The sequence below is a fragment of the Corvus moneduloides genome, chromosome 7, assembly GCF_009650955.1.
Source record: "Corvus moneduloides isolate bCorMon1 chromosome 7, bCorMon1.pri, whole genome shotgun sequence".
NCBI lineage: Eukaryota > Metazoa > Chordata > Aves > Passeriformes > Corvidae > Corvus > Corvus moneduloides.
The window spans coordinates 7,462,433-7,606,611 of NC_045482.1; the positions used below are offsets into that span (position 1 = coordinate 7,462,433).

At 38.8% G+C, this 144,179-nt stretch overlaps 1 protein-coding gene across 7 annotated transcripts; it reads left to right on the forward strand.

Moving 5' to 3' along the window:
• The first annotated feature begins 530 nt into the window (after positions 1 to 530).
• On the forward strand, positions 531 to 97,401 carry GULP1 (GULP PTB domain containing engulfment adaptor 1). Of its 7 annotated transcripts, XM_032113895.1 has the most exons (13): positions 567 to 591; positions 17,788 to 17,876; positions 30,862 to 30,923; positions 54,234 to 54,305; positions 63,945 to 64,043; positions 66,205 to 66,342; positions 67,613 to 67,729; positions 68,087 to 68,179; positions 77,401 to 77,625; positions 80,459 to 80,597; positions 87,179 to 87,273; positions 89,514 to 89,524; positions 95,300 to 97,401. In XM_032113895.1, the coding sequence occupies exons 2-13, from the start codon at positions 17,849 to 17,851 to the stop codon at positions 95,319 to 95,321; spliced, it is 1,101 nt and encodes a 366-aa protein (XP_031969786.1). In that variant the 5' UTR covers positions 567 to 591; positions 17,788 to 17,848; the 3' UTR covers positions 95,322 to 97,401. The 7 variants fall into 7 exon arrangements, with proteins under 7 accessions (XP_031969789.1, XP_031969788.1, XP_031969786.1 ...); XM_032113897.1 differs by lacking the exon at positions 54,234 to 54,305 and having other exon boundaries at positions 532 to 591; XM_032113894.1 differs by lacking the exon at positions 89,514 to 89,524.
• The last annotated feature ends 46,778 nt before the right edge of the window (positions 97,402 to 144,179 follow it).

Below are 144,179 nucleotides of genomic sequence, written 5' to 3' on the forward strand. Positions count from 1 at the left end.
AACCATTTTTAAGATACAGGGAATTTGTCTCTGCTATAGCATCTAAATGGTTTTATCAAGCAGAGCTGATGTCTCACAATGCCTCTAGAGGCAGCAAATTTAGCATAAATGAGTTGAATTCGTGTATTTTCTGACTATTTTGGCACAACCTGTCTGTGGACTGAAGTGTGACTGTCACCGTACCTAAGAAGAGATCGTTATTTACTGAAAGATTTCTGATGTACACAGAGGCTGAGGTTTCTAGTTCAGTACCACAGCTCAAGGCAGGGTGGAAGGTGGCAGAGACAGTCATGCTGCTTTTCTGCTTTTCAGGGTTTATTGTCAGACCGTAGTTTTTGTAGCAACACAGTTTTTGGGGGGTTTTTGCTTTTTTCCTACAGAGTTTGCTTACAAGAGCTGTTTGAGCCAGCACAGAAGGGCAGTATGCGTAGGAGCAAGTGTTTGGACAGAAGGCAGCGAGGAGCACAACTACTCCAAGAGTGCGTTTAAACAAATGTGAAACTATTTATGTGACTAATGATAGAGTAACATCACATCTACAGTGTTTGAATGGCTGTCTTTCTGTTGAAGTGGTTTTCAGCCTGTGAGGTGGTGAGTAATTTAAGTCCATTAGCAAAGTTTTTAAAGAAACATAAGCTACCATCTAGATTGTTGGATTTTTTAAAGTACCTCTAATGTGATTGAGTCAAAACTGTACAAAACCTTCTTTCTCGCAGGATGATAACTAAAATGATGGCTCATGGTTGGATATGGTTTTCTCACAGAGGGTGGTTGGGCATTGGAACAGGCTCACCAGGGAAGTGGTCACAGCATCAAGCCTAAGTTCAAGAAGTGTTTTTGGACAATTATCTCAGACACATGGTAGAAATCTCAGGGCTGTCCCATGCAAGGCCAGAAGCTGGACTCAGTGATCCCTGTGGGTCTCTTCCAACTCAGGAAAAACATGAAGTAGTATGTTTTAATAAGCAATATTAAGCATGTATAAGTAGTAAGTATGTACATTCAAAAGATATTTTCCCTTAAAGTACTTAAAAACATTTGTGTATTTGTGCAGTGTATGTGAATAGTGTTCTGTGTGTGAGTAAAATATATGAAGATTGTGTTCAAGTAGGTGGGCAGAGTTGTTATTTATACAGTCTGGATTCTGAAAATCTTTCCTAATAGATCTTTAAACCTACAAAAACCATAGTGAAATCCAGTCTTAACTTCAAGGTGTTCACATGGTTGGATTTCGGTTTTCTGGTTTTGGTGTGTGTTTGATTTTCTTGATTCAAGAGTGGATCCTGTTTACAGGGGACATGAGTTTCAGTGCACCCATAAAAATCTGTGTGTTCCATACTGTTAACCATGATCTGCTTGTGTAAAGCTCTGTTTCTCTGCTTTGCTGTTTGTGCCAAGCTGCCCACATCCCTGCTGTCTGTCTGTTGCTGGATCTCTGCCTCCCCAACTGCCAGACTGGTTTTAGCGCTGCTTTGTCTTGGTTCCTTTATTGCTTGTGGTGTGGGCAAGGCTGCAGCCAAATGATTCAGAATGTAAAATGTCTTCCAGGTTTGTTTCAGTGCTTTACCTTCAGCTTCTTGCAGTCACCTTTCCTACAGGCATCCTGCCATTTGGGAGAGTCACTCCTTTGCACAGGGCCATTAAACTTTTGAAAGTGTGCGGGGGGTGAAGATTGTGCCACATCTCTAATTAATTTCTACTTTATAGGCAATTATCTTTTTTTTAACCTGCATCTAGGTTGCATGATTGTTATTTTTAGTTCAGCATTAGGCTTTAGCATCTCTTAAAGTTGAGCAATTGCATCATTTTAAAACATTTTTATCTCCAACTTTTAGCTGTATTATTAAAATAAATGGGTGCATTGCAGTGCCTTTTGGCATAATATGTAAGGTCAAACTATAACTACCCTTTAGTTTAAGCTATCTTTGAGATGTAATTCTAGCTGCTTTATCCATTTTAACTTAAATAACCATAAGAACTAAGGCCTCTCCTATGGAAGAAAGGGCTTCATCACTATCTAGATGTGCTCTGTCATTCAGAAGTGTCAGCGGCCAGGGAATCTCTGTGCTGCAGTTGATAAAGCTTTTGAATGCTCTGCTGCATCAGTCTTTACAATTTGCTGTAATCAAGCAGAATAGCCCAGCTGATGTTATGCAGGACACAAGGAATGAAATGATGTCCCAGCCATGACCATTTCCAGGTGGAGATAAGTGTGTCTGAAGTGGTTGCCAAAAAAGGCTGTTAACAGCCTGAATACAGGTAATCAGTGATTGAAAAAGCAAACAAACAAAAATCTGATGGATTTTGTTCTTGCATTTGTCTTTTTTCCCAGTTGCCCTCCAAAAAAACACAAATACTGTTGGAAGGATGTTTGGAAGAAATCCTCATGTCTGTCATTTACCTGTTCACTCTTTCAGTGCTTACTTGGGTTATTTCTGTTCTGCTATTGGTACTGCTCCTCAAAACTACTTGGTTTATTCCTTGCTTATTGGAAATACATGGTGGCTTTCACTTCCTGCATTTATAGAGCTGTGCTTTTCTCTAGGAGTAAAACAGATGAGTCCAAGTATCAGAGGCCACCTCAAATGGTTTTGTGAGACAACTCTGTGGAGTGTTTCACTCTTTGTAGTAGAGGTGTACACAGAGGAGTTCCACAGCTGCCCTCATCTAAGCCTCAGTCTGGTTTTCAACTGCAAGTCTCTTCCATATTTCTGAGTTGTGTTTAAGTCAATCCATCTGTGGTCAGCAGCTCAGTGGCTTTGCACTGCAGATATTATTTATCAGGTCATTTTTTTTGTCTGACACTGGTTAAATGATATGTGAAATTGAAACATTTATTCTCTACTTCCAAATGCAATCTGCTGCCACTTGTTATTTTCATTTATAAATTACTTTATTTTTAAGATCTCTCTCCCCAGAGTGTTAACATTCCTACCAAGTATGAAAGGAATTGTATTTTTGTCTGTTCTCCTGGAGAAGAAGATGAACTGCAGTCTTTTTATTTCCTGCTCATGAGAGAGAGAAATAATTACATTTCATATCTCTGGTATGAAAACATGTAATATTCTTGTTAAGACTGAAGGTACTGTCTTGTAACTCATGCTTTATTTATTCTCCGATTGTTTATGTATTTGGTTTTATATTTATAAATCACTGCATGTAATTTGCTCCCAGAACAGGAGAATTTACACATTTGTTTATTATGTCAATCCAGGTTTTGAGGCTGTTTTATTCTGCTATTTTATAGATGGAAGTACCTTAACTAAATTACGAAAGGTTATTATTAACATAAGTATTGAAGGAGTAAAGTGCCTTTGCCGACATTTGGAGTACTTCCTTTTTGTAGGAAGTTGCTGCCTCCATTTCATGCTCAGCTTTAGCTGTGTTGTAGTGCAAGAGTGGGAAGACTGGAGCTTCTCAAAGTGTATTCGAAGGCCTAGATCAGTTAGAAGTGATTCTACCACAGTCCCGTAACCTTATTTTCTGATTTTTATTAACTTTTTTTGGTATTTGGGACACTTTCACCTGCTCCTGGAGTGGGAATACAAAGGCCAGCTACTTAACAAATGTTTGAAAAACAGTGTGAGCAAACATGTGGATGTTTTGAGAGTAAGTCTCTACTTTGACAACTCAAAAACTTGATAAATGATTTAGCCATGAATAAAAATATACTTAATTGCCTCGCTCAACATATATACTCTTTAAAACATCTATATTTTGCATTTTTAAGTCACTATGGGATTTGAGATGAAGATGAAAAATCCTACTGAAGGAGAATTCTAAATAAATGTAATTTGAATATTTCTAAATTTAACCCAAAATCTACTTTGACAGGAACATTAAAGTTTTGGTCTGTTAAAAACCCCTAAATTAAAGGATATCAGACCTGAATACCCAAATAGGTCATGTTTCAATGATGCAGAATAACAGAAAATAAAGGCTTGCTGTGTCACTGGTTTTTACACTAGGACAGTTTTTGGAAAAAATATTGAAGTATCTCTGAAGTTTGTCACACCTATACTAAAAGCATTTTGAAAAAAAAAAATTAAAAATGAAGACTAGCGGTATTTAAAATTAATTTTTTAGCTTCTGCTGTGAGGTTCATGGCTCTGTGGTGGCAGGTAGGGATTCTGTCACAGGCCCTCTTCCACATTCTGCCTGCATCTGCTCTTTGAGAACATTTTCTTTTCCTGGGTGAATTTAATCCTTTTTGCAGACTTATTGCTCCAAAAGTAGCTCTCTGGCATGTCCATTATCCTGTGTTTGCTCCGCCATACTGGGACATTAATATGCAAGACTCTTACAAAAGGCATTTGTACCTGAGTGCTCCTGTGGCTCGGGGTGACAGCCCGAAGGGTGGCTGCTGAGTTACAGAGGTCTATGAAGAGTTCTCTGCCCCCTTTACATCAGTGGTGTGGCTCGGTGCTTTTGCGGTTTTCCATCACTAAGGCTCTGTGTGTTTGAATTGTCATTCACACAACGTTCCAGCAGATCCCTGAACAAGTGTTCACCTAAAACTGCCAGTCTTTAAACTCCATTCATTCCTTCCCTCCGCTGAGGTGTTCGAAATTAAAACATGCTTCTGAATATTCTTCTACACCTCTTGATTGTTTTACTTTGTGGGAGTTCACTCAAAACACAGACTCTGTTTGCAGGTGTTGGCTTCCCAGCACCGGATTCTGCATTTTTATACATTTTTGTAAATTTGGTCTCTCCAGTGTTTTATCCTTGAGTGCTAAATGGGGGCAGAAATGTCTCTCCTGAACATCAGTCTCTGTGTCTCTGCCCTCCCATCTATAAAATGAAAGTGAGCTATGAAGGTGGCAAGCCTTTATTTTGTGATTAAAGAAGGTGTCAAATACTGCGATAGTGGCAGCTCTATGGATATTTAAGAATTGGTAGTTAAACCAGGTGATTTTCTAGTAAGTCAATTGCTATTCACCTTAGAGAAATGATTTACTGCAGTTTAGAGAATTTCTGTTAATCAGATAAGCCATCTTAATGGCACAGATAATGGCTTACTGACAAGAAAAAGATAAAATATGGTATTTTAACCTTGAGTCAAAGTGGTAATTTGTTACAAATTTAAAGTCAAGTCTGTAATTTTGTATTTCTTTGCTTTGGAGAGGGGATCTTATTGCTTGTAAAAATATCCCTGATTGATAACATGATAAGACTGACTTTTTATTTGCCAGTATGACCAGACTGTTTTATTATACAGCTAGGAGTGCACTCAGGGTCATACTTTGCGTTCCAATTTGGAGCTTTTCAACAGCAGAAATGCATCTTATTAACTTTTGCTGATGAAGATGCACAGATCTCTGGCTAGCAGTCTACTGAATAAAGATGGTTCTCAAAATTAACTTTTTCGACAAGGGGAGGTAGCAGTGTCTGCCAGCAACTTTCCATTTATCACCAAAGAAATTCTATACAATTTGGTTACTGACTTTTTGAGCCTTGAAAAAGTATTCATTTGAAACTGTCACAATACAGAGAAGTAAAAACAAGTGTAAAGGGTGATTCTTTGTATGAGTAAAAAACAATCATTTTGACTTGGAGATGAAAAGTGAAGGTCTTCTAATGCAATGAACTATCAATTTATGATTTTGATCAACATATTGTGAGGGAGTATTCACAAAACAGGCAGATCAATAGATGTAAATGTCACAAGTGAGGTTGTTCATGACCCTGAGCAAAGCAAAGATTTGGTTTCATGTGAATGAATATTCAGTGCTGGAAACCTTGGACACAGTGCTGGAATACAGCTGTGTACAAAAAAGACCCCTGTATTTAATGTGAGTTGTGAGATGAAGTTGAAGGTGATATGAGGATGAGAATTCAGGGCAGAACTGTTTATCTCATGAAAAGTAACCAAAGGGAGTATACACAGACAACTTTTACTGGGTTTTGTCTGTGCATTTGCTCCCTTTTACCGAAAAAAGCAGAAAAAAACCCCTTTGATAAGGCGCCATCCTTTTGCCAGGAAGCTTTGTAACAGGGCCGGCCTGTACTTTCATCGCGCATTCAGACTAGTCTGCAATATCTTAATCTTGCTAATATTTTAAATAATACAGTGGCAGCCAAGATATTGACTTAATGTCATAAAATAGCAATAAAACCACAATTGATCCAAAGTTTCACAATAGCCACAAATAGGTGAAGAGAATGGAATAGTAAATGCATGCTTGTTTCCTAAAGCAGATGCTTGAGCAGATTTAAAGGTGTGGTGACAAATTGTTCCTCCTTTTATTCCAGGCATTTGGAGGAGAACCTCTTTTTAATTTCTTAAATGAAAAACAAGAGTATCATTTGTTCAGGACCTTGCACAAGGAACTATCCCCTGTTCATAGAACAATAGCAGGGAACATGAGCTGCTCTCAATATCCAATGGATTAATTTCAGCTCGGATGGTCAGCTAGGACCATTTGAAAGATGGAATACCTACTTCTGTCAAGGCAAGCATAGAATGTCACAGTCATAAACAAAGTGAAGGAAAAGGAGCAGAGGTTTGGCAGAGAGATGGGGAATTTCTATCCACAAATACACTGTAGTACCTCATGTCTTCTTTACTACCAGCTTCCAACATTATTTCCTCTTCAGTTTCTTTTCAGTTTATCAGGGCATATAAGTATTTTCACATGTAATTTTCTCTTCTAGCTTAAATAATGCTTTATGCCTTCAGTTTGCGAGGAAACTTCTAATTCGTCACTTTTATTTTCATCTCTTCCATCCCCCCCATATTTCTTCATATTTTTTCTTTATGTATGGAAATTTGTATTGTAGTTTACATTGGTATTCACACTGAGCTACTGTTTTCTTTCTTTGAGAAACACAATTTTTCTCAAGTCATCTTGATTCTGCTGTTCTTTGGCTGCTTTGTTTTTTTTTTGAAAGCAGAGTCCAAGATGAAAGAATTCAATAGCACTCTTTTTTGTCCACCTGCAGGAGACAGTGGAGAGTGCCACATCTATGTATGTGCCTATGTAGTAAAGCAATTTCCAAAGAAGAATGAGCTTTGCTTGAGTTTCCTTGCATAAATTTTCTATTAAAACTGAATGGGTTTTAGACAAGTGTGGAAAACTGTAGCTAAAGATGTGATGTGTTTGAGCAGGATATTTATAACACTGGCCTGTAATGACTATTCCCTCTTAAAGCAATCCTCGTATGTTGCTGCGTTCCTCAATTATTAGCTTTATGCTCATTTTTTACCAAAAAAATTGCAACTGCAGTAGAAGCGAGACTGTTCAGGATGGTTATTTCACACAAGCTTGGTTTTCATCAGTACTCCTAGCTATGTCTTTTGAAATGAACTGTGAAATACATAAATACCAGTAGAAATGCACAACTTGCTCTCTTGAATTGTCATTCTCTGACTGTATAGCAACATTAAAGGCTTTTGGAAAAGCAGTATTGACGGAGTGTTCATGAAGTTGTGTTTGTAAATGAATCCAAAACATCGAGTAATTTAATTTTCTTTGGCAACTACCAGTAGTATTTGTGTGTGATTGTCCTGGAAGTAACTTAAGGAATCTGAACAGTTACTTGTGGTTCATAAAATCAGCAATGTCAATGTACATTGTGGGAAGGAGCAGGGAAGATGAGCAGGGAAGATGAGCAGGTGGTTTGGTGTAATTGTGGGATACAGGCTGCGGTTTCACACTGATGGTGCTGCTTTTGTTTCATCAGCTGATTCCTAGGTTTGGCTTTTGAAAAAAAAAAACCATTTTCTCAAGTGCGTGAGTGCACTTTGTGTTCTGTGGTTTCTCCCCTTGAAACAGAGTGTTGATAACTATCTAGGAGAGGACTCACTCTGGCTGCGTGTTACAGGGGTGTCATGAAGGAGTCAGTGAATGCTGGTGAAGCTGTGCTGTTAATGCAGGAGGACAGCTATTAGCCCTGCGAGCTGTGCTTTCCAAGGAAGTCAGGCACCTCTGGGGGCTCAGGTGCCGACTGGTAGGGACAGATGTTAAAGATGTATGAACAGAGTTTAAGTTCAGTTAGCCTGCAGTCTTCACCTGCACAGATTTGAAAATCTCACTTAAAAGGGGTCACATTTGATACACTGTGAATTCATACACTGAGTTCTTGAAACCTTGATGTAGTGAAGCTTATTAAAGGACTGAGGTGCTGTGAAACTATCATAGTTTTGCTTCAGTGTTTGCAAATCTAGTTACTGTACCCAGAACCATAGACCAGAGCTGGTATCTCTGATCTGGAGACAAAAATAAAGGAAAAGAAATGCCTGGCATGGGCATTTAAGCTATTCAGTATGAAACTCTGCCAAGGGTCTATTTCCATTTTTTTAAACATTGTACTTCTGAAGTTTGAGGTTTGGTGTTTTCTGGCTTTGTGTTGTTTTGGTTTTGCTTTTGTTTTTTCTCCCTGTGCTCCCACTCCCCCCAGGTTTCAAGAGGGTAGCTTAAAAATTTCTTTCTTTGAAAACATGACAGATGTTGGTACCTACTTTTCACATCCCTCTTCTTTTACCTCCAGTCATTAAGTTGTGGAATCAGCCACAGAATGTCATGTTAGCAATTGTCTAAATTACCTCCCAATACTTAGGAGGAAAATTCTGTATTTCTTTCTCTTCTCTGGTTCTGGAGGTTCAGCCCGGATTGGTGCCTGCTTGGGGAGGGAGTTGCTGTGTGCACGGGTTTAAGGATCACAGTCAAGTGTCATATGCTTGTAAAGGGTGGGACAAGGCAGTCTTTCGTTACCAAATACTGAGGTTGCCTCACTGAGGATTTTAAACTATGTGAAGCTGAACAAGCTGTTAACATGACTTGCAGCGCGTTTCAACTACATGGATGTTAATTGGAGCAGGGAGTGGAACTGTCCCAGTTCCAGGCAGCCAGTACCATCCTGGTTGTGATGGGATCAGTGTTTCAGTCTAAACCTGCTGATCTCTCATGTTTTTAAAAACTTACGTGTTCTCCTTAGTCCCAGCTGTGTTAGGAAATACAGCTAGCACTTGCTAGCTTAGAAACTCTATTATGTGTTTGTATGTCAGTACTTTCTGCTAAATTACTCTGGGATGGATCACTTGCCAAAATCTTGAAATAAGACTAGTAATAACTGTAGCGGTGTGTAAAACCTGAATGTTTCTCCTGAATAGACACTGTAATTACCTGTTTGAATATACACTGGATCTAAAAGGCAGTGATGAGGAGATTAATTTGTCACAAATAGGATTTTGGCTCCCATGCTTTTGTGTCACTTTCATATCTGTGCTTTTAATTTCATACCACAACCTTATCAAAATGGTTGGATTCTTCAGACTGTATTCAGATAAGCTCAAGGAATATAATGTGATAAAGCCTAAAACCCAATATAATCTTGTTTTGAAGATACTCCCTCCAAGATTCATTTAGTACAAGTGAGAAAATGGATATTGACAACTTTTCTCAATTTTGAAAACTGTTGAAATCACTTAATAAAGCCCGTTTTATCTGTATAAATAAAACTTAATGCTATCCCTGAGGCTAACCAATTAAAGCAAGGAATCTGAATGTATTAACATTAATGAGAAATCTATTGATTTTAATAGGGATTTATTAATTCCTATTAAAAAAATCAATAGATCCTATAGGGATCTATTGCTTTTAAGGGATTGTGTTCAGTATCATGGAATCATCTTCAGTCTTTGTGAAGTGAATGACACTTTTGTATGTCATTGTTTCAGAAGTATGTAATATGTTAATAAATTGATTATGAAAAAATAAATTATAAGAAATTTTTATTATAGTGATTTTTTTCATTATATAACCTTTACCACTGGAGGTAAGTGCTGGTAGGAATTGGACTCTAAGAGACAAGAAAGCCAGCATATATAGCCTGCATAGCAGTCTGTATGCTATGTGTTCTGGCTCTCCTTTGAGGGACAGTTGTGGAACAAGGGTCCCCAAATTAAAGTATAAAAGTATGGACTTTAAGTCCTCCAGATAAATAGGTTTAAATAATGATATCATATTGTATTCATTTCTATAAGAGGATGATCTCTGCTAATTTTGTATTGATCTTTTACTGTAAAAAATATACCCTGTAAAAACAAAAGCCCAAAAGCTTTTACACTTAAAACAAAAACCTCAAACTGATTTCAAAGACGTAAGAAGCCATGTGGAATGTCATAGTTCATATGCCTTGGATAAAAGGTGACAATTTTTTTCATTTTGCATTTATAATAAATTGGAATGAGCCTGTTGAGAGGACTGCAGTAAAGAAAACATCTAGTGTGTTCTGTGCAGGAATAAAGAAAATACAGGGCCTTATGTGGGGAGATGAAGGCACATTTGTCCTTATTCTTCTCTTGCAGGTTGTTTCCTGGTACCTACCCAGAATTTTCTTGATTGCTTTTGTCTAAACAGACATCTGGGGTTTTCACTCCATCTTAATCATCTTTTGAACATCAGTAATCAGCTTCTGAACTTCAATTAAGGTTAATGCACATTGAGGGAAGCACATGAAGCGGTCTTCTGGGCCCTGTTGAGTGTATGTGCACAATGATATGTCTGATGCACTTTTCAAGATTGGCCAAGTATACTTTGGTAGAATAGAAAAATGATGCCTTTTGTTAAACTCTTGTGCCTCTGTAAGAGATCAGCTAAATATGATGGGTTTTTACTCTAAGTGGATCTAAACCTATTTCTAAAATTGGTGTGCTTTATTTGGAGATTTACCTTCAGAATACCTAATGAGTCTTTTGGTCTCTGCCTTTTCTGTCAGGAGCACTTTTTACAATGTAATTATGAAAATGAAATTAATGCAATAAATGTAACTGGAAAAATTTCAGAAGGTTAACAAAAATTTGCTGCTGTTTTGAGACATGGAAGTTTCAAATACATTCCCTCCCCCTTAAAGAAAATACAAGGGAGGGTTTGAAAATAATGTGCCAGTAATTAAATAAATAGGTTCTCTAGGTTGCTGTAGAGGAGTCAGCTCTTCCAAAGGAGAAACGTGATGCCAGCAAAGAAGTAACCATACTCTGTGTCAGGGAATACCTTTCTTTTATCTGTATGTATCCATCCAAGCAAGGACTCTGTGGGAAATTCTGGAAAATTATTCCTCCTGTGAGTCAAAAGCTCAGGTGTCCAGTTATCCCTTCCACCAGAACAGGTTTATTTTTAAGATCTGTTCTGTGTTTACCTGTCCATGGTGGACGCCAGTGATGAACTTCACTCTGTTGCTGTTAAAACCAGGACACTCACAAAGCTCCCCAGGCACTCCGCCATCCATCTGAAAATAGCAGGACAGGCAAAAATCTTGTTCTGATTCCACCTAGTTGATCAGATGGCTAATGGGATGTGAAATACAGACCCTCTTGTCTGCAAGTGAGCAAGATGTTTGCCATTTGTCCATCTTTTTGAAGCAGATGAACATGTTTGAGTTCTTTGGGAGATAACGTGCATAAAGCCTTTCTACTGGCTCTGAGCATCTGACATTTTTAAGTTCTTGTACAGTGGAGTAAGAATTAGGCTGACATGACTGAAATCCTTCAGGTTTGACTCACTGGTGCTTGTGGACTGGAGGAAAAAGAAAGCTCCTCTTATATCTTGTTATGATTATTCTGTCATAATGAACCAAACAATAGAACCGGTTTCTGCAGAAGAGGATGCCCTTGTGTTTGAAATTGCTCCTTTTGTTTGGAGTATAAACTTCAGTTTGTTCCATGAGTCATGTAATCCGCTAATACGTATCAGCATAATTAAGCATAATAAAAAATAATTGTTTACAAGTAAATATGCAGAGAAGTGCAGTATTTCTTAACGTTACATTGTTCCTAATGCTTTAAAAGACATCTAGAGAACCATTTTTGTGGAACAAGTACATTTTCTATTTGTCTGGGTTTTTAAAGGTTGTTCCATTAGTAACTTTTCTGAGGATTTATGGTTGCTTGCAACAGTTTTAAACACCTTTTGTTCATAGTTCTATTTCAATACTGAAATTTATTCTTGTTATATTTACTGATGCTGATATTTCTTCTTGCTGTAAAACAAAAGTTAGTGATAACCTTGCCTAAGGAATTGTTTTTGCTGTCAGCTGTCTGAGTGATATCCCTTGTCACCTGTTTATTTATCTCTATTCTGATTTTTTTTCCTATTGGAAGAAACAGATTATTTTAGGAAATAAAAAATTCCTAAATGAAAATTGACTTAGAAAAGTTTGTGGGAAACTGCTATGAAATGCATGAGTTTCGTATAGATTTTCTGCTTCCTGGACTATCTTTGATATTGGTATTTATAGCAGAACACTGCTGTCTGCTTGTCCTTGGTTTCTGTGAATACTTTTTTGGCAGATCTCTGTATAAGAAATGCTTTACCTGTAGTCTGAAAAGCTTCTTGCTGTGGGCTGAAAAGCACTTGTCACAACAGTACTAGGCTTATACTGCTTGAGAGGGGGGAAGAAAAATACAGGGCATGTGTGACTCTTTTGCCTTCCTGGTGGTTTCAGGAACCTGGGGAGAGCAGGGTGATCTCAGACCACAGGAAGGTCTTTAGCCTTCAGACTGGGGTGTTCCTGCCCATCCCCTTCACAGGAGAGTCAGTATGTTAGAAGGTGAGCTCTGTTTCAGGAACGTGGCTTCCAGCTGTGTTGGTGTTTGCCACATCGTTTCTGTCTTCACTCACACCAGGTGAGCCCCAGTGACACCTCTGCGCACTTCACATGGTGCCCTGGCTGCAGGCTCGAGGGCCAGCAGAGCTGTTTGGGCTCTGTCCCATTGGGAATATTGTCATCTGAACAGCAGGATCTGCTTTGGTGGTGGGAAGATACGAGTTTTAAATAGAAGACGAGCTCTTTACCAGTTTGCCCTGCCCCATCCTCTGCATGGTTGAAAAACTACAAGTAACTTTGTATTTCTGCAGATTCACCTTCAGCTGCAAAGTAGGCCTGCCACTTGGCTCTGGCTAATGAATGTTCTTGAAAATGTGATGGATAAAACCTTAAAAGTAAAGTTTTCCAGTGTCTGAATGTTTTCCTTTATATACTCCATTTGTGCTTCTGTGAATTATAAAGCACAAACATAGGATAAGAACTTTAGCTGACAGAAAGATTTTCAATTTTGGTGAAGCCCACAGAGCTGTGTTGGTTTTGAGTTATTTTTCCTGCAAGTTTTTGTACTGATAAATTTTATTTAAATACTGTTGTGGTTTACAGTCCGACAGACTGTTCTATTATTGTTTATAAACATAAAGGGCATATGTGTTTTCATGTCTTGTATTACCATAATTTTTTGTTTTCTGTTATGCCCGATATCATATTAGAGCAATATTTTCATGGAGTTTTGGTCTAAATCAGAAAAATACTTACAAAGCTGTTATTATATTCCAGTTTGTCATCTTACCTTCAGAAATAACTTTATAAGCTTAAGCTTCATTGCAAGTCAATGAATCACACATTCCTGTGTGCTGTGGCCCTTTGAAACAGGATTTAAGACATTTTGTGCTTCATTCTCTAAGGAATGTTGTCCAGTATGCTTGAAAGACTGGGATCTGAGAGGGGGAAGAGTCTGAATCTTCACGTCTTCTGAAGCTAAATTTGCCTTTGTATGGAAACTGTATGTATGTGAAAGGGAAGGGACAGACTGGGCTTTTAATTTTTATTAAGGGGAGTGGATGGGTGCAAGTTGGAGTTTTTAGGGAGGTTTTGTTGTAAATACTTGTGAAATGAAAAAGACAATACAATAAAAGGTTCAGCCCAGGTAATTGTTATAGCCCATGCCATTCAAAGGGCGTGACCGTGGGAGAAGCCCCATAGAAGTCCTCAGGAATACCCAGTTTCTTAGAGCAAATAAGAGACAAAGGAGACAAGTTGCATTCATAGCTTGTTTCTTCCCCTTCCTAAGTATGTTCTCTTGGCTTGTCTGATACAGCTCTAAATTTAGAAAACATATCAAAACCCAGCATTCTGAAGGAGCCCGCAGGCGTGTGTAGACGCCTGTGTGGAAGTGCAGTGTTGTTTCAGCAGGCAGAGAGGGCTGCAGCCGCTTGTGCTGGCAGCTGGAAGTCTGCCACTCCACTTCATTGTTCACTGCCTTTGCTGCATCAGGCAGAGGAGACAGCGACCCACATGATTGTCAGTGTTAAAAAGTAATTACTCAGTAATATCAGCTTCAAATCTTGCCACCCTTGCACTCCCCAGTCCAAATACCTGCCAACACCACAGTCACCAAGGCCACTTGTTTCGTTACACCCCTTGCCATTCTGCAGTTTCCTCCTTGCTGTGACAGCACCCCACTGTGAAAACCAAGGGGTTAATGACAGTGAACAGAAACAAGATGGTGTTTGCTTTCCCTGTGACTACCTAAAGTTTGATATGACAGCTTCAACACTCACCTGCCCAGGACATATGCCCGTGTCAGTGTTCAGACTGTGGGTGTCATGTCTCCTCCTGCTCAGGGTGTTTGTCTGTTATTGAAATTTATTTTAGTGTAATACAATTATTTTCTAAGCCTTCTCTTTCTTTTTTCGTTTTGTTTCTTTTCTCTCTGTCCTGAAGGAAATAACATGATATTACCCAGATTTTCCCTAGTTTGTGTCTGTCAGAACTCTTAGCATTTTGTCAACCATATTGTGAAATCCCATACAGGTTTTCTGTTCCCAGTAGGATTTGGTTTCTGGACAAAGCTGAAGAAAACTGTTCATAGTAAGGTGGAGAAACATTTTTTACCTAGGTGTGTCTTCCTGAGTGATGAGTAATGGAATGGCTTGGTCCACATTCCTGTTCCCTAATGCCTCTGATTGTTACAACTGCTTTACCCTTGCAAGTCAAGTGGTTTATAGGGAGGACTCTCCCCTTGTACCCAGGGCTCCCTGCACCAAAATGGAATTCTCTGACTTGCCTTCCTTTTGGCTCTTTACAAGCCTTTAACAGACTGGTTTGTTCCAGTGGCTTTTTGCATCAAGATTTGTCAGAAACACAATTGTTATCTGCCAAAAAAACCTGTCTACCATCCACTATAACAGCTCGCTTAGTCCTTAGAGTTTTATTCTTTGTCATTGGAATATTGTGAACAAAGATATTGCAGGATATGTCTAAACTTAACTTTGCTTTTCTGATTGAAAACTTACCAGTGCTGCATACGACAGTGATACCACCCTCCTGCCCCAAGCGCAGCTGAGGAGATTGAAATGAACCTTGTGGGGTTTGGGTTGGTCTTTTGTAAGCAGCAAAATTTTATGGAGCATTTAATCATCTGCTCTTTCAGCATCTGAGAGGCTGCTGATGTTTTTTGCATTAGGGTTTGAGGGAATTGTAAATGCGGTTACATGTAGCTAATTCTGTTTCCCCATTTAATAACATTTTCTGTGTGAAGTGGAAGTACACTGATTAAGTGCTTTGATACTGTTTGTTGCGTAAGCCACATCTGTGTTTTGTTCTACTGATGGAATTGAAATTATGTTGGAATTGTATTTGGAATATTGTTTTGTTGGAATTGAAATTATGAACATAGTTTTGGTAATTCTTCCCATTTTTAGCTAAGTAGCCAACAAAATTTGGCTTTTATTAGCATAGGTTACTTCAATGGTAATATATCCTTGCTCATGAGGAAGAAACATATACTTAGTTATGCTGTGCTTTAAACAAAATACTTGAATGGTGATCTCTAGAAACATGGCCAGCCAGCTGCCTTGTGATGTGGCTGCAGAGTTTCTATTTAGAAGATGCTCTATGCATCTCAACCATCTCAAATATGTTCCTTAGCGGTCTCTTGGATGGGGATAGGAGTACACAAAAAAAACCCCGCATTCCGAAAAAGGACGTGTTTTGATTCTACTGTGGAGGAGAACTGAAGTGTTTGGCCTAGCGCTGTGCAAGACAACTGCCAGAGGTGTCTTAGAGGGGAAAGGAAGCTCTTTTTACTCAAAACTGGCTGTGATAGTTCATGAGGGTGAACATACTGAGCAAAGTTCTGCTACTGGCTACTGCTTATATATCCTAAGCATATCTAATAGGCTGCCCAAGTTAAACCTGTAAGCCAAACACACTTGTAGTTGCTTAAAAGCTGCAATTCCAATGTTCTTCCTTATTACTTTATTTCAACTGAGTTGACTGTCCTCTCTTACAGTGGTGAAAGCCCCACACTGTGCTTGCCCTGCCAGGAGAGCTACTCGTGCATTCTCAGCTTTTGGGGACACTGATGCTTGTTGGAATTCCCCCAGTCATGCCACTGCCCTTTCCAGGGATGCTGCTAAAACCATTCCCAGAACTTCAGAGCCCTCATGGGTGTTTTTTGATTTCACTGACGCCTATGTACCCCCAGCTTTCCATGTGGTGCTGCCCATAGGGAGGGCAGGGCATGGCTGTGCAGGTGGATGAGGCTCTTGCAGCCTCGCTGTTAGAACTGCTGGGCACCAAATGTGCTCTTCGGGCTTTGCACCTGAATCATGGCATGGAAACTGCATGGATAAGTCCTGCCTGTGCTTATTGTGTTGTGTCCTCCCTTCTTAAATGCTCAGTACCATCTGTAAAACAAAAGTGATCTGGTACCTCTGCTTTAAGGAACAAATGATTGGTCGTATGCTAGTTTAAGTAAACGGGGATTTCTCCTTCATTCTCACAGGACTGTGGGGAGAAGTCGTCCTGCTGCATCAGTGATTAGTGGAAAATAAAACTGAGGTTTTGTTGGGTTGGTTTTATTTTAGCTGTAATTGCCCATATGTTCTAATTTGAAAAATATCAAATATTTACGTGGAAATTTGGATATAATTGCTTTAATTGGTATTCAACTTACTTGAAAAAGAGGGGTGAGTACCACAAGGACTCATGAGCTGCATAAAGTATCTTAAATAAATTTGTCATCTTAATGCTGGCATTTGAAATACTGGCCTAAGTTTGGTTTTTATTCAAGGCAAAGGTAATGTTCTAGCTGATTAAAAAAACATCTGATAGCAAAGTGCTTTAATTTTCTGGTTTTACCATGCCCCTTTTTTTTTTTTTTCTTTGACTAGACTGCTTGAAAAGTAGAGAAGGGCACTGGTGCAACTTCTGGTTGGAAGATCTGAACAGAATGAAAATCAGCAATAGGAATATCTTTTCATGTGGTTGTAAAAGAAAAAACTCTACACTGCAGAATAGAATGGTCTTGAATAGTTTTGGATGTAGTGGGTTTTATTGTTTTTTTATGTTGGTAAATAATAAAATTCAAAAATAGTATTGTGAATCAAAAATTATATAAGAATTTAAGAGTGTATCCATTTTTTTAAGGGAAGGAAATACAGAAATTACTGTACAATCTGAGGTAAATGGAGCAAGGAGATCGTAGCACTGATAGAAGGCAATTTTTTCAGTACTGAGTCCCTGGGGGAAGAAGAGTCTATATATTGTGATATTTTTTTTTTTCCCCCCGAGTTTCAAGCCCGTGTGGAGACGAAAGCCTAGCTTGAAATAATCTGGCAGCCTAAATGACACAAAACAGGGCAGTGCAAATGTGAACTGAGTGTTTTTATGGAGTCTTGTAGTCAGCATTCATTTTAAAGCTTTCTTTCCAAGCTATTTGTGTGTTGCATTTGTCTTCATGTATATGTATAATACCACCTGCTCTGTGCCTCTGAAATCTTCGGAAGAAGATCTTGAAGGAACCTTATAATGTCCTTCGGTGTGAAGCACCACTGGGCATTTTGAACATAGGTCTTCTCAATGCTGATAGTTCTTCCTCAGCAAAGCACATCCCCAGTTTCTCAGAATTGTTTTGGAATTCTTAAGATCATTCACAGTGTCTTTAATATGAAGATAAATAGAACTTCAACGATAATAATGGAATTTTCTGTTTTCTTGTGTGTTGTTCTGCAGGTTAAAGTGGGGAGGAAAAAACCAAACCCTGAAATATCGTTGACTGGGTAGATTTTTAAACATGAATCGTGCTTTTAGCAGGAAGAAAGGTAAGTAACTTAGCTTATGTTTCATGGAGACATAAATGCCCTGTAAAAATTCTTTAGAATATTAAGAATTATACAAGGAAAAACTTAATCAATGCACTGAATTTTCTAGATAGAAATGAGCACCCTTTTAGAAGAAGTACAGAGCAAAGCATTCTTGACTTCTGCATTCTAAGGCTGAAGTTGAATTCCGTATTTTTTTTATTGCAGGATGTGTGTACACGCACACACACAAATACATATGCATAAAATACACACACTGTTTTCTTTTTTTGCCTGCACACACCAAACGATGTGCTGGAGGGTTTTAGAACTTCTAAGGCAGTGACTTTTCTTTATATATATTCATTGGATTCTTATTCTTGGAGAAGGTATTTTTTCAAACTGTGTTTAATATACTTGAACTATCTCATGCAGCAGGATATTTTTTATCTGTAAGAAGCTATTCTGGATTTGTAGCAATCTGAAATGGCATGCTTTCCAAAAGGACATCAAACCACTAAATATTGAGTTATATATATTGCTCCTCTGGCTTCCTTAGTCTCTTTTCATGGTCTGTTTATGATTAAACATATGTCTTTAGAAGGAGCATTAGGGATGCAGCTTTTTTTACTGACAGCTTTGTTGCTATTTCCCCCATTTGTTTGTAAGGTAGAAAATACTCAGTAGGTCTCTTTCTTTACTTTTCATGTTTTCTTCTAAAGGTCCTTAAGTGTGGCACACACTGAGGTGAAGGCCTTGCATGAATAAGTAGGAGTAGCCTCAGTTGGACTGAGTGTAAATATTTTGTTTATGTAACAAGAATTTCTGCTTTGGTATCAATATCAAAGCTGGAAATAAAAGGAATCTGCGTACCTTAGGCCAACATGAAATGACAGCATCCCTGCATCCTTGTGTGTCTAGTGCATTTGTTTGTTAAGCCAGATGAATCAAGATGAGGGAAGTGGTCCAGAATATCAGCACATGGTCACAAAAGGAAGATACACTTACAAAAACTGCAAAGTAGGATGAAAGATCATTTAATATCCCAATAGCAGGAGGAAATAAGCTTAAAACCATAGCCTGTTCTCTTAAGTGCTGATTTATTTCCGCTTGTAGGTAATTGTAACATCTCTATCAACAGATCTGTACCTGTCAGGTGCTTGATAGTGTTGCCAAGCTTCTTCCACATCATTTCAGAAACCATTTCATTATTCTTTAATTGTGGATTGACTTATCATGGCTGAGAAAGAAACTTGGGAGTTGTAGATTGTTTTGTCTAGGAGACCATATAATTATTTTCCTTTTTTTTTTTTCTATTGACTTTTGATAATGTTTGAAGCTCAGCCTGCCATGTTTCAGAAACAGACCAGTTGTGTTTTACTGGACCCAGAGTGCTAAAATGCTCTGTCACTATTTCTTATCACCCTTGGCAGTTTCTACATCTTGCCCGTATCATCAGGTTGTGCAGTTGTATCCTCAGTTTTCTGGGATCATTTGAGGGATCTCAATTAATTTCTCTCTGTTTTTATTTCTTCATAAGAAAATTTCTTACTAATTTCTTACTAAGTCCTTACCTAAGTTTTTGCATGTTATTGTATTCAAAGACATTTGCTTTGTTGTTCAGTCAATTTCGTGTGCTTTCTCTTTACCCCAACAAGAAAAAAGTATCATATAAAAGCTGTCAGGCATAATGAAGTGCAATTAGTGTGGATTCCTAATAATGATTCAGAACCTGAGGAGACAGAGGAATTCAATGCTGTCATCTGTTTATTTTACTCATAGTAACACTCGTGACATTTCCATTCTCAGACCCTAGGAAAAAAACAAGTTTCAGTTAAGCAATTGTCAAGAATAAGTGAAAATTACATATTTTTAATGCAAATTGAAGTTCAGAAGAGCTTGGCTCTATCAGTTTTCGTGTGTAATAACTGCATTTGAAAATGGGTTCAATAGCTGGATATCCTTTACTGTATTTAATTTTTCCTCCCAGATCTCAGAGATACAGTGATTTCCATTTCTTGATGGGTTCTTTGTGGGTTTCTTTTGCCCACAAGAATGGGGATAGTTTGAGGAGTTAACTATGTGACTGCTGTGGCTTCCCAAGCAGTTCTTGCTAAACCCAAAGCAGTCTCCATATGGCTGTGCTGGTAGGGTTTGTGTGAATTACAAGTTCACAGTGCTCTGTTACCTTGAAGCTACAAAAACAAGTCTTAAATACATTGGATTGTGAGGGGAATTTAAATAGATGTAGGTGATACTTTGATAATAGGCACAGATTGTATCTGAATTGGGCAGCTTTATAGGGATAAATGTTCCCTAATGTTCATTGTGATGATCAGCCTATACCAGTCCTTTAACAGGATGCCTATAGGGAAGGTAGTTGCTCATGCTATGGCTCCGCTCTTTTTGAACTGGGCAAACTGGGGACTACAATGTTTAGGACTGTGCTGTTCTTGCTGATGAGTTCTGTTCTCATGCCATCACCTGATTCGAGCAAAAACTTTCCTTCTAAATGTTCAGGAAATTATTTTATTTACAGACATTGGTAGGCAAAGCAAGAAAAGAAGCATTACAAGCAAGCTTTCTTTTTTTTTTCCCCTTCTTTTTCTGTTGGAGGCTGGATAGCAACCTGTGCTTTCACAAAAGAATTGCAATGAGATATGAGTTGCTAAGACAGAAAGAGAGCTCTTTTTTGAATTAATCCTGATCCTTTGCAGGCAAAAGATTCCATAGATAAGATGTGTGGCATGAGTGCTTATGGAGTGAATCTGTTATGGGAACAGCAGCTTCGTCATAAATCAGAGCAGTGCTCTTGAGAGCACAGACCTCCACTTTCAGCATTACCAGTATTTCATTTTGCAGCACAATTTCTTTCTACAGGTATAATATCTGGAGCCACTACTTTGTGTAAGTTTATTTTTGAGTGTCATGGTTTGGGCATGAAATAACCGCTTCAGCTGACAACCTTGTGCTGAGTGCTCTGGCTTTAAAAAACTGGTGCAGCCATTGCCTGTCTGACTGCCCAAGATTTAGTACAAACAAGAACTCACCTGGAGAGTTTGTTTGTATTTGAGTTAGAATTACTGTATTTGAGTTGGAATTTTTTTTACTTGTCTGGTAGTCATTTTAGTTGAAGGCTTAATTGATATGCTTAAATCTCAAATTGAAAAAAAATCAAGCTGTTCATCTTTCATCCTAGTAACTACAATGAAAAATATAAGAAAACATGGATTTTTAAACAAATTCAACTTGTTTCAGAAGGTAATTAGACAGGTAATGATAAATAAATGGGATCTTTCAGCTGTCCAGATTGTGATATCTGCTCTCTTCTGTTACTCATGAGCTTGTATAACAGGGAAACAAACTTTAGGAACTAATACTGACAAAAAGGTTCATTTTAGGTTTAAAGCTGATGTCAGCACTTGCTATTTTAAGTTGCATGTTTTAATGGAAAAAAAAAACCATTCAAAGCAACATAGCCTTTGTCTTGACTTCAGTACAGTTTGGTTGGACTATTAAATATGTGTGTTATGGAGAAAATTCTCAGTTGCAGAAATACTGTATTGTGGATGCTAAAAAGCAGGAGCAGAGGAATTTTCCAGCTGCTGAAGCATTTTGTAAAGTTTTCCTTTCTCATGCTTTAGTTGAGAAACAGTGAAAGACAGTTTTGTAAACTATTTGCAGGTGCAGAGTGTTGTGAGAATGCAGTTGATATTGTTTTGGTTCACTGAAGAAAATATTTTGAAATGGGTGTAGTCGCATTCAGCCAATCACTCTGGGAGGTGTATGGTCAAGCACCTAATAATGTCATTTCTCTATTGTGAATCAAGTTATATAAATGAGGTGGTAATTAATTAAAGAATGCCATTTATCCTGGAATTCCTGTGTCATGATTCTCACTGTCGCTGCGGGTTACAGCGACACTATATGACTGTACAAACTGCACAAAAATAAACATTCTGTTTTCCATTCATTGATCAATGAGTGCAGTAAATTACATTGAAAAGATTGATTGTCTTTTTTTTAAGGATCTCTTTCCTTCTCCCACAAAAACAAATTGATGAACAATTTATGTTCATGTATGTTGTTGTTTTGTGGTTATGACAAAGCTTGTGAAAATGTTTCTGTATCTATTGCACTTTTGGAAGCTTGCTTTTGTATGTGATCCAGTTTTGGGGAAGGGGATTTGAAGAGTCCTCTTTACTTTTAATTTTCAGTTTTTCCTTTAAAGTCACATGTGGTAGTATGCTCCCCTTGCAATGCTGTGGTGAAAAAAGTCTGTAATGCAGATGGAAGTCTGTTCAAGTTGAAATATGTTTGCATCTTGGTAAATTCAGTCACTCTTTTAAGTAGCTTAGGGATATTAATGTAATTCTCCTGTAAGAGATCTCTCTAAATGCTATATTGTTATGTAAATTTTTCTCATTCTTAGTATATTTGTATCTAAACTGAATTACTTACTTGTTCTTAATTTGGACTGGATCTTGTAATGTGATTTATTTGCATAAACAAAACAGAAAACATTAACTATGGGGGTTTTGTTTTGCTTATTTTTTTAGTGAATGGAATTGCCTTGCATAAATGAGTTCGGCACATTTTACTGATCCTGCATCCTTCTAATAAAAGATGCTAGTGTAAGAACTGGTGCATATAAGTAAGCAAAAAATAACTAGTATTTCCTGGCTTTTGCCTCATCAGAAACGTGAAAGAAAACTACTGTTCCTTCCAGACAGAGACATATGTAAATATGGAATGACTGTAATTCAAACCCTCTGTGAGCAAAAGACTGAAACTTTTTAAGTGACACAAAATAGTGCTAAAATTGTAAATATATATTTCTACTGAATTACAATGGCTGAAATGGGTGAGGTTGTGCAGGACGTAGCAATTGAATTTAGTTTTTACTTTATTGCATGCCAGTGGTCCTCCTTCATCCCATAAAGAATGGCAGCCTCAGTTTTCTTATGACATGAAGTTCAATGTATGTGAGAATCTAAATTTTCTGGGGTTTTTCCATATGATAGCAGTTAATAAGGTGGATAATTGCTGCCAATTACCAGCTCCTGAGATGTAGATGGTCTTTATAATGCTAAATAGAATATATTGAAGTAATGGCCTGTTTTAAATCATAAGTTTCAGCAATAACATTTCTGTGCAATGGCTTTTTATGGGTCTTATTTATGAAAGTGTAGACAGATGCATTTAATGGGCAGGGGCTGGCATATAAAAATCTGCAATCAAAGGTTATAGAATGCTCTTTTATGGGAATGGACTGGCTATAATATGATCTTTACTTTTATTATCAACACATGCTGCATTCCAGAGATGACAAATATTTTGGTTTATATTTTTTCTCCTAATGAGCAGACAATAGGTGAAGGCCCAAAAGACTGATGGGGGATAAGTGTAGTCCTCAAGTAAATACTTTCCTTCTGTCAGAGTCTATTTCACATCAGTGATTTAAACAAATGGCCTGTTGTGTGCTGGGCTTCCACATTAAGAATAATGATAAAAACCACAAAGAGGAGATACTCATATAGTTTTAAAGGCATGAAGTAGCCACAGGCTCCCCCACTGTGGTCTTCAAATATCCTTGTGGTTGCACTTTGTTCTTTCGTAAAAGCATTCACCTTCCAGGGAAGAGATTAAAAAAAAAGCCAAAAAAACAAACAAAAAAAACCAACTCAACAAACCAAAACTAGATCTATATTTCCTCCTCTGCTCCCACCAAAAAAAAGCTGCTGCTTGATGATTCTAGGATTTTTTGAATAAAAATTTTTTTCAGGAGTGATGTGTGGAAGGAAAAGAGGGTACTTTTTTGGTATAACAAATATTTCTGTATTCAGCTGGTCTTGACACAAAAATCAGTTAATACTTTTATACTACCTCCACAAAGAGGTCATATGTATTCCAGTTACTGTTCCTTGTCTTCCTAAACATGTGGTCGAACCAATATTCAGTGGCCAAGTCCCTTTTTTGGATTGATTTCTGACTCTGGTTTTTGAAGTATTGTTTGTACTATCGTTCTCCTTAGGCTGTGGCAGCACCCCTTCAAGTACACCAGCAAGGAGTCCTGCAGGGTTTCCACCTTCATTTGGCAAGGACCCAAAGGTCTCCTCTTGGTGAGACAGGGAAGTGCTCAGTCTGACAGTTTGTGTGTGTTTGCAAGCATTTGTATGCAACTGGACACGTATTTATGGTAGTATATTCACATTCTGAAGGCAGAAGGGACAGCTCTAATTGTTTAGGGGAAAAAAGGGTTCCAGTATGTCTTCAGAGGAAGCATACAAATGAGGCGTGAGCTTTGGAAACCTTCTCCGAAGGATTCTTGGGTCTGTGCAGCTAAGCCTGGATTTTCCTTTTTTTGCTGGTACCGTGAGAATAGAAGGATAATTTCCTGTTGCTTATTTTATCTGCATTATCTTCAAAAAGGTATTGCAGAACTAATCTTATCTCTTGCCTGCTGTAAAGAATATTCTAGGCAGGTTAACAATGATATTTACAGCAATAACTATTTGTCACTTCTCCAAAACCTCAGGAGCTCCTTTCCAGAAGACATGCGTGCTGCTGAGCCATAGGCACAAATATTGGCTTTACAAAGTGGGAGCAGCATGGAAAGAATCTGAACCTTTTGGCTTCAACCCTATTAAAATTTACACAGCCGCAGCTTAAATGCTTGAGTTGCACAGGTACACTGTGAGATAGCTGGATGAGTATCTAGTTAAAGGCAAAATATCTTATACTGTGTGAAATAAATTACCAACCAGACCTTGATAGGAATCACAATGGCTACCTGGTTTCATAAGAATTTGTCTTATAAGGCTGTTGGAAAATTGCAGAGAACATCCTAAGTAGCTCACTCAGGAAAACACTATTTTGTGAAATCAAATCCTTTTGGTACATAAAAGGATGTACCTTAAGTGCATAAGCAAGACGAAGCTACAGATAATGCATATTTTAGTTGTTCTCATGGTTGCTCAAACTCCTTTCTTCTCCTTCCAGTTTGAATTTTAAAGAAAGTTTCACTTAAACTTTTATACCACGTTATTTCAGTGTTCTGGAATCAGAAAATTAAAATTCTGTTTTAATTGTATTGAGATTGTCATTTGTGCTCCTTTTCCTTTGTTTTGACCTATCTACATAATGTTCTTACTTTAACAGTAAGAAATTCTTCAAAAGCTTGCTTTTCAAACACTTTTTACAAGTTAAATTGATACTCCTCCCAATTTATTTATAGTAATACTGGAATAGTTCACTGAACTCTTTCTCTGCAAAAAGATTACAAAAGTCAAAGATGGAGCTGGAGGTTTGATCTCTACATACATCTTAGTGAAAACTTGCAAAAATGTGATCACTTAAAATAAATTATTCTATGCCAGTCTTTTTTGACTTTAACTAGAAGCTTTTATCAAAGACAGTGTAGCTCTTTTTGTAGCTAGAAGACATGAGGTATGGGCTAAGTAGTTCAGATTTATTTTCCTTGTTTTTTTCTGCTTTGGTTTAGGAAGTTGAACTTGATTAAAGTTCTTAACATAAATAAATCAAAAGTGAAAAAAAATTTGCTAATGACTGGTCAGTTGTAGTAACACTTTCATCCTACTTTCCTTTATTGTCAAAACCTAAATATTAGCATGCATATCTCAAAAACATAAAGTTTAAAATGTGTAGGCTCTGCAGTGAATGTTACTGTTGAAGGAAATGCAAATACTAGGCTTATTTTCATGTTGTAGCTATACCAACCCAGCATTCTATGACACCATTTTGCAATTGTAGCAATCAGCTGTTTAAAACCATTTACATGGTCCTAAATATTATGAGAGAATGACACAGGCAAGGCATTCTGCCAAGCTCACTCTGTTCTAGGGAGATACAGCTCTTTTCTTGGCAAAGAATAAATATGCATCCAAAGAATATCTCGTGTTTGGGGGGGAAGAAAAAAATAACAGAAGTAACTATTTTTGAGCTATGCATATTGATGGATGTTTTTCTCTATATGTTTATAGGGAAGGCTCTGACTCCTAATTTCAAATGCTTAGTCATAGTAACCTGTTAAAAACTTTAATAAATTACTACTACTAGACACCCAGACTTAGTCATTCCTCTAGAAGGTGACTGGAACAAATGCTGAAGCTGAACCATGCAATAATATGGGTAGATTTGTTTGTTAATGATATTTAGGTGTTACATGCTGATGAAAATTCTGGTGCCAAGCATTCAGTCTCAGGCCTCAGCCTATCAGTCCCTGTGTTACCTGCAGTGGTCAAGAAGGCAGATTCTACCTTGCTGTCTGACCAGACTAAGGGAGGCTTTGTGAGAACCTGACTGCTTCTGCTGCAGTGCAGAATAAAGGAAGTTATTTAACAAGGTGACAGTTCTTGCGTGTCCCATTGTGAAGGTTTTCTTTCTTTACAGAAAAATAGATAACCTAGGAATAGTGAAAGAGATAGGTACTTATGTACATACACTGAAGCAAGTAAGTTGTTTGTTCCTGAGGCAATAATACCTAGATGCAGCACGGATCTCTTGGGATGATATCTTCTTCAGGAGACTCTTATTAGGCTGGTTGTCACATAAAATGTTTTTTTCATACCAAGTTCTGTGAAACAGGAAGAAAAGAAAGTTCCAAGATTTCTTCTGTTAGCAATAAAAACATCCATCGATGTGAAAGGATTTTGATCTGGTAGAGAGCAAAGGCTTTAGTTTCTACCTTTTAGAAATTACTGTATTTTCACTGTGACACTAAAACAGAAAAAGTTAAAATCAGAGTCTTTCTCTTTCCATCATACTAAATGAATGGCCACTTGGTCTCGTGTGCTTTGATAAACACTTTAGAAACATTAATTAGTTAATGTTACTTAATGTTACTGAATTAATAATGATAGTAGGGTTTAGGGAGGCAGTTAACTAAAGCTGCACTGTGAATGTTCTGTTCTACAATCTCTTTGGGCAGTAATATGCAGAGACATTAATCTCAAAGGGAGAACAATTTCTTGGCACTGCTATCGCTTTCCTTTTTGGTAGATAAATGGTCAGCTGTGCTGTTATCTAACCTAATGTCATCCTCCCTTAAGTGCAGCACAGTTGTTCTGGGTACTTGATGAAGTCTCCGAGTCTGTTGCCTTCAGTGTGTGATTTGTCAGCACGTCCCCCTTCCCTGGCTCTTCAGTGCTGCTGAGGCCCCTGCAATGGCTCACACACGGGGCCCCCCGGCTGTGTGGGACCAACAGCTGGTGTGAAATGCAGATTGTAAAGGAACCTCCCCTTTTTTAATGGTATGGGGCTGGCATGATTCAGGGGATTAGAAAGGAGACACATCCCAATTCAGAGCAGTATTAATTCTCTGCCTAAGGAAGTGCCCAGCTCCTCTCTCCACTCTTGCAATTCAGCCTGTCAGACCCTTGGGTCTTCCTGCGTTAACTTGATACAGCTTTCCCTTAGCAGACTGGTGTGTGCTGGCAGGGAACAAAACCTGAGAAGCTCTCACCCAAGTCAAATTCCCTTAAAAACTGCATAGGCTGCTGTGCTGCTGCTCCGGGGGCTCTCTGTGCCTATGCCACACACTGAGCACGCCATGCACATGCTGAGGTGTTGTGGAGAGGCTCCACACAGGATTGCAAATCCTGCTTAATAAGGGCTGTGATTTACCCGTGCCCTTGAAATCAGAGTGGTGACCCTTTTTCGCACCTCTTGTTTCATGCAGTGTGGGTGGCAAAACCACCACGTACTCAGACGTCTTTGAATTTCTCATACCTCAGTTAAGCATATGTTTTATGGGACTCTGAATGGTCAAACTCATAATTCTCAAAACCTCATAATTCTCAAAAACAACCAAGCACTTTTAAAAACTTTAATGTAAACTCTAAGGCAACCTAGATTAGGAACTTCAGACAAGATCTAAAATAACTGTGGTTTTCACCCAGTGTAATAGCATAAGTCTTTTCACTTTCTATTACGGTTAACATTAGATGCATGTGGTTGTCAGGTTTGGTTTTATCAGGGCTTTCAGTCCTTTCTTTAGGACTTACAGTTTTATTTAGCTGGGAAGTGTCTAGAACTCTTGCTGTGGTGTATCTAATAAAATAATAATATGAACTGTGATTTTCATTGTAGGGTTTCATATTTTTCTTTTTGCTTCAGAATGAATAATTAAGCTTCAAGCTGTGAAAACTCCTTAAAAATTAAATTAGGTGAGGGATCATGCAAACCACAAGCCATATCTACATCAGATATTTGACCAATACTTATTTTATAGATTTTCTTTTTTCATGTTTTTCTGGTTTATTGCATGCAAAATGTCTGAAATTTAGTCTTTCTCAACTGCTGTGAAATCAAACTAATTCTAAGCAGTATTTCAAACAGCTCCTGAGGGTGGTATAAATCCAAAATCAGACCTCACAATTCAGGAGAGGCTGGTAACACACTACCCCATAATAGCTTGCATGATTTTTTGCACATCTTTGCTCTCAGCCTGAATTTTGCCTTGTATTGATTTAGTTTAGCATTAAGAGTTCTTTCCGAAGTGCTACCATTCTGTAATTATTACTTGCCTCTAAGAAATGGATTTCCATTGTCAATGGAAATCTTCAGTACTTGTGTCACAGTGTCTGTGGATCTACATGTGAATGTTGGACTATTTTAACCAATAGCACAAGAATCCTGGAGTGTCTTTTGGTACCCTGCTAAGTTACTGATTTCATTTTGAGCTGACAGCACCTGTCCATATTTGCTGATCTTCCTCCCAGTTAGGGGTACCAACAGTTACGGCAACACTTGCGCAGCAGTGTTAGTCCTTGCTGGAATCTCTGTAACATTACTGCTGGAGGCTGGTAGGCAACCTTATGATTTCATAGAACCACTTTAAGTAAAGCTTTGTACATGATAATAGTATTGGAAAGATTATCTGATGCTGAATTAAGACCAGCATTTCACACTTGACTCCCAAACTAAATAGCATTTTTTTCAGGTTTGAATTTTCCCTGATGCGTAGAAGGGAGGAAGAAACATTTGCAAGGAATAGTTTTGATGGTACCTGTCTTGCCATTTGTCTGCTTGTAAAATTGCTTTAGATGCCACAGCTCTGTCACTTGTTTGTTTGGGTACTAGGCATAAAATGAGTGGAGAACTATTGTAATTTCCTTGAGAGGTTCAGTGCTCTATTTTTACTAGATTTTGTTTTATAAATGTATAGACGTGATATTATGCCTGCTGAAGCTAGTAAACAGTGATGTGCAGGAAATGGGTAAATTAACCCTTGGTGTTAGCAATGTGAATGCAGCTGGAGGAGCTGACATTGGCCCTGTGCAGGTGATCACTGAGCAGGCTGGGGCAGTGAGCAGTCCTGTCCTGAGTGCCAGCTCCCCCGTGCCTGGCCTTGTCAGCGAGCCTGGTGACCAGCTGCTTGACTGGGCTTTGGGTCATCTCCTGGGCTGACAGGCTTTATTCTACCAGTCCTAATTCACAAATTCACTGGGATGGTTATTTTGCCCTTTCAGATAACATCAGCTTTTGCTACTATGTTAAAGTAGAGATCCCGTTTCAGGTGTTAAAATATTCTGGGAAATGAGTTCTTGATTCCAGCAGTCCAATCACGAGCCACAGTTGAAAGGAAGAGCCACTTTAATCATCCTCCTGGGTGCTGCTGAATGGACAAATCATTCTTCCTTAATTAAGAAGTGATAATATCAGTCTTCAGTAATGGAACTGAACATTAGTGCCATCTAGAATGGAACTTGCTTAGGGAAAAAAAACATTCTCCCTGCTTTGCAGTTCTGATCCTGTTACAGTGATGACTGGTAAATATCTTGTTTTACTGTTTTCTTGCTTCTGCATATTCTAAAATATTCAATTATTGCTTTAGTGTTAATGAATGTCACAGCTTTCGCTCTTTAACAGTTTGAAATGAATGGAATTTTATTGTCCTTATGCGTCGCTAACAAAAAAGTTAGTAATTACTGTAACTGCAACTCCCCATAAAGGCAAAGGAAATTGTGAGCATCCAAGGGTAGAATTTTGCTTTAAGCTGTTATTCTCTTACTTAATTCAATAAAGTTCCAGATTTGTGACTTTAATTCATGCTAATTTAAACCAGGATAGTCTCAAGTTCGAAACTACTACTAAATGTTCAGTATGTGTCGTATAAAATACTGATTGGAGTTACAGATTCTCCCAAATGTGTGATTATGCAAATTTAGTATTTTGGAATATTTTTGTTTTCTTAAATGCTCTCAAATAAGAAAACTTTGAAAAATTGTTTCTAAGATTGTAATTAAAAAGAAGCTTTTTCTTAATATTAGGAGTTCCACCTTAAATTGTGTAGAACATTCAAAAAGGCCATTAAAATAAGAGGGGAAGATGTATTTGACAAAATATTACAAAATTATGTCACCATGCAGCAGGAAAAGTAAGAGAATAACACAGTCTTGGAATGTGAATGTTAAAGGAGAATATACAAATTTGTTTAGCAAATGTATAGGAAGAATTACAGGGGATCTGAGCTTATAAATCAGATCTAAAACTTACGAATCTGATGCGCATCCTTTTTGTTTTGTGAGGATTAGGGCTTTCTTCTGTCAGTTACAGCTTGGATAATTTTTTTTGTCCCCTTAATGTCTTGATAATTCATCAGAAAAAGCACATAATTCATCAAAAAAACATCATTAGAGGCACAAGATGCCGTCAGTGCTTCAAAGAGCAGGATGCAGAAAATACTGATCTGAGGCAGAAACAGCAAACAACCTTAGACCAATTAATACATTTGGGGGGAGGAGTTGTAATTCTTAGGGAAAATCAAGTTGGTTAAAGTAGGAAGTGTGCCCAAGAGAAAGAAGCAGGTTCTTTCATCTAAGTGTATGGGAAGGTGTGAGATATTTCCCTCCAGCACCAGTAACTACTTCACACAGTTTTTTGAGTAAGAGGAGGATTGTTATCTTTTCCACAGAGATATTATTATATCTAAGTTAATGATTGGATAACCCATTCAGTGCTTTTTTATTTTGCTTTTCTGTAGACAAAACATGGATGCACACTCCTGAAGCCTTATCAAAGCATTATATTCCCTATAATGCAAAGGTAAGAAAATATGAAGTTTTCTCCTCATACCTTTAGAACACAGCATGTTCTATCTTGTTTTTAACTTGAAAACTGCAGAGATGTGGATTTTCCAGATGAAATAATGAAGACAAACTTAGTAAATGTCTGTTTTGCAGGTGAAAATGTTCTGTTTTTAATGGCCAATTGATTCTTGTTCTGATTTATGGTTTACTACAAAGCAAACTAGTGTTCTTCCTGTGCTTGATGCTGTTTTTTTTTAACGGATGGAAATTTTGAGTGCAAAGGAATTTAACACCAGTCTGTATGCTTACAATATTATTAAAATTAACAGCACAAACTTCTTTTGAACAATATCAAAGGCAATCCTATCTGTTGGCTATATTGAAATGTCACATACTCAGGAAATAATGTGTTAGAATAATAATGGCATTTTTGCACAGTAAAGCCAAAAGCCTTACTTTTATTTTCTTATCCCAATTACAGTGAGATAAGTATGTATAAGTAATGCTTCAATTTGTATATTGACATCTGCTGACGGGAAATGTATCTTACCAAAACACCTTAGAACCTAAGGGTACCTAAATACCTAAATATCAGCTTAGAAAATAGTTTGCTAAAATGAGGAGAGAATATGCAGCCATCAGCATAACTCAGAGTAAACTGAGTAATCTGCAATTACTTGCTCAAACTGAGAGTATAATACAATAAAATTCTATTGTGGGCTGTTCTGGATTAAATTCTCTTATGATTGGTATTTCTTAATATAAAAAAATTTCTTAAAGTAGTCTTAATGAAAAATCAATGTGAAAATTCTTGACATCAAAAATTTGTATTTTTTAATATATATTGAAAATATTTGTTTCACAGGCCAAAACTCAGGTTTCTACATGAGTGTTCCCGGCTTTTGTGTTTTCAATTTTCTTTTGCTTAGCACTGCCGCACACTGAGCAAGTATCTGTAGTGGAAAGTGGAGTCTCATTCTCCCAGTTGCCAGGTTTTGAACGTGTTTTTATTGCGTATGTTCTCAAACGGAATTCTTGTCCAAAGGACGCATTACCATTTAACTGCATAGCCTTGCCAGACACCTGGGCTTTATATTACACTTTTTGAGAGGGAGGATTACTTGCTGTGGTGACTGTGCCATCTGTTTTAAGAGCAAGCTGAAGCCGTGAGTTTTTTCAAAGCACTGAACAATGTCTGTTCATTTCTGGTCTTTGAGAGAAAAAAGGAAACCTCCCTCCTCTTTCATGTTTCATTGTCTTGCTTAAGAGCATATCTGGTGAGTAGGTGTCAATGCAGCTATGCAAAAAAAGAATTAGAATAAAGAAAATGGTGGCAAGAGGGTGGTAATTGTATAAACAACAGCAGTAGCAACTTCTGGAGCAGAAGAAAAGGATGGAGAATTCCTATCTAAAGAAAGTCTGCTCTCAGCCGGGTTAGGAAGACTCTTGGTCCAAAATGTCTTTCCAGTTTTTTAGGCTGATACGTGCCTAAGTGTCCTCTCCAGTTCTGCTCCTGTTTATTGTTTATACCAGGACCTCCTCGACCTTTGTGCTGGTGTGCTCTGTCAGAACACTTGCAGGAAACTGCAATTTTAATACCACATATGTGGGTATGTGTGCTTGGGGTTTGGTTGTGGTGTTTGGTTTTTTTGCTTTTTTTCTTTTTAAGAAAGTTAACCCAGTTTTTCCCTAGAATCACAGTAGAAAATCAGTTATTTGATTCAAAGCAAGCAACATGTTGCTCTGCTCTGTAATTGGATTGTGAAGGGTATGGGGTTCCCTACCCTGTTTTTTTATGGACACCTGGAATATATTTGCACAGCTTTTATGAAGTTAGCTGGCATATGCAGGCATAGTATTAATAAATCTAGATGATATTTCCACATCAGTTCTCATTAAGTTTTGCCATATTTTGCACTTTAAGAGGAAAGTATGCATCTATCAGTACCTTATTTGAGGTTTGCAGGATTTTGGGTTTTAAGTGAAATGTCTCATTGATTTCATAACTTGTAACTACCTTGTGAGATATTGACTAAAAGCTTCAGAAAACCTTAATAACACAAGTATTGAGCAAGACTCATTGATTTTTCCCCAAAATGTTCGTATTGTTCCACTTCCAATTCTCTAACATTCAGTTCATGTGTCTTCTATATTTGTTGGGAAGAAAAAACAACACTTGATCTGATTTATTTCAAAAAATAATCATGTGAGGGAAGAATGACATGTTCAGAAAATCAAATAAGTTTGATGGAAAGTAATATGAGAGATGCTTTTTGTCCATGAGCAAGTGAGCTGTATTCTATTCTATAGTTTTTTAGATGCAGATTACTGTGGGTGGAAAAGTGATTTCTGTTCTTTATAAGACACAAAATTAGTTTCTCTGACACTAACCTTCTGAGATGATCAGAACACAAAGAGCTTACTGGGAAAGATGAGATTCTGTTGATTCTTAAGACAGCTTGTTGATGAAGCGCAGTTCCTGAGTTGACTGTTACCTTATTAAAAAAAAAATCCTAGCAAAGTTAACTGGAGATTAAAGAACCCTGCAATATTGACAACTGGCCCTTTTTTCTACAAATTGGAGAGGACTTTTTAACAGAGAATTAGTAATGTCTTGTTATCTCTTAGAACATACACCCTCAGGATGATATATGGCCATAATCCTCTTTGCAAGAAAACATGAGCCTAGTTTTTTCAGAAGTAAAATCCAGGAGCCATGAGTCTCCTAAGGAAGCCCTTAAATATAAAAGTATCTTGAATTTCTCTCTCTTTTCCAACACACCCACTCCTACTTTGCTATTTTAAAATTTGCTGATTTTGGCATAGTTTGCATGGTGTAAACCCATGAGGATTTGGGCTTTAGGGTTTTCTATTTGGGTGGGGGGACAGGGACAAACTGAAATTTTCCCTCTTCGGTTTTGTTTGCTTTTGTTTGTTTAGTGTTTTTTCTTGGGTTCTTTTTTTTTCTTATCTTACTGATGTCTTGGTCTACCAGAAGGCATTGATAATAAGACTTCCCATACTTCAGCAAGCTATGGATATGAAACCTTGGTTTATTGAAGCCAGAATTTTGACATCAGTTCATGTTCCTATATTGTTCTTACCTGTGTCACTCTAAATGAAAGCATATTGGTCACACAATTTTTTTCCCCCAGAAAGATAATTTAGAATTTTTATAGTACAGTATCAAATTTGGACTCATTTTGTTGTAGTGGCATGACAGTTTTAATGTCAACAGGATATAAAATTCTAAGGCAACCCCAAATTCCTCTTCTGTGACAACTTTTTCTATAATGTTCCTTAATTAAGAAGAGATGTATTATTTTCTGTACTCTAAGGAAAAAAGTTCTCTTTTGCCCTTAAGTTAATTCTCTTGATTTGAGACCAGTTTCCTTTCTGCAAAACAAAAGTGATCAAAGTGTGGTTTTATAATGGAATAAGACTGAAGCCTTTAAAAAGGACTGGTTGTTGTCATCACGTAACCACCGAGTGGTGCCTTTTTGCCAATCCAAAGCTGACACTGCCTCAGCCAGCAATGTTTACTGTGTCTCTCTGTAGTATTTGTGTCTGTAATCCCCTTTAGAGGCACTCGCTTATTTTTTGGCTTATATCAAACTTCCACATGCACAGCTTTCCATTTTGCAGATGAGAGATTCTGCTTTGCCAGCCTGGTGTTCACACTGGCTGCTGGTCAGGCAGGGGGTCAGTGGCTCTGACCTTGCAGAAGGGCTGCTCTTTCACATGACAAGTGATGGCACGGTAAACCCTTGGGAGGATGTTTCGCCAAGAGATGCCTTGGCTCCCCAGTGCTCACACAGCCACTGGCCTAATGCTTGCTTCACACTCACTGTCAAAGTTCTTGTATTGTCAGCTGCATATTCGATTTTTGATGTAGTAGCTTCAATTTGAAATTTTTAAGCTAAATGAACAATGCAAAAAAGGAATTACTAATGGTCACACTTTATGATCTTGGAGGTCTTTTCCAACCCAAATGATTCTGTGATTCTGTAATAAAAGACCTCCCTTGGCAGTACCTGAAACTATTAGCCTTAGCTGTAGGACAATCAACAGTTTATTTAGGTTTTAAACTATATGTAGTTTCTTATTCCATGTATTTTTTTATCATCAAGGAATGGCAACTAATACTCTTCTGGACAAGGTTCAGAGGTCAAATGATGTAATTACTATAGCAGGGCTCTAGGTGCAGTTATGTCTTTTGAATATCTGTGTTTTGCTGTCATTAATGTACAGTATCAAAGCCACATTTTTGTGGCATAAACTGCACTTCTACTACAGTTTTTGTTGCTATTGCTATAGCAATTCTCTTTTTCTATCCAGTCAGCATTGAGCAGAATGTTCATGACTGTGTCATTAAAAGTAATGAAAAAATGGTAAATTGTATGTAGCGTTCCCAAGTCAGCAGAGGTCCAAGGCACACTATTAAAAGGTATATTTAAGATATGTGGTGAAGTTAGATATAGCAAGATATTTCAAACAGAACACAAAAATATTGAAAATTAGAAACTACTGCAGTAGAAGGGAGCATTATGAAAAATAATGAAGTTTCCTGCTTTAAATATTTTATAATTAGAATTAATAACTTAATTAAATTTCATTAGAGTACAAAAATCTCTTGCATGTGATCATAATTAATTTAGTGTTTAAGCACAGGAAAAATTAGTATTGTGAAAATACCAAACTGAGATAGGAAAGCTTAAAATTGTAATTTTACAAGGGAATGCAAAATTGAACTTCTTAGTTATTTCTGATACATTACAGTAATTAAACTTGGGGCTCATTATACCAAATATGAATAAACATGTAAATGAAATACAAAAGATTTAAAGTCTGCAACAGGTACTCTCAACAGACTTTGTTTCTTACTCTCCAGAAGATGATCTCCTTCAAATGAATAAAATTTATGAGCAATTCCAGTGTTTCTTCCTTAAATTCCATTTGTGTATAATAATTCCAAGCAGTTTAATATAATAGATAATGTTTCATTTCTTTCCTTTTTCAGGAAGAGGAACCAATAGGGCATATGTGTTTCAGTGAAATATTTTTGGTAGGTGCTAGTTAAAAAAAAAATTAACAAGAGTTAATTTAATTGGGGAAATGAGATAAAAAACAGTGGTCATGTTTGCCAATACTTTATAAACTCCAACTGAAGTGCAAAATGGTAGCTCTTGATCTGTTGTCCAGGGCTCTCACCTTCTTTAAGGTTCTGCCTGTCATCCTTTGGGCTTTTCTTTAAGCTCCATTTTCCTTGAAATTTCTGAGTACTGTGTGACGTGACTTCAGTTACAACTATGAAACATTTGCAACGCAAGTAAGTTATGGAAGCCGGAGTTTCTTGGCAGGAATCACAAATAGTTCATACCAATTAATGACATTCAGCATAGGATCTGAGAAGTAATTGGGGTCCCTCTCTCAGTAATGCAGTAAGATGTTAAAAATGTCATAGAGCCCCTTGACTACATTGAAGCCAATGTGTAATCTGGCACAGCCCTAGAGTATTCCCTATCCTGAGCAAGTTTTAGTTTTTCCTTGTATCCAAGCAGTTTGTTTCTCTCACATAAATTGCCATCACATCCATTTATTTAGCACCCTGGCTGCTTAATTACAGTCTTTTTCATCATCTCTGACTTTGAGCAGTCTAATTTTCACTTCTCTCATTAAAGAAAAATGATTTTGAAACAGCTTAAGAGTTTTAGATATATATATATTTATTTTAGTAGAAAATTCTAGAATCAGTTATTTTGCACATTGATAAAATATCTAACAACTATTATCTGGATTGAAAATACAAAACTGCAAAAGATTTAGCTCATTGTTGAACTTTGAAACACCCTCAATTTTAGGAAGGGGGAGTGTCCTATGTATCCTTGAATGTTGGGGTTGTCCCTTGGCTGTTCTGTGTTTGGATTAGGATTTGCTTTGGGAGTTGAAATGGAAGAATCTAGTGTAATATAAGTTGGAAGGGTCCTCTGGAGATGATCTGGTTGATTCCCATCTAAGAAATTATTTCTAAGCCAGGTGATACAAAACAGAACCTTATGCAATTGAGCTTTAAATGCCACTAAAGGCAGAGATTCAGAGCCTCTCATCAGCCAGTTCCAGGACATACTCCCTACCATTCTGACTTTTTTTTTTTTTCCTTATTTCTAGTAATAATTTTCTGCAGCTTGTGACTCCCAGCCTTACACACACATGCACACGTATACACCAGACTCATCACCTTCAGGCTGAACAAGTGCAGCTCCGTGTCTCCTGACCATCACCTTCCCTGTCACATTCCTCACCACTTTCAACCCCAGCTGAGGTTTGGCTTTTCTAAATTCATCCTTGCATGCCTGGAAAATACATCTGTATTCCTTCTATGTTGCCTGTCTCATGTCCCCCTTCCACACCCTCTCCTTGTATCTGTGCCAGCTGTAGCTGGATGCTCAGTCAGCTGTTCAGGAATGCAGGAATGCTTTCGGGAATTACGAAGTCTAGCTGATTGCTGCCTGTCCCATGGCTTTAAGAGAAAAGGTGATGTTGGTGTCTTACTAAGAGGCTTCAATGACCATAACAGTTGGTCTAGTAACCTTTCACACTGAAGTCAGGCTTAGTTTAAGCTTCCAAGTGTGAATGCAGCTTAAGGGAAACAATAGAACTACCGGGGCTTAATTTACCCTGCAGGGCCTAAAGAGTATCCCTGTTGGGGAGCCCATACAGAGAATTGCTGAATGTTGCTGCTTACGCAGAGCTGGTCTCTTCGTGGCAGAGGGCTGTGCTCAGCTTTAGGAACTAGGATTCTGAAGTTTCTGGAGCACAGGTATTTCCAGGTTCCTCACTTTGTTTAGATATGGGGAAGAATCAGGCCTAGGTGTAATTTTAAGCCTTCTGTTTTGTTTTACTTCAAGAATGGGTTGTTGTTGCTCTATTTCATCTTAGAATCAGTTGCAGAGGGGTTGGAATGTGAAACTCCTGGAATTGATATGACTTCTGGATTATGGGGCACATAGTTTATATATGTATGGTAAGCTTCTTTCTGGCTCAAAGCTTTTTGCAACCTTTTACTACAAGATTTGATTTCCTAAGTATGTATATTGTTTTGGTTAAGTTTGAAAATCCACGGCAGGGGATTCTGTGGTATTGATTTCTCTGGCATGGAAGACTTGTGTGGATGGTAGGATTAACAGAGCACACTGGTGAAGAACAGAGTACTTGAGACCCAACCTGTGGCAGGTACATTCTTTACATTATTTTTGTTGTATAAATTATTATTCTTTATGTAGATTATTATTATTATTATTAGCTTATTCTTCTAAATTGTGATTCTCGGTGTAGAAAGCTGTTTGTTGGAATGTAGAACAGTCATGTGTTCAAGTGTTAATCCAAAAAGTTCTGAAAGTAGAATATATTTGTTTTTATAGAAAGTGCAAGTGGAAGTTTTTCTGTAGTAGTAATAGCAACTCTCAACAGCAATGCATAATATGGCATTTGGAGAACAAGTCCTGTGAGGAGCTGCTGAGGGAGCCCCAGATGCTCCCCAGCTGTTTAGCCTGGAGAAAAGGAGGCTGAGGGAAGACCTTATTGCTCTCTACATGTACCTGAAAAGAAGTTGTTGACAGGTGGGGGTTGGTGTCTTCTCTAAGGTAACAAGTGACAGGACAAAGGGAATTGGCCTCAAGTTGTGCCAGGGGAGATTTAGGTTGGATATTAGGCAAACTTTCTTCACTGAAAGGGTGGTGAGGCATTGGAACAGGCTTTCTAGGGAAGTGGTGGAATCACCAGCCCTGAAAGTGTTCAAAAAAACATGTGGATGTGGCACTTAGGGACATGGTTTAGCAGTGAACATGGCAGTGCTGGGTTAACAGTTGCATGCAATGATCTTAGAGGCCCTTTTCAGCCTAAATGATTCTATGATTTAGTATTGAACACAGCATCTGAAGCATATTTCTAAAGACACCGTGTTAACTACAAGTTTAAAAGTATGTTTTGAACAGTTGCATCACTGGCCTTCCCTGGCAATGTCTCCAAAGAGGTGAGCAATGAGATTGTTGAGACAAAATCTCAAATCATTAGAAGCTTTGTAGCAGCTTTTACAATGTCATTTTCCTATTCTTCAGAGAAAGACTAAGTTAGTATTTGAGTATTAATCTTCACTTTATTGTGATGCTCTGAGTCATGAGTTCCTCAGGCCTGGATAAGAGCAGGCACTCACTGACTAAGGAGCAGTGAGTGATCTGTCTGTTCAAGACAACTAAGTAAGACTCAGAGGTCTGTCGAGTCAGAATTAACAAAGCAAAAAAGAGTGTACAAAGACCTTAGGGCCAACAAAGATTTACTCAACCCTCTACATCTGTCTTTGTTCCTTCTCTGTTGCTCATATATATTCCCTTGCCTCTCCTTAAGCCTGCTTGAAACTGCCAATTAGCCTAATTAGCATGTCCTCCGGTATTCCCCCTGCAGCTCTATTTCCATGAGAGCTGTCAGCTGTGAGAATGTGAGGTTGCTTTAAGAAAGCCTTTCAGGCTCTGCACTGTCAAGTATCAAGTGAGTTGCATGTCTGACACTGGAATTAATAGGCTGTAGGGTTCAAACATCTGGATTATTGTACTCGTGGGCTAGGTGGCCCACAGCTGTTTATAGATTGGCTTGCTTTAAATTAAATCAGGCCTGCAGATGAAGTACTCCTTCCTATCTCCCATATTTGTTCTCAGCCTTTCTATAAACTAGAAACAGAGCTGGTTTGTAGAAAATAAGAGAATGGCACAAGATTTTTAACAGAAACTTCTACAAGGAGATCCAATTTTAAAAACAAAAACAAGACTACAGGAATCTCTCCAACAGCCAGGCTGTTCACCATTCAGGTAAAGTTTCACATATGCTGATCTCCATGAGGATTCATTCTCAATAAACCATCAGACAAACCACCAGCTGCAGTCTCTGACTTTATTAACTTTAATAAAATAGGAATGTACACTAGACAGCTGTGGATCCTGGACTGCAGTGAATATTTCTCTCAGAAATGCCTCCTTCAGATTACTCTGGCTCAGAAAGTGTCAAACCAATCTCAGCCCGTTTTAAAAAGCATCTTGAACTTTGAACAGGAGAATATTAGGTGTAACTTAATAGAGGAACTAATAATTTCTGGTTTGGAACGTAGTAAAGAGGAAATATTTGCTTTAAGTAATATGTAAAGTTTTGTTGAAATGTTTTGCATTTTCACTAGGAATTATTATTTGCCCCTAAAAGAGAGTGATGGGTTATATTGGCCTAAACCCTCATTTTTTTTTCTTCTGTATTTCCATAGCTAATATTCTCTTCATTCTGAACCTTTAAGGAAAGTTCCTATTGTTCTTTAAGGCAGTTCCTATTGTTTTGCAAGTAGTTTTTCAATTTGTTGCTGTAGTATTACTGAAAAGAGGGAAAATGTAGAAACAAGGATGTCCATCAAATCTTTGAAATGTGTGGAACCAAGGGTTGCTTTTGAAGGAGCAGACAACTTGAAGCATGAAATAGAGAGGTCCCTAAACCCTATCTTGTACTATTGCTGTAGCTCCCAATGCTTCTGAGTAGGGAGAAACTAGGAGGACAGATAAGTAACTCAACAATTCATGTTAATTAGCGCTAAAAGATTAGGTAGGAGGGAAATCTTGTTTACTCATAAATACAGGTTAATTGTGGAAAAATCTATTCAAATCAGGAATGTGTAGGTCTTCTTAAGTCAGAATTTAGAGGCCATATCCCAGCTTGCACTTTATGAGGCATCGAGGACCTGAAATTTTTAAAGGCAAACACATTCTCAAAATGAAAAAGCATTCTCCAAAATTGCATGTGCATACTTAATGTTCAAATCTTAAAAGCTTTAAAACTAGCTATGGGTTTGGGGGTTGAGTTTTGGGTTTTGAAGAGAAGCAGGTGGGAAAGTTGGACCTCTTCATATGTTTTTTTATCTTCAAAATCTGCTGAAGCATTCTGAGTATGTGCTGTGTAACAGAGCACTGTTAATTTTGTACTGGTTATAGCTTTTTATTCGTGTTAGTGTTTACTGTTTGATGTGTATGAGGAAGAATAGGATCGATGTTTTATATTGATTTTCATCAGTAACACTCAGAGGTACTAAATGAAACTGTGCTGTGCATTTCCAAGGGGTTACTGCAATTTATCAAAGTTCATTAGATCATAAATTCTTTGAAGCTAAGGGCTATCTTTTTGATGTTTGTACAGCCTCTAGAATAATGAGAGGGAGGCTGTAGGTGCTAGCCTGATGCAAATAGTCATAGATCAGAGCTCAGAATAAGTAGGCAACAGAAGACCTTGGACTTCTCTCATGAGCTTTCTTCTCAGTTGGGATAATTAAATGATAATGCAGATAAGAAATGAGTGACTTATCCTCAGCTTAAAGATAAGGAACTGAGGTAATATTGAAGGTTTTCCGCATATCTGCCCCAAATCTCTGTTCTCAAATCAGACCCCAAATTTTGAACTCTGCTTCCATGCCTTGAGCTCAAGATTAAATGTCTTCTAAATACCTGCTCTCTTAGTGAAAAGGTTTAGGTTGCTATTTAGGGAAGACTCCAAATCCTTATATGAAGGATTTTAGAATACAGTTTTCTGATCTGTGTTCACCTAATGGTATGAGTATCACTATAATGACCTCAACTAGATTAATTTTACCACTTCAGCACCAGATTGGGGTCTTTTATTGAAAGACATAATGTTTTTTATGAAGTAAGAGGTGAAAGCCAGTATTTTTGTTGGATTAATTGCCATTGTAAAATAATTTACAGATTACTTTCCTTTTCAGTTATGTTCTCTTAAACAGTTCATCCAAGATGTCCATCTCATCTGCTGGTGGATCTAAGGTCATGATAATGGTGGTTTAATTTAATATCTGATGTTGTCAGGCTGAAATAGTTGCTATGAAATATTATTGCATTTTGCTAAAATAATCAATCTAATAAGAAAATTCAGTTTTCTAATTTGTACTGTTCAGTGGGAAGAATATTTCCTGTGTTTAAGTAGTTGCTCTGCACATTTGTTAAATGATAACATAAAGAGGCAGTTCTTTCTGTTCCAAATATTATTTTAAAATAAATGACTCATCCTAGCCAGTTTTTGAAAAAAAACTCTGTTATTGATATTCTTCAAGTGCCTGAAGGCCAGGTGTTGAATTATGGTGATCACATCTATTTTATAGCTGTCTTGCATGAGTGATGATGTGTAAAAAAGAGAGCTTCTTCTAAAAAACAGATTAACAAGAGAGAATATAGAAAGGCTCATAAAACAGAAATCATCACAGAGAAGACACTTCCCATTCCCTGGAGGAAAAGTGAAAGATCCAGTACAGCTAAACCAATGTAAGAAGTGCTTTTCTTGTTGAGGCCCATTGCCTGAGTAGTACTTGTTTCCAGAATCTGTGATGGAATTGAAGAGGAGGGGTTCAGAGTAGGGTTTGATTCTGTGCAGCAGGACATTCACAGACAGTGAGGCAGATGTATGTTAAGAGTACATTCCCAGCCATGGAAAGAAACATTTCCAAGATGTTTGTGTTTTCCCGTAAAAATCTTGAATGTAGTTCCCAAAAGCCCTTGAACAGCTTATGTTGTGCTGTGGTCAAGAACCCGTAGTAGATGAAAATGCTGTCAAACTGCTGTGGTTGAAGTGCCATTTCCTCTCCAGCCTCTGCCCTTGGCTCGCTTTCTCAGTTTGCCTCCCAGCTGTGCTGTCTTGTTGCTATTGCCCCTTTTCAGTCTGGGTAATCAAAGCACCCAGAACCAGTGCAGGTTACCTGTCCTTTTTCTTTTATTCCAAGGTACCCACTTAAAGATATTTTGTCAGAACTTCAAACGTGATGCAGTTTTAAGGGCATGGCTACTGCTCTGCTTTGTCCTCTGTGTTTTTATCTGCTGCATGGACCTTCTCTCTCTGCAGAATTAGTTCCTTCCACAAGTAACTAATTTGATTTTGACTTGGCTATCCCAGTCAAATATTCTCTGAAAATTTCTGAGGGTATTCTGTGAATGTAACAACTCAGAAAGACATCTATATGTGTCATTTGTATAAAATTACCAACACATTTAAAGAAGTAGATGGAGCTTAGGAAGTAGTTTCTAGGAGCAAGGAAAAGCAATTCCTTTTTAGTTGAACACAGACATTTTCTTGTCCACTTTTATCAAAATGCTGGTATTAATTTCTGTGAATATAGCATTTAATTTAGCATATTCTTGTAGATTATCCATGTGATTGTGGATTACACTTTGCATACTGACTCAACATTTTCCCACTGAAGTTACTTTACTAATAAAACATTAGGCTTATTCTTTCTTTACAAATTAAGTGGTTCTCTGTATAGGAAATCTACAGTTTAGGAAAAAAACCAACCAACCAAAGAAAAAACAACAACAAAGGTGTTTCACACTTCATATTCCTGTCCTTTAATACTCCTCAGCACCTGTATCTGTCCTCTGGTGTCAATTATCTTGCCCACAGAATGTATGTATACTACAATACTAGAATTTAAAGACCAGATGATCTTTGGTGACGATAGATTAAAAAAATAAATTGAGACTATGTTCAAAATTTGGTTCCTTGAAAAGGCTACCAAAATTTGTATCATATTTCCGAGCTGCTAAAGCTCTAGCTACATACATTCATTGCTCTTTGTTTAGAACAGCTCTTTTCTGGTGTGCTTCTTGTCCTCTGTTTGACAGCACATTGATTCTCTGAATCAAGAATTAAATCAGGAGTCATTTATTCTAATTATGGTGCAGTAAGCTTTGCAGTATTAAAAGTCCTGATTCAGATGCAATGCAGTGTCCTTAAAATAGGCAATTTCTTATTTCACATTAAACTGGAAAAGGTCTTTAATAAACTGAGAGTCATGGACAATAGTTATTTGTTCCTATTACTGAGGCTATTTGTGTTGGAATGAAGATTTTGTTCCTAACTGTGACTTCTGGTTTTTGTCGCACAGGGAATTCCTGTTTCTGTGTTTATAATGTCATTGCATGTTGCCATGGGGAAAGTGTGATAGTACAAGTTCAGTATTATGTTAGTCAAGAACAAGGGAGATATATACTAGATCAAAATAAACTTTAACCACAAAATGGGAAACGTCTGTGGAATGTCATCTTTGCTTTTATGAGATATTTTCGTGTTTTCCAGTACAAAAGAATAACTTCAATACTTTTTAGTTTTATTTATTAATATGTATATACACTATGTATATGTATATAAATCCATCACAATTTTTTCCAGAAACAGTAGAATTTATTTGCATTGAACAGAGGAAGACTATAATAGTTTTGTGTCCAGCTTCAGTTGCTACAGGCTGAATGCTCAGAATTTCACAATCCCACCTTGAGCTGGCACATGGAAACTCCTGGCTGGTCTTGTACTTGTTGTTATGAAAGAAAGAATCTGAAGCCTGTGCTCAGAGCCCTTCCTAATGATGAACTCATCTGGGAAACATCTCTTGGAAGGAGCAGCTGATCTTGTGTGGTGTCATGGCCTGTTTGCTCTCCTGGCTCAGAGGTGCACCCCAAAAGTTCTGCATGCATCAAAATGCCCCCAGTTTTAGAAAGCTTCACCTTATTGGTAGAGCAGAGTGGTTTTGCCAGTTTTATGAATTAAGGTAGCTTTTGTTATCACATGCTTGGCAGCGTGTCTTGGCTCTTCATAAGGGCTTTTTGTTTCTCAGTTCAGTTTTCACTCTTCTTGGGGAGGTTTTGTTTGATAGGCCTAATATTTCTAACAGGACGAAAAGTCAGCAGGACAGATGGAGCTTAACAGAGTTCAAGCTTCAGCTTGCTGTATTTTGTAAAAAACAGTGAGATAGTTGCAGGATGCTAATACAGAGCTGACCAGTAGGTGCTGCATTCAAAGGAACAGTGGGGTTATGAAAACCAGGGTGTTAATTCAGCAGGGCCAGATAGTCAGCAGCTAGGACAGCAGCTCTGGATGATTTATGCCGGGTGTTCACGTTGCTGTGAGAATAGCAGCACCTGGGATCTTCATCTTGCTGTTCCTTCAATTGTAACATTTTACTGGAGAAGGGTGTGTTTTTTGAGGGGCCAGTGGATGTGGAAATCTGCCCTTTCCATAAGGGAGTGCTGAAGAAGATGATCTTTAACCTCAGCTTGGGTAGAGTAGTGGGTTTACACAAGTAGTAACAATTAAATGCTTTCTCATACAGCAGTGCAGTGAAGTTCCTACTGAATGGCCAGTGTTGCTGGCTGGCATCTGCAGAGGTTAAGGGGGAAGTGAAGCAAACAGGCCTCTGTGTTCTGAAGTTTCCAACATTACATTTCACATCTGTACAAAGAATGTAGGAGTTGTTGCAATTCTGTCTTATGTTAAGGTAAATTAAATCACTGCATTGGCATCTGGCTCATGAAAACAAAAAGAAAAAAAGCAGCAAATTATATCAAATTTGTTATATTAAGATATCTGAAAATATCTAGGACTTAATGAAAAATAGTGGTTTAGTACATTTAAGGGCCTAGTTTGGCTTTACAATTTTCATGAAGAAATGATGCTTGAGTTAAATCCAATTGCTGTGGTGCAGAACTAAATCTGTCTAATTATGGACTTGTAAAGCTGAAAAATCTGTCTACTCTGTTATTATTTTCTTCTGAAGCTGAAAATTTGATGTATAAAACAGTGAATATGAATTATTTTTAGGTGGCTTTCTTCAGTGAAGGTAAATTAAACCTTTTTTTACTGGAAACAATCCAGTCAGGAATATAAATTTTCTAAATTGAGGCATGCTAGCAGTGGGATGTGTCTTCAGTGTGTATCAGAGGCTTTTCACGTCTGAATACCCTTTCTAAAGGAAGTGTCAGGTTTGGTAATTAGGTTTGTTTGTCCTGTCTTGATACAGAAAGGTTCTTGTGCACGCCTTCATTGAATATTGGTTCAGCAGTGAAAATCCTTACAGAATGAAAGGTATGCTGTATTTTAACACTGACCAGTCAGTTTAGAGCTGACAGTTCTTAATTCTTGGAGGTCACAAACTAAATGGAATCTAAACTAATATGAGAGTAACAGCAGAGGGTTGCAGGAGCCAGCAAGGATGTTATTGAGCATCTGTAGTGGGATGGCTCAGTCATTTTCCATGCAAGTCGGAAGCAATTCAGGCCACATACAGGGTCAAGCCAGATCACATTAGTCAATACTATGCTCACTTGGGTGTTCTCCTGTTAGTTATCCTTAAACTTCCAGGCAGTATCCAGATATGCCACAGGAGGCTCTGCAGAGTTGATGAGCAGTGGCAGAGAAACAGAAGACAGTGATTTGATGCCACTGTTTGGTGTTAAGTGTCAATAGTTTGTGAATTGAAGCAAAAGAGCTGTAATAACTTGAGGATGGTGCCTTTGGGTTACTCCCAAAGGAGTAAAAGGATCTGACAGTTTCTCTTACCTACCAAAAAAAAATAATCGGTTCACATGTGTAAAAAGCCAAAACTGGAAACACAGAGTATGTCCAAATTTAAGCACAATAGATATATTTGGAAATGTGTCATTCTTTAATTTACGCCTTCATTTTTTCCAACCTCTGAGCACAGGATTCTTGCATGTGAAGGCTAAAGAACACTGTACCACACATGAGGAAAGAATGATCAAAAGAACCTGTGTGACCCAGTCTCAGCCAGGGAATATATGATGAGAAATCGTTTTCCAGTGATGAATTTGCTCTCACTGCCATTTTCTCCTGCCCTTGTTTATTGCATGCCAAATGTTATCCTTGATTTTATTTATCAGCTATGAGAAGTACACCTGGGATTAAAAAAGAAAACAGGCCTTCAGCATGATATACTGCTAGTATTAGCTCTGCTTTTGTGCACGGGCAAAATGTTCCCTTTTTAAGCCCTTTTCCCAAACATCAAAGTTTTTAAAGAATTTTCTAGAAGTGACTTAACTTGTTGGCCTTTTTTGCTCCAAGCTGGAATATCCCTAAGACATATCCCCATTACCCTCCTGCTGCTGCTTCCTCACTCAGAGTGGGAGTGAAGGGTTAGCTCCAGGTAACAAGTGTGCGGAGCAGAGCCAGGGGAACGTTCTTTCCTGGTCAGTGCCTCAGGTGGGAGTCAGTCTGGGGGCAGCTATGCTGTTCTCAGCCTGTGCCTGCAGTCTGGGTAGCTGCAGGGTGGCTGATGCTGGTATGTGCAATGGGAGGTCAGGGTCCACCCCCTTCACCACCCCAGCTCCTCTCTAATCTTCAGGTTCAGTCTGACAGCTCTTCAGGGCATGGTTCAGTTTGAGACGTGCTTCTGAAGTGCTGGGGAGATTGAAGGACTGGAGAAATGCTGAGTGTTTTCTCTTGTATAACTGGTGTTTTCTGTAGTGACAGTCTTGACAAGGTACATGTGTTACCTTTTCTACTCTTTCTGTATTTCAACCTGCTCTTATCTCCCTTGTGCTGGTTCTAGCTGTATTAGCATTATTTTATCTTTAGAATTAGATGGTTTAATGCAGAGCACAGCTTTGATAGCTGTGTTGCAATCTGATTTGATTTTTGATTTTATCCTTGTTGATATCCCCCCTAGCATGTGACCACACTGATCTCTCTGGAGAAGATGTAAGTTTTGATCATTTACCAAGTGTGTCTTAAAGTCTTCTGACATTCTGCTTTACAAAAAAGCTGCTTTTGGTAATACAAATGTATAATCCTATTGTATTTTTCTTTTTCTGTGCCATTCTCCCTTCTGGCTGCAGTGGGACTTGAGGGGGAATGTGATCTGGTGTAATTATTCCATTCTTTGGCCTTTAGGGTTACACTGGGCTAGATTCAGCTCCATTGGACCACACATCAGATTTCTTCCAGTCAGCAGCTGCATAATTTCTCTTCTTACCATATCTGGACATGGGTTAGAAAACAGATCTAGGCAGGCTTAGGGCTGCCACATGTCCTCAGTTTCTCAGGTATTTTTGCCAGAATATTTCTATGTATTCCTGTTTCCAGTCATTTGGGCAGAAGCCACATCCAGGTGAGGTGCACCACTCCAGGGAAATGTCTGTTGTCTCTGTCTGTCTGCTGTTGAGCATTAGTTATCAAATAATGTTCTTTGTTATTTATTAATAGATCCAGACTGAAAGACTGAAATGACTGCTTGTACCTTTGATGGTGGAGAGCTCTTAATTAGTGCACTTATAGAGAATAGAAGAAAGTACAAATTAAACCAGTGGGGCTCTCTGCACCTAATTATTTTATGATCCTTTCTCTATAGCTTTCTTTTTTCTCCCCAAACATTTCAATAACTTATTAAATTGATTTTTCTTTCTTCATATCTTAATTAGAGTAAATATTTTCTGTTGATGGATTAAATACCTGGTAATATTTGATTTCCATTAGATATCCCTTTTTTTTTTTTTTTTTTTTTTTTTTTTTTTTTTTTAATGTTTTTAGCTGTGCATTCATCTTCCTTTTTTGCCAGTAGTGCTTGAACACTCCCTCAAAAAATGCCTAGAATTTTTTTCCAGTGAGGGCCACCATTTGTGTCGAACATTAGATGTCAGACAAGCAGGGGATATTCAGGGAATGTGCTGATATCTGTGTCACTTTGCTGCCTCATACTCCCATGTGGTGAGCTGGATTTCTGCTTTCACTTGAGTGGCAATCTTGCCTGGGAGTTGTTTTTTCCCCAAAGGGGAAAAATCCAAACATTTAAATGCTCTGGCAAGAACATGTATTTGTAGAGAACCAAGGAAGCAGCTGCAGGTGAGGAACTGGACTGTGGGGTGGGGAAAGAGAAGGAACCCAAAATACAAAGTGTTGTTTGTTTTATGGTCCATGCTGTCCTTCTGCTGTTTGAGTGATGGAGAAGGCTCATGAATGCAAGGCTGAGCAAAAACTCTGCCTGTGCTTATGGAGTGTTAATAGCTTAGACACTTGTTCAAAACTGGTCCCACTTCTCTTTCATTCTTGTTTCATACACCGTTCTTCTGGTGCTATCACAATGTGGATACATTTGTCTTCCTTTCATCGGTAAATCAGCATCCCTGTAGAATGGAGGAAGTGGAAGGAGCTAATTTGTCAAATGCTGGCAGCAGGTATCTACTAATTTTGCATTGCTTTTTTTCCTTTATTGTATGAGTTTGGCAAGTACTGTTTTCATATAATTCCATTTAAGTCTGCATAAAAGAGAACCTTTAATGCTCAGGAATTTCAGAGTAAAAAAGAAATGTGGCACTGTGGAAGACTGGGCTTTTTTTAAGATTGAAATGTGATGACAAAGGAAAACAGATGTTGTTTTATTATTAAAATATCCTACACTGCTCTCTACTGGAAGAGCGAAAATCTACATTAAATATTTAGAAGTGACTAAACTAAAACTATTTCTTAATCAAGAGTCAAGTTTCTTCATTTTTTTTAGTCTGGTAAAACTAACTTTTCCTAAGCATGGATAGAGGTTTTTTACCCCCCCTAAGCTTTGAAGAAAAGCACCTGGATATGCTTTGCATATAAAGCCAGTAAAATGTTGAGGGTCAAAATCTAAGCTGCCAGGGGAAGAATTACTGGAGAGTTTCCTGCTAATGTCAAGAAAAAAAAGTGAACTGCTAACCTTAACAAGTCACATGACCTTACTAAGACCTGTTGGGCACATCAGAACAGCAGCAGACTTGTCAGAACTGTAAAGGATTCTGGATGCCTGAAGTTGTCTTATGTTTGAATTGACTTTTAAGTGAGCCAGCAAAGTAAAAGATTATTTACCTTTTATTTTAATAGTTTCTCCAGACAAAATACAACTTTAAAAGCAGTTTTAATAACTTCACTATGGAATTGGACCAAAAAAGATGTCGTGTTCACATTAATGTATAGGTAAATTTCACCTGCATTCTGAGAAAGATATTCCCCACAGAGGGTCTGTCTGATAGCTTGTTGTGTAAGACAGACCTCCTGGCCATTACAGGGCTGAATTTTCTCTCAGTTGCTGTCAGTGATAAAACCTCTGTTGATTTAATATGTTGAAACAGTGTCTGTTAATTCTTTGCAGCTGCATTATCTTGCAAATCTTTGCATGTGGAGTGAACACATCTGGTTGTCTGCTAATATTATATATTAAATGGTTTGATCTGAGGTGTTTGTCTTGTATATGGCTGGCCAACAGCTTGCTTTCTTAATGGCAAACATCACTGTACATTAAAGGAACACTTAAATGGTTCTGACTGATAAGATCTGTTGGCCTCATAAGAGTTATTTCTGATTACAGACAGCTGCAAGTGAAATGAGAATTAGTAATAGATTAGAAAAATAACCTTTCATAAGTTTTGTAGGAAATATGTTTGGAAGAATGGCAGACTGCTGTAAAGAATGTGTGGTAAGGAAAATTGCTTTAGCTTGCTTTACATTATACAAAATACTAAATGTCATCTTCCAACTTCTTAAAGTATCCAACAAAAATTCAATATGATCATGATGAACTTACTCTTAATACTAAACAACACATAAATATTTGTGTCTAGTGGCGTACCTAAATTATGTATCACGTCTGTTTGAATTGGCTTATTATGCATGGAGTACACCGATCTCAAGAATAATCTTTTTGCTAGCTGCAGACAGTCAATAGATGTAGCAGTCGTGCGTAAACATTTTTCAGCTGTATTATTTGTTTGAGTACATTACTTATGTAAAGAACACTTAAGCATTTAATGCATTTATTAGTTTGCATTTAGGATTAATAGTGAATGATCCAAGGGGAAACAGTTATTTTCTGTTTCTCTCTTCTGCAATGAAGTGTAGGAGTTGGGTTAGCTTGGCTCACTTAGGTTTCAAATGCTGGTTGTTCTGCATGAGTTGGGTGGCAGAAGGGAACCTTAAGTGCTGAAAACAAACACTGACTTGCCAAGTTCCCACCTAAAACTCTGGATCAGTATTGCTCCCTAAAGGAGCCTGGGATTGAAAAGGGAAGTTTCCTATTTACCCCTTTTGCTTTGAAATTTTTGTTGCAGAAACTCTTCCATGATGGATACTTGTATTACTCATGCCACAGCTGGACCAAATTCTTGATATAACAAATATTTTTCTCTGTGTTTGTGTGAGATTTGGTGAGAAAAATCTGCTGAAAAGACCATAATGAAATGGCCACCTTTCCATTTCATGGGGGTGGTGAGTTAGTTGTTAGTGGCTTCCCTTAGAAATCCTGGTGGCGGCGTGTCTGCTGTGCCAGGGGTTGTACAAATGTCACAGTGACCTTGGCAGCTGAAGCCCCAGCTTTGCAAATACATCTGTTTGCTTAGCTTAACTATCATGAGTAATACCACAGTAATTGGTACCTAATATTAAGCAGAAAATGATGATAGATGACATGGAAAAGGTACAGAGCAGATAAAAAAGCAAGCAATAAAAAGCCTCTAGTTAAAATATTAGCTGTTTGTTAAACCTATATTGCATAGTCATTCTTTTGTTACAGTTAGAAAATAACCTGTCTTGGTTTGAAATTCTGTCTATTTTTTTCTCCAAATAGAGCAGTCCAATTAATAAAAATATTGGGAGTATCTCCTCTTAATTTCTGGTTTTCTTTTTATTACTCTTACCAAGAAATAAAGAAGGGCGGTCGAGCATGAAAGCTGTATGCATGAAATGTGTAAGCAATTTGAATACACCTGAATAAAAAAAAAGTACAATTGCAATTAAAAGAGATAGAAATAGACACAAACAGTGCAATCTATAGTATGGCCTTGTAATTTTTGCTTGGTATTAGCACTTAAGCTACCAATCTTTTCTGTATATCTAGATTAAACTTGTTTTACTATATTCTCCTATGCTTAACAGTTTAATATGCACAAGCTTGAATTCTGCCTCCAGTTCAAAACTGCTGAGAGCAATAGAAATTTCAGTGATGGTGCTTACTGTCAAAGCCAACACTCACCTGGAAGAGAGTCAATGACTTACGGCAGCCTAGTGGGTTATGTTCCTTAAATGCTGATATAAGGCTCATGGTGTTTCTGTATTCTCTGAGTCTTGGTTGCTTATTTCTTTCGTAACTCGTTGAGCAAACACAATGAGTTTTTCTTCAGGTTTTGTTAGTCTTTTAAACTGCTTTTAGCAGTTTATCTTTCTGTTTAGAAGTCTACTTCTCCCTCCCCTCCATGATCATAAATGATAATTTCTGGATTGGGGAACATTACTATAAGCTTTAAAATTCAGTGGCATTTAACAGATTCCCCAGCTGTGGCAGAAGCTTAATTTGATGCTTACATTTTCCGAGGCAGTAATGTGAATTAGCATGAGATACAAGCCCCTGGGAAAACTGTATTTGTGGAAGGTACTGTTCATGGAAAAATTGGTCTGCTGCTGGGATTTACTGAATACAGCAAAGAAACCTTGACCCTTCTTGGACTGTGAAGGGGAGGAGAGATCTGGGAGGGGAGTTATGGGGAAATTACTCTTATTTCTTTCTTAGCTGTATCAGGTTTCAGTCATCTGGATGGAAGTAAGTAAATAAAAAATGTAGGGCAACCCTGTGCCCTTCTGGAGAAGTAGCTGCAGGCAAGGCAGCATAACCTGGGGCATCTCTTTGTGTGCGTTACCCAGTTCCACCTGAGCCTGGCCCTAAATCTGTATCGAGCAGTACCAGGCTGCTTACACTGACACCGGTGCTGCCAGTTTGAAAACAGCACAAGTGTGAGGAAACAGCCATGGATGAGGCCTCTGTCTCAGCTGGCAGCTTGTCCATGGGCAGCAGTGACCTGTGCTCATGGAGCCTTGTCCACACCTGCAGCTGTTGTTCCTGTGTTTATGCAGGATTCCTGCTCCATGTATCACGTACTGTGACCTGCTCACAAACTGACAGCAATTACACTTCTGCCTCTCGTGTTCTGCCAGGTGTGGTGGATATAAGTATGCTTGTGTGTGGATAGCTGGTAATGCTGGTGTTTCAACCTTGCTCTTAGACTGTCATCTGACCTTACACACTGGCTTGGGGTTTCTTTGCTCACATATATTCACTCACCTTTCGCTTTTTGTCTCTGCCACGTGCAGTATCCATAATGTCCAAGAGTCATTCCTCCTTCTTTACATGCATTTTGTGCCGCTATCACTTTTCCAGGCAAGATCACCCCCTTGGTCTAAAGTCATTGGAGATGTTGAATGCAAGACATCAAATCAATAGCAGAGCCTTCTGCTTTGTTTTTCCAAACCTCTGGTCTCCTGGCTGGAGAATTGGAATGGTAGAGAATATTGACAGTAGATGTGCTGGTGTTTTGATTTACACACTGTTGTATGCAAGGTGGCACATCATATTTCAGAGTCAGTAGCAAATGTCTAATGAGGCTTCATTATTGGTGGAGCTGCACAGTTTCTTTGCAGGAGAACCTTGAACACACTGACTACACTAAACATGCTTGGAAGGTTTAATAGAACTACAATCTTCAGAGTTACTCTGTTGAAATTGTCTGTATCTTGGCAAATTTAAATTCCTTTTGAAGTGGCTCGGACTTAAAAATTGTATACGCCTCTGTGTGTCATGGTACACAGAAAACTGTACTTTGGAAAAAAGGGAGGTTGTTATTTTCCTAGCCTTATTTTAGCATATACATGTACATGGCGTGACTTAACTGTACTTCAGTGTGAAAATTGGGCAATTGAAAATGAATTAGTGTATTACACAGATGGGTTTCAGGCAGACTTATCATACCTTTTGTAACAGTACAGTAAAAGGCAAGTGTGACTGTACAGAACATAAAAGCATCTCAGTGTACAAATAAAGAAATTATAAGGTCCCTTTGGAATATTATACTTTAGATATGAAAAGACACATGTTTGGTTTTCATTAAAACCTGACTTGGTAAAAATATGAACCGTCATAGAAACTACTTGAATATGACTCTTGTTTTACGTAAGCTGGAGCCTAGTTCCTGTACATCTATGAAATTACTATCCAAGCAGCTCTGAGAGGAAAATCTGTGCTTTTAATTTGTCTTACATCTTGTATGAACATTTTAGTGGCATAGTCTAGATGATTGGCTCATGTTGATCCATGGGTAGTATCTCCTATCAGTAGTTTTTAATCATTTTTTCATTATTTTCTAAAACAATTTATTAGCTAAGTGGCAATTTCCCTGTGGAAAAAGGTAGTTTAACCTCTAATTTACAGATTTTTATAGGATGTTCTTTTAAAGTCAATTTTGATAATGGTAATGTTAGTTTAGAATTTAATTCTTATTATTTTCTCGATTAGAAATAGCTGTGTGAAGATTTTTTATTTATCAACTATAGAAACAATTGCCTTTCCAAAATGCTGTTTGGAAGTAATTGGAAAATAAGATTACTCTAGTAGATTAGGCCTTTAAATGCATAACTTATTGCTCACAAATTACAATCTTTTCAGTTTCTTGGCAGTACAGAAGTGGAGCAGCCCAAAGGCACAGAAGTTGTAAGAGATGCTGTTAGAAAATTAAAGGTAAGAATTTTTGATGAAACATAAATGGAACGTACTCTTAACCTCCTTTCACAACTAAGACACTCTGTGAGTTTTCTAAGTGAATTCATTGGCTCTAGTGTTGCCTTTTCCTGGTCTTAAAATCAAGAATCAAACATGGTTAGAAGGAAAAAAGGGATTTTGCCTTTGTATTTATTTTAAGGATCCTTAGGTGCACCACATCCAGTTCAAATGCACCTCCATGCACACTGCAAAATGCACACCCCCAAAAGATCTGGTATAACATTATAGGTTTTACTAATTAGCATATCTATCAAAGATTCCCCAATGAGAGGCTCAAGTGAGCCCCCCTCCCCAAGGAGCCTTCCCCTGGATGGTTCTATCTTAGTTTACAGAATGTGTTCTGGAGAGAACCTTGGGGTCTGGGGCACACTGATTCCTAGCTATGAAGCTTCTAAAATGTTTAGTCTCTCAGCTTGACAAACAAGTCCAAGAATGTAGGCAAAAAGCACTAAGAATACAGAAGTTATAAAAGGTATATAAAGGGGGTATAAAAGAAAGGGCAAAAAATCATCATGGCATCACTGGAAGAAGTGCTTTTACTAATCTCTTTAGTGTGTAGGTTCTTCCTTATTATGCCTGTATGGTCAGGTGTTCTGCTGTGTACAGCGTTTAGTTGTCTCACAGATTATGAAATTATTCACAAGTATTTATAAAGTTCATGTACTTCAATGGGTAATACTCGTTCATCGGGCTTGTTTTGGGCTTCATTAGTACAAACTGAGGTAGCATGAATTTGTTTTAGCTGCCATCCCCAGCTACAGCTGAGAAAATCAGACTTTTACAATTTCTTCTTGGTTACTTGTGCTTAGGCATCAAGGGACTTGATAGACAACTGAAAATATCCGGGTGCAATGACTTGTTGAGGGTTGTTGTTAGTTAACACGGCTTTGACTTGACTGCTGAGTGAGAGCTGGTGAGCTCAGAGCTCTTGAGACGCTGTGAGCTGGGGTAGGGAATGCTGATTGTGCTGGTCCACTCCACTGCCTTTTTCTTGTGGAATTGCACTGCTTCATGCTTAGCTGCTTTGAGCTATTGGCCTTTGAGTTTACTTAGATGTAGAAATCTTTCTCCCTACTACTGCATTTTCCATAACTTTTTTGCAGGCTTTTCATTATTCATTTAAACAAGTTCCTTGGAAATGGGCAGAAAACGTGGGGAGTCAGTATTGAAAAAAATGATTGTGTTATACTAAAAACATGCAGAAAGGAAACATAAAACTACTCATGTAGCTCAGCTTTTGAGACTCAGTTTTCCCTTGAAAAAGTCATCTTTACAAGATGGATCAGTAGTCATATTAAGGTATTAAAACACATTCTTTGCTGTTTTTTTCACTCTACCAAAACAATACAGCTGCCTTTAAAGATTCGTTTAGTCAATTCTTAGAGTGTTTCGTGCTAAAAAGACTTATTGTGCTGCAGTTAGTCAGTCATCATTGCCTAGTTGTTTTCAAGCGTTTCAGGCTAAGTTTGACCCCTTTTTAAGCACTGCAGCATTCTACCAGGGAAAACAAAATGTGTGTGTTTGTTTGTCTTTATAAAGACAAACTTGTGTAGTTTGTCTTTATAAAATTCCAATACCCTTAGCAAAGTTAGTTCTGTGCAGAAATCTGTCACAGTGATATCCTGCTATGGAGAAGCTTTGCTTCCGTTTTAATGGTGTTTTATTGGACTCCTAAATAAACCAAATGCTGAGTGTCTTGCTGGTGGAACCCCAGGCTGGCCTGGGCTCTCACTAATCACTGGAGGCTTTGGGTGGGTTGAATTCTATGATTTCACACATGGAAATAATTTTCTCTGAAAGCAGCTCCAGAAAGGATTTCAAATAACTGCTCTCAGAAGCGTGGGCAGAGCCAGAAATGTTGTGTATATATTCATGGTGTCACTGGAGTGTGTAGATACCTGCTCTTTCTACACACGTTCCGCAAGTAAAGCACCTTGGAGATAGAAGTCCGAATAGTCACTGCCAGAATTACACTATTTCCTTCAAGTTTGGAATTTGGAGCTTAGATATCAAGTATTGCATGTGATCTTACCTAATCACAAGTTTATTAGAGAACTTCCAAAGTAAATAAAGATGACTTTCAGAAGGACTTGAAAAATCTTGGAACAGAATTCAGAGAGCAATAAAAGGCTCTTATGTTTGAAACAATCCCCAATTATTTGAGTACTCATTTGAAGACTGACTTACGTTGTGCATCTGTATTCTTTGAAGAGAAGCCTAGAGGTACTGTATTTTATTATTAAGCACACATCTGTAGCTTCTTTTTTAGAAAATGCTACTTGAAAATTTTTAAGCAATTAAAACAGTTTAAAAAACTAATGTTATATATGGAAAGAAATATAAAGTGGTTTTGGGAGTAGGAGAGTTTTTAGACGATATGTAGCTTGTGATGCCATATTTATATTTTTAATTATCTGGATTTGCTTTTAGTTTGCAGTGTTACTAATCATAATTTGTTTTTCATTAAAATTAATAGCTAGCAGAAAAACAACTGACACTTGCTTAATGTTCAGAGCTATTTTTACAAGCGACATGCATCGCTCTAATAAGCTTTTGAAGTCATGTGCTTACAGTGATATACAGACCATGAATTACTGCCACCAGAAAGCATTTTTCTTAAGCCCTCATGTCATCCACCTGTGTCAGAGTCAAGATTTGATGTACAACTGTTTACTCCTTTAAATCAAAAGCCCTTAACTCAGCACAAAGAGTTGGGTTGCCCAGCACAGAAACTGTAGCTGCCATTCCACAAACTGATTTTTCCCAGCAGATGGAGCTGATGTTCTACAGAAACATAAAATATCTTGGACGAACTTTTTTTTTGATGCTTCGTTGTACTTTTATCCCAAATACTACTTTTATATTTTCTTGACAGTTTTTCTGGGACAGTTTCAATTAGAAGATAGGTTTTCTTCAAGCAACTATATAATTTTTGTAGAGGATTCTCCTGTGGTTTTGTCTAGGTGGGATTTCCTCTTGTGTTTTCCAAGTGCTTGGAGCTGTACTGCAGGAGAAAGAAGAAAGTTGGACACTAATGTTTTAAAATGTGTATATTAATTTGTAAGATAAGGTGAACTATTATCATGATTTATTACAAACCATGTTTTCCTTCAAGTTTTCTGGTCAAACTTATTTCTAGAACGAAACAAAGCCTAAAACACATGGCACCCAGATTCTGTATCCAAACATGCCTACCGGAGTCAAATGTCTACATGTGGTCAAATCAGAATTTATTTTATAAAGCAAAATGATTATTTTCCTTGATTAATGAAGGTAATAACTTGTAGATCAGACTGTAGGAATGAATTTGATCCTTCTTATAAAGTGCAGGAGGTGGGAACAGGTAGAAACAGCAGCATAACAGATGGAAGGAGGAGCATAACCAGAGCAGTGGTAAGAAAGCTGCATGGAGGAGTGTTAGGGAGAAACCAGAATAAATACCTGAGTTTTGGGCTGTTCCTTCTACAGTCTGCCAAGGGGCATTTTTGTGAGGGCCAAACTTAAGGCTGTTCACTTACCCAGCTTTCAATTCACTATCCTTTTTTCTCCCACTTTTCTCCTGTAAGTGGAGATGACCAGACAAAATGCAAATAGAATTTATCTCTTTGAAAACACTTGAAATATTTTTCATCATGTCTTTGACCCTTAAGGATACACAAAGTGAAGGGCTCACACACTTCCACACATGCAGAGATGCTGTCCTGCTGCTGCCCTTAAAGGACCATCAGTGGATATTGTTCTGAGCTCCCTTCTGTGTTAAAGCTCAGTTTCATCTGTTGTTGAAAGGAGAGAGAGTGGAGGCCAGAGAAGCCTTTAATATTGGGATAAAGAGATTTCCAGCCAAGCCCTACAGCCATGACTGCTCTCTTTGAAGTACTGCAGAAAGTGGAATTTGTGGTTCAGGACCAGTCAAGGACATCTGAAGGCCAAAGCAAGTCAGATGAGAAGAGCTGAATAAGAAAATACCTGTTTACCCTGCCCCTCAAAAAAACTAAACCCTGCCCCCCCTCCAAAAAAAAAAAAAAAAAAAAATCAACTCAAACCAACCAACCAAACAGAAAAAATATCAAAAACCTACTACCAAAAAATCCCAACAGAGCCCCAAAATTCCATGCCACCAAGCAATATAAAAACAAGCAAAATAAAAACCAAAAAAATTCAAAGCAAAACAACAACAAAGCAGCCCACCCTCAAATAAAACAAAACACAAAAACTCTTTCAGGAAGTGAGAAATGGAAAAAAGACTGCACTGTGTTGTCTCCCACACTGGATAGTAGATGGATACCCTTCCTCTCAGTCCAGTGTGTGTTTGGAAAATAAAATACAACATATTCCATCAAAATACATTTCTACCCAGATGGTTATTGAGAGCTTGAATTTTGCATGTCAGTGGTCTTTTCATCCTTTTCTTCCTCTTGACAGCTATTTTTCAGAGGTCATAATTTCATTGTGCCACACCAAATGTCCATGAGAGTTTGGACCATAACATGACCAATAGATAATGTGAAGGCACTGCAAAAAAAATGGGGCCTGATGAGTTTTTTTTCAGGCATCTTTCCTTATAATGAATGTTTTAATGAAAAAAAAGAGGAAAAGCATCTTCTCCAAGTCAGGTTACAAAGATGTTTCCCATCTTATCCAACAACTCTGCCCTAAACCAGGGATCTTTTAAGGTGTCTGTGTGAAGTGCAATATCTGATGTCTCACTGGTAGCCTGCATTAAATGGAATTGAACCTGTGTTCCCTGGGGTGACGATTGGCACCCAAATCACAGAATAATCTCCCTTTTGATGTCTCAAGTATTTTTAATTAAATCTTAAATTGTGTAGGGAGGTGTAAATATTAAAGAGAAACACACAGTTTTGATTGCACAGCTTCAACTGACTTATAGATATATAGATAAAATTTGTCTTAACAATTGTTTCTTTAGCTCCAGTTCCTGGATATTTTGAAAACATGTTTGTTTTTTTTCCCATGGTATTTTTTTTCTGGTTGTAGTTTGCTAAGACTTGATGCATAAACACATCATATTTAATAAGTCTCTTAGAGTGTCCAATTTTCGCTGCTACTGTAATAAATTACAAAATATATGGGTGATTTTTCTTTATTTTTAAAGCTGTGTTAAACTGTAGAAAATAGGTTTATTTGTATCTGTTTCTTTCCCTAAAAGATGCCATGAAAATAAAATGTTAATTCTGAAGCAGCTGAACACAAACTAGCCCATCCCACTGAGCTGGACCAAAGCTGGGGTTCGTGCCTGAGAACATTATATGTATAAGCTAAGAGCTTAAGAATTTGGCCCTTCATGTCTCTTCCCCAGCCATGCTGTGATTCATTATAATTTTACATAATTTTCCATTTTGATGTCAGTGGGAGGCTACAGATTTTTACCCTCTTAAATAATCATGTTATTGTGTGAGATACAAATATTACTGTGTTTCAAATGTGTGCTGATAGGAGAAAATAATGTCTGTACATCTCCCAGGTCCAGAGCTCCCTTGGGGTCTTCCTTAGGTAGAAGGAGTGAGTAGAAATAAAGAAAAGAAAATTTCCTGATACCTGACTCAGTGATGGGATGTGCTGTTCAAACCCCGCACAAGTGTGGGAGGTGTCTGAACGTGGCATTCTGGAGAGCATCAGATATAAAAGAAATTGCTGATCAGTATCTGTGTGTTATCTGTTATTGCACAGGACAGCGGGCAGGAAAAATGCTAAGAAAGAAACTGCCACAGATTTTCTGAGTTAATCTTTGTGTGCGGTTCAGTCACTGTTCCCAGTAAACCTTTGATTAAAAAGCTCATTTGTCTGGATGTCTGTATTGAAGGGGTTCTTTTGTCATTGGTTTCTTTCGCCATTAGCCTGGTTTTGATTTGATGGGGTTTCTTGAAGTGGGTTTTCCAGCCCTCTGCTAACTTTGGTAAATATCCTGTGATTTTATTTTCTCCTTTTTGTCAACATCCTTCTGTAATTGAAACTCTCAGAAGATAAAATTTGAGTGTTTTCTCCCAAGCAGCTGATGCAGTGCGGCCATTGTTGTCATCTTAAGGATCTCTTTGAAATATTTTCCCATATTTAGTTTCATGAGAAGGTCCACAGTTAGGGAAAGGCCTGCCATGTTATCAAGACTTCATTAATCCCATCCTCACAGGGATGTCTCCCAAGAATCAAAGTTTGTTGCCACATGTGGGATTTGCAGGGTTGCCTGTAGGAAAACAACAGATTCTGTTGGGATACCAGTCTGTGGTGTTCTGGTTGATGAGGAGTCTCTCTGTTATTGGCCCCTTCATCAGCCTTTGTGGTCTGAAAACTTCCTCTGTAATGATTTTTAGATTTCAGGTTATTAGTTATTTTTCTCCCATTTTTTTCCCCTCTTATTTTTTGTGCCTGTAGATTTTATCAGTAATTATTTTTCTCCTGGTCATTGTTCAATGCTTAAGAAATTTCATGCTTGAGAAATAAACCCTGCTGGAATACATTAGAAACATATCTTCCCAATGACAATTTCCTGTTTATAACTGCATCTGGAGACTAATGTAACTAACTTAACTCATACTTTGTTTCTATTGATTCACTTTCTTAAATATAATGGCATACAAAATGCAGATGCTTTGTCTACTTGGACAAGCTGCATTTTTTGTAAAATATTGATCGTCATTAATTTCGTCTCACTTGAATTCTTTATTTCTTGAATTGGATTTATGCATTTTGAGAATGGAGATGTGATACGGTCAGTTTGTTTACCCTTTTTTTAGAATTGGCACAGAACTGCCTTCTGGAACTTCCTCAGTGTTGTAAGTCTTCATGACTTCTTGGAGCAAGCTTTGGCCAGCTGTTCTAAAACTTGTGCAAGTTGTTCACATTGCTTACTTTAAAACCTTTCTCTTTAAAACTTCTTTTCTTTAAAAACTACAACTTTTTCATGTTGTAGCTGTTGTTTGAGACTCTGAGATGATTGCCATTGGAAAATCAAGCATTCCATCGTCATTCTCAATATATACCATGAGTTTAACTCAGTAAAATCAAATGTTATTTGTTCTTTCCCTTCACTACTGCACAGAAATACTTGCGCATGACTGCTTTGCAAAGGGACATTTCCAAAGGTCAGGATTTGCCCAAGTTCCAGACTGTTTCAAGTTGAGGTGTGCCCCAGGGTTGTCTGTTCCATGGGTGTCTTTCTGGGCACCATCGAGTACGTTGGGAATTGAGATTGTCCAAACTGCCCAGGTGATCTGTGGGCTTTGTGGTCATTCCATTTAACCTGGCAAAGTGCAGAGCAGTGAAAAAAGGGATCACATATGTCCTCAAAGTCCCATTCAATGAAGGGACATCAGGAAATTACAAATCAGAGAGGAAAGCTGGTGGGGTGCAGGTAATGAATAAATGTATGATCTGAAAATGGTCTAAAGACAGTCGGCGTTTTATATTCATCTTGGAAAAAACCAGTCTGTGCTAATAAGGCAATGATTGGCCTATCTTTTTCCTATTTAAGCACAGACTTAAATAGCTTAAATTTGCAGTATAAAATTTAGGACAGATTTTGTGGGGCTCAATGAGTGATTTTTATTAAAGAAAAAAATGCTTTTTCTCTGTAGTGAATTTGAATTGTCCTCTAAAGTCAAGAAATGTTGTTGGCCAGAATGCTGTAAACCAGCAATTATGATTTCTAAAATTTAATTTTCTATAAAATGTCTTTTAAAAAAATTAAAATGTGCATATGGAATGGCACAATACAGGGATTAATGTGTATTACAAGTTTATATATGCAAGACATGGGCTTGAAGTTAAATAGGCAGATGTGAAAAGGATGTTGCAAGAGGCATATACATGATGCTGAAGAGGCAGACTAGAAATTATATTTTCTTGACTTTCAGTTAGTTGGTTTTCATTAGTAAGTCATCTTGTATGAACCTTTATAAAACATTTGGCCAGTGACTGTAACAGTCCTAGATGTTGAAATGCAAAATGGGTATTTAGATTTAAGAGTTGGTTTTGAGAATGGCACAGAGTGGTTTCATGGGGATTGTTGTTTGGGTTTTTTGGGGTGGGAGGGTGCTGTTTGTTTTACCAAGTGTGTGATATTTATCAGCTATTGGGATGCATTAATCAGTAATGAAGTGTCTGGGTAAGTCCTGTTACTGTGTGAAGTTAGTAGGATTAATTATAAATTGTTTAGCTATTAAATGTCCAACAAGTATACCTTCAAAATGAGGAATAAAATTGGGAGGAAGGGAAAAACAGGTTTTTGTGCTTTTAGTGTGGTTCTCCAAACTAGTTAATAATTTGCCATGAATGAAGCTGCCTATAAGCAAAATTAAGTAAGAGATTGACAGTCATACTGTGTAAAGCAGTTGTGTTATGGGAAGATTTTCCAAGTACTAGTTGGAAAAGGATCAGAGCAAAAATCCAAACCCTGAGCTATCACTTAAATGAATAATTAATTGTAATCAGAGTTTTTAAGGATTTGTGGGAGAGGTGTCAATTGGCTACAGCTGAGCACTTCACTCTCACAAGGCAATTCAGGCTTGTGTCTTCCAGGTCCGGTAGGACAGCACCCTTGGTGACATCCTAGACTCTTGATGGCACTAAAAGCCACTGTCCCCACTGACTTCTGACACAGAGTATTGGTACTGATGGGGAGTTATGCACCCAGTTTATTCTTGAATGGGAATGTTGAGGATGATGTGTTCAAACAGAGCTCTGAAGCATAGACTCCAACTCCTGGCCTTTAGTGGATCATCATCCTTATTTATGCATTTGAAAATACCATTCTAGGCTATCAAAGACTCGAGAGAAAAAGGGCAACATTTTGCTCTGGTAATGGAGCAAAATACGGAGCAATCCTATATTTCCTAAGAAAGGTACCCAAATTTAGGGCACTCCTTAACTGTCATGCAGGAGCAAATTTGAGATACTGTGCTGATTTTATAGGCAGTATTCATGAGAGAAAGAGAGAAAGGTAAGTCTAACATCTAGAAAATGAGATGGAAAAAGATGGAAAACATATTGAATAGGAGACATTACCCAACCCAGTCATATAAAGTGCTATCTAGCCATCATCCAGTGGGCTGCTGGCAGATAGATTCTGAGAATAAAATAGATCAAGTACCTCTTAGGTGTTGACAACTGCAGCGTTTTCAAACTGACCCTGTTTAAAACAAAGGAGCATCTGGAAGTACCCTCCATGCACAAGTATGGAAGTGAGTGTAGAAATAGTGGGGTGTGGAAAACCCACTGATGTTCCTTGCTCAACAACCAGGCAGCTGCTAAACTGAAAGTGTTCATGTTCCTGCTGCTTTCATAGAAATCTCATGCAAAAGCTGCAATTAAGTGCATAAAAAGCAGATAAAAGTTACCGGGGAACATGCTAAGTAATGTTAAAATACTTTTTCCTGAATTTTAGGAGCATTCTGTAGTGTGAAGTTAGAAATGCTGGTCTGTGCCCAGCTGAGACTCTGAGAATGGTTGGTGTTGTTTATGGGAAGCTTTTTGAAGAAGGAAGGAAACAACTTAATGTGGAGGGAGTTGAGAGAAAATGAGAATTAATAAAAACAAATAAATTTACTATTAATGTGATTGCTGTTGTTTTTCATGTTTCAGTTTGCAAGACACATCAAGAAATCTGAAGGCCAAAAGACACCCAAAGTTGAGTTACAAATCTCAATCTATGGTGTAAAAATTCTAGATCCAAAAACAAAGGTAAGAAACTTACATGGGTTTCTTTAATGTGAAACTAGTAAATATTTGTTTCACTATTTTTAATGTTTTTATTGTTTTATATTTTTTAAGGTATTATAACAAAAAAGATCTTCTAAAATACCATGGTTTTTTACAGCATCTGGGTGACATCTTCCCAGGAAGGCACATGATAGTCCTGAAGGCAGACTGTATTTAATGTGGTATTAAATTTTCTTAATCCTTTCACAGCAGGACTTTTAGACTTTGAGGAAGACAAAGACAATGTGCTAAATAAATGCTAACAGTTCGGATGATAAAAACCTTTCCGTACATATGTTGAATATTGAATTTGAAAGAAACTTTTGTTCCTGTTTCTTCATTGTGAAGTAATTGCTGCACTCAGGCACTGCCTTTTCTCAAATGGTAGCTGTAGTTTAAAGCTGCAGCTGCTTGCAGCCCGTTTTTGCTTCAGACTCTTGACACAACCAGAGCTCAACAGTTCTTACATTAGGAGAGGGGACAAGAATGTCAACTTTATTTGGAGTTTTTGCATCTTCCTTATGCTGTAGGGCAGACAGGGGTGCTAAACCCCATATCCTGGCAAAAACTGTTTTAAAATAACAGTTTGAAGTGCCAAAAGATCTTAGATTTCCTGCAGAGATTAACAGAAAGCTGTGGGATATATGTTCCTGGGGGAGTAGGAACATTCTAATCTCTCAGCAATGTTGTTATTACAACTCGAGTGGTAATCAACTGTGAGGAGTCTTTTTATCTCCCCCACTTAGTTTCTTGTAGCTGCATGTAAATTTGAATCAAGTTTTCCTTCTTTTTGCACAGTTTATAAATGCTTTAGGAAATTCAATTTCATGTTATCAGCACTAATAAAGTCTCTTTTGCAGTGTGTTTTTGAAACAAAGCACTTAAGTTATGTTACAGAGGAATATTGGTTTTCAGTCACATAGTGACTATTAATGGCAGTAGGAACGAGAGGCCAGCTCATACATCAGGACCTGATTCTATACTTGGCACTCAAAAAAAAGGATTATAGAACTGTGGTTCTGTCCTTAAACGATATAAAATAGTTATATGGATCTGTAAACCTCACAGTGCCAGGGAGAGCACACGTCATTATTTCTGTGTGTTGAAAAGCTACAACAGGACAGAGATTTGGACCATGGGAGAAATGGAGTACTCAGAAGAACAGCTGTAAAGACTGAGAAAATGAACTCAGCTGGGGCAAGGGGAAAAGATTGCCCATAGGGTGCATTTTTTGGCTATGTGGTTGTGTACAGAGGGAGCGTGGCCTTGTTTATGGGCTTACAGCAAGCTGGGAACCCCAGTGCTACACAGAGACTTTCTTTTTTAATAGATAATAGTTCACATCTAAACGACATATTTTCCTTTAAAGCAAATACTGCTTTCCCATGTAATAAGCCAAATAAAATAAAATACCAAGAAGAGACTTGTTGAAGAAAAACAACAAAAAAAAATAGTTGAGATAGTTTATTTCAGTCTTGTCAAGCTTGCTCAGCTGAAGAGCATTGCCATTGCAACTTTTTATATAGCTGTAACTTGCTTTTTAATGGAAAGTGAAATACAGTAGCAAAAACATACAAATAATAATGCTTAAAAGCTGCTTCTGTGGCACCTCAAGTAAGAAATTATTTGTATGTCAGGTTTATTTCTCTTTATTTGGTTACCAAAGCCATTTTATTTCTGTTTCCTGTATTTACTGTAGCAAAGTAAGGACTCATTTCAGTAAATCCATTTTAACAAACCTTCAGAGATGATGAAATTTAAAGATATTGTGCACCTGGAAAAAGAACAGATTATTTTACATAATCAGGCCCTAAATAAAGTACAGAGGGATGCAAGGCAATAGTAAAATCAATTTTCTAGAACAGAAATTACTGTCCAAATAAACACTTCCAGATAAATGCTGTTCAAATAAAAACTTCCTGTTTACATTCAGTAAAAACAGGAGCATTTTTTAGGAGATGAGTTTGCTTAATTCTGTTACACTACAAGTACATTTTTGGGTGCTCTCATGTACAGTGAGGCATTCAAAAATGTTACTGCAGCTTGCCTGCTCTTATGAGGAAATCCAGAGCTTTCCTTTGTGCATCTTTATCCTAAGCGAGTGTAGTAATTTCTTAAAAATTATCTTTCTGTTTGTTTGCAGGAGGTCCAGCACAACTGTCAGCTCCACAGGATATCGTTTTGTGCTGATGACAAAACTGACAAGAGAATATTTACTTTCATATGCAAAGACTCAGAATCAAATAAGCATCTGTGCTACGTGTTTGACAGTGAAAAGTGTGTAAGTATGCGGGACGCTCTGCAGGGCTTGAGGTTCTGCTGATGGTCTGCCCTGAGATGAGGTGGGAATGGTTAATTACAGACACACAGCCATGGGGACATAATTTTTCACGGCAACATGGTGTCTTGTAACTTAGATGCATTAAATTAAGGAAGAGTCTCTCTCTTCAATGATCTGAGGTGGTGTTCTGGGATAATTTCTCTTACTGCCCAGCTCAATATCCTGGGGGAAGCATCTGCAATACTCTGGGAGAACAGGCTCCACCCCACCAGGCTTGAGGTGTTTGCGCAGCTGTTTGCAGAGATTACTGCAACTCTGGGGCTGAGATACCCTTGCAGGCTCTTCTGCTGATGTGTCTGTCTCTGGTTTTTAGTGTTGGGGGTTTTTGTGTGTTATTTGTTTTTTGGGGTTTTTATAATTTTATCACCACAAGGTTCTCCCTTCTTTTTTCATCCCCCTTCCCGGCCCCATCTCCCAAGTTTAACCCCACAAAGCACTCCCAGACAACTCATTGCACCAAGCACTGACATTCTCTGGTGTCTGAGACAGAACAGTTATTCCTTACTGTATTTACTTTCTCTGCTAAAGTCCTAAGCAAGTGGTGTATCCATATGTTCACCTTTTATTGGTCCTGCTTTGGTATCACTTTTTTCTGAAACCTTGGTGTCCTCCATCAGCTTCCTGTAGGCTTATTTTACCCCCATCATTTTTGAAATAGATATTCTGCATTGACTGTATAAACACAACATAGGCTATATTTTGCACATACAAATGCAATTTCTGATTTGGGTGTTGTTTGGATTCTTTTATTTCTGGATTTATGTAGTTGGATATAATTGTGCGGATAAATACTTAACACAGTATCCTGAGCGAGATTTTATAGTACTTGAAAAAATAAGTGTTGAAATCCAGATTTAAAATTAATAGGGGTCAAAATATCCATTAGCATGAAAGCATTATTTCATTACATCTAAAAGAATTTATTTAATGATTTAACAGGCTGTATTTGCTTTAGAAATCATCTGGAAAAGCCATGGTGCAGCATGGTATCTGTGCTTATGGAAACTGAATACATAATTTATGCTGTCCAGTCTCCCTCCTTTATCCAAAGTATTTTTATGTTCTTTCATTGCGTTTTGCCAAGGTATTTTGCTGAAGGGTGCTTGTCGTGCTCCTTGGTAGTGTCGGCTTCATGGTGGATGGGGCAAAGCCTTTGGTGTAAAGTATTTTGTCCTAATGTACTAATTTCAGTCTTATGTTTTATGTAAAGGCAGAAGAGATAACTTTAACAATTGGTCAAGCATTTGACTTAGCTTACAGGAAATTTCTGGAATCCGGAGGAAAAGATGTTGAAACAAGGAAACAAATTGCAGGTTTACAGAAAAGAGTAAGTTCTGAATTATGTTCTTCTTTTTAAGAGATAAAAGTACATGCTGCTGTATTTGTATTATCTGCTTTTTATGAAAGCATAATTTCCAGCATTATTCTCAGATTGCTAATGTAACAAAAGAAGACTGAAAAAAAAGTGTTAAAAAGTATTTTATGTTTTGCTGTCTTGCAAGGACACTAAAAAGCAAGGTTGAAATATTGAGGATACTGAAATTTAATTATTTTTTGTAGTCAGATAACAAGTTCAACCTTGATTCTAAATCACCAGATCTCTGGTGAAACTTATGCTCAGTGGATGCTGTTGTTGAAATCCATGACGATCCCAATAGCTGTTGAATAACCACTTGCTTTGTAGATTCAAGAATTAGAAACTGAAAATGCAGAACTGAAAAATAAAGTTCAAGATTTGGAAAACCAGTTAAGAATAACACAAGTACATGCGCCTCCAGTAAGTACACAACACAGCTCTTGTGTCTGAAGTCACTCTGTATTTATAATCACCTTATGATCATTATGAGCATCCCTGCTGTTCCCAGAGATTGCCATTAACATCCAGTGATCACATAACATGTCTGCTGAAGAGCAGTGTTGAACTAACAGTGACATTGTGACAAGCCAGCAGAAGTGCAAATTACAGTCTCTCCAACTGTGGTTCTTTCATCCCCTATCATACCTATTTGTTGCTGCCTCAAGCAGAGATCTGAATGTGCCAGCTGAGGGTGAAAAACCCTTCTGCACTGAAAGCTCTGGTTTCTAAACGCTGCTTGGGAGCTCCCCACAACTTTCATAAGCACATGGTCACCTGTGACTGACAATCTGCCTGCCAAGGAGTCAATAGGTCTTGGGAACTAAGGCTGGGTGATGGGAAAGAGGAGCAAGTGTGGGTTCCTCGCTGGAAATTCTGACTGCTCTGCAGTTCCTGTGGATGATGACCACAGATGTGTGTTTAAATTGCTGGCTGGCAGTTCCTTATACCTTGGCAGGACCTCCCACAATGCAGGTTGCACTGCAGACTGGTCCCAGAGACTCCCCCCTTCTTACAAGTGTGTTCCATCTGTACAGCTTTAGGCAGCTGTGAAAATGAATGAAATTTCTTAATGTATGTGTGGCAAAATCTTAGCAAAAGTGGAACTGCTTTTCAGCTGTGTATTTTGGACCACCTTGTTCCTGCCCAGAGTGTTCACTGTTTCCCCTTAAATGGATGTTTAGAAGTTTGGGCAATGCAAAAGCATGTTTGTAGTGGTGCTGACAGTTTATCAGTAGTGTCTGTGCACTCTCTTTATGTTGATTAGATGGTTGTTCCCATGAGGAACTGCTATTTTGTTTTTGAAATCTACTTAGAGGAGAGAACACCATAAATTATAAATACTCTGTAACTACCACAGTGGACATTTAAATTATGAATGTCTTCTCACTTCTGAAGCATTCAGGGATAGGTAATCAATTTTAATGCTAGATTTAATGTCATGTTATTCAAATCTTTAGTCTTTTATTTTCCTCATTTGGGATGGCAGTTTGTCTTTATTTATGAATATAATAACTAAATGTATATTTGAATGCAAATAAACAGGCTCTTAAATCCATTGCAATCAATGCTTTTCTTTAATTTAAATTACTTTGTAATTTCATTAAGCAAAACAAATTAGAGAATTATTAATAATGCCTCAAAAAATCCCATAGTTTATGATTTGTGTCTTTTAAGACAATGATGTCACATTCCTTATTAAAGAGTTAAGATCTAAATTTGTTAATCTGCTAGCCATTTGTAAACTCTCTCCCTAGATGTTGTTTTATTGTTAATTACTATTGGTACAATGAATAAGCATATTGCTTAAATAGCACTTGTGCTGCAGCAAAACTATAGAATATTGATAATTATTGATATTCATTAGTTCAATTCAGTAATAACGGTCAGCTATTAATTTGCACTTTAATTTTATTGCTTTATTTACTCCTTAAGCTTTAAAATGAAACCCCCAATCATTTCCTGTCACAAATTATTAGAATTGCAGTAAGAGCCACCTAAGAGCCTGTTCAACATCTGCATCCATTCTGACACAGAAGAGATTTCTGTAAATGGATGAGTACTGGAACAGAATGCCCAGAGGCTGGAGATACTGACTCTGCCCTGAGCATGGTCCTCAGCAGCCTCAGATAACTGGATCCTGCTTCAAGCAGGAGTTTGGATTAAGCTCCTTTACTTTTACAGGATTCTTCCATCAGATGTGCAACCAAAAATTAAAACAAAACAAAAACAGCAAACCAGCCAACCAAAACCAAGCACATTTTTAGGAAAATGTCTTTCTCAGCTCCAGGCCCACAGCAGTACCCACTGCTGTGCACTATCAGCTTTGGCACCTTACCAAGAGACATCTTTCAGGCAGGTCCTTTCTAAAGCAGACCTTGTGGAGATGGTAAATCAGAGCTCTCAAGTGTGCTGGTGTAAGAATAACTCCATGGAAATGGAACTGTTCAGTTGAGAATGAATGAAGAAATGGACTGATGAGGTTGTCAAGTGACTTCAGTGCAGAGAAGAAGCATAAATATTTTTAGGGCAATTTGAGTCTGTTATAAAAGGATTATCAGTCAATGTGCCTGGAATAGCAGCGAATGTGATGACACCTATCTGCTTTTTTATGATGTGAGCAACAAATATGTATGAAGGAACAAAATTACAAACAATTCATAAGAAATTAATTGCATGTTATAGTTTGCAATTAATTTTATGCATTTTTCATTCAAATCAACTATAACTTCACGTATGATTCTGCAGTCTCAATTCCTATTAGAAAAAAGTGGTGCAAAAATTTCTTTCCCCCTATTTCCACATAATTTCTCTAATGAAAAAGGTCACTTTCATTTTAAATGAAATAGAGATTTTTTTCTGGATTTAAACTAAAAATATCTGTGCTGCTGCTGCTCTGTCTTCAAAATTAATGTAACAGATCTATATTGTGATCATTTTTTCAGAGTAAACTTTTCAGATCTGCTAATAGTGTTTTCTGAAATAAAATAGCTTAAATGAAGCTGAATATCCAACATGGGGAATAATACCTTGTCTGAGCGCCTTTCTCAGCACTTTTTGGGTGGATGGGGGAAGTCTTCCTTCCCTGCAGATAGTCTTGGTATTACATGCTGTGAACATAAGTTAATCATTCTCTTGTGATTTAAAACAGATTTATTAAACTGTAAGTTTTCTTGAAGTTTTCATCTCACACTGTTGAATTATACAGAGATGTCAGTGCCACACAACAGCTTTCTGAAGCTTTTCTTAGACATAAGAAACATTTTGATTTATTTATATTTTGTTAATCTTCTACGGCTGGAGTTCCTTATCCGGCAGTCCGGCTCTTCTGAGCGTTCTGAGTTCTAGGGAAGGGATTGTTCAGTGGTCAGTGGAAAGTCTAAGCCCTGATCTTTGATGCCTAATATGATAAAAGAACACGTGCCTTTAACTGGCATCACAGCAGTTTGTAAAGAAATGTTCCGTTTCAGGAGCCAACTACAGATGGTTAAAAGTTGCTTCTGTTTGTGCTTAAACAGTACCTTGGGTTTTCATATCCTGTGCTTCCCTTTTCATATTTGGTTGTTTGCATGCTGTTTGTGCTCTCCCAACGTTTTCAGATGTGCTGAAGTGGCTTTCCTGCCATACAGATTGCTGCCTGAGCTCTTGCTGTAGCGATCAATGTATGGCCACAGCAGCCCCTGGCAGTCAGCAGGTGATGTAGCACTGCAGCCACCACCAGCAACTTGATCAAACAAGGATCTCCTTACCAGAGCAGGGGGTGCTGCAGAGGCCTGTGCTGGCAGTGCACAATCGCGGCAATAGAAACACTGACGTCACACTGTGCTGTGTCCTCCCTCAGGGCCCATCCCCGCCGTGGAAGGGGATGGGAAGCCATGAGGTCTAAGCAGGCATAGTGGCAGGCTGACAGTGGGGGGGTGTTTTCCTTCCCCAGGAGAGGAGACTTGGGGGCTGTTAGAATTTATTGCACCTGTAGTGTGCCACAGTGCTGTGACAGACAGCACGTGATGTCACTGGCATGCTTTCTTTGTTACGATACTGATCCAGGACAGGATGCCTTTCCCACCTGTTAGTAACTGGGAAGCTGGGGCATCATTCGCATGCAGTGCCAGTCTATCATTTCTTTATTCCTGCTTCTTCCTTCTGAGGTGCATTGATTTTTGTGTCTTTAATCATTCCAGACACATTAGTCTTCCCATTAGATTTTCATGAAATGAAGAAGGGAGAAAACACTTCGGGAAATTTGAAGTGCAGCAGGTTTTTTGTATTATATCACTGACCCTTGACATTGTTGGTTGTCTGTGTGGTTTGGGGTTGTTTGTATTTTCTATTTTTAAAAACAAGCCAATTCGGCTTTTTTTGACAGCTCAGTCCTCTGATTCCCAGATCATTTTCCCACAAGCAGGACCAGATTGCATTTCCTGTCCTCACTTCAGTATCAAAAGAAAATAGAATGTGAGAGCATCTTTAAACTGTGGATGGATAACTGAATATGTGTATGGTTTTAAACATCTGGTTTGCTGCACATTTAAAAAAAACCAAACTAGTCTCAACATGTTTCAGTTCTAAGTAGATACATCCAGGCTGTCATTTAAAATAAACCTTTCTAACTTCCTGTTGTCATTGAAAATAGGCTTGTAGCTAAATATGAAATAAAGTCATTTGCTCAGGATCAAATGTAATATGTTCAAGACTTAAAATTCAGATCCTCTTTTACTTCCAAAATGTTTCAAGAAACATTTTGTCTGTAGTTTCTGAAACTATAGACAAAATGAGTTGTGCCAGGCTGGACTGCAATATGTAGCTTTGCTGGCAGATTTACTTCTCTGCAAGGAGTTGGCCCCAGGTTCACATATTGAATTCTTGCGTAGTAGTGTTGAACACTTTCTTTGCAAAACATATTACAGAAACACCTTAATTTGCTGATGAAAATGTGTACACATTGGTGACTTATCCAAAAATCAATCCATGGTCTAACTAAGAGAAGAAACTGCAAACAGTGAACTGTAAGCTTGAAGCTTCATTTTAAGCACAGATAAAAAATTATTTTGAGTTGATAATTTCATAAAAGAGAATATTTTTCCATCTGAAATATTTAGTTGTTTTAATTAAATTCTTTTTTAAGTAATAATAAGTATGGTGTATTAGGGTGTTTATTGTGAGTCCTCAGTTGCTCTATTTAAAAAAAAAAACAAAACCAAAAACCAAAACCACTTGCATATGAAAATTGAAAGTAGTAATAATTTAAAAATTTAGGGATTACTTTTCTCTCTCCATTTTATAAGTAGTGAAAGTTAAAGACTTGTTTGGGAAATACAAAGGGAAATCTAGTCTAAAACTGCTTTTTTGATGATTCTTTCTTGATTCTTTTTTTTGCAGGCCAACTAAGGGTTTATTTGAGGACATCTTTTAAAATAATACTGACAGACTGAAATGGGTGCAAAATATGTGTGTGAATAATGCAATTACCCACCCTTTGCATTTTTGCAATATGTAAATGGGTGAAAAGCGTTGACAGCAATCAAGTTCTGCTTTTGAGGGATACAATTGCATCAGAATTCTCTCCTTGCTTGGTTATTAGTATCACCAAGAAAATTTTTCTGTAGCTGCTCTAAATCTAGCCATATGGCCAAATCAACATCAATCTAATTTAGGTGCTTTTTCTGTCAGTTCATAAACTCTATGGGAAAAATAAAATTTCTTTCTAAACCTATAAAAGAAGCCATTAAGGCAATGAGATCATAGTTGGAAATGAAAGAGAGAAAACTGGATTGTATAATGAAATACTTTTGCATAAAATATATTGTGAAAGTTGAACATCAAATTGTCAATCTTCACGATTTTTCTCTCAGGATATTGTAACTAATTAGATTTACATTTGCTCAGCACATTCAGTAAATAATAAACTGCTTAGTGATCATTTTTTCTGCATTCAGGTCGATGGTTTTGAGCAGTCTTCCTAGAACTTTGAAAAGTTAGTCCCTCAAATGACTGTGTTTGCCAATGCAGAAGTGTTATGCAACAGAAACTCTCACTTTTTTTCGTGTCCTGAGTGGCTCTGTCGAGGACATGCAATCCCAAACTAAGAGTTTCCTTAGTTTGCTTTTCGAGCTGCGCTTCCGTGTGCCGGGAAATGTTGGCATGGGATGTTTCCTTTGTCTCACTCCTTTGCATGCACTGCTGAAGTTTCTGTGCCTTGTGTATCTGTTGTTTACTTTTCATCTGTTTTAGTGGCTTGGCAATGCTTTAGTAGCTGGTCTTTTTTGCATTGGGTCTTGATTATGTGAGGACCATTGGATTTTCATCTCATTGTTTTCCTGTGGGGACACTGCTCCGGTTTGTATGACAGGGAGGCTTTGGGTGCTGCTGCTGTGTGTAAATGCAGCCTCCAGAGCTCAGTGCAGCCCTGACAGAGTGGGTTCACATCATGTCTTATTTGCTGCTCTTTCCATTGCTAGTGCTGCCCAAAGCTGCCAGGGTTCCCTGAGAACACTGAAATGAGGGAGAAGCAGAACTGAAAGGCAGCAAGAAGAGGTGTTGGGGGAAGCAGCCCCAGAAGGAGCAGTGTTCTTCCTGCACCATAAAGATTACCAAAGAAGCAGTATGGAATACATACTCCTACGTGGACGTGCTGCAAAACCCCTCCATTTTTAAGTAGAGCATTAAAGATACTGATTGATTAGACCTTTCGTGCAAGGTTTTGTTGTGACCTGGAAGCACAGGCCACCTTCACCAGCTACCCTTATTGGAAAGCTTCACCACACTCATGGGAAAACCCCAAGATAGATATTGGAACTGTGTGCAGATTTCAAAAAACATTTTGGAATGTGTTTATGCATATCACTTGATTCCGATTTCCACCAAGATTGCCAAGTGGGAAAATGCACATGGGGTTTTTTGCCTATCTTCAGCTTTTTTAGATTTATAATATTCTGTGTTCAGTTCTTTGAGCACTTCTTTGTGAGGGTATAAAATTCTGTTACATTTATGATGTTAAAGAAAATTAATTTGAAATTGCCTATGGCATATTTCACGTCACTGAAAAAGTACTAAATGAACTGAAGATGTAGCAGTTCATTAATGAAACTACTAATGCTTATACAGTATTTTATGAATTAGTAAGTTATGGATTAGTGTGTTCTTAGTAGCCCCAAATCTCAGGAAATGAGCAGGTTCTTCTAAATGCATAATTTTCAATTCAAGGTCACTCACCTTTCCCTGGAACATCGCTGCAGTTACCCACTGTGGTGCTTCTGTATATTACCAATTTGAATGTTCCAAGGAACAAAAACATTTTTCAATTTATTCTAATTCATACTTCTTATGTGGGTATGACGTAGAGATTGCAATCAATGTCTTGAGACACCTTGTAAAAAGAAACAATTTAGAAGTGATTTCCTGATTAACAAAATCTCAATCACATTGCATTTTCTAGTACAATGCAGCCCAACAGTGCATCTTCAGCACCATTCTCAGTAGAATGAGTCCAAAATAAATTGTTTGCTGGCACATAGATACATTTAACCATAAAAGAGACCAAGCCTACTGAACTAGTATGATTATTTCATGAAGTACCATTTCTTGTTGTTTTCTTGTTGTTTTTCTTGTGTTAATGAAATGAGGCCCAAATTGGGACATATTGTATCAATGCCACTATTACTACAAGTGTTACAGAGGGGGAACCTCAGACAAAACACAATTACCATAAAAAATGACAATTTAATTTTTTTACTATATTTTCTTCCTTTATAATTTGGTGTAAGAGTATTAATTTTCAGAAGCTACACCCTTTTTAGATTGTATTCTTTAGATCAAAGGTCTCTTCCTTTCTCCCCCTGCACTTTGTGCATCTGGTGATATTCCCTGTTTTCCATTGTTGAATGCACTTCCCTGCTGTCCCTGTGGTGTCTGTGGGCTGCTTGGAACCCTAGGGCTGTGAGCAGAAAGTCCATCAGCCTTTCAGGTCTTTCTGGACCATGGGATAAGACACAGAGGAACACTCCCAGCACCTGATGGGTTCTATGCTGCTCTGCAAATGAAGAATTCCTAGGGAAAATTAATTTCCTGAGCAGGTGCATTCCCAAAATTGTTGTAGGAAGCCTGACACCCCATATGGTGTGAAGTGTCCTAAGAGTGTCACTGATGAGCCCTGTGACTGCTCCATGTTCAGGGCTCAGATGACACCAGGGTGTATATTCAGGTTTTGTATTGAATTTTTCCATTGCCTGGATTTGATATATGCTCATCATCCTCATAGCTTTGCTGCTTGGTGTCCTATGTGCATTTTGCTGGTTTCTGTGTGATTTTTCATGTGACTTCCATGCCTTCTTATGAAAACTACTTATCCTTTGCTGTTTTGCATTTCAGGGGAGTATTTGGCTTTCTTAATCAGACTGTATTTAATCTCTTTGAGCGTTTATTATTACAAGGGCTGTTTTTTCCATGGTTATGTATAGCAGCAAGGATTCCACAGCAGTAATACACAGTAGCACTGCAACTCTTCTACCTGTAGTCTGGTGATACTCTTGAAATCATAATCAAAATTCTGTCCTGTAGGTTTTTTGATTTTTTTTTTTTTTTTTTAATTGATTACCATTCCAAACCCTCCATTTCACAATTCCAGTATAGAAATTTTTGAAGTTGGGATGAAAACCCTTTTTTTCTTTAATGCTGAATTGCAAGTTTTGAGAAGGGAATTTTGTGGGTTGTTTTGGTATTCTCAAGTATGGCACTGTAACTGCATTTGGTCACCTGTACCCTTAGCCTGGTTAATCTTTAAAGAAAGGGAAGAAAGAAGCTGAGACTCATTTTATAAGGATTTGAAATGTTTTGTTTTCTACATAACACTGAAAAAAATGGTTTAAAATAATTGATTGAATCCTGATCTACTGAGTTATGCAAACTTCTTATGAAATAATCATGACATATCGAATGTGTAACACTATGAAGGGAGTAAAAGCAGACTTCAGGATTTTTGCTGCGCTCATCTGCCACTGCCTCAGCCTGGGCCAGTCACAGGGGGCTTAGGCAAGACACTTCCAGCCCATTCCTGCCTTCTCCGTGTGGAACTCTTGGCTGTGGCCAAGAAGAACTTTCTGCACAAGTGCGCAATCCCTTCTGTTAAGATCCAGAGTTAAATCCATCCTCTAAAGATTTTCATTCAATAATAAGCTGTTCTTTCAGCATTGGTGGTATATAAATGGTGGGCTTTTCCTCGATTAGTTAGAGAAAATTCTGACCTGTGCATTAACCAGCACAGTAACTCTTCTCCCCAGACCTGTGCCTACCTGCTAAGTTATAAGTGCAGATGTGAGAGATTGCTGATCCCTTGTTGGCTTTAGACATTTCTTAGCATCTCACGCACACACACACACTGCTGGAAAGATGCCTGACTTCATTTTATTTGGTTTAATGATCAAGGAGCAAGTTGTCTTTGTTCCAGTTGGTACTGGGTTACCTCTTAATGTGGCATATTCTCATATTTTGTGTTGAAGTATTTTCAAGTTCTGTATCTTGTAACTATAGCACTGAACAGTTGCTGACAAGCTTTTTTGAAATATGAAATGTGTTGTTTTTTCTTCTTTCCCTGATGCTTTCACGTTCTGTTCCTCAGAATGTTTTCTCTTTCTGTGATTCCTTTTCAGCTGCTGCACATAAAGTGTGATAATGATGAACATATGTTTCAAAGACCCTCTACTTTTTTCTGGTGTAACAATGAGGATTCACCTCCTTGTTTAGATATCTCTTCCATTACGCTTACTCCTAGGAGTTCTCCTGACTCTAGACTACCACCTGGATTGTTAATACCACCACCTTCAAAGAGTGGTCTTCCAAAGCCTGCCAGTGAATACAGCTGCCCAAGACCTCGTGTAATCTTGCTGTGCAAAAGCTTTTTCAGTTTTGGTTTTTTTTTTAGTTTTGGCTTTCTTTTGTTCTCTGTTGTGTATTCACTTGTATTAAAAAGTGCATTTTGTACAGTGGCTAAAGGACAGGGCAGATTAATCTTAGGTTCTCTAGGGGTACTCTTAAAATATGGAATTTGTGAAGATTTACTCTTATTTTCTACAGAGCTTTTTCTCTCCCATCCCCAAAATTAAATTTTTATTTTTCCAACATGTTTCAATTAGTCCATTAATTATTGATCTCTGTGTTATCAGTCAATCCTTTGTTCATTATTTTTATATGAAGACTAGTGATTCAAAACAATTCTAAAGGTCCAACTTCAAGGGCTTCTCCCCCGCCATGAATTAATAGAAAAGCAATCAGCCATGAGATAACTTTCAGCATACTTTATAAAAAATGTAAAAAATGAAGCTTGAAAATTATTCTTAAATATGAAATGGGCATATTGCCTGCTTTTTTATATTAATGTGCTTATACTATCAACTTTTCTCCCATTTGCAAGTAATGTTTGGCTTTATTTGGCGACCATCCTGGCTTTCTGCATGTGTTCACTAAATAAAAATGCTTCTTGTGCTCACATGTATTCAAAATACACATTTTTTAATTCTCTTACAGTTTTAATTAAACTATATCAGTAGTATCAAAATGGCCAGTCACCGACTTCAACAAAATGGAATATAATTGGGAAATTAGTCTAAACTGTGGGTTTGCATTTTTTGCCTAAAAGGCACATTTATAACTAAATGTAAATGCTGTTTATCTGTCTTCTAGGTAGCTGTAAGCATTTAACAAATAATAAGATTCTCCATTAACACTTAGGATCTCCAAGACATTCTAGGATTCTCCATGGGTGTTGATGATAATGTAGGTTGATATAAGCATTTATTTATGCCCCAAACCTGATGCCGCCTTCCTAATGCCAACAAAAGGCTGTCCACAATCAGAGAGAGGTTCAGATGAAGGAAGGCATGTGCTTCTTTATTATGTTTATTTTGGGTCCAGCCCATCCATTGCCCTGCTTTGAGTGAGAGCAGGTGGCATCCATCAGTCTGCCAGACTCAGATTATCCTGGTTTACTGCAGGGTTAATGCAAGGTCCATGGACACTAACAGGAGCCTGTGGTGTCTAAACTCTGCACTGAAATCTTTCCACAACACATCATATTTAAAATTCCAATGGTAACTCATGTTGAGGACAGTAAGAGTTCTGGATGTGTTGAAATCTTGAAAACTGGTTCTTCTATGAAGTTAATTCACCTATGGTCATGCTTGGGAACAGCAGTGACTCAGAGAATTTTTTTAAAAAAGGGCAAAAAAGTAAAAGCAGCATGTTAAATGTAGATTTTTTTTTTTCTTGCTATGCTTCTGTATATCTGGGAAGAAATACCCCAGGTTCTTTTAGATATTGAACAATTATAGATCTCTCTTAATCCAATTTCAAAATATTAATCCAAATTTAAAATATGAATTCAAAACTCCTGAGAATCATGGAATCACAGAACCTCAAAGAAATAGGAAATGTAGGACTTAAGAGCTCTGTGTTTTTTCCTCTTTAAGCAGTGCATTAGAGGAAGGCTGTGGATCAATACTGCTACTCAGCAGCCACTGCAGAAACCTCCAGAGAGAAACAGGGGTGGTTCAGGGCTACCTGTAGGCTTGGCTTAGAAATCTGTGACGCAAGCTGTCCCGGGGCAGCTGCAGCACAGGCACTGAAGAAAGCAGCCTTCCAAAAGAAGGGTTTATCCATGGGATTCTCATGCATAAGCAGTGCTAAAGACGACCTGCTTGCCAGGTTGTCATATTTGTGTATTCTGAATAAAAGGATCCATGTGACTAATTTAACTTGTGCTTCAAAATTTCCATGTGGATAGTTTGGGCAAACTGCATCTTGTTTCAAAGCTGCAGGCTTTCCCTGTGCCTGGCTGGCCTTTCTAATACACAGAGTGTGGGGGTTTCTGTATTGTCTCAGCAATAACATGAACATGTAAACTAGTTTTTCCTTCAGCTTGTCAGTCTCAGTTTTAATCTATTTCATCCTCTGTCTTTAGTGTTCAGTGTATTTTCACTTGATTGTGCCTCGCTTGTGCCCTGAAGTAGTGGACTGGTGGCAGGAGGAATGAGCCATTCAAAAATAAATATGGCTGTAGAACTACAGTAATTGATGGGTTTGGGGTTTCTTGCTTGCCCAGTGTTTTTTTGAACCCTTAGAAATTCCTGGGCCTTTTGAATGAAATCTCTTCAGTTTCACATTCAAGGACAACAGGTTTATTTTGGATATTAATATTCAGTGTCTAATCACATGTCTAGGCTATTACTTATGGAAAAATACATTTAAAGCTTTGATCTTACCAGTTTCTCTAGGCTGCCAAATAAGAGATTATGTAAAGAAGAATTAGTAAACAAAAAATATTGGGATTGTATCTTTAACTTGGTTCTGTGCTCTCCAGAGCAGAGCACATTGTTCTTGCCATATTACGTCAAACTGGGTTTCGTGAAGATGTCTTTGCTCGTGTGTTTGCAAGAGAGAACTGCTTGTCACAGCTTTGTCAGGTGTAACTGTGATACATTTTCAACTGAAAATGGAAAAATTACGATGCTGCTTTTGTGCTGGGGAGTGTCAGCATGAGTCAGTCTGTACTGCAAATGCCATTTGCTTGGTGTCAGGAGCTGGGGTTTGCATGCTGATGGTTGTTTTAAACTATTTTTTCAAAATGTGGCTCTTATCTGCATGCTGAAGAATTCAGTATTGTGATCTTTTTCATGTGAAACCTTGCCCTAATATTTATTGTCCTTATTGTAGGCAGGCAGTGTGACACCTAAATCACCCTCCACTGACATCTTTGATATGGTTCCCTTTTCTCCCATATCCCCTCAGTCATCAACACCTACTCGCAATGGTACACAGCCTCCTCCAGTACCCAGTAGATCTACAGAGATCAGTAAGTTCTGTAACAACTGACCTACTTTTTGCTTACATTACTTTTTATTAATAAAGCATCTTTAAAGTTTTACGTACGTTTTGCATGCAAAGCCAAATACAGTTTTTGTGAATCGCATTCAGTAATGCCGTTTCATCTTTATACCATCTTCCCAAAGTCCTTGATGTTGCTGCCAGGTTGCATTATAAAACTAGCTGTGAAACTATGACATATACACTTGGAAGGGGTTGGGTTGGGGATTTTAACTTGGCTTTTCTTTTACAGTCTCTTTTCTGTACTTCAAGGAATACTTTTATTTCGTGTTAGTTCTTTCCTTGTCAAGCCACAAGCCACAGTTCTAGCACCTAGAGCCTGCATTTCTGGGGAAGGCAGCAGGTGGAGTAAGTATGGTGATGGTGATGCACAAGGGAGAGCCAAAGAAACCCTCAAGAAGGAGACTGTCTTGGAATGCTGTTTTCAATTCTACTTTTCATATCATGCACAGCTTTGGGTTTTTTAGTTACAGTTGATGAACCTCTCCAGATCTGTCAACCGCTCCTAAAAGGTCTTCAAAAGGTTATTAACAACAGCAATTTCATTTTGCAAAGGCTTGAAAGCACCTAGGGTAAGGTTCTTGACTTCACTGGAAATATTTTAGGAGCCCAGAAAGTCTTTTTAAAAGCTTTGGGAATCCCTTGAGGGAGAGGAGAATGGAGCATGCACAAGTGATATTAGAGATTGTAGAAATACTGGTCTGTGTTTGTATCTTCTGTTCCTGATGCCTGTTTTAGAGTGCATAAGGATCATTGATGTTACTGCCTGACACCATATGGAACACATTTGAGGAGATCATGCCCTGTTTTGGGGCATGCTTCTAGGATGCAGAATTTTCAACTGTGAATGGGAGCTGTGCACAAAAACAAAAAGGCATTTTATAACTTTGGTCAGTGAATGTCTTCCCAAGCCCATATCTGATACACTGTTTGGTTCCATTTCTCAGAATGTCTGTCACCTTCTAAAGAGAAAGTAGATATTGAGGCTCTTAATTCAGTAAAGACCCCTGCTCTTTTAAAAGAGAATATTTTAAAATAATTAATGAATTTCTGTGGGATTCTCAAGAGGTATACTAACAGAAGTTGACTTCTATCAAGTATAGTTAATATTAACTATTTTCATATAGTTTAAAAGAATATTAGAATATTCTAACAGAATATTAGAATAGAACTGCTCTATTTGAGAGCATTTTATGGCTTTATAATAAATAATTGAAAGGCACCTGCTTCTCCGAAACTACAGACAATGCCATAAAATAAATCTAAATGTGCATATCTAATTTCAAGAATGGCAACTTAACTTGAATTGAACTACAGGTCAAGATTTTATTTTTTTACTTATTGTCCTACCTCAGATCCATTGAAATTGTGGCTAGCAATCTTGGAGTCAGCACTCCATCCTGAGGGATCTTGGAAATTCCAGTTATAAAAGATTTGCAATTGTTTAGGCAGTGGGTTTTGTAATATAAAGGAAAAGTTGCTTATTAACAGTGATATGTATTGTTTAAAGTAGTTGCTTCTTCTGCACTTCATTGATTTGCATTCAGTCGAGATGATGTAGTTCAGAGATGCCACTTCAGGGAGAGATTACAGAGCCCATCATGGTCTTTATGCTTTTCATCTCTACTCTTTCAGTCTGTGTCATGGTACTTTCTATGTTGAAAATTACTGTGTCCATCAGCTATTAACGCTTCTTGGCATATTTCAGAGTGTCTTTGAAACAGGAGAGAAATATTTTCTAATCAAACAAGGATTTTACTGTCCCAGATTAGAAAGTTCAGCTCCCATAAGAGCCTTGTTCAGGCTGTGCAATATCCCATCACTATAACAATGTGCAATAATGCATTGCTTTGTGGTGTCACTGCTGCCAGCACCAGCAAGCTGGCATTTCTTTCTCCAGTACAAGTCAGAGGGCTGGCAATCAAGAGGAGCCAAAGTTTGGAGTCTCCATTTTCTGAGATCATCTTTTCCTGTTCCTCTCTCTACTTTCTTTGTCACTGCACTCAAGCAGGGTTGTTTTGATGAAATTTCATGGTGATTTTGTGGGATTTTATAATTTTGGAACTTCCACCTTTATCACATTCAATAGTAAAGAAGGAGAAAGATAAGAGTGTGTCATCAGTTTGTTAGTGTCACTTCATTTATTTCTTTTGCCTAAGTGGGGCTCATCTGCCTGTTACCCAGGGAGGGCACTCATGCTGCTCAAGGAAAATGTGGTTTTAAAAGCCAAAGCTCATCTTACTCATCCTCTGGCCAGTTTGACAAATCAGCCAAAAATAACAGTGCCCAGGAAAGGCATGGACACTTGTAGGAATCCTGTAACAATACCAAGCACTTTCCATTCCTCCAAGGCCGAGAGTTCCATAGGCAATTACTGGCACCAGGATGACAGTTCCGCTTCCCATAAAGAGAAATGCCCAGAGTTAGAATTTTGCTTATCAGTTCTTCCTTTGGTATTTTCCCAGAAAAAAATACTGTGGGGTTATAAGTGGTACCTCTGGCTTTGCTGAGCTCACAGCATATAGTTTAAGGCACCCAGCCTTTTAATACTAGAGGGGAGCAACAGTGACCTTTTTTTTTTTGGAAAGAGAGCTATTTCCAAGGCATTTAAGCTTTAAAAAAATGAACTAATTCTTGAGATTTTGAGTTCATATTCAGCAGTGTTCCAACAGGGATACTCAGTAAATATCTGCTCACCACTGGCTGTATCAGTGATAGCAAATAGATGGGGTTTACCTATTTAAAAGAGAAAATGGCATAATTTTTGTACAGGAGGTTTGGACAGATGCATGATTGGACAAATGCATGCTAACTCTTTAGGTAATAATTGCAACATAGTGAAATGCAACCAAAAATGCTGGAGACCATGCTGCTTCTTCCTCATGAGGTAAGGGATTGTAAATGTTCTTGTAAGTTATCTGAATGGGCAGAATTAATTTATTAATTTTATTTAATTAAAGGAGGAATTGACTTATGTGTTTCTTGTTGTCACAGATATGAGATTTCATATCTCAGAAAAGAACTGGAGAGGATTATTCCCTATTGAGTTGCTCAATATTTACTTCACACAAATGCATCATGGACAAGGTTCCAACTGGCAGATGGAGAAATCTGCTCCAAGATGCTCTTTTTCTGCAGATATTTAAGGGTATTTTGTCAGAATAATGGATGCAATAATTTCAAAAGAAAAAAATATGGAGTAGCCTGCAGCTAAAGGAAAGGCTTTCTGGATTACCCTGTCTCAGTTTATTCCAAGTATTTCTTTGTGTGATTTCAGTGTGATTAATTTTTGTCATCACAGCTGCTCCAGTCCATCTGGGGAAAGCATATATCAGCATAGCTGTGTGCCTGGATGATAGCTAAGGTAGAGATTGGGGTGTCAGCTGCAGCACAAAAGCCAAATATTTATATTTTTGCTTTAGTAATTGCTAATATTGAATTTATCATAGAGTGCAGGTTGCTATTCTCCAGTGTTATGTGTTCTCCTGAATGTCAGATAAGTCCCAGAATTTATCGCTTGTTCATGTTATCCTGTGGTTTGAGCTGAGGATCTAAAACATCAACATTTCATGGCTTTTGAATTTGTGGGTCAATTTTGCAAGCTGTGAATTTATTTTCATCCAGAAAGGAATGAGAAAGGGAAAGGAAATTATTTGTACCATTTGAAAGGATCATTTTCAAAATCTTCCTGATTGCTGTTTATTGGAGAAAGAAATGCCTGCCTATGCTGCAGTAATTTTGAGGAGTGTGCCAGGCAAAATATTCTTGCTATAGCTAATTTTCATGCAAATACTCTGGCCTGAAACAAAAAGTTACCAGTTTATCCCATCTGTGCTAAAAAGGAGCCTCTCCTCCATCATGAGTGGAGTGAGCACTGGCAGATAAGCTTATGGATATGCCAGGCAATAGTGCAGCTCTGCAGGGATGAAATCTTCGTATTTCTCCATTTTACACAGGTTCTTCAGCTTTTGTTCCTAAGACAAATACTGGCATTGCTACTGAAAATATTCCACTTTATCCCTCCCTGACTCTCAGCAGTGCAGTCTCTCTTACAACACACAAACTTTAAATGCAGAAAAGGAGTTGTTCTGTGGTCTCGTTCAGCTGGAATGGATAGCAAGTTATGATAGAGATAGCTCCCCAAGTAATAGCTTTCCACAGAAACCCAGCTAGGTAATACTTCTTTATTTTCAATTTGATTCTGTGCAGGGTTTATTAGGTTCTGTCCCTTGGAATAAGTCACACTCTGGTTGATTTTAAATTCTGCCTTGTATACAGTATAAATTCAGAAATCTTCCACATTAAAGAGTGACATTAAAAGAGCTAAAACTTCTGCTATTCTGCTAATGAGCTCAAAAGTGCTTTCATTAATAAAAGCCTAATAATAAGGCATGAGTGAGATAATATCCATAATAGTGTACAAAATACTTGCTTTTTAAAACAGTCTTAAGTCATAATTCAGTATGAATAAATGCAGGAGTCTCGTCCTTCACTGTTTTTTCCTAAATACATTCATAGAATGTTTGCTAAGCCTTGGTGTTGGAACTGCCTGCTTTCAATTGTCTGACCACAGAGAAGACTGTCAGCTTCTTTTAAAGGTAAAGAGAAAGAAAATGGACCTACATAATGAACAAATAGACTGTGAGGGTTATAAAGTAGAATCACTTTTTTGCCCAGTAGCGGTTAGATTGCAAGTCAGAGTTGCTACACATCTGAAGGTTATTTGCGAGGAGCATCAGAGCATTTCAGGACACCAGTTATACTGGAGCAGACCCATTTTGGCTGTGAAAAAGGCAAAGGATGAGGGACAACCTAATTTTTACATTGGATTATCCGAGTTAAAGTCTCTTTTGCACGCAGGTGGTCTGCCTTTGCCAGGAAAGACTGGATTTCTTCTTGGCTCAAGAGGACTCTTGGAATAAGGCTCTCTGATCTGGGCCATCTCCTGGTCCCATGTGACAGTTCAGAGCTGTGTAGCCACAGTTTTTGAAATATGTAATCAATCAAGTTCCTGCTCAAGTTTCTGTACTTTATGATGGGAATTTCTGTGCTTTATTGTGGGAGCAAATGATGATAGCTGCCAACTATCTAAAATGCCTGGTGTGCAGCTTGATAACACCTAACTGGTAAGGGCAAAGCCCTGACAGACTGATAAGCACAATACATGTTGAAGAGCCTAGAGAACACAGGTCTAAAATTCTGCCTCTGAGGATGCCAAAATAAAGCCATCTGTGCAGCTGTAGGTGTGTGCTGCACCACTGATAACAGGGGTTTGGGTCAAGCAGCTAATTGTCACCGAAACCTTGGGTGTTAAGGGTGGGTGAATCTTGTGCTTAACTGTCCAATCACTTCAGAGTTACTATTGCCCCCCTTTCTTGTCATGCTCTAAAACTAAAATTGTTTTGAGGTAGGTAGAATGCTTGTCAGGTTTCTTGCTAGGCAGCCACGAAAGTTAGGAGAGAGGATATCTCCTAATGGTTCCAGTTTTCTCTCCACCAGTGACAAGGCTGTAGCAGCTTGTAAATTCTGCAATCAGTTGGGTTGGGTTAGCAAAATTATTTTTGCAACTGCTTTAGTTTAATCCAACGTGAGATAGGAAAAAGTGTACAGAGACAGGACCTTTACATGTAGGGAAAAAAAATCTAAGAAGGAGGAAAAACCACCCAAAACCTGAAAAACCAAAAAATTTTTGAGCAGTCAGATATGAAGAACTATACTGGTCTAATAAGAAAAAAGAATCCAGTTGTATTGGAGGTGTTTATTCTTGCCCAGACAAAAAAAAAGAAACGCCCTTCTCCCTCTGACCACTAGAATGCAAACTGCAGTTAAGAAAAAGTGACAAATATCTGGTATTGAAAGAGGGAAGTTTGCAATTGTTCTATTTATGCACCCAAATTTAGTGGAATTTTAGCATAAGTGACAATTCCTGGTCCTGCTGTGGTTTTGGGGTTTTTTTTTTATTTTTTCTTTCTTGATGTGATCTTATCCGAGATTTTTAGTTTTAGTTACTGCCAGCTGTAATTGTATCAAACAAAGGCCTTGCCTTGCCTGAGTAAGAGTAGTTGCTTGTCTCACAAAGACATCCTTAACCTGAGGAGTGGCAGATGGGGGACACAAAGGTTAGTTGGTTGGTAATTTGTTGTTGACATAATGTAGAGATGGAATTTGGCAACTCATGTCGTTGTTTCCTGTTCATTTTTGAAACTCCTTACACACACAGACTCCAGAGCACATGTCAGTAGATGATGCCCTCTTCAAATGGCAACAACTTCCCATCGGATCTCTAGAAGGAACAAGCATTAAAGGAAGCTAAAGAGAGGCTTCAACAGAAGTTTGGTGGTGTTCTTGGAAAAATATTTGTGTATTAAAGTTTGGAAAACTGCCCGAGACCTAGCTTTCAAATGGGGATGTTAAAAGTTGTGGTTAATGAGTGGTGTATCTGATGGTGCTGTTACTCAGCTCAGAAGGAGATGTAAGGTGGCTTTTTCAGAGCACTGTCGTCGTAACCCATACCTGTTCTCCCAGTGACTCACTTTTCTGTTGTTCCAGAGAGAGACCTTTTTGGAGCAGAACCTTTTGACCCTTTTAGCTGTGGAGCAGGAGATTTCCCTCCAGACATTCAGTCCAAACTAGATGAGATGCAGGTAACTACTGATTTACGTGGTTTTTGATGGCTGTGTGCCTGTTCTTGAAGTACATACTTACCATACTCTGACAATGTGTTCCACAACGCGCACACTAATGCATTGGAAAACCCCTATTGCTGACCATTCCTTTTAAGCAAGTTTATCTCCTGGTCTTTGAGCTGGAGTTTGGATTTGCCTCAAGAGCCCTACCTGGTACTGATACCTTTTCCTGGTCTTAAAATCAAGAATCAAACATGGTTAGAAGGAAAAAAGGGATTTTGCCTTTGTATTTATTTTAAGGATCCTTAGGTGCACCACATCCAGTTCAAATGCACCTCCATGCACACTGCAAAATGCACACCCCCAAAAGATCTGGTATAACATTATAGGTTTTACTAATTAGCATATCTATCAAAGATTCCCCAATGAGAGGCTCGAATGAGCCCCCCTCCCCAAGGAGCCTTCCCCTGGATGGTTCTATCTTAGTTTACAGAACGTGTTCTGGAGAGGACCTTGGGGTCTGGGGCACACTGATGCCTAGCTACGAAGCTTCTAAAATGTTTAGTCTCTCAGCTTGACAAACAAGTCCAAGAATGTAAGCAAAAAGCACTAAGAATACAGAAGTTATAAAAGGTATAAAAGGGGTATAAAAGGAAAGGCAAAAAAATCATCATGGCATCAGTACCAGTAGAGTCAGCGACACTAATGTGGGGTTTCTCAGCAGTGTAACCAAGGTGGTTTGGGAACCATTCCCTGGGAAGGGACTGAGAGAGCTGAAGAAGAGATCTGAGCCAAGAACCCTCCATATCTCCTGATCTTTCTCCTTCTCAGCTGCAGCAATCTCCACCATCCCAGTGCACCCTTCTCTTTCCCTCAGTGCCATCACTTTGGTTTCTCAGAACTTTGGGCAGACTTATTTGCTTACAGGGCCATGGCAATTATCTGCTGCCTTTAAAAACAGTTGTATGGCACTCTGGGGCAATTAAACTTTTGAGAATTGATTCAAGAATTCTGAACTGATGTGTTTTTATCAGAAAATGTTTGTTGATTCTGAAACACTCAACAGTATCCATTCAGTTATTGACCCAATTGTGAAACAATTCTAGGAGAAAGTCCTCAAATTTTGGAACAAATGATGCTCTGCAGTCAGACTTTCAAAACTTCTAGTTCCTTGCCAGCTTGCTTATCTCTATTCTTTTTTAAGCAGCCTGCCAGCAGAAGAAAAGGCTGAAAATAATGGAAACTTGAATTTCTAGGATCCTGGCTCCTCAGTAGAAAGCATTCCCAGGGTTTCCAGCCCTCTTGTCTCTTCGGAGCCCACAAAGTCCAAGAGCATTTGCTCTCTGGCTCCTTCTGTTCCTCTCTCTGGCCTAGAGAATAGCAAAAGCTCTTTAAAATGGCTTAAACAAGATTTAAATACCATTTACTTTGCCTGAGTACATCTTCTCTTCCATGTCAGTTTAGGATGGTTCCACTGACAATCTCTACTCCATATGAAGTAAGAAATTTAGCTTCTTGGTCCCCCATATAATTTCAAAGAGCAGCTAAAAGCCAAAACTGGCTTCTTTGCAATTCCAACAACAAGCTTATGTTTTGTGAATGCTATAATGTTGTTACCAAACTCTTGAACACAAACCCCAAATCTTACAGCACCTCACATTGATATATTACCAACATTTCCATTGTTTTAGGGAAAAATAAATTGTAGTAACTGTGGTTACCACTAATAATGGTATGTCAATATTTAAATGTCACATATTAAGGGTTCCTATTACAGGTAATGTCAATATTTGGAATTGTTAGCCTATAACACGACAGAGTGCTGCCACCTCATAAAACATCTGGGAATGGAGTAGTAAAAATCTTTATCAAAGATGTTTGAAGTCATGAAATGAAAATCTCCCATCATTGTTTGTACTCTCTTGATCTACAAAAAGGAGACAACCAACCAGTAACAAAACCTCCAAGCATTAGGGAGTTGCTGTGTCCTGTTGCAAAGAAAGGCACTCCCCCCTAGCATATCAACTGTTCACTGAAAACTAATTAGTGGGCCTTTATGTAGGCACAACACTCGTCACGTATGATCCAACTGAGAACAAGTGTAAAGCTGAAAGGGTATGAAAAACCCCCATATTCTAACTTGAGCCAAAGCAAAGACTGTGTGCAGTTACTTCACTGTGTTGTTGGTGCAAAATACAGATTGAAACATGTTTTTCCTAATGTCTCTTTTATCTTCTTGTGCTTTCCTGGGTGCACAGCGTCAGCGATGGTTGGTATATCATATTTTAATCATGGTATTTAAAGCATTTACAATTGAAATGTGCATGTGTTTGTCTTGTGTTTCTATTTTTATATAGATACGTGTTTATAGTATATGTGTTTATACATAAAAACTTTTAAGATTTATGTTTTATATATGGAACTCTGAGTCAGGGCCATTTTCATTTTTAGGGGCCTATGATCTCTAAGTTAGGGACAGCTGATGGTAGTTTTCTTCAGTCTGTCTTGGCAGGTGCTAATACTAAGCCTTTGTTTTCACTGCTATGTTTTCACTTTGTTTTCCATGTGCACTTGTGAAACCTGCAGTTGACATTACTAGGTTGTCACTAGTGAAATGGTTTAAGCAAAACCTTTGGTACATGATTGTGTTAGCTCAATCACATTTGTGAGCAAGTCTTTATTTGTACATGATGAGTTAAACCTTTCAACAAGCAGAAGAAACTGTGCTAGACTCAACAGTTGTTAGACACAACCTATGAGGAAGGTGAGAGCACTGAATTTTCAATATGCTCTGGAAATCCAACATTAAGAAACATGGAAGAGAAATGTGGGCCTCTCTTCTGCTCTGAAATGCAAAGTGAAGGAGTCTTGTCGTTTTTGCATTATGGAAGTACAGCCTGAGTTACAGTAATTATATATTCCATTAAATCTGTAAAGGTAGGTTTTATACGGACACCCATAAAATAGTTCCAGGAGTAAACTTCCTCTGAGAGGGTACTGAATACAGCTCACTGTGCAGTGAGGATGGCAAGCAAAGATGTGACAGCCTGATTGGAGCGGCCCACTTCAGACTCTCTTACGCTGTTTCTTGTGTGGAGCATGAGATGCCTCAGCACACACACCCCATATGCAGCAAAGCTGTCCTGATCTAGCCGTGTGCTGGAGGGGATTTGTGAACAAAGTGGGAGAGAAGAGCACAGCACAGAAGAGGCACTGGAGAATAAATGCTTGAGTGTGGGTGCTTTGCCTTTGCATCCCGTATTCTGAACTTAACGAGATCAGATAAAGTTCCCTGGCCTCTAGGGGAACACTTATTTTTAAACTTCACTGAGGATCCAAATTTCACACTTAAGCAGTCTATTCCATTTCTCAGTCCAATCGCTGTTGATCTTTTTGGAGAGCTTAAAACTCAAACATGTGCCGAGATGTGACTTTTACAGCTCAGGCCTCTCTCTGATGACTGTCCAACCTCCTGTTTCCCTGCACCCTTATGCTGAAACATATTTTCATCTTTATTTTGACTGTATCCAGACATTAATAAAATGAATGTCTATTTTCCCAGAAATCTTGCAGTGAGGAGAAGTTTCCCTGGATCATGTCATACCAGCAGCAGCTGCTATAATTTATTAAAATCTCAAGGCAGTTAATACCAGAAAGCTTCCAGGAGCTGCAAGCCATTCTCCCTGCATGCCCTGAAGCAGTCAGTAGGCTTGACGTCTTTCCATCTGAAATAAGTTATGCTCAGCCCTCTAAATAATCTTCTCAGAGATATGTAAATTTGTCATTGCTTTGCTGGGTTTGTGCTGACTTAAGCTCATTGAGTGAAGTCACTGTGAAGTGATAAGTGAGTTGACTTCTGAGCCATAAGGTTGACTTCGGCAAATTTATCTCCTGATAAAGTGGTAGTTCTTTGTCTTGTAGTGCTTACTGGTTTAAACCAGAATTATTTTATCCTCGACACCAAGAAAAGGCTGGTTTTGGAAGAGGGATTGTTTTTGAGCTGTTTCTAGTGAAAACAAGCTCTGCTCCTCTCTATAAGGTATCAATCACATCCCTTAGTACAATACTATTACTTAGCAGGGTAACTAAACTGCTCAGTCCTTGTTAAAATGCCTTTAAAGTAAAAAAAGCTACTTGAGGAGGACATGAACACAGAAAAAACAAGTCACAATATAGGTGCACCCTTCATAGCCCTTCTTCCTCCCTCTCCTGGCCAGAACCATGGGGTGGCCTTTTTCTGCATTCCCTGAAAATCAGCAAATCAGAGAGATTTTTTTGACTGCATGAGGAGTTTCTGTTTCCTGAACCTTTAGTGTACAGGAAGCCATAGCACACATGGGTTTTAATGAACAGGCAGAGTTATGCTAAGAACACACATTATTAGAAGCTGAAGTGTCTGAATTTCAGACAAGGCAAAATATTTTAAGTGTTGTGTATTAAAATTAGCAATGCATGATATATGTATATATAGAGAGAGAGCACATAATGTTTAGCAAGAAGCTGACTCCCTATGTCATAAAAAAAAATTATCTAACACATTAGTCAAGTTTATTAGAAAAAAAATCATAATCTGTAATCTCAGTTGTTGCAACTGATTTCATTACTATTACAGCTGTGGATGCTGAGAGTTAAAAGCTGGCATGTGCTGTTCTGTTATAATCAGAGAACAGCTTCCCCTGGGAGCAGAGTGCTGGAGAGCCCTGTGCAGCTCAGGTGTAGATATGAAGTCCTAAAAGCACGTGTGGCACTCAGTGTTCTGCACTGCTGGGAGAACTGCAGCATGGAACTACTGCTCTATTACCTGCATCAGCAACAGCTCTACTCTGCATGTAAAGGAGAATCTACTCCTAAAGCCTTCCCATGGCTTGCTGGACTGCAGCTGATTGGATTCTATTTTTAAATTATATTTTTGCCCAAGTATAGTTTTGGAGATTCCAAAAATTAACTAAGCATTTGGAGTCATGGTGCAGAACCTGAGGGATTAGGAATAGTGATGGCTGTGGGAGATTTGAAGTCTGTGCTTTCCTCATCTTTGGAAATTTGATTGCAATCACTTTGACAGGGAGTCTGCTGGGTGAAGATACTCTGATTATTTGTTTTCCTGCTTGAGGGTTGCAATTAATTTTTTAGGAATATTGGTTAAAACTATGCAGCTTTCCTTCATTTATACTCCTACACACTTCTTGTCCTCCACTTAGATATTCAAGAGGGAAAAATCTGGATTTTACATTCCTTTAATGAAAGGAATGCCCAGCTAGCCATCTGGATTGCTTTGATGTCTTCTCTGTGCTGTTGGGCTTCTTGACCTTGTGGTCGTCATGGAAGTTTGAGCCTGCTTGTACCTGCAGAATCTGACATTGATGGTCATGGGTTTGGTGTGGCTTAGAAGTGACCATGGAAATGCCGTGTCCCTGTTACAGACAGGAATGTGCAAGAGCCACAGTTCTCAGGAACGCAACTGGTAACAGCCCCTGGCAACCACATCACTGATTTCTGCTAGGACAGGAGTTCATTTTGGTAATAAAGTTTAAAAACTTTTTCAATAATTATGATCCATAAAGAGCAGCAATCTCTTAATGGATTAGCATTGATCACATTGCAAATATGTGGGAATGTAATTGTTTTAAATGAAAAATATCACAGCTTGAGAAGGACTAAATGGGTGTGGGGAGAAGTGGCTGGAGTGAAGCTGCAGAAGGAAAGGTCAAGGAGGCCACGGCTCTTCAAGAAAATGGAAATAGTTCTAAGTTAAGTCATAGCAAACACATGTAAAGTGCTAAGTGACAAAGTATCAGTTTGTGTGGAAAAAACTTGACATGCTCAGCGTAAGAGCAGTGAGATGTGTGCTTCCAAAATGCATCATCTGATTTGCTCTTTGCCTGCTGGAAAAAGGGCATCGGAAGTGAAGCTGCTTAAGACACCAGCAAACTTAAATGTGTAGGATAAAAATAAGACCATGCAGGACAGGAATGGGATGGATGTTCAGTGAAGGCTCTGGCTGGCTCAGGATGAAGGTCACTGTCCTTGTCACACCAGCTGCTGTTGTTCTGCTATTGGAGCTCATCAAGCATCCTCAGGTTGACGCACCAACAACAATCCCTTACTGTTGTATCTCTTTACAAGCTTAAAACTGGAAACAGCCTTCAGATACTTGAAAAGTTAGCATCCTAGGCATGCTGTAACTGCAGGGTTAAAAATGTAACAGTCTGTAGGGCTAATTCTCTGAATTCTCCTTCTGGGTAAGCAGCCCTCCTTTGACTGCAGTTACATCAATTAATAGTAGCCTTTGGGTAAATGAACACTGTTTATAACAGGATGTGTTTCACTTGGAATTTCAGCTACTGTTTGCTTGAAATACTTTCTGCATTGAATGTTCTTCCTATTAATCCTTTGGAAAATACAGAGTTAAAAAAAAAGAAAGGAAAAATCTTAAATGTATTAGTGAGCCTTGGCAGCACTGTGTCACCCAGGTAGAGCAAACTGGGTAGCACAGTTGGGGAGTGTTTACACCACAGTGCTGCTACTGGCTCAGCATCTCATGGCATGGATCTGCCTTTAAGAAAATGCAACTTTTACTTGGAAATTCACAGACCATTTAGTAACTATTGCCAGAAGGTTTGTTCTGTTTCTCCACATTACTCTCCTGATAGCAGTAGCTGGCAGCATTATTAGATATTCGTACACTTTTCAAATTTTAGCCTGTGATTTGAATTTGTTTGAAATTAAGCTGGTTTGACGTTGGATTTACCTTCTAAACCCAAAAGGTGTGGTCTTGAGGTACTGCTGTGCATATGAGGGAAAGACTTGAGTTTGTGCCTAATCTCCATACAGATTGTTTTACAAAAAGATTTATTTTGTTTACAAGATATTTTCTTGGTGAAAGGACCTGTTACTAATTTCATAGCACACAATCAGCATTCTCTCACTGAACTGAGCACTGCAAGATCTGCCAGTGGAGTTGATGTTCTCAAGGCATTTCTAGTCAGAGCCCTGTTTCCAATTGCTTAAACTTTCAAAGTCTGAAATTTTCTTGACTCCCAGGTGACTTTTGAGGGTCAAGCCACAATTATTCAGCTTCTTTTAATGCAAAAAGAGAAATGAAAATAAGAGTGTTTTTCCTGTATTAAAAGTGCAATTATTACTTTAGGACTGGTGCAAACTAAGTACCTTTAGCAAGCCAAGCCTGTATAAAAGCATACAAAAAAAGTACTTGTAGAATGAATTTCTTCTCCACGGAGGAGCTGGTAGCATCCAGCTTATAACCTTTTTTGTGTTTCTACTAATAACATAAATAAAACTCAGGTAACAACAAGTAAACTCAGGTATTTAGGTCTGAACTTTTAAAGCAACTCACAGCACTTGCTAAATACCACTGTATTTTGTTTTACTGAGTTACGTGCCTTTAAAATGCACAGTTTTCTCATTTGCAGTAGGTCAAGTATGATTTTAATTGCCATTTTGGTGAAGCTCAGACGGCAGTGGGCAGTAAAGCCCTGTTAGTTTAACTGCACTGGGAGCAATTCAGAACAGCCCCCTGAGGTGGGGTAGTCCTGCACTTTTTGTTGGGCTGCTCTTGAGGCACCACAGAACGTAGGGGACACCTGGTATCAGCAACAATGTCCATGTCTTACCTGTATTTTTCAATAGAAATATAGTAAACTCTGTGCTCATGTAGCCCTAATCTTTCCTGCTTATAAATCCTCTTGAATTTTACTCAGGAACAACATGGTGCACATCAAACTTGTTTGGATTTCTGTTGACCTATGTACACGAATATTCAATGTTGTTATTCTATAGTATTTTCTTAACTTCATGTACATATTGTAGCTATGCTGTTGTATGGCAAATGTCTTTTATAAATTAACCACTGAGACTTATTAAAAAGTGGCTGACCAAATAATGTAAGTGTTTGTGAATTCAGGCTGAAGTACTATGTCAGTTTGTCTGCCTGAAGATATGCTTGAATTTAAGTGCTTTTAAAAAGAGACCGTAATCCTCCAGAACTCACTTGGCTTTTTCCTAATGATGTCTTGTTTCATTGCAGGAGGGGTTCAAAATGGGATTAACTCTTGAAGGCACAGTATTTTGTCTTGACCCACTAGACAGCAGGTGCTGATGCCAAGAAAGTCAATGTGAAATTCCTCCGCAGTGGGTTTTTTATTTTTGAACACGTACTCACAGATACTATCCATGTGCCAAAAGTTGCTTTTTTCAACATGTAAACTCTTGTGAGGCTTGCTTCTGTAAAAATCCAACTTAGTTCACTCTTTCCCTGTACAAATGTAAAAAGTTGTATTTGTTTATGAATTATGAATTAAATTACGCTGTTGTGTTTCTTTCTCTCACATTTTGGCCCAAGTTTACTATGCTTTATGACTATTAGCTTGGAGAAGTTCTTCAGAAAGGTCACATTTACCTCCCTCCCTCTCTCTCTCTCTCCCTCCCTCTCTCTCTCTCTCTGCAAATGTGCAGGCATGATTTTTACATAATACTTTATACTTTACCTGGCAGCGTTTTTAAATTATGCTTCTAAAGCATTATTTAATATTCAAGCAGTAAAATTATTAATATCTACTACAAAAAAATTCAATTTGCAGAGAAAAAAACCATAAAATACTAACCATTACTCTATGCTTCAAAAGTAAATCTCGATGCAGTGTGACTGATTGCCATTACTGTGTGTGGTTACTATGCTGTACATACGTTGTCATTGGTTTATACAGTCCAGATTTTACATCCTTCATTCATGTTTTAGAAACTAACAAGTTATTAGTCTGCTGATAAGTGCTTAATGAGCCTAGAACTGCTAAATTGCAGAATGGACAAATTAACTGCCCTTTACTTTGCTATTTTATAGCTGAAGTGTAAAGTATGTACCTTGGAATCCATTACATGCTAGCCATAACTTAAAAGGAAGATTATGGTCTTGCATTCACTTAGGAACTTACGAAATTTTGTCTATAAGCAGGCACTGGGCTCAGTTCTGGAATTACTTTCAACACCTGAGTGTTTACAGCCAGGCTCAGTTGAGTACTATTTTTTTACTCTCTGTTTTACTGTTCCATGTCTTTAATTTTGAGGCTTTCTGCAAAGAATGCACTATGAGTTAATAAGTCCTTTGTACCCACTGGTTGTTCTTGTTACAGAAATACCTGCACATCAAAATTCTCAGCTGCTGGTGAGATGAATGCTGACATGTCTATGCATACTCTTCATTAATCTTTCTCATAAGCAATAAGATACCCTCTTAAACCTATCTCAGAAAATTACTATCATTAGTTCAATTCAAAAGCTTTCAAACCTCTAGTATTTTCCCCAAAAAACATACAAATATGGAAAAACCCCCAAAATTTTCAGGTTTTTTCTTTTTTACTTTTTTTTTTTTAATAAGAGGATTTTTTGGCATCACTTACGGTTTTGTCCTTAACCATCACAGTTTACACCAAAAACACATTTTTCAAATTTGTTATCACATGTGTATCTTTATGCCTTGTTCAACAAAGTACTTGTGCATGTACCTTTGGAGTGCACTAAAAGAATGGGGTTATTCCTTTGCTGGGTTTGACACATCCTCAGGTACCTTGCTGAATCAGGGCCTTAACATCCTACATTGCATTAGTCTTCCTCTCTCTTGTATTTTGGTCATCATTCATATAGAGTATTATAGAGAAATATATATATAAAAATATATTAAATCACTAACAAATAGAATAGTATATGTTTCATAAAGAAAAGTCTTTATAATTTTGTTTGTCATATAGTATTTTTGAATTTGTATAATGAGGATGTTTAGTAGCCATAGGAATGGCCTTTTTTAACAAATAGAATTTGTATTTTTATTGTACTTTAAAAAGCTTTACATAATAAGCATCTATTTAGTGGTCATTTATTATCAATGGTAACACTAAGATAATATTTGCACATTTTAAGAAACCTTTTTCGTTACTGATTTTTATGATAGTTGACTGCAAATGGCATGGTTAAATCTTACATACTTGGTCAATACATACAAAAATACTTAAATCTACACAACAGTGCATTTTTAATTTTTATGTGATCCAATTGGAAACTGTATTTCTATGTAATCTCAAATGTCTGTTTAATTTTGCCTAAAATAAATGTTTTTAAATAAATTGCATCCTAGAACACAGTGTTCATTCACTGAAATGCCCAGTTGGAAGGGAGGGTGGGGAGGTGCTTAAATGTTGGGCTGGACCTGCTGCAAAGGAGGGTTTAGTGCTGCAATGGGTCAAAAGTCACCTTTGGAAGGGATCTGATCTCAGACAGGGTAGAGTGATTCCAATCACTTCTATTACTGAGTTTGGACTAATCTGCCATCAGCAGAGAAAAATCCTGTTCTATATGCAGCTATATAATAGTGATAATTAGGGAGTAACTCTGCAGTGTTTCCTGGATTTAATTGACTTTTCTTTTTGCCTCTTTTTCCCCCATACTTCTCCGCTTGGTATACTTGGCTCCTGACTGACTATTTAAGGAGGGAAGGATATAATTGAAGTTTTCCTGAGCCTTAGAAAACAATCTCTTTACCCAGGTGTGTTAATGGGACAGGCTGCTGCAGATGGTGTTGATGCTTTTGAGAAGAGAAAACTGATCTTAAACCATCTGGTCATTTCTTCCCTCGTAAAACTGCCCTCCAAGTTAATGCTCAAAACCCATCTAAGCACTTGGATTTGTGTGAATGGGGCTTGAACAGTCCATGGGAATGGGTACTGGCAGGGCTGGCAGGTAAGGAGCACGTGTCATCACCTCCTGTGAGCTGTAACCACCAAGCTGTTCCTCCCTCCTTCTGTCAGTGTTCTCTCACAGGCAGTGCAATAACACCTTGTGCTACATCTCCACACTTTGAAAATACCTGGTTGGGAGCAGTCAGAGGAGCCCAGGCGATTGCTCTTGATCTGGTCAGAGTGAGTGGGATGCTGCCGCTGCCCACACCAGTGTTGGTTGTGGGAGTTGTCTTGTTTCAGAGAGAGTAACACCACCTACTGGGTTAGAGATACGGTGCTAGTGAGTCATGACCAAGACTTTTTTGACTTGTAAATTTGCCCTCCAACAAAAATAAATACCAGTGCATCTTCATGCTGCCCGTTCTGTCTACACTTTTTTCTTTCCTTCGGATGCCTTTTCTTTCCCTTTCTCTTTTTGTCTTCTTTAAACTGTGATCACCCTGCTGAACCTGCTAACTGTGGCTGTATCACTTCTGGACATGTAATAGTAGATTTTGGTTCCACTTGACTGCCAGCAACTGTCTTGACCTGTCATACCAAGCTATATTAACACCAAGAAGCAGTATTCCTTGCTTTATGTTCCTTTTTTTTTCCTATGATATAAACTGTTTTTTCGTTCTGGCTGCCTATAATGGTATACCTGAGTAAATGAGCTGCTGAGGTTAGAATTCTGAAGTCAAAAAGCTGAAATATGGTGAGTTTGTGTGTTCTTCTTTTAACCTTTGATAAATCACTGACCATCATTGCAGGATGTTCTTGGCCTAACTCATCTTTACTTCTGATGAGTCTGCAAGTGGCTCTTGTTCTTCCATGTGACAGATGGGATTTGTGCTAAACATATAATTGATCAAATTGCTCAAATTGGAAAAGATCAAATCCTTCATGTGGTGAAAGGAATTATATTCCATTCTGGCTTCACAGATGGAAAGGAAGAAAAGAAGGAGGAATTCTCACACTTGCAGAAGCGTGGCTGTGTAATCCCAGAGGTGATTGAACGTGCCAAGGAATGGGTCTGGCTCTGAGACTTCATTATGATGATTAATTTTCAATTTGTGGGACGGGGCACGGTCTCATTCTCACCGAGCAGCTCTGCTTCACAGAAAGAGTCCCTTCTGCAAAGCAGGAGAGTGTCACTGCCTGAGAAATCTCTGCTTAAACACCCAGAGCTCCTGTTTGCACTGTATCTCACTTGTCACTAGAGATTGTCACCCTTTGAACACCCTCTTAAGACAGGGGAAGTGTTAAGAATTACAGGCAGGTTCTCAGCTTTCTTATTTTCACACTTAGGGCATTTGTTGTTGCTTTTCAAAATTAGAGGATGCAGAAGTCACACTTACAAAAAACCTCAGAATAACTGGCCATGTGTTTTAAAATGCAACTGAAAATGCCTACTGGTAGGTGTTTGGTGAGCTTCAGCTAAAAGGCAGCAAGTGACCTTTGGTACTTAATTAGCCTGCTTTTCCCCCTTTCTTTTATAGACAAATTCTTGATGAGAGACTGAGGCATCGGTTGCACTGTCAGCTGGTGAAAAGTACTGGTTAGCAGTTCTCATCAACGAAGTAGAGACCAGGATTTCAAATATCTGGTTTTGTCCAGTTATTTCAGAAGGGCAAGGCAGCGTTTTGTCCGAGGGAAAGCCTGATGGTTGTAATATGTGCTGCCTTCCTGGGATGCTCCAGCATTCAGCCTGTGGCGGTGCACAGATTAAAGAAACTGCACATTTATTTATTCATCAGACCAAAACACTTTCTGGAACTACAAGACGCAGTGAGATTCGTGGAGTGAATATGTAATTCTTGCGTATGATGGGGTAAATGTTTCCAAATGTGTGAATATACAATTAAACTTTTGTGTTTAAGAAATTTCCCAAGAATCTAATCTTTATATTGTTAGGGATAACAAACCCTGCAGGTTACGTCTCCTGGAGTGGATTCTGGAATGGACTGAACTTATTTTAAGTCTCGTATGAATGACAGCAACCGACGTCAGCAGATTTCACCTTTAGACTCTTCTTTTCTTTCTTTTTCTTTCCTCACATTTTCCACTGTTTATTTCAGCAAAGCTTATGCCTTGCAATAAAGATTAAGACGGAGCAGAAACAAATTAGGAAGGAAGTATAGAAGAAAATTAAAAGGGAAAAAATACCATCTTGTGCCAACATTAAGCAGTTTAGTCCCAACGCATTTTTTTTGTGAAACTTTACTGATGCGAGAACTTCTCTTGTTCTGCCCCATCACTTTTTATACCTATCTCAGGATTGCATGAGGGCTGCCAAGAGGTAGATTTGCCACGTCTGCAGTCCACAGCTCTTGGAGCTGTTGGAGTGTGCCCGAAGCAAGGAATGTTGCCTCACACAGAGTAGGTAACTCACAGTGAGCCTTGTCCAAGATGCTGCTTGCTGCAAGTTTCAATTTCCGTTCATTTATCCTAATTTCTGGTAGTTTGTACCGTATTAAAAACCTGGCAAGGTTGCATATCTGACAAAGGCTTCCAAAAGGAAGCTGTACTAGGCTGTTACAAAAGTGCTTTAGCTAATTGCCTTTATTCTAATATTGGTTGGAAAGCATGACAGTCATCCATATTTTCTAAATGCCTGTTAATATAATCTTGATATAAATTAATCTCCTTATAAGAACTCTGCCAAAAGAGGAGTCTTCGAACAGACCCTTTAGAATTTTCATCAATTCAGTTCCCTTTGCAGCTTCATACTACACACAAGCTTTTCTGACCAAAAAGAAACTCAGAAATTCTGTTCAACTTGAGTACTTCTAAAAGTTACCTCTGGTTTTACCATGTGTGACATTTAAATTGTGGCAAGTTTTATTTCTTTTATGATTGTATTCTGTGAACATTTTATTCAGTAAAAACAAGATGCTTTTTGGAGCTTCTGCACCGTATTAGAATTGGAATATTTTTGAGCATGTTTCACTGAAAATAACTGAATGAGTTCTCTAGGGATCTAAACTGGTTTGCTTTGGGAAACTATTGTGCATTTTAAATACTTTGGTGTTCTTGTAGTTTGGGGTTTTTTTAAGGAACTTCATTGTTTTTAAATAAAGCAGTCCTTGACAGTGTGAAGACAGAAAATCCTTAGCCTGTGCACTGCAATAGGATAAGGTTCTAAAGATAATATGGTTCTTGGGGGAAAAAAAACCCAAAACCTATTTGAAGGGCCTTGATAGACTAAAAATCTAAGGTTTTTTTCCTCTTCATCATTAATATTTAGAGTATTCACATTATGATTCATGTACATACTCGGCTAATGTTTTTGTGGTGGAAGAGAGCCACCGTAATGGCAGATTAAAGCTACCTACAGTGTAAGCAATGCAGGAATGGGTTTCCCCCGTTTTTGCAACCTTATATACATTAAAATACTATGAAAAATCCAGAATAAATCTGATTTTTTGAAACGCTTCAACCCTGTGAAATAGTGACATGATCACATATAATTTGTGGTAGATAAACCTGGGATGCAAAAGAAGCAACTACACTTGGCAATAAAGGTAAGAGTTCTTAAGGTAAGTGAGAGTGAGTGAGAAATTGTACAGGAGCATGGAAATGCTCTGTGGGATTGCTTGGGAGACTGGGCTTAGCCGTGCTGCGTTCATGAGTGAGGCTGTATTTTTGTAGTTTAGCTGATGATCTGCCATACTGCTGCTGAGAAGGAAACAAAAATTAACAAAAAAAATTAAAATTCTTGATTAAAATGCTGTTTCCAGATTTTGAGTCAAAGTGTCTCCTGATGAAAAGTTTTAATGTTGACTTTACAAGTTGCATGTCTGTTTTCACATCTTTAAGGTTTTAGTGAGTCTACACTAAAATCTGTCCCTCAGGGTGTTAAGGATTTTTAGCGCTCACTGTGTGTATTTTGATAGAACCTGTAGATTGCCATAATATTTGATGTAAAAAGAGTGAACAAGACTTCTTCACAATTGCATGCTGTGGTAACATGGCAAAGGCTAGATATATTAAATTGGAGCAATATAATTTCATAGAAGATTCCAGTATTTAATAGCCCTTTTAAAAGTAGGTATTTTAAAAGAATGGAATCTTATTTAAAAGTCTGAAATATGTGACTAGAGAGCTAAGTAAACAAGATAAATTGCCTCTTGGCATTCTAATAAATAAACCAGTAAGGCCATTAAAGCCACATGAGTCATAGAGTCGTAATGAATTTACTTGAAACTTAGGAAAACAGGGATTTGTTTTCTCAGGACCACTGATTCATCTCTCACAGACCTCCCTGGCTAAAAGGTTGAATGCCAAAGGGAAAAAAATCCCACACAATATTCTAAGCAATATTTGACTGTAATGCAGTGGTCATCCTGAATCTTGGTATGTGCTCATAAACAAACTGTCATGGTTGCAAAAGGTACGGGGAAGCAGAGAGAGATGATATAAAATGAGAAAGTTAGTGTGAGTGAGATTATCAGACAGAAAAACCTGAATTTGCATGACCACACAGCCCACAGAAAAGACTCACATGATGCTTAACTACCCTGAAAACACATTTTGAGCATCTGTGAATGTATAGCTGATGCAGAAAATGCTACTGAGCAATATCTATCAAGGATCTAAAACTACCATGTTGCAGATGGCTTTCATTTTTCAGAAAAATGTGTGGACAAACTGTTTACAGTATTTCAAGTGGTACTTGCTCATTGATCTGTTCACACTGGAATGGGAACGCTGCACAAATGCCCGGATTGCACTGCTGTGCAAACAAGGGCACAGAAAGCTTCTCCTCCGGAGACTGATGCTTCCAGAGGTACCTCCTGAGGCAGGAGGGGGAGTTTGGGGTGGCTGAACGGGGAGGTGCTTCCGACACCGCAGCTGCTGAACAAGAATACAGCTTAACAGAGCTGACAGAGTTTGTGGAAATGTCAAGTCAATCTCCATCAGGATTTCAAGCACAAGGCAAATAGGTGCAGACAGACATTGAATGCATTCCAGACACTGGCCCCTCTCTCAGCTGTTACAAAGTAGAGAACATTTAAAATTTGCTTTTTCTCAGCCTCAGAGGAACCCTTGGGAAAAAGTACCTTCCGATACATTCTGGCAGAATTTAGATTAAAATGGGACACACATTCTTACTCCCCGAATTTAATTAACAAGCAACAAGACAATAAGCAAGAGAGAGTTTAATGAAATGTATAAAAAATGCATTATCTCTATGTTTTATAAATGCAAGCCCTTATTTGCAAACCCAGAGAGTATTCTAGCTTCTATTTGTTTGAATACTACTTATTTTTCTTATAATATCTTAGATTTTATGAATTCATTTTTATTTTTTCACTATTTCAGTCTTCCTAGAGAACTTTCTGGAAAGCTGTGAAATATGTGGTGGGTGTATATTTCACCATTCTGACATTTCTGCCACTAGAAACAGTGGCGAGACTGTTTTTTCTTAAAACCTAACATCCAGCCTTCTTCCTGGGAATCAAAAATGCATGTTGGTGTTTCAAAGGGCAAATAAGCCTCCAAGAAAAGTTAAAAAAAAATCCTGTGGTTGGCCCCAAGAAGCCTGCTGTTTTCCAGGAATGCTGGATTAGTTTGTGATCTACAGCTCCCTGTTTCAATACAGCTGTGCTTTTTTCCCCACCAAACCTTATGCAAGAGAATCACACAACTTGAGCTCTGACTGGAGCTGACCCAGGGTTACACTCCTGGAAAGCAGCACTTGAGGACACTTTCAGGAGAACACTGCTGTAAGCAGGAGTTTGTGGGGAGTTTGTTCCTGTGGGCACCCAGGGAAGCAGTTCTGTGAATACTGAGACCTGACCAAAGGCAGGGAAAATTCAAGATGTAGTAATGCCTCAAACTCTTTCTTTAGGGTAATGTTGGTACAGCCTTGTAGTATATCTTTTTTTATCCAACCAGCTATTGACTGTTATTTTTATTCTGGTGTTATAATTTTTGTTCCATCAGTGCATAATAAGTATATGCTAGAAAAGCCTTCCCAAATTTAGAAAGCAGATAAACAGTGCCATACCTTTATTTTTAAAAAATAATTTCTTACCAAAACTCTTGTGTGCTGCTCTGGGATTGTCTTTTCAAAGCTGATTTGTTAGGGGAAAGCGTTTACCTTTCAGTTGCACTGCTATATTGGATGTTTCACAGTTTTTTACCACTGTAGGTATGACGAGATAAAAACAGAAATATACTTCCTATCTTTTTCAGTCTCTTAATGTCATTGGATGTCAGGCCATTCCTTTGTCTGCATATTGAGATTTAGACATAAATAAGATTTTATGTATAAGTTGTGTCTTTTCTATATTGTTCCATTGCAGTGATCATTATTCCTTTGAACTGTCAGAAGTACAGGATTAGAGATACAGAGGCCCTTCTCCTTCCCTGGGAGCAAAGGGTCCTCCTCATCTTCATCTTTAGGACTATCTCTGGGAGCATCTCTAGGGACTGAGGTTTTCTCCTTTCCCGTTTGGAGCAAAAGTCCTCATCTGGTTCATCTCTCCCTGTCCAAACTTCTCATGAAATTACAGCTGCGTCAGCATCTGCCTATCTCAGCGCAGGTGCTTTTGCTCACGAGTTGAACACTCCACCCCCCATATCTTCATGAAATTACAACAGGATACTCTGATATATCATAGCTTCACAACAGAATTTCAGCTTTAAGCATCTCCTCTCTCTCTTCCCTCAGGTTTTCAGCTCTTCACAGCAATAAAAGGGTTAATCTCACCTCGGCCTTGCAGCTTTGCAGCTGGAATGTTGAATCTTTCTTATCGAAGTGGAGAGGGGGGAGAGCCGAGCCGCTCCGGCTGCCCACGGCAAGGCAGTGGGGGGGGGGGTTCCACGGCTGGAACAGGTCCATCAGCTCCAGGATGGCCGTGGCCCGGCCCGGCCTGGCCCAAGCAGGGCCTGGCCGGGCCCGCTGGCCCCCACACGGGGCCTGCAGCCACCTGTCCCAGCACTGGAAACGAGAGAGAGCTTGGGGGGGAGTTTGCCTATTCTTAAATGTGGATCACAGAGGTGATCACAACTTTAAGTGGCTTAGGGAATTGTCCATATTCAAACTGGCCAGCTGATAGGTTCTATCAGTTCCCAGAGGAAACTGTAAGCACCCCTTAGCAAGGACGTCCCTTCCGGGACTATGCTTGCTAACCTATGACAGGCATTCAAGGCCCTCTGCTGTGGAGCCAGATTCCAGCAGCGCCCTGTGTGAAGGAGCTTCACTCTGGGCTTTGGAACCTCAGTGTACACCTTGAAGGCAGCTGGGGGGGGGTATGACCTCAGGATGTGTCCATTCAGGTGACCCTCTGGTGCTCAGCACATTGGTTTCCAGCTCTGGGAAAGAGGATGAGGAAGCTCAGAAATGCCAACCTTGCTCATGGACTCTGACACCCTTACGTGCTACAGTGCCTTGCATAAACTGGTGGGGTGTCTGTACCCCACTCTGAACTTTGGTGTTTCAGCTCTGGATTCCTCTCTTCTCTTCCAGGTCTCCTCTTCCTCACCCCAGCAGTCCCTGTGCCCGCACCAGAATCATGTTTATAGTCACAGCCACATTCATTAATCTGAGCTCTTGAACAGTTTACACAGGACTAGCTTGTCTGCTCTAGAAAAGAAATCCTGTACTGAATCTCACTTGATAGGCCTTAGTTGGGTTTTTTCCCCTCAAGCTTAAATTGGTCCCTGTGGAGTGTCTGCTGAGAGAGACACCAGGCCTCCCAGCAGCACTGCTGTGGGACTTGTCTGAAGCATGAGCACTTAAACCTCATGAAAGTCAGTCTAGATACTTCTGATGAATCAGTCCCAGCTTCCCATTAAAGTCTGTCTGGGAGGACTTTCTTTGTGTGGCTGCCGTCATGGTCCGCAGCAGTTCATTGATGAGGAGATGCTGGTTGAGACCAAGCCAAATGTACTCCTGCTTTCCAAAGGGCTGTCTCAGGACCAATCTGTGGCTATGGCAGATTGAATGCACATGGAAAAGTGAATTGCTGCCCCACAGACATGGCTGCCTCCACTATCCCAACTCTGCCACCCACATGATTCCCTGTGACCAGTATTCCTGTTAATACTTTCAGCCTCCTGTGTATTGCTGAAGGCCCATATGCCATTTCCTAGGAATTTCAGAAAAATGACCAACAGTGGTGCATCCTCCAAATTCATGTATTAAGTCAGGGTAAGACCACCCATCCAAGCAGACTGTAAAGCTTCCCAGATTCATCTCCAGCACTGATTGATGAATTAATTCCCATATGGGCCACTGCCTCTGTCACAGCAGTCTCAATTCCTGGTAACTCCAGGACACTCAGGATCCGGTGTGAGTAGTTCTTAGAATGTTTGCGTGGTCCAGGTTTTGCACAATCTTCTTTCCTCTTCAGCTGCATTAGGTATAAGTAGCTTTTCTTCTGAGTCTTTGCTGGCGTGACCAAGGGCTTTCCTGACCTCTGCTGTGGGTAAAACACTTTTTAGTCAGAGGTTTCTCTGTGGAGGAAGGGGCCATGTGTGCTGCAGGGATGCCACCTGTCCATGTACAGGCTGCCAAGCCTTGGGCTGGGCCGGGCCAGGTTCCAACAGCTTTGTCAGTTCCTGTTGGAAGGTGTGGCTGGAGGTGGTGTCTGGACAGTCTGGCTGGGCAAACAAGTGTAAGCACCGAGGCTGGCTGAAGAGAAGGTTGGGTTGGGGACAAACATGAGGAGCTCTTACATTAGCAGCCTGTTAGTGTAATTAAAAGGGAGAGGCACAGGAAAGACTTGCAGCTGAGGACAGTGCAGGGAAGGGCAGGAGGGAAAGCTGCACAATTCCATTGTTCAGTCACTGTCCATCTTGTGTCAGCATTTTTTCAGCAGCTGCCAGAGAAGCAATGAACCGCATTCTGTGTGAGGTTATGTGTGCACAGCACAGGTATGTTGGACAGCTGTGACACTGGGGCATCCATCCTCTCTGGGTTCCCAATTCTTGCTGCCTGACTTCATATCCAATGATTGATGTGTGTAGAGCCCATGGCAGTGCATGGAGAAAGCATTTCTTCTCCAGTCAGTCTGTGCATCCAAATCATGGAAATTATTAACTGCTAGGAACCCCTTGCTCAGAGGGATACAGACTTAGGGTGGTGAATGTGAGTATGTTTTTATGTGACCCTTTCATGGATTGTTATGCATTTAATTTAACTGGTATTGTTTCACAATAGCCTTTATTGACAGAGTACAATAAATTTCAGTGTGACAGTGGTTCTCCCTGTGATTGCCCCATAGGTACCCTTAGATGCTTGACAGATAATGCAGACACTTAGCTCCCCCCGGGGTTGGCAGACAGTTCCTCCCTGGAATAATTATCAAAACATGCTTCTAATCCCATCTCCAGGAAATTTAGTTCTTGTTTTCCCCCTCTGAAAGAAAAAAAAAATAAGTATACACCTCATAATGATATAATTATCTCTGCCTATGTGAAATCAACCTACAGTTTGGTAAAGAAAACAACCTTTTCCTTTCTAAGAATATGGCAATACTGGCTTATTAACACAGTAAACTTCAGCTCTTGCCTTTAATCATGCAAATATTTATACATGCGTGTGTTTAAATGAAAATGCTATAGATATAGGTCTATGTACATACCTTCAAACAAAAAACCCACAAAAATCTTTTGGAAGAGCCCACAATAGCACAGCAAGTAACCAGATGAAAGAGATTAAGAGCTGTAGTCTTCCTTGGTGCCACATTAGTGATGCTGCGATCTACCAGCTTATAAACCCTAATGACTTGATTTAAATACATATACACTTACATGCATTTATTATATTCATTTGATACATAGTTTATGCCAACTTTACTTTGTCAATATGGAAGGAGTAGGAGAAAATAGAAATATTTTTATATACTCTAGCATTTTCAATGAAGAACAAAGGGAAGTTTCAAAGAAAGGGATCAAAGACGCAAAGTTCTTGCTACAGGTCGAGATGTATTGTGATAGATGTGTGACATATGTTGTTATTCCAAAATGGCTAAGGCAGCCTTATGTATTAACAAAAAACATATTATACATCAGGGACTTGCAGTGAAAGGGCAGTTTTGTGAAAATTAACACCACATTTTGAAAAGGTTTTGTTGGAAGGCAAGTCAGTGCATTACACGACTTAAGCAAAGCTAGCTCCAGTTATGTGTGGGATGTGTTCTCTCTTCCCTGTGTCTGTGTTTCCAGATAACCTAGTACTTGGGTTTTCTTAGAGAAATTGTTGCATAAGAAAGAATTACTTGCTAGTTTTATCACTCAAATCATCCTGAGAGTCTCGTGTTCCAAATAGCCTATGCTGTGGTAAAGCAGGGGTGTGCTGCAGAGAAGTGAATGCACTCCTCAGTGTGACTGACTTGTAAATTTGCCAGAATCAGCTTCTAAATGTACTGTGTTATAAGTCCTAGACCTCCTTAACTAAGGTTGGTCTTTCCCATTCACATGGGGCTGCCACTGAAAGGACAGAGTAATACAGCAAACAAAAGGGACAAAGGGGTGTTTTAGGAAAATAGGAAAATAACACGATTAATATGTTATTCTTTCTTCAAATATACCCAGAACAACATCATCTAAAGCCACCATACAAAGAGTTAAAAATTGCTCAGAAGGCTTTTTTTTGTAATCTAAGGACATGAACATAATTTTAATTTTATCCTTTACCAATACATTTGATCTAGCCACAAAAGTATGTAGACCATTTGCAGCCAGCGTTTTCAAGGTGAAAAACCCCAAACTATCAAAAGCAATGGAAGAGTTCCTTGGTGTTTTTTCTGTTGAGTTGAATTACTTTGCTCTGAGTCTATGTTTTAGCTGTCTTTAGATATCTATTTAACAAATTTTAACCTAATCTAATTTCATTAATACTTCTAGACTTCAATGCTTTTTGGTCAGATATTGGAGAGCTTTTTTACTTCTCATGATATCTGAATTCAGCTATGAGTAAAGCTTTCAGTGTGGTCACTGGTAATCTGACCTCCTTTCACATGACATGACCACAAACTGAACTCTACAGCAAAGATTTTACTTCTTTGTTTCATCTCTGATCTGAAGTGATACCAAGTTTCCGTTGTTTCTGGAAAATCTCAAATCCAAGCTAAACTCCAACATGCTCTGTGGTTTTGATCTGTCAGAACATGCAGTTTGCAAATCTCAGGCTGCTCTGCTAGGAAACCCTTGACAAGTGTCTGCTTCATTTTACTTACCAAAATCCTAGATTAATTACAGTGACTGCCCAAGCTTTTGGCACACCAGGGGAGTCAAATCCGGCCTGTTCTGTTTCTGTACTCTTTTAGCAGCTTGGCAGAGAGAGAAGCTCATACTGAATTGGTCATCATTCACTCTATGGCCATGCCACAACAGCAGTGATTTGTCATTTTTTGGGATGTCCCATCCTATCTATGCACACATCAGGAGGCTGAAGAGGGCTGAGATACTTCTATTTGAAAGCAGAGCACAGAAACCCTTCCAAACCACACAGGTGCCCCAGACTGTGCCCTCAAATAACTGCAAACTGAAATAAACGTCTCAGCCGAGCAGGAAGGGTTTCATCCACCTCCCTGTGCCATTCCCAGGCTGAGACAGGGTGGGAGGCCGTGCAGGACCTGTCCATGCAAACGCATAAAACCTGGGTGGCTTTGTGTTAGTCCAGAGTGCAGCAGTAGTGCTCAAAGGCACAGGGGAATTTAGGAGAAGTGAAGAGAGATGAGGAAAGACATCACCTTCTCTGGCTCCTGACCTTTGCAGGGTGGTATCGAATGTGTCCCCAGGGAGCAACAGTGACATCCTGCGGCTCAGGAGGATGGTGCCGAGTGCCTCGGAGGATATTGGGAAGCAGCAATATCCTTTCTCATCCAGGTTTGCTAAGGCTGCAGTGATGGCGTTTGTTGGTTGCTTGGTTGATTTGGCATTTGGGGTAGGGTTTTTTGTTTGTTTTAACAGATGAGGAAAGGATCTTTCCATGAGATTAGGAGTGAAGCAGTCTGAAGGGAGGGGAGTTGGGCAGGAATGTTTCCTTTACAGGAAGGGAGGACAGAAATCAAGAAAGATGAGAGTTGGAGAAGATAGCTAGGAAGAGCTCTGAGAAAACCAGCATTGCCTCTAATCTATAGATCTCACTAGAGCTGTAAACAAGATAATTCAAACCACTTGCCATTAAACAAGGAAATTTAAATCCTTTTAAAAGACAGCAGCTTATGAAGGTAGAAAAAAGTAAAATAAAAGAAAAAGGTGTCATGATAAGATGTCTTATGATTTTACGCTTTTTAAAATACTTGTGCTTCCTGTCATTATTTTATTGCAGATTGAACAGAAATTAGTAAGAAATATTCCTATCAGAAGAGGCCAGTTCTGGTTCTTTCAAGACACTGAAATATCTGTAGGCCACTTTGCCCTACTACTTTAAAGTGTGGGTGTAAAATCCCTGTAATGTGTGAGCAGAGTACAGTTTGTTTTGACACTGAAACTCTCTTGCAGGCTCAGTAAGAGGCTGCACAATTGTGAACAGCAGGGAAAAGAGTGGAAGGAGCAGTTATCAGGTCTGCTCGCTAAATCCTAAACTGACCGAGGATCTTCATTCTGGTTGTTTCTGTTTATTGCTCTGAATGGATTGCGCATTTAATCCCACTGCTGTACATCTCTGCAGCAAAGCACATCACACAGCTGCAGTCCTAAACAATTACAGGGGCCACACATTTACAGACCCCCAATCCCAGCAGGAGCCTGCAGTGTACCAGAGCAGCCTTTCTAAAGGATTGCGTGGTGAAATGCTAACCACGGGGTAGTCGATTTAATTTCTATGACATGCAGATGGCACTTGTTGTGTGGTTTCCTTTGCTGCAGCAACATTCTGTGTCAAGGTGACACTGCACCAAACTACCATATGAATTGCCAAAAAATGTAGTGATGCTCTGATTAGCCTCTCCTATTTGGGTGTTAGTTGATTTTTATTTTATTGATGTCCTTGGGGAAAATCCAATGTGTTTTTTCTCAGACTGCTTTGGATCTAAAACTAATATTGCCACAGATTATTAAATTATCTGGTCACATCTGCTGTTTCCATCTGTTAAGAGAAAGTGCAACTTCATGCTTTTATTCTTTATAAGTGACATTATGTGGTTCACACTGAAAATAATCTATCTGGAAGATAGATAATCTATCTGGAAGAGTCCTTGTGTAACAAACCTGAGACATATGAAAATTTACCATCATCAAAACTGCATTAGAAGATACCCCTTTAAGGTGTGACCCCACTTAGATATCCTTACTATGTAGATTGATTTTTTTTCCTATGTTTTTAAAGTGGTTTTCTCAGGACTCAGTGGGAATTTATTATCCAAATTCCACAGAAATTCAGTGGAAAATTGTGCAACTAAGTTTAGGTGGGGCAGTGGAGAGACACAGGTGCAACTCAGAGGTCTGCGGGAAGGACCTGAGTATTCCTGGGTACTTTGAGCCATTCAAACCCTTTCAATCCTTGCCTGATCCCTGGATTTAATCTGACTGCCTCAAAGACTGGCTTGTGCAGCCTCCTGCTGTGCTCAGTCTTTTCCCTGGGTGCTCTGGGATGGGGATTTAATCCCATCCTCTTCTCCCACGCTGACTGCAGGCACACAGCCTGAATGAAGTGTTTGGATCATCTCGTTCCATGCCTGGACAGAGGGAATTAAAGCCTGAACAGAATCCTTTGATTTGTACAAAAGTTTTGAGGGTCACTTTCAAAGATTGAGGATTTGTAGGCTCCCTGAAACCTGCTGGAGGTGATGTCAACTCTTCTGTACCTGATCATGCTTTCCCACTGGGGAAACAAAAATTTTAAAAAAGAGTTCCTGTGTAAAGAATACAGCTGGAAGTAGATAAAGCTGGACACTTAGATTTTTGATTTTGAGGGAAAGCTTCAGAAAACAAGGCATCTGCAATAAGGAGTCTTCTAAAGCCCAGCTTTACAGGGTGTCATGGTTCTAAGTGTTGGGTTTTCCTGCTTGTACCAAAGGAAGTATTATTTATTTATTTATTTATTTATTTGCTTTAAATCCATGCTGAGAAAAGGGTCTTTTCCCATCTATTTTGGAAAATAGTTGATTTCCTCACTGTTGTGAAGTAGAGATGGAGTATTATGCCACAAATCAAATCACTGAAGTGTAATTGAAAAACCAGCACTGCCACTCATCTATACCTATCCCGAGAACTGTAAACAAGATAATTAAGACCACCTTGCTATTAAACAAGAAATTTTTAAAAAATAATGGTAACAGCTCATGCAGTTAAAAAATAAAAAGAAGAGAAATGATAAAATAGTTATGCTTAGAGATATTTTACCAGTGTTTTCTTGATTTGGAGATCTGTAGAAGAAAATTCCTCCATTATACATGATAACTTCCAATTTCTTTTCTCAAGTAATCATTATCAGAGGCTTCAAAGAATTCTGTTTTCCCTACATCTTGCCAATCTCACAGTGTAAACTACTGTCTTAATGAACCTGTCATACTCATTTATATCAATATATGGCTTACATCCATGGTTCTACCAGTACCTGACAGAGCCATTAAATAACAATTTTGCTCAGGTTCTTTCATTATTTTCTGTATCTCTTGTTTCCCACTTAGCTTGAATCAGAATGCTTCACCTGAAGTGTCCCACTGATCCACTTGCAAGTTGCTGGCACTGCAAAGTGACTCTGTGAGCCCGAGAGCACATACTGGGAGAAACCTGAGCAGAAAACATGTGCAGTGATGAGTAACATCCAGAGAGTACCAAAAAATAGATAATGTAAAATAAGCTAAGCAAATATAACGAGTGCGGTCTTACAGTTGCATCTGCTTTCAACTTAAGTACTGTAAATGAATGCAGTAAGTACATAAAATCACAAGTGAGATAATAAATAGAGTCATTCCAAGGACGTTTACATTTCCATGCTTCTAGAAAACTGATCTGTACTTGTTATGCTGTATCAATTTCATAAGGTATCTTATAACTAAAACAGGAACTCTGCATAATTGTGTATTCAAATATGTCAGTAAAAATATGCAAGAATTAAATCCTCTAGGATTATCTTAATTACATTTTGTAGTTTCTTATAACATTTCTGTTGAACCTTATTATTCTTTTAATAAAACCACAGAAAGTTCATATAGGGAGTCAATTGTAGGAAAACTCCATAGCATTGCAGAGATTATACAGATAATAACAGCCATCCTATATGATCTTTCCTCTTCATCCAAATCTCCATTTAGAGATTGAATACTTGGAGGAGTTTTAGACACCTATGAAGAAAACTTGCAGTTTCTGGGTCATGGTTTCTCTTTTTTTCGTCTCATGGTTCAATTTAAATAATTTATTTTCCAGTTTTTTCTTGCCTCTTAAAAATTTTGATCATGAAAATCATCAAGCTAATTCCTTATGAAAGCAATGATCTTCTTCCAGAAGATTCCTTACTAAACAAATGAACACAGTGCATTTTTCTTTTTTGAATAACAGTTTTCTGTCTGTTGTTCAAGAATTAAGTGATGTCAATCAGGGGAGGGAAAGAAGAAGAGGAAAGTTATAAAAGGCAGAGTAAACATCATGTGAAAAGAGGATGCTGAAATTCTAATAAAAGACAGGAACTGGGATCTAGGACAAAATTTTATTGGATACTACTGCAGGACCAGAACAAAACCCTGATAAAATAATTAGAGGCTGGCCAGTCAGTGCAATTCAAAATAAATGTGTAGAAAGCAGATTATCTTCTCACATCCTGGAGATGATAGAGAAACTAAAACAATCCAGTTGAAGCAATTTGAGAACACAACACAAAACATATCACATGTCATGTTTGTCACAGCATATACAAACCAGAACAGTGGCCACCCTCTGCAAAAAGCGTGTGGTGGTTTGGAAGTGCCAGAAGAGACATCAGTGCATTGGCAGGCAGGTGACAAGAGCTCTTTTAGTTTAGGAGGGGTGACAGGATCCCAAGTCAGCCAAGATTTTGAGATCGTCTGCACCCTTGCTCAAAGCAAACAGACAAAAAAGAAAATCAGCTTTGTTTGTATATCTGGAACAAGGTCATATATGAAACAGAGGAAATTCAAAAGAAAGCAGATAAAAATAAAAGGATCTGAACAGAGCCTTTGCCAGCCCTCTTTCACTTTGAAAGAGAGCATGTGTGCCCTTTCCCTGCGCTCAGTTAAAAAACTTTCTATTGCAAGAAATTTTCCAGAGTTCTCTTGGGGAAAAAGATTCTTTATATCCACCCCAAGGCCTTGCCATGGCTCCATGTCCTGCCTTTGTCTCGTATCTGCTGCCTTGCCCCAGTCCCCTCTCTGTTCAGCCTGTGCTCCGATGCTTCCCTGTGGCAAGCGAGCTGCACACAACCCCATGCCTCTGGAGGGACCAGGACCCCTGGAACCAGGGCATCTGCAGGGCTCAATGGACATGAGCTCCAGAGCAAGATGGAATTGTTATTCCAGCAGAAAATGGAAAGTTTCTTAATTTTAAACTGAACAGAAGTTTGCAACCCCAAGTGATGTTGGGGATGCCGGGAACAATGAAATTGAGAGGATGAAAAGAATCAGAAAGTCATCAGATACAGGAGGAGTTGGAGCACTGAAACAGAAGTGCTGCGGGCTCTAAGTGAGCTTTGGGCATCTGCCAAAAAAACTCATTAAAAGATTGCTTTTTAGCCCCAGTTGTGGAAATTTCAAGTTGAATACAAGGACATGAGATATCTGATAACTGAGGGAACACTCTTCCTTGTGTGTGGCAAAAATGTACTGATTTGAGGAGTGAGAAATTACATGTCTCAAGTTCATGCAAAAAGTATAAACCTGTCTAGACTCCAAACTGCAGTTTCTGGAACCCCTGTGAAGGACAAGATACAGTAAAATGAATTTATTCGAGTAGTCATAGTCATTAGACTACAATATTAGTATTTAGCAATCCTAGATGGATTTTTTGCCAACAACAGTATTGATTCTGAGAAAAATGTGATTAAATTGCCATTTAAAGGTCATTTAAGGATTGGGATATATAATAGATGGCTTACATTGGCCCTAAATAAACAGCAAATGTCAAGGAAATTATTAAGGCTTTTGCTTGTGCCAAAGATTATAAAAAAATCTCTAAGGAGACCATGTCAGTACAGTTCCTTGGAATAAGTACAGATAAGCTTAGGCTAGGGGGGGAAAAAAAGAAAAGAGGTATTTGGCTTAATCTCAGACAGTAAGAACATATTTTTCAAGACCTTCTTTAATCAAATCCGCTTTTGCTATATGCAGTGTATTTAAATTAGTGTCTGGCAGATGGCAGCAGTTTAGTGAACAACTTCACAGTTTTCTGTGTAGCATGAGGTAAATTCTAAGTATTTTTGTCTTCAATCTAGCAGGTTGGTAAGAAAAGGTGTTCAAATAATTGCTTACCAAAATTAAAAAAGGCAACAAGGCAACATGAATATTTTGGTTAGCACTGAGTCATGGTGTTAGCGCTAATATAATGTTCTGCACAATCCCCAGGGAGTGCAGCAGCAAGAGACAGATCCAGCAGAGAAAAGCGCAAGAGGCTGAGGTCCAGGAGCTTGTATTTGATGAAAGTTGTATCTGTACCAGCCTGGTGGGAAGCAGCTGTGCTTTGTCTCAGAGTGGGAGGGTGCCACCAAAGGGGCAGGACACAAAGGTGCCCAGCAGGGGCTGTTTGGAGTGAAGCCAGGGGCACAGGGAGCTGCGGGGTGCTGGGGCCACAGTGTGTGGCTCCTCTGTGTCTGTCAGCACTGGTGTCTGGAGGTCTTGTGGAAGATGCATCCAGTAGTGTTTTGTGCTGTAGGGCATTCATAATGAACAATGTGTGTAAGAGCATTTAGGTTGTTTGCTGTGGTAACCGTGACACACTGGTAACCCAAATATTAATGAGATGTTTGGCAAGAACCAGGTCATCTGGGTGGGATCTGGGCCTTTGGAATGGCACTGGGAAGGAGCAGGTGGAGGCCTCTCTGGTAAGGGGGTGCAGGGTAAATGGATATTTCACAGAGTGCTGCAGGCTGGCCTGTGCAGGTGCTGCAGGTGCAGAGAGCTTGGTGGTGATGAACAGGGCAGGGAGTGGAAGGGCAATGAGGACAGAAAGCAAGGTTCTGGCAAACTTCTTGAATGCACACTCTTCTAAGGTCTAATATTTTGTTACCTACAAAGTGTGTTGCTCCTGCATCCAAATTTCTTCTTTTCCTTCATTTCTTTTAGAGCTTTCACACTCCTCTCCCCTTGCCTGATGTCTCCTTGTCCCAAAAGGTCACATCCCCTTCCTTCCTCACCTCCCAAATTTCCTCCACCTCTCCAAGCACTGGTCATTTCCTCAAAGCCTTCAGCCTTGCACCATGCTAGTGACTTTTAGTTCAGGGGTGACTTTTTAATGCTACTAACCTCTTTTAAATAGGGCAGACAAGAAGGATATAGCACTTAGACCAATTTTCTTATTTTCTTTCTGGGAATAAAAATTGCATGATCACCCACAGTGCAAAATCAAACAGCTTAATGATTTCTCTGGCTGAATAACCTTGGATCATTTTTTTAATATGACCAGTTGATGCATTGTACATCCCTCTGTCCAAATGGAAAACAACATAGTCAGAGGCCAGATTTGCAGCTGATTTAAATTGGCATGGTTTGATTTTATTCAATTGAGTTTTGAACAGGGTCTAGCTATGCATCTAGAATTTAGTATCTCTCCATCCTGCTTCGTGCTATCAAACCATTTATCTCAAAAAATATATAGATATATAATTCTATATTTTCCAATTAAGACACCAAATTAGATTAAGGTGAGACCATGTCATTTTTAATTCTATCATTTTTATTGACAGAATAAAATTTTCATTAAAATAGGATATTAAATTTTAATAATAGTCTTCAATATTTGGACTATTTTAATAATAGTCCAAATATTATTTTGTAATCATATTTAAAGCACATACAATTAATTAATGCAAAACACACCAGGAAATTCAGTTCTCAGAATTTTTTAACAAGATCTCTGCAACTGCACAAAAAAAGGAATATAATTTTATCATGTTGAAATAAATTCTACACTCATACTAATTTGCTCAGTGAAAATCTAGAGAAAGTGTTCTGTGGGGGTTGTAGGAGACTGCCTACTGGATCATCTGCATTCAAAATACTGTGCAGTTTCCTCCTCCTTCTCAGGGAGGTGCTGATGCCTCAAAGAAGCATCAGACAAAATTAGATCATTATATTTTGTCAGGAGGAAGTTCTGTTCCTTTCAAATTTTCAGCACCCCTTACTTTTGTGTAAAAATAGGATCTGCCTCTTGTAACACAGGTTTATGCCTTTCTAGTTCTTATTTTCTATGTCAGCCTTGAACTGTCCCTTTGTGACATCAAACTCAGTAATCAGCTCCATGTTAAGGTGTCAGTGGCTGGTAAGGAGTGGGACCACTAGGACTGGAAGATGGTTTCCAAACTGTAGTGAAGGAAAATGAGAAACCTTGGAAAAACCTCCCCCCTTGTTTTTACAAACCATTACAGGCTATGTTTGGGTCTTCCATGAAATATGTGTCCTAGGATCCATGCATGCACAAAGAGAAGGGAAATAAAAAAACTGGTTTACTGACTGCAGCTTAATTTTTGTTGGGCTTGCGGTTTTTTTTTCTTTCCCTGAAGAACAGCCCATGGAAAATAAAAACAGTGTTTACGTGTTCAGCTTTAAAAAAATTACCATTATTTGTCATGAGAAGGTCAAAGTGTCCTGGAGAGAAATTAAGCTAGTAACGATTGCCTGCTGTCCTTCTTTCCCACCACCATGGGAAAGCTGTCATTAAGAGTCTGGCTTTGTTCCTTCCCAGGCACAGGACCAGAGTGGATACCCTCACATCCATCTTGGGTAATGCCTCTCAGAGAACATCACACAGTTAAAATCCGCCTTTCAACCACGCCTGCTTAGGAAAAAAGGCACAGTAAAGACACGTGAATTTTCTTGTACATGTCAGTACTTTATGGGTCATTACATAAGCTGGCACCAATGTCTTGGCTTTCTAGTCTCTGAGAATTGTGGTGACCATCTGTAAGATCTGAATTTTGCAGCTGTATTCAATAAGACAGTGTTGGACTAAATCTTGGAAAAAAGTGCCTAATGCCAAACTGTCTATCACTGTCAATTTGGCTGTGCTTTAAACTTACAAATATAAATTTCCCTGAACAGTTGGGAAAGAGTAATAAAGTCAAAATATCTCATTAAGCAATACATGCTTCTGCCTAATGAATGTATCACTCAGGAGATAAAGGATGAAGCATAATTAATGACATGTGATAACACAGAGATTGTCTGGACCACACTGACCTGTCTTTCAACTTTAACTCTTAGAAGAAAGAGGTTGCTTTGCATAAAAAGGGCAAGTTCTTCCAGGGCTTGTCCAGACCAGCACTGCCAAATGAACCAGATTATGACAGTGGTGCCATGCAGATAGCAACTTTCTGTAAGCTGGCCTTCCATAAATTCATTAGACACGAGAAGGTTTCTAATTTACTTTATGAGGCAGATAGGGAAACTGCAGACAAAATCAAATGCAGCCTTCAAATAATAAGTGCCCTCAAATAGTTCAGGCTTAAATCAGCGCTTGAGTCCCTAGGAAAAAGACAAGCATCTAAGGAAACAAATCTTGAAAGTAGTCTTACTCAATATTGATTAAATTTAAGGCTGTCAAATGTCTACAGGAAGGTGGGAATGAGGCTGATCCTAAATCATTCAATACCAATGAGACTTTGTCTGTTGACTTTTTGGCCTCATATTTAAATGCAGAAGTTTTTGCCTTCTGGTGGTTAAAGCTAGAGCTATCAATTCTAACATAAAAGCACCATCTAGTAAAACTCATTGGGGAAAAGAAAACTGAGTGAAATGTTCTTCCTTACTGTAAAAACTTGTACTGGCAAATATTTGCTATTGTACCACTTAAGTTGTAAATCTTAGACAAAATAGGAAGGAAATTAATATTGATAGATGGAAGCATAAAAGCTAATGTAATATTGACAATTTTAGTTCTTTCAATTGGTATTTAAATCATGTATCATATTCTTTTGAAAGTGCTGCTGCTATTGAAACTTAATTAGCAAGATTAGCCTAAAGTGTAATGGTAAACACAGTAAACAAATGCAAAGTAATTATTTTTTTCTATTACTTAAGCATCATATTCATGTTATAAAACTGTTAAAAAATTCTTCAATTTTGGAAATTTAAACAAAGCAAGAAAGCTAGCTTTTAAAAAATAGGAATATAAACTGCCTTAGGAAGAACCGCAGCTTGCATTAATCTCTGCTTGTGCTTGTTTAGGTTGCTCCAAAACATTCAGCTTGAGGTGCAGTTCTGATGCTTTATAGCTTCATTTTATAGCAAAGGTCAAACAAAAATATTTTTAAAACATTTTTGTGTAAATATATGTATATACATATTCATGCCTCAAATATGTAACAAGTGGAGAGTGTTTCTAAATGAGCCAAAATCAAACCTGGCATTAAGGAGAGTAAAATTTGCAGCACAGGCATTCTGACTCTGACTAATGCAATGAAGAAATCTTTCACTGTTCTGCAGTTTTCTCATGACAATCCTCATATCCCTGCAAGTTTGATTCTAACCAGCAGCCCAATAATCCCTCCAAGCCATCCTGTGATTTCCTCTCCCTTGCCTGTGAGATCTGCAGCCCATTGATCTAAAGAAGTTTGCTGGGCCTTTGGTAAGTTCTAGCTGCCTCGCCCCTGCCCTTGTTCCCCCTTCAGGCGTGTGCAGCCCAAAGTGCCCTTCCAGGCAAAGACGTGCCGGAGCAGCAGAAACAGCCTGTGCGGAGCATCTGTTTGGGAGCCTTCCTAGGGCACATCCCTGCCGGCTGCTGATGGAAATCATCTGCAGGAACGCGGAGGCCGTGAGTCATGTGACCTCTTGGGGCTTCATTACTGAGCAGCAAATTGCCTGGGTCCTGTCCCTCGCCAGCTGCTTTTACAAAACAACAGGCGAAACGTGAACCAGAGAGCCACTTCTCAAACACCCGCGGATGAACGAGCGGCTTCTGCTCCAAATGTGTGTTTCTAATTTGTACGGGCCCAAATGGTGGCCCACTTGTGTCTGTGAGCAGGAAACACTGAAAAAGAGTGAACAACTCTGTTTCTGCACAGCAGGAAAGCAGGTAGTATAAAGGGGATATTCACAGTTTTCAAACTAGAGTATAGGTATCGGGTGTAGCCGATGGACAAAAGTAGCTTAATATGGCAAATGGTGGAGGAAACCAGCATGACTGTCTGAACTAGAATTTAACCCCAGCAGCATTATAAATAAGCATGCCTGTTTTCTAAATAAATGAAAACTCTGGTGGCTTAAGATAACATCAGTAGCACTTTAAAGTGTCAGCATTGTACCAAAAAGCCTGCAAAACCTCGTGTAAGATTTATATAACCATGTGTCAGAGACTGAAAGTAGTTCATGCCTCAAACATTGATATAAAGTTTTGCTCCTTATAAAGAAGCTACAACCAAAGAAGCTTCCCTGAAGAGTGGGACCTTGAACTGAAAGTCAAACTGTTGATTAGATAAAGGGAAATCTATTGTTCAGTCATCTCAGGCTGAGGGAAAGGTATGCATCCATAAAAGGCCAAAGCCACCAGCTGCAACTATCCTCAGGTGAGTTTGGGATGGGGGGAGATCACAGCTCACAGAAGCCAGGTTTACACAGACTTCCCCCCTAACCGAGGGGGGAGGAGGAGTTTTTGGGTGCATGGCATAACCTCTGGTGAGAGGCAATGAACACCCATCCTCCGTTACACAAACTGGCCCAGCTGTGGAACCCCCATCCCCACAGGGCACATCCACGGGACATTCACGTGAGAGGCTTGGCCCCACAGGACTGCAGAGAGTCTGCTGAGAGAGACTGCCCCCCCACCTCCAGGGGGAGATGCCCGGACATGCCCACCTAGCCTGGGCATATATACCCATCGGACTCTGTGCCTTCTGGGGGGACCTTCACCACCAAGAGACCAGCTGGAGAGGATCAACGAACATCGTTGGGATCCACGGAGTGGTGATGTTTTCCTTCTTCTGTCCCTGTCACTCTTCCTGTCCCCCTCACCTGTTTTCTACTTACTTCTTCCCTTCCCCTTCCCCTTTCTTTTCTTTTCCTTTCTTTCTCTCTCTTGCTCATATTTACCATCAAATAAAAACCTTACTATTGTCACTGGCATATGGTCTCGTTTGCACTTTAATTCAGGCAGAGGCATTTCTAAGAACCTTAAAACTGGATCATAACACCATGATTAGCATGTTCATCCCATGCAGGACAAAAGGAAGTTCTGCCAGGCACTGGGCTAGGCTTTCTGTCCACAGCCCAGGGCTGAGTGCATGGACATTGCTTTTGCCACATCAATGTTAACAAGAAAACTACAATTATCTTGCAGAGCTGTGTTTCTGCATTTAGGAGAGACGTGCTTTAGCTTGTAAAGAAAAACCTTACTGTTAAGTGGGGACAGATTTTGTTCCGATCTCAGTATCAATAGCAAGGATGCATTGCAAAAAAGTTGCATTTTTCTGCAGTTACTGCACAACTGAGATGTATTTTGTGTGTAATAATAGATGGATGCATTTCATCCGTTTCTGTTGCAAGACTTTTCTGGAGCAACATCACCACAGATGAGCACAGTACCTATATTACATGACTCTTTCCTAAGGTACTCCATACTGACACAAAAACACATGTATCAGACTAAGGGAATTTCTGTGGTTTGCAGCCAGGATGAATATAGCAACTTGGTGACTATCCAAGAGTATTAAAAATTAGGAGCTTAGAAAACTCTTTCTTATGGCAATAGTTGAGACACCACAGAATTTCCTGTTTCTAATGCAAGGGGACTGTGTGGAAACTGTTGACAAACATCCTTTTGTACTGGGAACCCCTTTATTATGTCTGGATTTTGAACTAAGTTCTTCCATGCTTTAGCACAAACATGTGACATGTGGCCATAAAGCAAGTACGTCAGTCATTTACAATTTCTGGGCTACACAGCATGACTACAAAGAATGTGATGAGACTGGGATTCTGTCAGATAGATGAAAGCTAAAAATTACTGTCATTGGGGAATGACTCTAGAAGAGATAGGCTAGAGGTCAGGCTGGAGGAAGAAAAAAAATGCAGAAACCCCAAGGTGGAAGGCAGATAGGGAGAAGCTTCTCTTTTTTTACAAAATGCTGGAAGACACACTGAAAGAAAAGCTGAGAACACAGAGGCTGGGCTGTAACCCAGGTTGACTCCCAGATCCTCAAGGAGTCTAAAACAGACAATATTTGGAGTCTAGACATATCCAGCCAGTTGAGGGAAGTCATTGCTCCTTTCCACGTGGCACTCGTGGAGTCACATCATAAGTAGTGTGTCCTGTTTGGGGCATCCCAGGACAGGAGGGATGCTGACAAGTGGTGGGGATCCAGCAGAGCTCCCCCAAGATGGTTTTGACTGGACCATGTCCACGTACAGAGGGGCTGAGGGAGATGGGTTTGCTCAGCACAGAGAGCAGAAGGCAGAGAGCATCTCATTGCTGCCTTCAGCTCCCTTGGGGGCAAATGTTACAGGGAGGACAGGGCCAGACTCTTAAAGCCAAGGAATGAGACAGAAAAGTCACAGACTGCAGCTAGGGAAACACTAAACACTGCCTGTGCCATACTCCCCAATGGGTAAGTAGGGAATGAGCCTTACTACATGGAGTGACCAAGGGGTAAATGTCTCAGCAGGTGGGGTAACCTTTGCATTGGTCTCAGGGCCAGGGAGGAGGAATGAGGAGTAAAGCACTTAAAACTTGTTATATTTTTTGGTATGTTATCTTATTTTTATACTTCAGCACCAGAAATAAAACACCCTCATCTTCAACTCACAAACTTAAACCTGGCTCTGTTTGTGGTTGCGTCTCAAGTGGGGATTGGGCATCTTTGAGGGGATGGTCACCAGCTCTAGTCTGTCAAAAATGAAGAAAAAAAATTTGTAATAATCAGGCTGTGAGAGTATTTGTACTGCAGGTTGCTTGTTGCAGTATTTCTATGCAGATGGAAAGCCCAAATAGGGCCTTGTCTCTGCTTTGGACACAAATGCAGATGTCGAAATTGTCTGTAGACAATTTCTAATGTGGCCAAAGAATGTTATCTATAAATGTACACAGTTATTTCACTGGTATTTGGGCTATTGTTTATAAAGAAATAGATAATAGTATGAGAATTTGCATGTTTATAATTTGTTGGCCTGTAGAAAACTGTTTAAGGGAAAAATCAAGAAGGATGCATAATAAGCCTGTTCCATTGTATTTCTCAGATTTCATTTGAGTTGTTTATTTATTTATTTAACTATTTGACTTTCCCCTCAGCTGTACTTACTGGAAAATACTCATGAGATGTATGTTCTGAATGCTTTTGTTTACCCTTAGCTGACATGGCCATCTCTAACACGTGCATATTTGCAAGTTGATAGACCTGGTGTACATGCTTTGAAAGTCACATGTATCACTCTAGAGAGTAATTCAAAAATCTTTTTGTGCTTTGCTGACAGCCTGGTGTGGTGTCTCATTCTTTCGGTGTGTTTTGTTTGAAGACTGGCTTCCTTTCCTGTGTTTTGTTTTGCTTATTCAGAAGCCAAAGTAATTCTTGTGCTTAATTGAGTTCCTTTGTTAATGAAACAAGGTTTTTAAATTTACATGTTCCTATTTGTAAAATAGGCTTGTGTTTATTGTCTTCAGCTAGAGTGTCCCATGTTGTGAACCGCAGCCACTTACAGCTTTTTCTCTTGCTTAGTGTTTTTTTACTGGCACAACTCACACTAGCAGCATTTGGAGGACTGAGGCAAATGGCTTTGGCTTAGGGGTCAGTTTGGAAGCACATCCTTAAATTCTGAGTGCTTTCCATTGCAGACTAGAATAAACAAAAGGCCTGTCCGCTTGCACGCGTGCTACTCATGTGAGTAAGGGATCTTAAAAGGTCTATTTCTCTTTTGTAAATCAGTTTTATTTGAACAAAAGGGAGTTGTGGATTTTATCCTTGTGCTAAATATAGTGACTCCATGGTCTTAAGTCTGTAGATTCAATTAAACTTTCTTAAAACTTTCAATTAATTTTATTTAAGCTACATGAGCACTTACAGCTATAAGCACTGTTGGTCAGGAAAGTCTTTTCCTCAAAGTTTGATAAAAGCATAAGGAAATGTATTTGTGATAGGTTGCATATATTCACGATAGCAATTATTTCTGTCAACCACAGCTCAGTAAAATATAGTGTCTATTTTCTGAAAGACATAATTATCAAGCAGAGCTATGATTTTCTGCTTCAACATCCAGCAGTTCTTGGATACGTTAATGGCTTTTATTTGAATTCAGATCGTTCAATTTCAGATCCTTTTGGCTTTCATAGAAGACTGGCAAACTGAGTAAATATAAAACACTTTTCTGGCCACTAAAGCTTTTTATGAGTATATATGCATAAACATTCAAGTTTCTTTTGATGGAGTTCCTCCCTAAACATGTCAGTCTCATAGAAGAGGGTCAGACCCTGTGGAAAACGAGCAAGAATTTGAACAAACAAACCCCATAATTGTCCTGACTGTGTAGGAGGCCAGATCCAGCAATGGGAAAGATGAGGCACATTGTGCTAGCTTGGGTTGCTGAGACCAAATGCAACATCTAATAAGCAGGAAATCCTCCTCATCCCCAGAATCCTGCATATCTTGCAACTTCCACTAAAATTGCTTTAAGGGACACAAATCACCCCAGACCACCTCCTAGCAAAGACTCGTATTGAAAGCTCAGGATATAAACAGATCCCTTTTACAAAATATCCTGAAACAGTGAATTCAATCTTTTTTCATCTATGCTCATCTTTGTGCTTTACTTAATTCGCACTTTAAGTTATTGCATTGAGTTTGATAATATAAAAATACACTCTATTAACTGTATTTTACTAGCAAACTGGATACTTCAGCTTTATTCTTTAACTTAGAAAAATGAAAAACAAAACCAAAAAACCTCAAAAAAACTAAACCTGCCATCTAGGATGATTTTTATTGTTTATAAAACTTAAGTGGTTTAGTGCAGCCAATTAGATACTTATTTTCTTTTAATCTTGTCCTAGAGCTGAGAGAAGTCTTGGCTACAATCTAAAACCTCTAAATCAGGATTCTTTTTAGCTGATTTCTTTTATGCATAGGGGATTTCAGTAGGGATGAAAAAATCTACACATTCATCTTCCATTCATGACAAAATCCACATGTTCATCTCCAGTTTGTTGTTTTGTTAAGAGCTCAAAGAAATGTGAATAACAAACTGTAAACATGTAAAATGGATAATCCAGCCACCAGTGGTAGAGCAGGACACAGTATTTGTTTGCCTTTGGTTTTGAAAAATAGCATTTCTTTAATCCTGTGCATTACTTGTGTTGAAATCACCCTGCAAGACACTGGTGTGTGCAAATACAGTTACTGGCCTCCCCACACTGTTACAATCAGAGAAGAGATTAAGAGGCTTTACACACAGCAAATGATAACTGGACCATTGAGGGCACTTGTAGGACCTGCTCAAACTCCAAGGGGAGAGAACAGGGCATTTTTTCCTCCCCCATTTCAGACTGAATGCTGTCACAGATTGGTGACATCTAGCAGCAAAATCCAAAAATGAGACAGAAAAAGATATTAGGAAAGATAGATTTGTGGACACAACCATGTCCTGTGATGACTCTGGAATAATCCATGGTTTATAGCTAGTAAAAAGCTTTGAGGAGAGAATGGGATCTTGATGGGAAAAATTTTTATTGAGAGAATTACAAGCTGACCTGAGTGAGTTTTCTTTACAGGAATTGGTGAACATGGGATTCACTGACTGTATCAGTGAGCACATTGCTGAGTGCTGGGTATGTGACAAATAATGTGCGATAGTGTCATCCAGTTCCCCAGATAATCTGTGCCAACTCTAATGAACAATAGTATAAGAAAAGAACAATAGCTGGCATGTTTATAGGAAATTTGGCTCATTGCTTCTTCTCACTAGTTTGTGTGTGACAAAGATTTTATATTTTTGAGCTATAAAAGTAAGGCTTAAAAGTGCAATTCCCTTAAAGGCTGGAAGCACATTCAGATGACAGCTTTGGCCAGTGTGAGAGATGGAGCCTGGACTTGCAGAGCTGTCAATACCCCAGGGCTGGGCATCTGTTCCTGGTGCCCACAGACATGGTGTGGGTTATTCACCTGCTCAACTCAAGGCACTTGAATTTTCTGGGTTGCAACACTGCCTGCCAGTCTGAGTGACACTGAAGCTGCTTGTGTTTGCAGGCCTCCTGTTTAGTAGTCAGAGAGCCTGCTTTCACCTATGAAACTTGTGCATGATTTTCTGCTTGAGCTGGTGTTTTAAAGTGCCCAGTTAAACCTCATGTATCTTCTCAGCCACCTCTGAGGTCTCATGGGGTGCACTGATCATTCCATGGATCCTGAGTTTGTTCTGTATCCTGCTTTTCCATTATGGCCACTGAATACTGAATTGCTACCAGCAACACTTAGCAACATCAGACCGTTTCAAATCTGGTTTAAGAGCCTCCTTGGTAAAGCAGTGCCTCATCTGGGGTCTCCAGCAACTTGCATGACAAGGCTGCTAGCTGAAAAGGTGATCCATTATTCATTTGGGTAGTATTTTGTTCAGAGACATGCATAGGACAGCTACATTTGGCATGATCCTGGAATTTTTCACAGCAGCTGTGTTTGTATCCAGGTGCCTGGCAGCCAGAGAGATGAGCGTGGATCAGCACACACTGTTGCCTTGCATAACTGAATAGGTCATGAAGCTGGGAGTTTCTTGCTTTCCTTAAAACAAGGCGATCACATGGAAGGCAGCTTCATCACCCTGAATTTCTTGACTTAAATCAGCCAAGGAAGTCTCACACAGGTAGATGTGAAAGCACCTGGCAAAGATCTCTGTGCCAGACTCCTGGGAGCAATGGGGAAGTTATCCACTGGATACATGGGTAGGAGCTACGGAGATGGCAAAGAAGTGCTTAGGATGGGAATCATCTCTGTCCATCTGCAGAGCACTAAAAAGAGGTAATAGGCAATGGCTGTTGTATCAGTTGCTGACTGTTCTTGGATTTTGTATTTGGGACAGAAATGTGCTGCCTACTGGCCCATGCCTCTCACACAGCCCCTTTTTGGCAGTGCTGGGATAAAACACAGGGTGGCTTCTGCTGGTGAACGCTCTATCCCAGGAATATCATTACACTGCAGAAACTTCCCCAAGTACTCACTGCAATTCACTTGCCTAATTAAATGAGCAGAATTGCTTCATTCCACTTCTGGTGTAAATCTGTGATAGTTTTATCAGGATCATGCTGTAAACTTTAATGCTGTAATCAGAACTGAATATATCTGCCTATTTCCAGAGCATTTGAAGGGCCAAAATGTTACATTTTTATGTGCAGTTGGTTGGATCACTCTCACAGCCTCTTCTCTAAATGGTACTTCGTTGCAATTTTAGTTTCTCTAGACATCCTCCAGTTGCTAATGAGTGCTAATTTAATTAAAACATGATTTTTTTCTACATTTCACTGCATTTTTTTAAGAGTCAAATTCAGTAGCTAATAGTGTCAGGGATATTATTTGTTGACAGTTCTATACAAGTGTTAAACCTGCAAACTGCGGACTCATTAAGAATAAACCATTTCAGTGTAGGAGCTGTAGGTGTGTCTCGGTTTTGAAAGACAGGTGTCTGCTAAGGAAGGCAGAGGCCCCCCTTGAAGTGGCAGATATAACCCCTTTTCCCTCCAAGTTATTATATTTTGAAATCAAGAGCCTTTAGGCGAAGATGTGGGAAATAGGAATAACAGTTCTTTACTATATATATATATATATATGTATATAACCAGTCAAACAAAACAACAACAACTATGGCAGTAACAGCAATCACAAACCCAGTGCCAGCCTTCTCGGCTGTCAGGCTATTTCCCCTCGGGTGCAGTTCCGCTCGCAGCCGGCAGGGGCGCTGGCGGCTCCCGGTGAGCAGGGCAGGTGCGATGGTTCCCCCGCGGCTGCAGGGGGCGCTCCGGAGCGAGCTCGGGAAACCCGCGGCTCTGGTGCCCTGGGATCCCGGGAAGGGATGGAACAAAGGCTTCACAAACCGCTGGGCAGTTGATCCCGGGCTCTCAGGGACAGCAGGCTGGAACGGCAGGGACGAACGCAAATCCCGGGTGGCAGACGAGATGTATCCAGATGGGAAAAACCCACGGAGGCCCAGGCAGGCAGGGCGAGCAGGGCTACAGCGTAGCGAAAGCTCGAAGCAGCAGCGGAGCAGGGCAGCCACAGCTCGGTCTCCAGCAGGGCAGGGAAAGCGGCTTTTGGGGTCCCGGCGTTGTTTCCAGCAGGAAGAAAGAACGGCCAAAAAAGAAAGAAGCAGCAGCTCCTTTCTCTGCAGCTTCTCTCCCCGGACGCTCAGAGCGAACTGACCCCACACCCAGGTATAGACAAAGGAGTAGCCAGGTCCGCCCCACTCCCCTTTTGTCTTTCTTAAGTACAGCTATTTGTCCCCTAGCAACATGCATATGGGAGAAAATTCCTTTAACAGAGAAAAAACAGACTAAACTAAAACCCCAACAAGGTGGTAAGATTTATTTGCCTACTGTGACCTTTCCACATGCAGGAGAACACTCACTCTGTCCTTTCTTCTGCTACCACAGCAGAAAATTATTTCACAAAGTAGATATTTGGGTTCTCCAGTCTATAATTTCCTCCCAAAATGAAACAGAGATCTTAGAGATCAGAGATTAATCTCAGAGATCAGTAATATCCATACAAAAAAACCTATCCTATTAATTTATTTTAAATCATGTTGTTCAACTGTTTGAAGCAGTAATGGTACCTAAAGAGGATTCCAGGCACTTGGATTACAGCTTGTCTTCTCTTTCTGTTCTGTCCTCTGAGTTAAAGCTAGTCTTCATTTTTACCTTTTAATGACAATTTTATTTCTCTCACAACTTTGCGAGATGAATAATAACTCTAGATAAATGAAAGCAGTAGTAGTATGAACACAACCAGGCAGCCAAAACACAATCTATCATGACCATCCACGAGGAAATATATAGTAACAAGATATGATTCGAGTTTTTTTGGGGTGGGTTGGTTGGTTGGTTGGTTGGGGTGGTTTTCTTGGTGGAAGAGCATGCACATGGTTTAAATACCTTCACAGAATAGATATATATAAAAAATAGATATTGTCATAGGTTAGCAAGCTGAGTCTTGGAAGTGATGTTCTTCTTACAGCTTCCTCTATGACCTGATAGAACCTATCAGCTGGCCAGATTGAATATGGACAATTCTTTAAGCCACTTAAAATTGTGACCACCTATGTGATCCACACTTAAGAACAGACAAACCCCCCCACAGCCCTGTCTCGTTTCCGCTGCTGGGACAGGTGGCTGCAGGCCCCGTGCAGGGGCCAGTGGGCCCAGTCCAGGCCCTGCTTGGGCCTGGCCAGGACGGGCCACAGCCACCCTGGAGCCAATGGGCTCTGTTCCACCCATGGAACTCCCCACAGCCCTGCTGTGGACAGCCAGAGCAGCTCGGCTCCACCCCCCCTCCACTGCAATAAGACACATTCCATCTGCAAGGCCTAGGTGAGATTAACCCTTTTAGTGCTGTGAAGAGCTGAAAACCTGAGGGAGGAGAAAGAGGAGATGCTTAAAGTTGAAATTCTGTTGTAAAACTATGATGTATCAGAGTACCCGTTGTAATTTCATGAATGCATGGGGCGTGGAGCGTTCAACTTGTACTTGTGAGCAAAAGCACCTGCGCTGAGATAGGCAGATGCTGAAGCAGCTGTAATTTCATGAGAAGTTTGGACAGGGAGAGATGGAAGTGATGAGGACTTTTTTTCCAAATGGGAAAGGAGAAAACCACAGTTCCTAGAGATGCTCCCAGAGATAGTCCTAGAGATGAAGATGAGGAAGACCCTTTGCTCCCAGGGAAGGAGAAGGGCCTCTGTTCCTAGACATGAAATGCTCCCAGAGATGGGTGAAGAGAACTTTTGAACAGCTCAACCTTAAAATCGTACCCAAAAAACTTCAAGAGTAGACCCTCGAAAGCAGTTGTGGGAAAAGCTGCAAGTCGGGGAAGGGACTCACATGCGAGCAGAGAACCAACCCGGGCAGCTGTCTCGTTGTGATACTGTTTTCATAGCATGGGCAAGAGAGACTCCTCTTCCTAAATGGACTGAACAAGGTTATTATGGAAGTGGTAAACAGACTGAACATCTCAAGGGTTGTCTTTTTACATTGTCAGTGGGAGAAGGGAGGAAGGTGGGGAGAGGAGAAGAGTTCTGAAGGTGAGAGGTTTTTTTTTTCTTCTTTTAGGTCTGTTAATAAACTTCTTTATATTCCTTCAAGTTTGGTGCCTGCTTTGCGTTTCTCCTAATTCTTATCTCACAGAAGATAAACAGTAATGAGTATCTTGGACCAAACCACTACACTAAATTGGTGTTTCCGCCCGGTTACAAACTGAACCTGTTACAAATATATTTTTAAATACCTTCACAGGAGCTTCCAACTCACAAGGGAGTTCTAGTCATGCAATCAGGGGGAAAAGTACTTCACAGTCTGGATTGCTTTTAGCAAGCAAAGAACTCCTAAGAGACTCAACTACTTTAGCCTATACAACCTTGGAGGTGTCGGCTTTGACTGATAGAGGTGTGAACCTGCATTCATATGGATCCAATACAGATAACCTGTTTGAGAAGTCAGGGACAGGATTTGCTGATACATTCTGAGGTGCTGATAAGTAAGATCTCAGAGTATATGCTTTTGAGCAGGGTGAATCCCAAGTATATCTAAGTATATATGTCAGTGATGAAGAAAAAGCTTGGGAGGGTATCTTTAGCTGTACATTTTAACATAATAAAATAAAAAGGTGAAAGATTAAAGAGCAAAAATGGATCAATAAGGGTAAAGCAGGCTTCTAACATGAATTTTAAAAGAAGAACATGCTTAAAAAACTGAAAAGTAATTGCCAAAATAAGAAGTTGCAATTTGAACTGCAATATATATAGCATATGAAATATACTTCTGGTCTGGGCATGTACTGCTCCCTTTTGTCTCAGTTTTACTAAAAATATCTCTCTCTGCACATTAAACAGACTGCCTCCATTAAAGCACAGTAAGGTAAAAATCCCTATCTGCAAGAAATCCTTGCTTGAACCTCAGTTAGTATCATAAAAACACATAAATATTTCATAAATCATTTCCCATTATGTATTAAGAAAAAAATTATCTATGAAGGCGTATGTTATAAATAAATTTAACCCAGTAAAATGATCCAAGTCTGAAGTACATTGTCCAGCACTCTTTAAAAGTAAAGTCAAAGGACACTTGTTTCTTAGGCGAACTAATTACCAACTCTGGTCATGCCTTGAATGATGTGGCACAGATTTTGTCACTCCTGGTATAGAGTTCTTGAATGCTGCATTGAAAGATCATAAATTTAAATATTTGTGTTTTATTATCAAATGTATCTTATTTTTTCCTTAGTTTTTCATTTATTTCCCCATTCTAAAAATATTTTATAAAGGATTTGAGTTATACTGCAAATCCAAGCTTCTTTATCTTTAATATATTTTCCACCAATTCTCAGTAGTCAAGGGCTTCAAAGTTCAGGACTTTAATTCTCTTATCTCTTGCCTTATGCATACATAAAAACAAAACCTGTTAACTAGCAGAAAGAGGGTCAGAAGAAATGAAAACAAACTTCATACTTGTGTGTGCTTGCTTCCTTTCCTCCCCACTGGAAGAGAAATAGGAGAGAGTCATTCCACACCTCTCTGTCTAACTAAGGCAACCATTCCCTGATTAATGTAATAAAACAGATTCCTCAGGGGACAAAACATCAGGCTAACAAAATAAAAATACAAAAGAAATGTGGGGAATGCACAACGGGTGCCTACTTCTAAAAACTGTAGTCTATTATCCTGTTTTCTGTGATGCTATCTCATGTGGACTATGAATGAAAAACCAGCACAATCTACATGTGTACCACTGTTTGTAGATTAATTTACATAAAAGTCACAAATGATTAAAGATAGCATTAAAATAATGTAATGTAGTTTATGAAAGAAATACTGTAGACTTTATTATTTTTTGCATTTATTCAAACGATGTGTGACTGACCAAATCACATGCTATTTTGAAAGATGTTTAAATCACGATACCAATTTTATTAGCCTTTTCCTAATTAATCAGAGTAGCTCACTGAGTAAGAAAAAAGGCATTTGTTGGAAACCATCAATGAGAGTCATAGAGCTGACAGTCATTAAGTGGCCCATAATTTGGGTCTATGCTGTGCATTTGTGTTTCCCCTGGTCTGATTTCACATTTACTTGTAATTTGGTGAAAGTAGGCTTAATGCTTTTTATGTGGTAGGGACAGTTCCTCCTTTGTTAACATTAGCAAATCAGTGGAGGATGGTCACACTTCTAATGTTGCTGCAGAGATGACAGCCATGAGGTGGCTGGGTCACAGAAAAAGCCTTGCATCCATCCATCCATCCATCCATCCATCCATCCATCCATCCACACCACAGAAGTATCGGTCTGCAGTCTGGCACACTTTCCAAACCCAAGCAATGTACTTGTCTTCTCCCTAGCCTTAAAATATGGCTCAGACTCTTTGAAGTGACAAGTGAGCATGAAGCATCACTATAGAGAACAGAGTAACTCAAGCTGAAGTGGTGGATTGCCATCAGAAAAACTGTGTTGAATAAGACCCATGATCCCAATAGGATCATGAATGTCATTCTCCTTTTTTTCAATTTTAAAGAGTGAATATACTTGGCACTTCAAGGAAACCAGAAATCCCTCCAGACACATTAAATTCCAGCTCAGCTTTGTACTATTAAGTAACTAATGTGATCCAACCATCCCTATAAACATGGAAAGTGCTGAACACAATCAAAATAGCCCTTTTTACTGTGAATAGTACTTTGGTTTGGACTTCATGGTATCTTTCCCTGCAACAGTCTACAGAGGATGTGAATTCCAATAGCCCATTTTCTAAAAATAGTGAAAGACTCAGTTAATGTAAACATTCTGCTTTCACTTTTGGGCTGTGCTACCCAGGCAATGAGAGATGACACTCTAATGGGTATACTTTTTCCTATCTCTTTTCCATTAAAAAAAACCCAAACCAAAACAAACCAATATGTTTTGGTGTGTAGGGTGTGTCCTACATGCAAAACAGGGAAGTGATGCAATAGAGTACAGAGGAGACCAGTCCTGCAGTAAAAATTATGTCCTGCCTCCCAAGCCTTCCTGTGATAATGGGATTTAGAAGCTTCCACATCAACCCAAATGAATGCTGAAGAACATCCTTAAGTGTTTTAATCGTAACAGTTGTCCTGAGACAGGCACCTATCCTGGCCCTTAATGCTCAGCGTGTTTACACTGAGAGGATTTTCCAGAGGTCTTCAGACAGTTAGGATGCATCTTCAGTCAGAACACTGTGACCCATGTGGGGTTCCAGACAAGCAAATGAAGTGTAGGAGGACAAAGAACAGCTCTGTCCTCAGGCAGCCAGAAGGCAGGGTTTGGGCACAGCCCAGCAGGAATTCAGCTGTGCTGCTTCTGGTCTGAGCTGGGGCAGTTATCCTGCCATAGTCTTGGATGTGCTGGTTTAAGGCTGTGAGGCTGTGAGGCTGGGCTTCAGGTGCGACACGTGGCTTGACTTTTTCTGGGCTGTGCAGCTTTTTGCCCTTTCATGCTTGCTGACAACCAGAATTACTTTTGAGTCGAGGATGCTTTTAGCCCTTTAGCTTTAACCACCCACTACCAAGAATGAACACACAACAGATACTTTTACTCAGTTTAACTTGTTCTATGTCACATTCTTTCCCCACTGGAAAGGTTATTTCAACATCTTGCTGATTTGTTGCATTTGCTTTTCCTTGCTCACTGTCTGCTCTCAGCACAGGAACAGCCAATTGCTTTCCTTCATCGAAACCTTTACTGTAAGAAGGCTGAGATCACTTTCCTGTGCAGTATTAGGTGGGAAGCGTTGCCTGTGTGTTTTTTGTACTCATTCTCTGCTGCTATTTAAGGACAACTGTAAGTGATGTACTCATATATAGACTAATTGCCAGCCCTCAAGGCTCTTGCTAGTGATTTATACACTCTGCCAGTATAGTTAGAGCATTTCTACTACAAAACCTTATTTTTTTTACCCAGCTCTTCACAACTCTGCCTGCCTTATTTTTAAAATTGCTCTTTTTTTCAGGTAGCAAAGGTTCACCAGGATAGCAATACATCTTAATGACTGGTTTTGTAGCATAAACCTAAGAAATAAACTCTGCAGGAATTTCATCATCCCAGTTATCTGGTTTTGAGGATGTTGCTTCTTTAAGAATTGAGACCAAATTGCACAATCTTTAGTTTCAACTCCTAATCCGTAATTTCTTCAGTTCCAGTCTCCCCACTTCTAGTCTGCAAATGTAATGAATAGGTCTGATTTACAAGATGGATCATGAGAAAGCAGAAAAGGTCTTCCTGCTGCTGACTGCTGGTCACAGACAATTCCACATCAGTCTTCCATTCAAAACAGAACAAGCTGCAGAAAATAAGTGTTTCCATGAAAAATAGACAGGGAAACATCTGCCACGGAAAACAAGAGATGCCAGTAAATAAAGAAGCTTCAAAAAAAGAAGCTATCCATCCTCTTTCATCAGAAAGAGGAACAAAGAATATTTGCATCTCTCTATAGTTAAGGTAAATGAATGACTATGCTTTTATAAAAACTTGTGCACTCTAATTTCTGAAGTCTTCCTCATTCTGATGAAGGAAACAATGCCTTTTCTAAGCATCCAAAAGTTAAAGCTTTCAACCCACCATGATTAAACTCAGAAATATTTACATCATATATGACATTCTATTCCGGTTTTAGCAATAGGTTTTCTCCAGGATCATATTTTTCACCCCAGCAAAGATGGACAGATGTGATCATGAAGAGTCAGACCAAATCAATCTGTGTAGTGACATGACGTGTTCCAGAGTATGGGTAGCAAAGAACTTTCTGCTCCGTTTTGGCTGCAATTTGTGAGACTGCCAGAAGAGGAGACTAATCATATGGTTACACTTGCTGCGTGTGGAGGAGCTGTAGAGCAAATAAAAGTTTTACTGAATCAGTAGGCAGCTCTCTAATACTGGTTCTGCTCCTGAGGTTTTTTCCAAGACAGGAGTTATAATTTATGCACAAGGAGAGCAATCAAAAGTCCCCAGATTTGTAGAACTAATGTGATAGGGCACGTAAAGAATGGTCATAAAATCCCAGATACAAACTAATGTGTATTGATTTTTAATAAAGTAAAAATTAGATGCAATGCTGGTTTTCCATTCTTTGTTACTGTGTCTTCCTAAGGAGATAAATTTTAATTCAAATGTAAAGATAATTCAGGTGGGGATTTCAGTTTGGTCTCCAGTAATCCAGTGTTTGGGGAATATGATGCTGTCCCATATTTGAAATTGAATTGTTTATGTACCAAACACACCAGGTTTTATTTCATAATACAAGGCAATACCAAAGTCACTCACCAAAGTCAGAGTGAATGTTTATATATTGGCAATGACTTAGTTTTTGAAGTGGAAACAATTATAGCAGAAATTGAGGTTTCCTCATAGGATTTTATGATTCAGAAACACAATTCATGCCATATAAACAAAAATGCTTCCAGCCTAAAAGCATGTGTATGTTTTCTAGAATGATGATCCCAAAATGGCAAATGGAAATAAAGGTTTATAGCAGACATCAATCTTAGATACTGTTTTCGTGTTACTAATCAGAAGTTGCATAGTATGTACATGTCATATATAATAAAAGGAATAAAATGTGTTTTAGTAGCTGGATTATGCCAGAACAATACAATTTATATAAATAGTTTGTCTCAGCTAGAAAGAATTCATCAGTGTTCTCAGAAGAATATTTGTTCTATGCAAATCAAGTTGGATGTAGAGGACTCAAACAAACTGGAAGCAGAGAACTATAGCATCTCTTACTGCATCAGTCTTGTTTCCCAATGGCCAAAGTTTCTCAGCACTGTACATGTCTGAGGCAGTGTCCAGGCATGCCGGATCCCTGGCAGACAGTCAAGGACTCAATCCAACATGGAATTTCTCAGTGACTGCACCCACTGGCAAGCTCTGTCTAGCTAGGCTCCTTCCCATCAGCTTTCCCTCCTAGGGTCACTTGAGGCCACAAGGAGCTGGCTCAGAACAGGCTTCTGCCTCGCTTGACCACAATGGGAAAAAGAGTGGAGAGGCTCTCAGGTACCTTTCTTGCATATGAGAAACCAGCTGCTCCTTCCACTGTGACCTCGTGGCTTTGGGGGAAATGTCTTGTTTAGATTCCTGTAGTTTCCTTTCATCATGTGGTCATTCCCCCTGGCAATAGGCACCTGCTCTTGGCCACACCTCTGACAGCCTTGGGAAGTTAGAAGTGCAGGAATGGCCAGTGCCTGTCCTGCTCCTTCTTAATGCTCTTCTTCAGGGTGTGAGCTTATTTTTTTGAATGTGTGGTGTTCCTTCATATTCAGATGGTCCACCTTTTAGACAGACTGCATCTTGCTGTGTATTTGGGATTCACTGCCTATGCGTAGAGTAAGGTCGAAAGTAAATACTGTGAAAATTCTGGCTTGCAAACTATTCTGAGTGAGCTTAGTAGCACTTAGTAGCAACTCCATGATTTCTGCTACAGCTTTATCAACTCTAGGAGATACCAAGTCCTGCTGGAAAATCTCTAAGGACCTGAACATATGTAAAAAAAAAAAAAAAAAAAAAAGAAAGAAAACCAGTTCTTATAGCTAATTTTATTACTAATTTTTATTCAAATTTTTTTTAATGTCTTAAAAGTCACTTATTAGACCTTATTTTGCGTTTATCTGTCTTGTCTATCCTGTTGTTACTTAATTATGTGATTGAGAGACAGTCTTCTGGAAATTAGGTGCTGCATAACTTTGAACAAGTTGTCTTCTGTTCCTGTTACTTTGATAGCCTGTATGGAATAGGGAGGCGGTGCTGGGGTAAAGTGGGAGAGAAATGTGTGAGGTGTTTTTATAGAGAGATAGAAACTAAAATGATCTTTAGGAGGATAGAGTCTTGCGGGATGTCGGCAGGATAAGGTATAATGGGATTTTTGGGTTTTTAAGATGTTCTTTTCAAGTTTACAAGTAGTATTTATACAGCAAAGAAATCTGTAATCAATGAAATGGAAAATATAAGGAATATGATAATTCAAAATAAGTTAACACCTTCTTAAGAGAAATTTTGAAAATTGTTGGATTTGTATTTCTCTTTCTTTGCTTCTTATGGCCTCTATTGCTGTTGGTTCTTATTAAGTTAGATGTCTTGATTTTTGATGACTCAGTTTGGGTGAGAGACAAGCATGCCAGAAGTTCTTAAAAACATTAACTTAATTGCACCATTCTCCCCAGATCACTAGAACTGGAAGGGCACAATCTGTAGCAAAAAATATTCCTTTTTCAGCTTATAATTACATTTCATGTAAATGCAGACCTTCAAGGTCTCAAGTATCCATCCTGAAAGAAATATAAAGTGAATAAGTTAGAAGATTTTATTTTCAGGGGGAAGCTGATATGATGACAAAATACAGTTGTTTCAAAAGTTTGCTTTGAGTAACCACCACTAAATAGAGTAACTTCCTCTGGAAAAGGGGACAAGCTTCTGAAGTTGCTCTTGCATCTGGATCACCCGAAGAAATGTGCCTGCGCAGGTTGGGTGAGCAATGGGTGCTGCATCAGCCCTATAATTCTAAGACAGGCTCCAGTGAAAGTGCTGCTTCTCCAGCTTCAGTGCAGATGTTTTCCATACAGGAAGCCTCTAATCCAAACATTCCCTTCTCTCCTCTTGCTGGCCTCACATGGCCTTGTCGTGCTCTTTGCTCATTCTGAAACAATTATATACATTTGAATGGCAGCCAGACCAATTGCAGCCTGTTTTTCAAAAATTAGCCTGTTGTTCTGACAATTGCATTTAGAAGAACATTCAAATCAACCAGGCTGTAGGTAGAAAATAATTTAATTTTTCTTGTTAATGAGCTTAAGTATGATGAGCCACTAAGTAACTCCTGTTTCTTCTTCAGCCATTTCCCGTAGGTCCCACACTCAGGCACAAACCATATGTATGCATGTCTTTATTCATACTAGAAAATTTCCAGATTGCACCAAGGAGGCTTTGCCAAAGCATTTCTCTGAAGAGCTTCTACTTTTGGAAAAAAATAAAGGTGAATCCTGAAAGATGCTGTGCAACACTTTGCTTGTATTATCACTTGTAAAGCCGAATTCAACAAACCAGTTTTCCTGTGATGAAATACTACATTTTTGCTTTGAAGTGACAGGGTGTCAGGGTGACGTGAATTAGTTTAAAAAGTTCATAGCAGAGCTCAAGAGATTTGTTTTCAAGGACTTGCATATTCCTTGTGTTTGCACAATTAAGAAACAGATTTGTATTTTTTTTTCTGGTGCCAAAACACACAGGAAAGTACACATAATTTACTGGAATACAATGGGATAAGGGAACCTTCTGAAGTATTTTATTTAGGTTTCTGTTCTGGTTTATATTTGCTACTCTTTTTTTAGTGGTTTTTTTTTTCTGGAGCTTGGAATGGATCTGAGCTTGCACTATCCCAAAATTTATAGAGCCTGTGAGCATATCTGTGGCGTGGGTGGCTTTGCAGTATTTGCTGGATCCACAAAAGGAAACTTTTGCATGTATTAAGATGATAAATTTCACAACTGCTTTGAAGGTGAGCAGGAACAAACTTAGTACCTGGCTGATTGAAAAGACATGTTTAATGGCCACTATCAATCACATATTCTTTAATTTGCAGATTTCTAATTTGCCTATTGTGTGGCTAAGTCAGAACATGCTTCATGCAAACTAGGGATTTATTAAAAAGCCCAAACATCCCACATTTGTTTGTTCCCTCCTTTCTGTGTTACACAAAGACAGAATAACGCCATTGTATCTTTAGTTGTTCCCATGGAGATTCCAAGACACCATTAAAAGAAGATCTATATTACATAAAGGTCATAAAACACATCTCTAACACATGGGCCCCCTTGAAACACCATTACACCTTCAGGCTGTGTCTATATGACCGAATCCAAGTGTGCCTGGAAACATTTCTGAGGGTCGGGCTGCAAACATCTGTGCTGGTGAAGAGAGCTTTACCTGGCATGAATTCATCCTTTTACAAACTGTGCTGTACCCAAACAATTCCTGGGCACTTTTTGGTGTTTTGACAGTAAGACGACTGTAGTGGCCATTCCCTTCAGGCAGACCACCTGGAACCTCTCCTTTTAGAGACTGCAAGCAGTTGTTTAGCACTGACACAGTCCATCCCAATCCACTTGGACCCAAACACAGTCTCAGGCAAAGTTCATTCACTGGAGCAGGTGTAGCCAGAAGAACTTCGCAAGAACCAGAAGAAGTTGATACTTCCCCAGGCCTTGTGCTGTCATGGAAGGTTATTTTGGAAACAACAAAACCCAACACCTAGTCTCTTGGATAAGGAACATCTTCTTCTTTGTGATTTTTATGATATCAGGTATCATACCAAACTAACAAAGTGATTTCTCTCCAACTTGGTTGCAACCGGTCCCTCATTTTTGAGAACAGATTTTCAGCTGAAATATTTCCTTCTAGGCTTCTGTCCCAGTGTATTTCAGTTTCCCACAGACCTGCTGATCTCCATTGTTGTTGCAAATGAGAAATAGGGAAAAACTACAATTATCCTGAAGTTTCAGGGAAAGATGTATTTGAAAAAGAAACTCATTATTCTGGCTACACATTGGACCTCAAAGGGGTAGGTTGCAGCATGCTGGAAAGAATGAAAATCACATTAAGTTCTTAGTAGAACTTTGGAGGTTCACAAAGTTATTAGAAATCCTCAGGAAGAAGGAAAATGTTGACTGACAGTTAACTGATTAAGGACATATTCTACCTCTGGTAAAAAAAGAAATAGTTAAAGAAACAGATTGGCCACTTGGAGACTTCTGTCATAAACCAAGTGAAGAATCTAGTCTTGATATGACAAGGGTAAGTGGATGTACAAACTGGTGATTTAAACAATACATTAATATTTTAAAATGTTTGCTATATACAAAAATACCAACTAAAGTCCAGCCTATTGACATGGAATAATTTGTGCCTCAGAGGTGGACAGAATTAGTGAGAATATTTTGGTAGTGGAAGAAAACCCAAAACATAAGCTGTGTAAGAGGAAGAATTTACAGAGCAAAAAATGGGTTACTTGCACCAAGCTTTCTCCTAGAAAAAACACAATGAGAAATATTTGTAATCACTAATCATTCTAGCAAAAACAATTAAAAAAAGAAGAAAAAGTAGAAGTTCTGTTCAGAAGTGCTGCTGATACCTTCCAGACCAAGGGGCTGTCAAATGCCTTTTCCTCCCATTCCTTTTGGTGCTAGCAGGAGTCAGAAACTCTGGGGCCAACAGCAGCATTAACAGTGTAAAGGTCTTTTTGGATCTTCTAAGCAGAGTTGTATTCAATCCTTATTTTTGTTAATTTGGACTGCTCTCTGCCAATTTGTTATTTCTTATTTTCAGGATATGTTAGGATTGCTTATTTCTGCTTTTCACTGTTTTCTGTCTTTCATATCTTCTATTACTCCCGTGAGTTGTCACTCTCCATTTTTTTCTTCCAGGAGAATGATTTCCTCCCTTCCTGATTGCTCTTCTGTAACTGCTTCTCCATCTTCCTCCTAATCTGTGCCTGTCATATCTGCTTTTCCTCACAGAACTCTGTCCAGGTTTCCTTTCTCAAAGGTAAAAGAAATTAAAGATGTTAGAAACTATTTGTTCTAATATTTTGTAAATTATTTTTTCTTCTGTCTTCCACGTTATCTCTTCCCTCAAACACTTGCACTCTGCTGTCTCTTTAATTTATAGGTGCTTTTGTATAATCTCTCTTGAAAAATTCGTTATATGCAAAATCTCTTTCAGGATCTTCACTAACAGAATGATGATTAATAACATGTTGGAATAAGTCAGAAGTGACTCAGAGAGTTCTGGAAAGGTGCAAAGTTTTAAATGTGTTCTTGAGCATGTAATATGATCCTGCATATCTGTTGCCTCTTAGAACTGGAATGCACATAAGTTGCACCAATGCAATCAAGAGATGAACTTTGCCTTTTCTAAAGGGTCTGTCACAACAATTACTGTGAACAGACTACTCCATGAGAGAAACCATTGCTTGGAGTTTGGTGTAATAGGCACCCTATAGGTCCTAGCCTACAATTTTTGTTTTCAATTGAAGGGAGAGGCTTGATAACTGAGCTTTATGATGGCAGTTGTCCAGATAGGACTTATCAATTAAGACCGGTGCACATGTGTATTGCCTAATGCAAGCCAAAATGAGACCTTCTTGAGCAGAAACCACAAACAGAAAAGTAGCCCTGTATAAGGGAATATTAAGTCCAAAGACACAAAGAACCTGGCATCTGGTGTTTATCTAAGCATTGCATTTGGCTTTGGCTACTAATCTCAGCAATATCTGGGAAGCTGTTGAGAAAGTCCAGTTGTGACACCATGCTTTGGATGACTACTGGCTTTTCGTGTGGACAAAATTCTTCTTTTAATTAAACCCTGAAGGTCTGATGATGTTATGTATGTATAGTGAATGCCAGTAACATTTTCCTTTTGGTCTCAATGGGAAGTGTTTCCACTTCCAAGATGAAAGACGTACCAAAAAGGATATTCCCCATTAAATAGATGTGCTGTCCATAATGACCTAAAGTTCTACCAAGTCTTACTTAACTCTCAGGTTTTGCTACCTACCACCTTTCTGTTGGATAGTCTTAAATAGTACTGAAATTTGTCCTTGTGCATTATTCAGTAATGACATCAGGTCAAAGTAAACTTAGCATTGCTATCACAATAAACCATTTCACTGTGGTTTACTAGAACAGTCTGAACCTGGCATGTGTAACAATTTCTCTGTGGAATGACTAATATCATGTGAGCCAATGGCTGAAATAATTACAAACGAAGGAAAAGGAACTACAGCAAAGGAGATATGGCACTAAGTTACCAAAAGGAAAACTGTGATACACCTCAGAAAACAGCTGGGCATCAGCTGCAGAAAGCAGCAATCCCACCTCTGAAAAGGTCACAGGACCCTCTATTGACCAAATAGGATACTGATCCTTTCCCTGTGTAGACATCTCTATTCTGCCATCCCTGCAGCACCATCAGCTCTGGGGTTTCCCACTACAAAGCAACTGTCCACAAGGTAGTCAATCACCAGAAATGTTCCTAGAGTAATAAACAGTAAAATGCATCTGGACCTTGCAACATCTGAAGGGACCCTTAGGATTGTAGGGAGTGGAGCAGTTAAGGACACCTGAACACTGTCGTATTTTCTGCCAGGCCTCTGATTACTCTAGACACAGCCATCCAACCTCTATAGCTTTGCTTCTCTGTCGCTACATTTCAAATTGACTTGTCCTGACTGTTACTATATAAATTACTTTTTCATTCTTGAGCTCAAATGATCTTACACTTCAAGGGGCTTTTATATTTTCCTGAAGTTAATTCTAGTTTAGTGAATATTGCTGACTACAAGATTTTATACCTAAAATCTTCCTGTTAAAGATCCAAAAGGGCACTGGATATGCTAAGATATGTGCTTTTAACAGAAATAATTATATTTTGTCATTCTTCCGTTTAATGATTCACCTGACCTTTTTTAACTTGAATTTTTACTTTGTATAAAGAACTAAGTTGCATTTGTATTTTAAAAAAAATACAGCCACATGTCTCTCAGCTGGTCTAATCAGCACTACTCAAACCGCCAAGAGTAGGAGAAAAAAATCCCAGCGAGAAATTACCTGAAATTAGAAAGTCACCACGGAAAGCTAAGTTGCCAAGTAGTCGCTTCTTTGACCCTGGCCAGCTGGTATTGTTCTTTCTTTGCAAAGCTTCAAGGCAGATCTGGAGGTTTCCAGTGCTGGCTCAGCCCACAGAGCAATGAGGGTTATCAGCTCTGTGATGCTGAGGTCTCAGCAGCCTGCCCAACACGGATGTTTCTGTCAGAGGTGGAAACAAGTGAGATAAATTAAAGTTTTCTTTCATTCTCTCTGTTCATGATTTTGAGTCTGAAAGGCAGATTCTTCAATACAAATAGTTCTTCTGATTTGAGACAATTTATTCAGCTGCTTTAATGAAGAGCCAAGAGTAAAGATGTTTAACACACATTGTTCAATGAACGTGGGTGAGATTTTGCTGAGGTTTTGGATTCAGATGGCAGGAGATTACAAACTAAGGTTATTATATAGGTTTAGAAACAGACAACTGTAGAGCTGGTTCTAGCTTATGTCCTGTAGAGGACTAGTGAAATAAAGCTTCAGCTTACAGCTAGTGATCAAATCAGGGTCAGTGCTTGAACTGAGAAGAGCCTCAAAACTAGATTTTTTTTTTCCAGAATGAGACTATAGCTTTTATTTAGGACCCAATGAGTTTATTCTTTCTGTTGTGGTAGCAGCTGCTGGCCTGTGATTAAGGTTAAAGCTAAGATTAGCATTAGGGTTAAGTTTAATGCAGGCAAGAGCCAAGGAGCAGCTCCATATGAAGCTGCTTGCCTAGTTCTGTGTCAAAATGTTGGACTTATGACTAATTCCATTGCACAGAGAGGATGATCAGTTAGGTTCAAATTTGTATTTTAACTGGCGGTGTTTAAGGAGCCTGAACTGCACAAAACTGAAATATGTTTCCCTCTCACAGAAAAAGAACAAGTGCCAACAGAAACACCCTAATTAAGTTCTTTTAGTTGCCAAGAATTTCAGATTAGAGGAAAATCGATATATTGCTGGATTGAAATTAGTGTTCAAACAAGTCACATGCTGCAGAATTATAACTCCATGAAAGGCAAAAGTTTTCTACATGGATAAATCAGACCTCTTGCCTGAATCCAGACTCTCTAGTTTATCTGCAATGTATGGTTAAAGGCTCAGGACAGCAACGACCTAAACAGTATTGTGAAAGACTTGGGAAGCCACTGGAGGTGGATGTGAACCCGTGCCGAACTCAGGTCTCGTGACAGAGTAACTGGTTTATGGATAAATACAGGACAACAACTAGGGGTCAGAATTTCACTTGCTGGGGAAACTAAGAATTAGTTTTGAATTAGCAA

Coding starts and splice junctions, on each gene's coding strand:
- GULP1 (XM_032113894.1), top strand. CDS start 17,849: ATGAATCGTGCTTTTAGCAGGAAGAAAG. Junction 54,306..63,944: donor ATGCTGTTAGAAAATTAAAG/GTAAGAATTTTT, acceptor TTCATGTTTCAG/TTTGCAAGACACATCAAGAA. Junction 67,730..68,086: donor TTGCAGGTTTACAGAAAAGA/GTAAGTTCTGAA, acceptor CTTGCTTTGTAG/ATTCAAGAATTAGAAACTGA.